The 144,179-nt window shown below is 47.2% G+C and overlaps 1 protein-coding gene across 1 annotated transcript; it reads right to left on the minus strand.

Annotated features, from left to right (window-relative positions):
• Positions 1-1,246: 1,246 nt before the first annotated feature.
• LOC138567789 (uncharacterized abhydrolase domain-containing protein DDB_G0269086-like) lies at positions 1,247-112,245 on the minus strand. The gene is made up of 6 exons (XM_069646281.1): positions 111,833-112,245; positions 77,557-77,756; positions 39,453-39,698; positions 32,782-32,909; positions 4,707-4,776; positions 1,247-2,241 (listed from the first exon to the last, which is right to left on the minus strand). The coding sequence occupies exons 1-6, from the start codon at positions 112,077-112,079 to the stop codon at positions 2,098-2,100; spliced, it is 1,035 nt and encodes a 344-aa protein (XP_069502382.1). The 5' UTR covers positions 112,080-112,245; the 3' UTR covers positions 1,247-2,097.
• Positions 112,246-144,179: the final 31,934 nt, after the last annotated feature.

The following is a 144,179-nucleotide window of genomic DNA, read 5'->3' on the forward strand; positions in this document are numbered from 1 at the left end:
TTGTGGCACTTGTGCAATGGGGTTGGCCTCATATGCCCTATTTCCTCTCTCCCACTGTAGTGCCCCTCATTCACCTTTCTACACTACCAGTCCATGACTCCGAACTTTCTGCGGTTGGCGGAAAAGGGCCTTCTTTATAACTTGGCCGCAATCTGTTACACGGGGAAGGTTACATTATCTGCTCACCTCATTTTAGTGGATCTCCAAAGCCGAACATAGGTTGCACAATGCAGGCCTCTTAGGTAGCCAATGACATGTCATTCCCAAGGGGTAGGCTGTCTCCTATTTCTACACAGTCAACTCTTGACCAGGCCCCTCTCGCCCCCCCCCATGCTCGGTAGGGCCGGAATTAACATTCAGCGCTGGTCCGTGTTAGAATGTCCATGTTATGCATTGGGCAATCACATCCCCAGACTTCTAATATTGCCCGAGCACCTTCTCAAACCTCTCACGGATCTGACATTATGTTCTGTAGTAACTTTGCATTCTCCGAATCTGCCTTGAAAACAAATCCAATTATCACTGCACACAACATACCCCTCTTTCTGCACTATATAGCAACCACGTGATCATTAACATGCTGCAACCACCCATCCCTTTTCCACTGATTCAAATCTCCCCATTGTTTTATCTTCCGCTTGATCTCCCTAGTGAGGGCACTATACGCTATTAGCACATGGAGTCTGTTATTGACCTCCTCTTAGCCAATCAGAATGTTAAAAGTGCAGTCAATAACTAATGATATTGACTGCATTCTGAACACTCTGTCTTCAAATGCAAACAGTGAACCAACAATGCAATGTCCAGGCAAGATTTTTTTTTAACAAGACACTTCCTCTCTGGGAGGAGCTCTTTATGCGGCAATAAAACAAAAGCAACACTAAAACATTGGGAACATGTTTTCACTATCGGCTACAGAAATCGCTTACTCTTACATTAATCCTAATGCATGCCCATGTTAAACTCATTCCATTATAACCAGGTTTACAATTGAAAGGCTTAATTTATAAAGACAGCCGTATTGAAATACTACACAATAAACAACACTTGTAATTTACTTCACTGACCATTAAGTAAGGGTTTTAGTTCACCACAAAAACTCCACTATGTGCTAATAGCTTTATAGACCGTGGAAGGGGTAAGTATTGCTTGTGATAATGGCCCCTCTTTTTTTTTTCCTCACCATCCTACACTCTATGGCCTTAAGAACAACCTCGTCTTACAATGAAACACAATAACTCCTCTGCACTCTTTCAAAGTCTTTTATTTCATGCATCTTTCTTTTCTACTTGCATTGTTGTATACGTGTTTTTGGCTTTTGTCTTAACAATTACAAAGTGGCCTGACTAAACTCAGGCTGCTGAGGAAGATCTGCTAGTGCCTAGAAGCCCGGGTTTAGCACTGAGCTCCAAGCTGCTGGGGTAAGTGGTCAGTATACATCATATGAAAACCACTGGCTTGGGACGAGGAAGGGGGTGGAGGGGAGGAAGGAGCGTGTGCACTCCAGGTATCCCAGTAGCGGAGTAAATAAGTGGTTTGAGTGAGCGGTTGGGTAGCGCGCCAAGGGCCAGCCCATATCACCTAGGGGGCAAATGACTCACAGACCACATACTGCCACACCAATAGCTCCTTCGTTCTTACGCCCTTGAGAAGCACGTCTGGCTTTTTTTGTGGAACTTCGGTGAACGATAGCTTGACATTCTCACAGAGTTGTTCAGAATTCTGAATGTCCTACTAAGTTGTCCCACAATTGCAGTACAAAAGCAAACCAGTGTGCAGTCAGAATGTGAGGGTACAGCTGAAATTGCAGATGAGCCAATTAGAATTGAGAATGATCATCTGAGTTTCAAATACAGGAATTGCTCTGGATTTTATTCTGTATCCAGCATAGTGTTGGCGTAGTTGTGCAGAGCTGTTAACCCAGACGGTGGTTAACCTGCAGGGAATCATGGCAGAAAGGTCCCCACCCTTGGTAAAGGACATCTGTATGTGGATACTGCGCCGCTCCCTCCCAACCTTTCGAGATGTTCTTCCACTCGGACGCTCCTTAGCTGCAACCTCCCAAGAAAGCTTTGCACCAGGTTCTTAATTGCGATCTTATTTGCCGCTGACATGGTCGGTCTGAACGCCAGTGTCCGTGTGTCCCGGGGGCAGTCCGAGGCGTCGGAGCCGAAGCAGGTAGTCTGAGTGCAGGCCCGATTCGGTCAGGTCAATGAAGCGCCTGTAGTTCAGCTGAACCTCCTGTCCAGACAGGAAACAAGAAAACAAAGTGAGAAATAAAAGATACTCATAGTTACCATATCACCCCTGATTACTTGGCCACTGCTGGTCCTACTCCCCATAAAGTGTCTCTTCACCCCCGCTTTCATTTGCTATGCAGTGGCCACTCTAGGGTTCACTCACCTATGCATTGGGCACCTCAGGTCTCTCTCTGCCATGCTGTGTGACCCTACCCTCACTCCCTCATGCAGTAGTGTAAGTGCCACTTTTTTGGGTGTAAGCACTGTGGTCTTTTCACACTCTGCCCAGTTGCCTCCGACTATAAGACCCCAAGGGCTCTCTCTGAAGCTCATCCAAGTTATGACCACATGGACTGGTAGAACGACCTCAAGGAGACCTCCAGCACTTCCCAAAGGAATTCACTTAAGAATTGAGTAACACAGTAAGGAGGAAGGAAACTAGAACACTCACTTGGAAAAGAAGATCCCATTAAGGGGTTACTGGAAGGTGGAGGACCGCATATGACCCCAAATAAAAATTACCCTGCAGGGAAATATAAAGGGAGTGAAGAACAACAGTCACCTGGGATAGGGTAGACCCTTTAGAAAACTATACAGGGAGTGAAAGATGACATTCACCTGGGATCGGATAGAGCCTTTAGAACAATACACGGGGAGTGCAGGACAACAATCACCTGGGATAGGGTAGACCCTTTAGAAAAAAATATACAGGGAGTGAAGGATGACACTCACCTGGGATCGGATAGAGCCTTTAGAACAATACACGGGGAGGTAAGGACAACAATCACCTGGGATAGGGTAGACCCTTTAGAAAAAAATATACAGGGAGTGAAGGATGACACTCACCTGGGATCGGATAGAGCCTTTAGAACAATACACGGGGAGGTAAGGACAACAATCACCTGGGATAGGGTAGACCCTTTAGAAAAACAAACACTGAGTGAAGGACAACCCTCACTTGGGATAGTGTAGACCCTTTAGAAAAAAATATACAGGGAGTGAAGGATGACACTCACCTGGGATCGGATAGAGCCTTTAGAACAATACACAGGAGTGAACGACAACACTCACCTGGGAATGAGAAGACCCTTTAGAAAAATATACAGGCAGTGACGGACAACACTCACCTGGGATAGGATAGACACTTTAGAAAAATATACAGGGATTGAAGGACAACACTCACCTGGGATAGGGTAGAGTCTTTAGAAAAACATGCAGGGAGTGCAGGACGACACACACCTGGGATAGTATAGACCCTTTAGAAAAAATATACAGGGAGTGAAGAACAACACTCACCTGGGAATGAGAAGAACCTTTAGACAAATATACAGGGAGTGAAGGACAACACTCACCTGGGAATGAGAAGACCCTTTAGAAAAATATACAGGGAGTGAAGAACAACACTCACCTGGGAATGAGAAGAACCTTTAGAAAAATATACAGGGAGTGAAAGACAATACTCACCTGGGAATGAGAAGACCCTTTAGAAAAATATACAGGGAGTGAAGGACAACACTCACATGGAATAGGGTAGAGTCTTTAGAAAAATATGCAGGGAGTGTGGGACGACACTCACCTGGGATAGTATAGACCCTGTAGAAAAATATACAGGGAGTGAAGGACAACACTCACCTGGGAATGAGAAGACCCTTTAGAAAAACGACAGCGAGTGAAGTACAACACTCACTGGGCTAGGATAGAGCCTTCAGAAAAATATACAGGGAGCGAAGGACTGCACTCTCCTCGAGTAGAATGAGCACATATGTGGATATAGAGGGAGTTAAGGATAACACTTGCCTGGAGTAGAAAGCCCTTATTGAGGTGCAAAGCACGATAGAATGAAGGGCAGCGCACACTTGGACATCACTCACTTGGAATAATAGGTCACCTTTAGGGGACGAAAGTGGGAGTAAACTACAACTCAACAAGCAACAACACAAAAAACAGGGTACTGTACAGCCTCTGGACCTCGTTTTCTGGGCCGCCTCTAAAAGAGACTGCTCAAGAAACGCTGCCTAAAGAGGGCCTCAGCGTGACAGGAGGCAGGATGAGGAAGGAGGGCGCATCAGACACCGGTACTGGAACAAGGAAGTCTAGGAGCAGATAAGTGGATTCGGAGCCAGAGTTTGGGTGAATGTCGGATCGTCGTGGAGGGAAGGCAGAGGTTGGTTGGAAACGTAGGGCATGGAGGGTTTGAGAGGTGAACTCTAAGGAGGTCTTAAAAAGGCTGTCTTTTTTTGGAGTGGCCTCCAACAAGCGGTCTAAAGACACGGAACCACAGGGGGAGTGAAGTACAGCTTGAAACAGAAGACCCCTTTCAGTGGTCATATGTAGGGAGAGAAGGGCCACACTCACCTTGGGCAGGATGTTCCCCTCTAGGGGGGTGCACAAGGAAGGAAAGATGGCATTTACTAGAATGTGGGTCCACTTTAGAGAGGCAGTGAGGGAGGAAAAAACACCCTTTACCTGATATTGCCATTCATAAGCCTTCTTCTCCCGATGGAGCAGGGCTATCTCATGCCGGAGGCCCGCCATCCTGAAATAAGAGGGTAAACCGGATGTGAGATGGTGGAGGACAGCTGGGAGTCCAAAGTGGCAAGTGCATCCATGTCAGAGAGTTATGCGAGAGTCAGAAATATACATTCTCTGCTTTTTCTAATGATCTCACTGAACCCAACCCTTAATCCACCTTACTGCAGCCACAAGCAGCCAGTATAATAGCTGCGCCTCTTGTTGACATATTATCCCAAAATTTGTTTCACGTTGGTATTTCGTCTTTATTTTGCGTGTTTCATCTACATTTAAATATTCACCCGATTATCACTTTAGGATAAAATGATCAGAGATAAAGGGTGTAGGAACCCAGACCGACCTGGAGTGAACCTGCAGGGTTTCCACTAAGTTAGAGCCACTCTGACTCGTAGTGTAACTAAGCAGTTAGGCTTCCCTCATAGGAGTGGGTAGGCACCAGTGTAGAGTACAAACCACTCACAAGGGGCACCAATTGAAAGAATGTTCACACAACACCTGCCTTGTCTCGGGAGGATAGCTTGGGGGCAACATGCTTGCCTTGCAAGCAAGACGACACAGAGCAACACAGGTTCGATCCCCGGGTCTGCGCTTAGAAAAATAACCTATCATATCATATAGGCATTTATTTATCAAGAATAACGTGTATCAAGTCAAGAACAGCTACAAGGTAATAGCCATAAACATATACACAGACAAAATAGTAAGATATTCACCCCCAATGTAAATGAAAAACATAGATGTAATTGACTGGAAAGGAGTGGTACAAAGTGGTTAGAAATATTTTTAATATTTGTATTTGGTTTATTTTAAACCTTTACAAAAGTATAAAAACAATTTAGAGACATACAGAACAGATACTTCAACCAAAATCAATAAGAAATATTTCAGAATTAAACACAAGACACAGCAACACTACCAAGACACCTTCCAAATATATACATGAATTCCCGATATAACAGACAAAAACAAAAAATTAAAATAAATAATACAATCACTATCACATATCAAACATTTCGAAAAATACGCTGCAGACGCCATCTACAGCGTATACAGTACCCCTTATGCCTCAATATTCACATACGTCTTCAAGCTATAAACTCTTATATTTCACATTAAAATGGATACAAATGTCAGAAGCATTTTTCTAACTTAGCATTACTTTCTTTTTATAGATAGATCCCTTAGCACAAAACATTATCTGTTAAACAAATATTAAGATATTTATTAGCCTTATCATTCATTATGAAATAAAAGAAATATTCATCCGGATTACGTCAGGCCACAGATGTTTTTCAAGAAAGCAATTAATCTAATTTTTAAAACAATTATGTTCCCATGCAGCATATGATTCCAAAGTAATTCTCGATTAACCAAACAAATGGAGTTTACAAACTGTGCAAAATATAGAATCCTCTGAGGGAGAAGTACAGGACAGACAAGTAATATGTTGAAGAGTTTCATCTACACCTTCAACTTAACAGAATCGGCACCAGTTTACTATGTCACTATTCCTATTTCTAATATTAAGTATGTCAGTGGTCTGCATAAAGTTCATCCTAAAGCACATGAATTCGTTTCGAACCATCCTACTAGGGTACTTTCTCAGGTAGCCTATTAGTTCTGGGTAAAATTACAGTCCTTAGAAAAACAAAATTAACAATGTGGACTTAAAAATCAGCTCTCAGCGCAACTGTCCAATACGTTTCATCTATTTAAAATAAAGAGTTTTTGTCAATACGGAAAGTTCTCCCCTAGGCTAACATGGAAAAGCAATAGCTAAGTGTGGTATATGGTACAAGAACCCCTAGATCAACTAACTCCTTCTGCATCTTCTCGCCACGTTTCAACTTAAAAAGAGCCGGAGGTACCAGCTTCCCGGTACAAGCAGCTCTGGCATGGAAAGCCCTCCCATTTAACCTAAGTACTTATCCAAACCTCCATAGCTTCAGGTCCAACCAAAAAAATGTCTCCTCGCCAATGACACCACTGCCTCCATTGCCTGAGTCTATAAACTAGATTCCACCGGCCTCCTGCCGGCACCTACGACAACGTCTGCAGACAACCTCTTTGTATGTATCGCCATTCTCACTGACAAATGTATACGTGCACTATGAGTTGTTTTGTGACTACTGTACTTAACTGCTATGCTTCTATGTTCTTACTAGGAGTGTACCGAATAGTAAAATTACTATTCGGCCGAATACCAAATAGTTGGTCCAGCTATTCGGCCGGAACCAAATAGTAAGCCAAATAGTTGTTTTTTTAAGCAAATATGTTCTAGAACATAATAAACAACATTTTATTAAATAAAATCAGGCGACATTCTATTGCATGAGTATTCATGTTTATTAAATGGACATATAGATCTCACTAAGTTTATTAAAAGCTTGTTAAATGATAAAAAGAAATTTTAAAAAAAGCAGATTTGCCCCATCGGTTGGATGGGAACTAACCCTTCAAATGTTGGGAGAGGCACTTACTTCAGAGACTGTGGGGGAAGGGCAAACCTACTTGTGTGGGAGCATCTAACTTCTTTACGCATGCTATTAAGACTATTCTGGTGAAGCTTCAATGTTACAAACAGTTAACTCTTCATGTTTCAAACCACACACTTGAGGACTGCTGTGAGAATTTGCTGTCTCCTGTCCTCCCTACCTTTCAAATCACTGTGAAGCATACATTGGTAGTCAAATAGCATTATGTGCATCAATTGTTCTTTATTTATTTAAACATCCCCCCAAAAGCTAGTTATGTGTGTATGACTACAAGTCCCAGAATGCAAAGCTCTGCACCAAAACCTGACCAATCTAATGAACTGGATAATGGAAATGTTTGTTACACTTACACAAGCGCCTAATACAACCAAAAACCACAAACTGGTATGTAGCAATTTGGGCAGTTGCTAAACAGTATGTGAGGCTTTGGCTGTTTCTGCATTCAGTGTCCGCAGCAAGTCTTCTGAAGCGCAACCTGCAAGTTTCCTGGGCTAACCCTTGAGCCTCTGTGTGCAGTATGGGTAAGGCAAACTTTGCCAGAGCGGTGCAATCTCTGTTCGTTAGATGCAAAGGTAACAATAATGTGGAAATGCTCATGCAAGGCATGAACATTTCTATTTTGGCTGGCGTTTCAGCTCGTAGCGGGTCTTGGGCTCCTCATGAAATTAATGACTGACCTCGAAATCTGCCACTATGCTGGATTCAGAATGCATTGCGGTCACTGTCACAAAACAGCGAAGGAGTGGGCATAGGCAGCAGGCAGGGCTGTCAGTGCCAGCTGGCTGTGCGTGCAGTGCCAGCCACAGTCCACTCCCCTGGCCCTGCCTGCACACTTTGAGCTGTTCCGCACGGCTGACGGGTGTTGTAGTTCTTCCTTTTAGAGGATAGGAGTTATTGAATGGGAAACGGGAGGTATATCTAACTATGTGGCCGAGGATGCATATCGACACTGAGAAAAATAACACATAATGACAATGGATCACGCGAAATGAACTGTTTTTACTTCGATTGTCAATGGCCAGATGCTGCTTCACTGTTAACTCTAACATCTACGGCTGTCAGATTACGATGCTTGGTCAGGGGGTACTGCTATAATCTTTTTTGTGCTCGACAAGTACCACGCTTTTTTTTCTTTTACTTTTTTCATGAGTGGAGGGTTTGAAAGAGACATGTGTAGATGCCCCTTGCTTAAGAACAGGGGGCGGCACAGTGTGTGTGTATAAAGGGGGTGCAGGGAAGCAGAAATGTTTGTAGCAGAAATGGTGGCTTTGCCGTTTATGTTCATTGTCCTGGAAGGTGGGGCGGGGAAGTAAATCAGTGGAAACCTGGCTCGGGGCATTGCTCAGCTTTTGACTCCGAAGAGGGGCTATTGAGATGCAGAGGTGTTTGTGTGGGGTTTAGCCTTTTAGCCTTCCACCCATAGCAAAAGGCTCTATGCCGCAGAGGAAGTCCGCTCGGGAGGGGGTGCTGACAGTGATTGGCTGTGGGGTGGGGCAAGATGACAGGAAATGTTTTCTAATGTTGGAGGCGAACTGTGGGGGTTCATGCTTTCTTTGTTTGCAAAGTATCCCTTACTGCTGGATAATGTATGTATGATGATGAGGGGGCTTGGTGCCAGCTGCTGAGAAATGACTAATGCATGGAGGCTGCACGGGATGAGAACTTCGGCTTTGAGTCCGATTCAAGTAACCATTCGGGCGAATGCCGAATAGCTGGTTAAGCCGGAATTCGGCCGAATGGTTACTCGAAGCCGAATTTCGGTACAGCCCTAGTTCTTACTACCTTTTGACGTTCTACTCTGTATCAATTTCCACTTGTATGTACTTATGTATCTTAAGATGTCTTGTAAAGCGCCCAGATACCTTAGGGTGTAGCGCGCTGTATAAATAATAAACAAACAAACAAACAAGTATGGACTCTAAGTGATCAGTAGTAAGACTCCGACACAGTGGTGGCGAGGGTTTTATGCATATACTTTTTATCTAACAAAAAGAGGGTTGGAGAAATGCCTTACTAGAACTAGGAGCAGTTTCCCTGCCTCAAAGAAAATTAGTGAAACTGTCGGAAAGTCCAAAATCAGCAAGGTCCATCACCGGCGTGTCAAAAAAGCCTACTACTAATGATATAAAAATAAGGGTGTAAGGGTGGTATTTCTCAGAATAACAAATGATCCTTGGGGTGTCAATCAACACAAACGTTCCCCGCCTTGTTGGGAATGAAGTGATGAAGAATAGTATCCGACAACTCCCGGGGGTCAGAGGAGCTGTTTTTTTCCCCACAAACCCCACTTATCAGTTTTTGAGAATCTAGCCCCCAGAAGCTAATTCCCTTTTTGATTTTCTCCTCTTTTCTCAAGCCAACAATGTCTCTTGCTAGGGTACTATTTTCTTCCCCCTCTTGTCGTCCTGCTGCTCCTGATAAACTTGGGTTACTCTCCTGCCAACTGTCACCTGTTAGGTTTTCCCATGCACTGTGACGAGGAAGAGCAGTGTTCTTCTCGTGCGTTTCTTTATTCGGTATACACGCATTTCGACGAATGATTTTACAACGTGGGACTTTTCATCGCCAAAAACTTTTTTTTAAAAACTTTTTTATGGGGGGTGTTTGGTGCGGTTTGGGGTATGTTTATTTAAGTAAGGGGGGTTTGGGAGGGCAAAGCGCCCCCATAAATAAAAAGATAAAAAAAGGAGTTTTTGGCGATGAAAGGGTGGCGATGAAAAGTCCCACGATGTAAACTCATTCGGCGAAATAACGTAGAACCCTTTATTCATCTGTTAGACTGGGTTCACTCTCCTGCCCAGTGATATTGGGGACTCCCAGGCGACATGGGGTTTATCGTTGTGTTTCTGCTGAGCTGGTCTTTACCACTTTCTCATCCTTGGGTAGGGCTGCCTCTAGTCTGCAATGTTCGCTCCCCGCCGGCCCAGTACCTTTTTGTCCTGGCTCATCAGCTTTTTCAGCTTTCTGTCAGCTGGGCTTGCGAGGACGAGGCGGGCCCCTCCGAAAGACTCTCCTTCCCACGGCTTCTGCCTTCTGTTGGTACCGTTAACCGGTTTACTTTCTGTCGGTTAGTTCTACTGGATATAGTTCTCTCCAGCGTCTCATTTTTCTTTGTTTTCTCTGCCTACTTCTACTGCTTCTGCTGCTCCCTCGGCTACCTCTGCCTTGGGGGATTGCTCCCCATTTTCAGAGAATGCCTAGAGTGTTCCTTTTGGGTCTCGTGGCTTCGTATTGCATCCTCCTTGAGTTGTCCCGTCTCAGTGTAAACCATACTGGAGTATGGTTTGGTTATGCGAAAACACATATCCTTTATGTGAAGCTTGATTGCTAGTGAATGGGTAAAGTGCGGGAATGTCACAGTGATGTGTAATGTTTTCCAAATCCTTCTGCCTAGTGTTATTGGATTCAACTTTCCCTGGGTAAAGGGCTCTCATGTTTTTACTGTTAGGGGGGTGGTTTGGTAGTGGTTGTACTTCCCCAACCTGACTACGAGTGGTTCCTCCTCTTAGAGAATTGTCGATGTCTCGTGCTTCGTCACAGTACTTGCAGGTTTCCATAGGAAAAGGAGAGAGCCAACGAGCTGGGGAGTCAGAGGGACCCCACATGAGATTCCTACATCCAGGTTCCACCATCAAAGAGGAGACCTGAGGTGGCTGCAGGTAAGGACTTTGCACACGGGGGAGATTTGCATGGTCATTGAGGAGGTATACTAAAAGGATATGCACCCATATCTAAGAGAACTTCAGGAAGATGACCAGCAACTCCATGTAAGCCAGACTACTTGGGGGGGAGAATACTCGCGCTGAAGGGTGCAGTGAAGCAGGCAGGGGGTTGTGGGTACAGAGGTTAGTTTTGGGGTCAGGTAGGGCCTGGCTTGCAACGCTTCTGGTCTCTGTTTCGGAACTCGCAGCCATGGAAATTGTCTGTAGAAAGACTTCAGGATCCTGATGATGGAAGTCATACATTGCTGGAAACTGGTAGATGGTGCAACTGCAAGCGAACAGTATCGAGGCGACCCAGCAAGGGCCTGCTGGCAATGAGCAGGAGACAAAGGGCGTCAGACTCAATGGGCCTCAAAGCCACGAGCAGCAGCAGAGCCACGAAAATGTCCCTCAATGGTGTCGCACAGCAGGGTGAGTTTGTACAGCCGCTCACTCTACCTGTCCAACAGTGGTGCCCTATAAGGCTGTGTACACCTTGGAGCTGGAGAAGATCTGCAGGCCCTGCAAGACACAGAAGCACAGCGCAAGAAGAGCAGGCCAGAGAACCATTGTGCCCACCAGTTCAAGAGACGGAGACGCCTCGGACAGGATTCCACTGGTCGAGCGAGGCCGAGCTTTGCCTTATTGTAGTTAGATTGGCCAATGGCAGCTGCAGCAGCATTCCCGGCATTCTTCAAAGTCCTATTGGTGCTGTGAATATTAGTACCAATGATCGACTAGATAATGTCTCCCAAACCTCATAAGATATACTGGACTGGGCTGTCCCTACCCGACCTATCAGGGAGCATACACCAGTCAAACTCTGAGAAGTTATCGAGACCTGGCGTGATGTCAGACAAGGTGAGAATGTGGATTAGAGACCCTAAATCAGATGAAACCAGTTTAAAGCACATGCCTGCCCTTGCTGGATTCTGGACAGAGGCGGCAAAGAGGCACAACCACCTATGACCATTCCAACCTCAGCAAAGCAGCCAAACAAAGACAAGTCTTAAAGAACCCGGTAGCCATTTTGGCCATTGTAGTAGCCAAAAGTCACCCTTGTGGTAAAAGTAAAGGTGCACAGTAGTGCACCAGGAACATGTATAAAAATAATGATACACTGCCACAAACCCGTCAGGAGCACACTGTAAAAGAGGAAAATACACTTCAAATACAATTAAATGGGGTACAGGTTCGCCCTGCACTACTACTAGCCATAAGGACTAGGGGAGGAGGACCCCCTACACTGGCAGCTTTATGGGTTGACCAGTACCAAGAAGCAATGTCAGATTTAAGGCAAAGGTCCCTGTGGGAAAGATTGACAGAGGATCCTGGGTCGGTGTAATGTGGGGGCGGATTTAGGGTGGAAAGAGTTCATGACTGTCGTGAGTGCGACCATGTATATGAATATTTTGTTTCCTTTTTGTTTTGTCCCTGGTATATGTCTCACTTTTTTATACCCTCATAAACTGGCTCACCACTTGTTCTCATCTTTATGTTAGTGTCCAAGCACCCTTCGTGGGAAGGCCTCCGCCAACGGTAAAAGTGTTATTGTAAGAAATTGACATCCCTTATCATCAAATAAATGCAAATACATGGAGCAGCACTAGTCTGTTAAAACATGAAAAGGGCTATTTTGGAATAATCATTTCTAGGGGGCCCTAATTTTGGCAGGTAAGGCACAGTGAGATTAAATGATTTGCCCTGGATCACACACTTTGGTGAAGTGGTGAAGTCGGAATTTGAGCTTAGCATGAAATGTAGATACTTTACCATATTTCTTCCCAGCTCACGAAGTTTATGTGCTATTAATTGAAACCCTTACATAATACTCCATTTTATACAGATGACTTTAAACATACACAAGTCACATGATAAACCAACCTGACAATCCATCATCATTGTAGAAACATGTTGATCAAAAGAGTATGAGGGTCATTATGTTTTGAATCCTAAATTGCACAGAGGGGACATTCTGTTGGAACTTTTCTGCAAAAATGTTGTGTCATTTTAATTCTTTCCACCACGTAGTGTAAAAGTAAACAGTAAAACACAGGTGCAATCACCTTTACTCTAAAGTTGTGAATGCCTCCCACAATGAATGACTGTGGGAGCCATCTGCAATGGATTCCTTTAGAATCTGCTTGCATTTAGCAGTTGCAAAACCTCAGGGTTATTCCTTCAGAATCCATTGGTTTTCTGCCACCATAAAAGTGCATGCTGGTGGAAAATCAAGCAGATTTGCCAGGCAGGGCCTGGAAGAGCAGGCGAACGTGCGAAGTCCACTGTGCCCTCCAACTTTGGCTGCCAAACCCTACAAAATCACGTAGGGCACACAAAGAGGCAGCAAATGGTTTTACCACCACTTCTCCGCTCCACACAACTTGGAAAATAACCCTCCATGATTGGAGCTTTGTTTTCCCCATGCTGAATGGATGCCTAAACGTTTCAGTATGTAAATGAATAAGAGCCTGCAAAAAATCCCCTACAGACACAAAGTGAAATGAAATGCATGGCAAGGTCAATGTTTCACACAGCTTTCCGCTTGTTCCGTACTCCCGCCATGTCTAATCGCTCAGCAATCACACTTAGCTTATTGAAACCGTATATAATTCAGAGAAAAGAAAGTGTCACAGTAATTGGTCACTGCCAGTTACCTGTTCCCATCACTAATCACTTCCCGGTGTAAATGGTCTGCTGACCTCACTGGGGACCATGTGCAGGCCTGGCAGTGCTGAAGTCACTGGCGGCCATGTGCAGGCCTACCTGTGCTGAAGGCACTGGGTGCCATGTGCAGTCCGAGCTGTGCTCAAGTCACTGGTGGCCATGTGCAGTCCGAACTGTGCTCAAGTCACTGGGAGGCATGTGCAGTCCTGGCTGTGCTGAAATCACTGGCGGCCATGTGCAGGCCTGGCTGTGCTGAAGTCACTGGGGGCCATGTGCAGGCCTGGCTGTGCTCAAGTCACTGGTGGCCATGTGCAGTCCGAACTGTGCTGAAGTCACTGGGAGGCATGTGCAGTCCTGGCTGTGCTGAAATCACTGGCGGCCATGTGCAGGCCTGGCTGTGCTGAAGTCACTGGGGGCCATGTGCAGTCCGAGCTGTGCTCAAGTCACTGGGGGGCATGTGCAGTCCTAGCTGTGCTGAAGTCAAAGGGGGCAGTGTGCAGTCCTGGCTGTGCTGAAGCCACTGGTGGACATGTGGATTCCTGGCTGTGCTGAAGTCACTGGGGGCCGTGGCAGGCCTGGCTGTGATGAAGTCACTGGGGGGCATGTGCAGTACTGACTGTGCTGAGGTCACAGGGGCAGTGTGCAGTCCTGGCTGTGCTGAAGTCACTGGGGGCCATGTGCAGTCCGAGCTGGGCTGAAGTCACTGGCGGCCATGTGCTGTCCTGGCTGTGCTGAAGTCACTGGGGGCCATGTGCAGTCCGAGCTGTGCTGAAGTCACTGGCGGCCATGCACAGTCCGAGCTGTGCTGAAGTCACTGGGGGCCATGTGCAGTCCTGGCTGTGCTGAAGTCACTGGGGGCCATGTGCAGTCCGAACTGTGCTGAAGTCACTGGGAGGCATGTGCAGTCCTGGCTGTGCTGACGTCACTGGGGGCCATGTGCAGTCCGAGCTGTACTCAAGTCACTGGGGGCATGTGCAGTCCTGGCTGTGCTGAAGTCACAGGGGGCAGTGTGCAGTCCTGGCTGTGCTGAAGCAACTGGCGGACATGTGGAGTCCTGGCTTTGCTGAAGTCACTGGGGGCTGTGGCAGGCCTGGCTGTGATGAAGTCACTGGGGGGCATGTGCAGTCCTGGCTGTGCTGAAGTCACTGGGGGGCATGTGCAGTCCTGGCTGTGCTGAAGTCACTGGGGGGCATGTGCAGTCCTGGCTGTGCTGAAGTCACTGGGGGGCATGTGCAGTCCTGGCTGTGCTGAAGTCACAGGGGGCAGTGTGCAGTCCTGGCTGTGCTGAAATCACAGGGGGCAGTGTGCAGTCCTGGCTGTGCTGAAGTCTCAGGGGGCAGTGTGCAGTCCTGGCTGTGCTGAAGTCACTGGCGACCGTGTGCAATCCTGGCTGTGATGAAGTCACTGGCGGACATGTGGAGTTCTGGCTGTGCTGAAGTCACTGGGGCCGTGGCAGGCCTGGCTGTGCTGAAGTCACTGGGGGCCATGTGCAGTCCGAACTGTGCTGAAGTCACTGGGAGGCATGTGCAGTCCTGGCTGTGCTGAAGTCACTGGGGGCCATGTGCAGTCCGAGCTGTGCTCAAGTCACTGGGGGCATGTGCAGTCCTGGCTGTGCTGAAGTCACAGGGGGCAGTGTGCAGTCCTGGCTGTGCTGAAGCAACTGGCGGACATGTGGAGTCCTGGCTTTGCTGAAGTCACTGGGGGCTGTGGCAGGCCTGGCTGTGATGAAGTCACTGGGGGGCATGTGCAGTCCTGGCTGTGCTGAAGTCACTGGGGGGCATGTGCAGTCCTGGCTGTGCTGAAGTCACTGGCGACCATGTAGAGTCCTGGCTGTGCTGAAGTCACTGGCGGCCATGTGCAGTCCTGGCTGTGCTGAAGTCACTGGCGGCCATGTGCAGTCCTGGCTGTGCCGAAGTCACTGATGGCCATGTGCAGTCCTGGCTGTGCTGAAGTCACTGGCGGCCATGTGCAGTCCTGGCTGTGCTGAACTCACTGGAGGCCATGTGCAGGCCTGGCTGTGATGAAGTCACTGGAGGCCATGTGCAGGTCTGGCTGTGATGAAGTCAGTGGGGGCCATGTGCAGGCTGGCTGTGATGAAGTCAGTGGAGTCACTGGGGGCCATGTGCAGTCCTGGCTGTGCTGAAATCACGGGCGGCCATGTGCAGGCCTGGCTGTGCTCAAGTCACTGGTGGCCATGTGCAGTCCGAACTGTGCTGAAGTCACAGGGGGCAGTGTGCAGTCCTGGCTGTGCTGAAGCCACTGGTGGACATGTGGAGTCCTGGCTGTGCTGAAGTCACTGGGGGCCGTGGCAGGCCTGGCTGTGATGAAGTCACTGGGGGGCTTGTGCAGTCCTGACTGTGCTGAAGTGACAGGGGGATGTGTGCAGTCCTGGCTGTGCTGAAGTCACTGGGGGCCATGTGCAGTCCGAGCTGGGCTGAAGTCACTGGCGGCCATGTGCAGTCCTGGCTGTGCTGAAGTCACTGGCGGCCATGTGCAGTCCTGGCTGTGCTGAAGTCACTGAAGGCCATGTGCAGGCCTGGCTGTGATAAAGTCAGTGGGGGCCATGTGCAGTCCTGGCTGTGCTGAAATCACTGGCGGCCATGTGCAGTCCTGGCTGTGCTGAAGTCACTGGAGGCCATGTGCAGGCCTGGCTGTGATGAAGTCAGTGGGGGCCATGTGCAGGCCTGGCTGTGCTGAAGTCACTGGAGTCACTGGGGGCCATGTGAAGTCCTGGCTGTGCTGAAATCACTGGCGGCCAAGTGCAGGCCTGGCTGTGCTGAAGTCACTGTGGGCCATGTGCAGTCTGAGCTGTGCTCAAGTCACTGGTGGCCATGTGCAGTCCGAACTGTGCTGAAGTCACAGGGGGCAGTGTGCAGTCCTGGCTGTGATGAAGTCACTGGGGGGACATGTGCAGTCCTGGCTGTGCTGAAATCACTGGGGGCCATGTGCAGTCCGAGCCGGGCTGAAGTCACTGGCGGCCATGTGCAGTCCTGGCTGTGCTGAAGTCACTGGGGGCCATGTGCAGTCCGAGCTGTGCTGAAGTCACTGGCGGCCATGTGCAGTCCTGGCTGTGCTGGAGTCACTGGGGGCAATGTGCAGTCCGAACTGTGCTGAAGTCACTGGGAGGCATGTGCAGTCCTGGCTGTGCTGAAGTCACTGGGGGCCATGTGCAGTCCGAGCTGTGCTCAAGTCACTGGGGGCAGTGTGCAGTCCTGGCTGTGCTGAAGCAACTGGTGGACATGTGGAGTCCTGGCTTTGCTGAAGTCACTGGGGGCTGTGGCAGGCCTGGCTGTGATGAAGTCACTGGGGGGCATGTGCAGTCCTGGCTGTGCTGAAGTCACAGGGGGCAGTGTGCAGTCCTGGCTGTGCTGAAATCACAGGGGGCAGTGTGCAGTCCTGGCTGTGCTGAAGTCACAGGGGGCAGTGTGCAGTCCTGGCTGTGCTGAAGTCACTGGCGACCATGTGCAGTCCTGGCTGTGCTGAAGCCACTGGCGGACATGTGCAGTCCTGGCTGTGCTGAAGTCACTGGCGGCCATGTGCAGTCCTGGCTGTGCTGAAGCCACTGGCGGACATGTGCAGTCCTGGCTGTGCTGAAGTCACTGGGGGCCGTGGCAGGCCTGGCTGTGATGAAGTCACTGGGGGGGCATGTGCAGTCCTGGCTGTGAAGAAGTCACAGGGGGCAGTGTGCAGTCCTGGCTGTGCTGAAGTCACTGGCGACCATGTAGAGTCCTGGCTGTGCTGAAGTCACTGGCGGCCATGTGCAGTCCTGGCTGTGCTGAAGTCACTGGAAGCCATGTGCAGTCCTGGCTGTGCCGATGTCACTGGTGGCCATGTGCAGTCCTGGCTGTGCTGAAGTCACTGGCGGCCATGTGCAGTCCTGGCTGTGCTGAAGTCACTGGAGGCCATGTGCAGGCCTGGCTGTGATGAAGTCACTGGGGGCCATGTGCAGGCCTGGCTGTGCTGAAGTCACTGGAGTCACTGGGGGCCATGTGCAGTCCTGGCTGTGCTGAAGTCACTGGGGGCCATGTACAGTCCGAGCTCTGCTGAAGTCACTGGGGGCCATGTGCAGGCCTGGCTGTGCTGAAGCCACTGGCGGCCATGTGCAGTCCTGGCTGTGCTGAAGTCACTGGGGGCCATGTGCAGGCCTGGCTGTGCTGAAGTCACTGGGGGCCATGTGCAGGCCTGGCTGTGCTGAAGTCACTGGCGGCCATGTGCAGTACTGGCTGTGCTGAAGTCGCTGGCGGACACGTGGAGTCCTGGCTTTGCTGAAGTCACTGGGGGCTGTGGCAGGCCTGGCTGTGATGAAGTCACTGGCGGGCATGTGCAGTCCTGGCTGTGCTGAAGTCACAGGGGGCAGTGTGCAGTCCTGGCTGTGCTGAAGTCACAGGGGTCAGTGTGCAGTCCTGGCTGTGCTGAAGCCACTGGCGGACATGTGGAGTTCTGGCTGTGCTGAAGTCACTGGGGGCCGTGGCAGGCCTGGCTGTGATGAAGTCACTGGGGGGCATGTGCAGTCCTGGCTGTGAAGAAGTCACAGGGGGCAGTGTGCAGTCCTGGCTGTGCTGAAGTCACAGGCGACCATGTGCAGTCCTGGCTGTGCTGAAGCCACTGGCGGACATGTAGAGTACTGGCTGTGCTGAAGTCACTGGCGGCCATGTGCAGTCCTGGCTGTGCTGATGTCACTGGCGGCCATGTGCAGTCCTGGCTGTGCTGAAGTCACTGGCGGCCATGTGCAGTCCTGGCTGTGCTGAAGTCACTGGCGGCCATGTGCAGTCCTGGCTGTGCTGAAGTCACTGGAGGCCATGTGCAGGCCTGGCTGTGATGAAGTCAGTGGGGGCCATGTGCAGGCCTGGCTGTGCTGAAGTCACTGGGGGCCATGTACAGTCCGAGATGTGCAGAAGTCACTGGGGGCCATGTGCAGGCCTGGCTGCGCTGAAGCCACTGGCGGCCATGTGCAGTCCTGGCTGTGGTGAAGTCACGGGGGGCCATGTGCAGGCCTGGCTGTGCTGAAGTCACTGGCGGCCATTTGCAATACTGGCTGTGCTGAAGTCGCTGGTGGCCATGTGCAGGCCTGGCTGTGCTGAAGTCACTGGCGGCCATGTGCAGGCCTAGCTGTGCTGAAGTCACTGGCGGCCATGTGCAGTCCTGGCTGTGCTGAAGTCACTGGCGGCCATGTGCAGTCCTGGCTGTGCTGAAGTCACTGGGGGCCATGTGCAGTCTGGCTGTGCTGAAGTCACTGGGGGCCATGTACAGTCCGGGCTGTGCTGAAGTCACTGGGGGCCATGTGCAGGCCTGGCTGTGCTGAAGCCACTGGCGGCCATGTGCAGTCCTGGCTGTGGTGAAATCACTGGGGGCCATGTGCAGGCCTGGCTGTGCTGAAGTCACTGGCGGCCATGTGCAGTCCTGGCTGTGCTGAAGTCACTGGCGGCCATGTGCAGTCCTGGCTGTGCTGAAGTCACTGGGGGCCATGTGCAGTCCCAGCTGTGCTGAAGTCACTGGCGGCCATGTGCAGTCCTGGCTGTGCTGAAGTCACTGGTGGCCATGTGCAGTCAGAACTGTGCTCAAGTCACTGGGAGGCATGTGCAGGCCTGGCTGTGCTGAAATCACTGGCGGCCATGTGCAGGCCTGGCTGTGCTGAAGTCACTGGGGGACACGTGCAGTCCGAGCTGTGTTCAAGTCACTGGGGGGCATGTGCAGTCCTGGCTGTGCTGAAGTCACTGGGGGGCATGTGCAGTCCTGACTGTGCTGAAGTCACAGGAGGCAGTGTGCAGTCCTGGCTGGGCTGAAGTCACTGGCGGCCATGTGCAGTCCGAGCTGGGCTGAAGTCACTGGCGGCCATGTGCAGTCCTGGCTGTGCTGAAGTCACTGGGGGCCATGTGCAGTCCGAGCTGTGCTGAAGTCAATGGGGGCCATGTGCAGTCCGAACTGTGCTGAAGTCAATGGGGGCCATGTGCAGTCCGAACTGTGCTGAAGTCACTGGGAGGCATGTGCAGTCCTGGCTGTGCTGAAGTCACTGGTGGCCATGTGCAGGCCTGGCTGTGCTGAAGTCACTGGGTCCATGTGCAGTCCGAGCTGTGCTCAAGTCACTGGGGGCATGTGCAGTCCTGGCTGTGTTGAAGTCACAGGGGGCAGTGTGCAGTCCTGGCTGTGCTGAAGCCACTGGGGGGCATGTGCAGTCCTGGCTGTGCTGAAGTCACAGGGGGCAGTGTGCAGTCCTGGCTGTGCTGAAGTCACAGGGGGCAGTGTGCAGTCCTGGCTGTGCTGAAGTCCCTGGCGACCATGTGCAGTCCTGGCTGTGCTGAAGCCACTGGCGGACATGTGGAGTTCTGGCTGCGCTGAAGTCACTGGGGGCCGTGGCAGGCCTGGCTGTGTTGAAGACACTGGGAGGCATGTGCAGTCCTGGCTGTGCTGAAGTCACAGGGGGCAGTGTGCAGTCCTGGCTGTGCTGAAGTCACTGGCGACCATGTGCAGTCCTGGCTGTGCTGAAGCCACTGGCGGACATGTGGAGTTCTGGCTGCGCTGAAGTCACTGGGGGCCGTGGCAGGCCTGGCGGTGATGAAGACACTGGGGGCCATGTGCAGTCCTGGCTGTGCTGAAGTCACTGGCGGCCATGTGCAGTCCTGGCTGTGATAAAGTCAGTGGGGGCCATGTGCAGGCCTGGCTGTGATGAAGTCAGTGGGGGCCATGTGCAGGCCTGGCTGTGCTGAAGTCACTGGAGTCACCGGGGGTCATGTGCAGTCCTGGCTGTGCTGAAATCACTGGCGGCCATGTGCAGGCCTGGCTGTGCTGAAGTCACTGGGGGCCATGTGCAGTCCGAGCTGTGCTCAAGTCACTGGTGGCCATGTGCAGTCCGAACGGTGCTGAAGTCACAGGGGGCAGTGTGCAGTCCGAACTGTGCTGAAGTCACAGGGGGCAGTGTGCAGTCCTGGCTGTGCTGAAGTCACTGGCAGCCATGTGCAGTCCTGGCTGTGCTGATGTCACTGGCGGCCATGTGCAGTCCTGGCTGTGCTGAAGTCACTGGCGGCCATGTGCAGTCCTGGCTGTGCTGAAGTCACTGGCTGTGATGAAGTCAGTGGTGACCATGTGCAGGCCCGGCTGTGCTGAAGTCACTGGAGTCACTGGGGGCCATGTGCAGTCCTGGCTGTGCTGAAATCACTGGCGGCCATGTGCAGGCCTGGCTGTGCTGAAGTCACTGGGGGCCATGTGCAGTCCGAGCTGTGCTCAAGTCACTGGTGGCCATGTGCAGTCCGAACTGTGCTGAAGTCACAGGGGGCAGTGTGCAGTCCTGGCTGTGCTGAAGCCACTGGTGGACATGTGGAGTCCTGGCTGTGCTGAAGTCACTGGGGGCCGTGGCAGGCCTGGCTGTGATGAAGTCACTGGGGGGCATGTGCAGTCCTGACTGTGCTGAAGTCACAGGGGGCTGTGTGCAGTCCTGGCTGTGCTGAAGTCACTGGGGGCCATGTGCAGTCCGAGCTGGGCTGAAGTCACTGGCGGCCATTTGCAGTCCTGGCTGTGCTGAAGTCACTGGGGGCCATGTGCAGTCCGAGCTGTGCTGAAGTCACTGGCGGCCATGTGCAGTCCGAGCTGTGCTGAAGTCACTGGCGGCCATGTGCAGTCCGAGCTGTGCTGACGTCACTGGCGGCCATGTGCAGTCCGAGCTGTGCTGACGTCACTGGCGGCCATGTGCAGTCCGAGCTGTGCTGACGTCACTGGCGGCCATGTGCAGTCCGAGCTGTGCTGAAGTCACTGGTGGCCATGTGCAGTCCGAGCTGTGCTGACGTCACTGGCGGCCATGTGCAGTCCGAGCTGTGCTGACGTCACTGGCGGCCATGTGCAGTCCGAGCTGTGCTGACGTCACTGGCGGCCATGTGCAGTCCGAGCTGTGCTGAAATCACTGGCGGCCATGTGCAGTCCGAGCTGTGCTGAAGTCACTGGCGGCCATGTGCAGTCCTGGCTGTGCTGGAGTCACTGGGGGCCATATGCAGTCCGAACTGTGCTGAAGTCACTGGGAGGCATGTGCAGTCCTGGCTGTGCTGAAGTCACTGGGGGCCATGTGCAGTTGAGCTGTGCTCAAGTCACTGGGGGCATGTGCAGTCCTGGCTGTGCTGGAGTCACTGGGGGCCATATGCAGTCCGAACTGTGCTGAAGCAACTGGCGGACATGTGGAGTCCTGGCTTTGCCGAAGTCACAGGGGGCAGTGTGCAGTCCTGACTGTGCTGAAATCACAGGGGGCAGTGTGCAGTCCTGGCTGTGCTGAAGTCACCGGCGACCATGTGCAGTCCTGGCTGTGCTGAAGTCACCGGCGACCATGTGCAGTCCTGGCTGTGCTGAAGCCACTGGCGGACATGTGGAGTTCTGGCTGTGCTGTAGTCACTGGGGGCCGTGGCAGGCCTGGCTGTGATGAAGTCACTGGGGGGCATGTGCAGTCCTGGCTGTGAAGAAGTCACAGGGGGCAGTGTGCAGTCCTGGCTTTGCTGAAGTCACTGGTGACCATGTAGAGTCCTGGCTGTGCTGAAGTCACTGGCGGCCATGTGCAGTCCTGGCTGTGCTGAAGTCACTGGAGGCCATGTGCAGTCCTGGCTGTGCTGAAGTCACTGGAGGCCATGTGCAGGCCTGGCTGTGCTGAAGTCACTGGTGTCACTGGGGGCCATGTGCAGTCCTGGCTGTGCTGAAGTCACTGGGGGCCATGTACAGTCCGAGCTGTGCTGAAGTCACTGGGGGCCATGTGCAGGCCTGGCTGTGCTGAAGCCACTGGCGGCCATGTGCAGTCCTGGCTGTGCTGAAGTCACTGGGGGCCATGTGCAGGCCTGGCTGTGCTGAAGTCACTGGCGGCCATGTGCTGTGCTGAAGTCGCTGGCGGACATGTGGAGTCCTGGCTGTGCTGAAGTCACTGGGGGCTGTGGCAGGCCTGGCTGTGATGAAGTCACTGGCGGGCATGTGCAGTCCTGGCTGTGATGAAGTCACTGGGGGGCAGTGTGCAGTCCTGGCTGTGAAGAAGTCACAGGGGGTAGTGTGAAGTCCTGGCTGTGCTGAAGTCACAGGCGACCATGTGCAGTCCTGACTGTGCTGAAGCCACTGGCGGACATGTAGAATACTGGCTGTGCTGAAGTCACTGGCGCCCATGTGCAGTCCTGGCTGTGCTGATGTCACTGGCCGCCATGTGCAGTCCTGGCTGTGCTGAAGTCACTGGCGGCCATGTGCAGTCCTGGCTGTGCTGAAGTCACTGGAGGCCATGTGCAGGCCTGGCTGTGATGAAGTCAGTGGGGCCATGTGCAGGCCTGGCTGTGCTGAAGTCACTGGAGTCACTGGGGGCCATGTGCAGTCCTGGCTGTGCTGAAGTCACTGGGGGCCATGTACAGTCCGAGCTGTGCTGAAGTCACTGGGGGCCATGTGCAGGCCTGGCTGTGCTGAAGCCACTGGCGGCCATGTGCAGTCCTGGCTGTGGTGAAGTCACTGGGGGCCATGTGCAGGCCTGGCTGTGCTGAAGTCACTGGCGGCCTGCTGAAGTCGCTGGTGGCCATGCGCAGGCCTGGCTGTGCTGAAGTCACTGGCGGCCATGTGCAGTACTGGCTGTGCTGAAGTCGCTGGCGGACACGTGGAGTCCTGGCTTTGCTGAAGTCACTGGGGGCTGTGGCAGGCCTGGCTGTGATGAAGTCACTGGCGGGCATGTGCAGTCCTGGCTGTGCTGAAGTCACAGGGGGCAGTGTGCAGTCCTGGCTGTGCTGAAGTCACAGGGGTCAGTGTGCAGTCCTGGCTGTGCTGAAGCCACTGGCGGACATGTGGAGTTCTGGCTGTGCTGAAGTCACTGGGGGCCGTGGCAGGCCTGGCTGTGATGAAGTCACTGGGGGGCATGTGCAGTCCTGGCTGTGAAGAAGTCACAGGGGGCAGTGTGCAGTCCTGGCTGTGCTGAAGTCACAGGCGACCATGTGCAGTCCTGGCTGTGCTGAAGCCACTGGCGGACATGTAGAGTACTGGCTGTGCTGAAGTCACTGGCGGCCATGTGCAGTCCTGGCTGGGCTGATGTCACTGGCGGCCATGTGCAGTCCTGGCTGGGCTGAAGTCACTGGCGGCCATGTGCAGTCCTGGCTGTGCTGAAGTCACTGGAGGCCATGTGCAGGCCTGGCTGTGATGAAGTCAGTGGGGGCCATGTGCAGGCCTGGCTGTGCTGAAGTCACTGGAGTCACTGGGGGCCATGTGCAGTCCTGGCTGTGCTGAAGTCACTGGGGGCCATGTACACTCCGAGCTGTGCTGAAGTCACTGGGGGCCATGTGCAGGCCTGGCTGCGCTGAAGCCACTGGCGGCCATGTGCAGTCCTGGCTGTGGTGAAGTCACGGGGGGCCATGTGCAGGCCTGGCTGTGCTGAAGTCACTGGCGGCCATGTGCAGTACTGGCTGTGCTGAAGTCGCTGGTGGCCATGCGCAGGCCTGGCTGTGCTGAAGTCACTGGCGGCCATGTGCAGGCCTAGCTGTGCTGAAGTCACTGGAGGCCATGTGCAGTCCTGGCTGTGCTGAAGTCACTGGGGGCCATGTGCAGTCTGGCTGTGCTGAAGTCACTGGGGGCCATGTACAGTCCGGGCTGTGCTGAAGTCACTGGGGGCCATGTGCAGGCCTGGCTGTGCTGAAGCCACTGGCGGCCATGTGCAGTCCTGGCTGTGGTGAAATCACTGGGGGCCATGTGCAGGCCTGGCTGTGCTGAAGTCACTGGCGGCCATGTGCAGTCCTGGCTGTGCTGAAGTCACTGGCGGCCATGTGCAGTCCTGGCTGTGCTGAAGTCACTGGGGGCCATGTGCAGTCCCAGCTGTGCTGAAGTCACTGGCGGCCATGTGCAGTCCTGGCTGTGCTGAAGTCACTGGTGGCCATGTGCAGTCAGAACTGTGCTCAAGTCACTGGGAGGCATGTGCAGGCCTGGCTGTGCTGAAATCACTGGCGGCCATGTGCAGGCCTGGCTGTGCTGAAGTCACTGGGGGCCACGTGCAGTCCGAGCTGTGTTCAAGTCACTGGGGGGCATGTGCAGTCCTGGCTGTGCTGAAGTCGCAGGGTGCAGTGTGCAGTCCTGGCTGTGCTGAAGCCACTGGCGGACATGTGGAGTCCTGGCTGTGCTGAAGTCACTGGGGGCCGTGGCAGGCCTGGCTGTGATGAAGTCACTGGGGGGCATGTGCAGTCCTGACTGTGCTGAAGTCACAGGAGGCAGTGTGCAGTCCTGGCTGGGCTGAAGTCACTGGCGGCCATGTGCAGTCCGAGCTGGGATGAAGTCACTGGCGGCCATGTGCAGTCCTGGCTGTGCTGAAGTCACTGGGGGCCATGTGCAGTCCGAGCTGTGCTGAAGTCAATGGGGGCCATGTGCAGTCCGAACTGTGCTGAAGTCAATGGGGGCCATGTGCAGTCCGAACTGTGCTGAAGTCACTGGGAGGCATGTGCAGTCCTGGCTGTGCTGAAGTCACTGGTGGCCATGTGCAGGCCTGGCTGTGCTGAAGTCACTGGGTCCATGTGCAGTCCGAGCTGTGCTCAAGTCACTGGGGGCATGTGCAGTCCTGGCTGTGTTGAAGTCACAGGGGGCAGTGTGCAGTCCTGGCTGTGCTGAAGCCACTGGGGGGCATGTGCAGTCCTGGCTGTGCTGAAGTCACAGGGGGCAGTGTGCAGTCCTGGCTGTGCTGAAGTCACAGGGGGCAGTGTGCAGTCCTGGCTGTGCTGAAGTCACTGGCGACCATGTGCAGTCCTGGCTGTGCTGAAGCCACTGGCGGACATGTGGAGTTCTGGCTGCGCTGAAGTCACTGGGGGCCGTGGCAGGCCTGGCTGTGATGAAGACACTGGGAGGCATGTGCAGTCCTGGCTGTGCTGAAGTCACAGGGGGCAGTGTGCAGTCCTGGCTGTGCTGAAGTCACTGGCGACCATGTGCAGTCCTGGCTGTGCTGAAGCCACTGGCGGACATGTGGAGTTCTGGCTGCGCTGAAGTCACTGGGGGCCGTGGCAGGCCTGGCTGTGATGAAGACACTGGGGGCCATGTGCAGTCCTGGCTGTGCTGAAGTCACTGGCGGCCATGTGCAGTCCTGGCTGTGATGAAGTCAGTGGGGGCCATGTGCAGGCCTGGCTGTGATGAAGTCAGTGGGGGCCATGTGCAGGCCTGGCTGTGCTGAAGTCACTGGAGTCACCGGGGGTCATGTGCAGTCCTGGCTGTGCTGAAATCACTGGCGGCCATGTGCAGGCCTGGCTGTGCTGAAGTCACTGGGGGCCATGTGCAGTCCGAGCTGTGCTCAAGTCACTGGTGGCCATGTGCAGTCCGAACTGTGCTGAAGTCACAGGGGGCAGTGTGCAGTCCGAACTGTGCTGAAGTCACAGGGGGCAGTGTGCAGTCCTGGCTGTGCTGAAGTCACTGGCAGCCATGTGCAGTCCTGGCTGTGCTGATGTCACTGGCGGCCATGTGCAGTCCTGGCTGTGCTGAAGTCACTGGCGGCCATGTGCAGTCCTGGCTGTGCTGAAGTCACTGGCTGTGATGAAGTCAGTGGGGGCCATGTGCAGGCCCGGCTGTGCTGAAGTCACTGGAGTCACTGGGGGCCATGTGCAGTCCTGGCTGTGCTGAAATCACTGGCGGCCATGTGCAGGCCTGGCTGTGCTGAAGTCACTGGGGGCCATGTGCAGTCCGAGCTGTGCTCAAGTCACGGGTGGCCATGTGCAGTCCGAACTGTGCTGAAGTCACAGGGGGCAGTGTGCAGTCCTGGCTGCGCTGAAGCCACTGGTGGACATGTGGAGTCCTGGCTGTGCTGAAGTCACTGGGGGCCGTGGCAGGCCTGGCTGTGATGAAGTCACTGGGGGGCATGTGCAGTCCTGACTGTGCTGAAGTCACAGGGGGCTGTGTGCAGTCCTGGCTGTGCTGAAGTCACTGGGGGCCATGTGCAGTCCGAGCTGGGCTGAAGTCACTGGCGGCCATGTGCAGTCCTGGCTGTGCTGAAGTCACTGGGGGCCATGTGCAGTCCGAGCTGTGCTGAAGTCACTAGCGGCCATGTGCAGTCCGAGCTGTGCTGACGTCACTGGCGGCCATGTGCAGTCCGAGCTGTGCTGACGTCACTGGCGGCCATGTGCAGTCCGAGCTGTGCTGAAATCACTGGCGGCCATGTGCAGTCCGAGCTGTGCTGAAGTCACTGGCGGCCATGTGCAGTCCTGGCTGTGCTGGAGTCACTGGGGGCCATATGCAGTCCGAACTGTGCTGAAGTCACTGGGAGGCATGTGCAGTCCTGGCTGTGCTGAAGTCACTGGGGGCCATGTGCAGTCCGAGCTGTGCTCAAGTCACTGGGGGCATGTGCAGTCCTGGCTGTGCTGGAGTCACTGGGGGCCATATGCAGTCCGAACTGTGCTGAAGCAACTGGCGGACATGTGGAGTCCTGGCTTTGCCGAAGTCACAGGGGGCAGTGTGCAGTCCTGGCTGTGCTGAAATCACAGGGGGCAGTGTGCAGTCCTGGCTGTGCTGAAGTCACCGGCGACCATGTGCAGTCCTGGCTGTGCTGAAGTCACCGGCGACCATGTGCAGTCCTGGCTGTGCTGAAGCCACTGGCGGACATGTGGAGTTCTGGCTGTGCTGAAGTCACTGGGGGCCGTGGCAGGCCTGGCTGTGATGAAGTCACTGGGGGGCATGTGCAGTCCTGGCTGTGAAGAAGTCACAGGGGGCAGTGTGCAGTCCTGGCTGTGCTGAAGTCACTGGTGACCATGTAGAGTCCTGGCTGTGCTGAAGTCACTGGCGGCCATGTGCAGTCCTGGCTGTGCTGAAGTCACTGGCGGCCATGTGCAGTCCTGGCTGTGCCGATGTCACTGGAGGCCATGTGCAGGCCTGGCTGTGCTGAAGTCACTGGAGTCACTGGGGGCCATGTGCAGTCCCGGCTGTGCTGAAGTCACTGGGGGCCATGTACAGTCCGAGCTGTGCTGAAGCCACTGGGGGCCATGCGCAGTCCCGGCTGTGCTGAAGCCACTGGGGGCCATGCGCAGTCCTGGCTGTGCTGAAGTCACTGGGGGCCATGCGCAGTCCTGGCTGTGCTGAAGTCACTGGGGGCCATGCGCAGTCCTGGCTGTGCTTAAGTCACTGGGGGCCATGCCCAGTCCTGGCTGTGCTGAAGTCACTGGGGGCCATGCGCAGTCCTGGCTGTGCTGAAGTCACTGGCGGCCATGCGCAGTCCTGGCTGTGCTGAAGTCACAGGGGGCCATGCGCAGTCCTGGCTGTGCTGAAGTCACTGGCGGCCATGCGCAGTCCTGGCTGTGCTGAAGTCACTGGGGGCCATGCGCAGTCCTGGCTGTGCTGAAGTCACTGGCGGCCATGCGCAGTCCTGGCTGTGCTGAAGTCACTGGCGGCCATGCGCAGTCCTGGCTGTGCTGAAGCCACTGGGGGCCATGCGCAGTCCTGGCTGTGCTGAAGCCACTGGGGGCCATGCGCAGTCCTGGCTGTGCTGAAGTCACTGGGGGCCATGCGCAGTCCTGGCTGTGCTGAAGTCACTGGCGGCCATGCGCAGTCCTGGCTGTGCTGAAGTCACTGGGGGCGATGCGCAGTCCTGGCTGTGCTGAAGTCACTGGCGGCCATGCGCAGTCCTGGCTGTGCTGAAGTCACTGGCGGCCATGCGCAGTCCTGGCTGTGCTGAAGTCACTGGCGGCCATGCGCAGTCCTGGCTGTGCTGAAGCCACTGGGGGCCATGCGCAGTCCTGGCTGTGCTGAAGTCACTGGGGGCCATGCGCAGTCCTGGCTGTGCTGAAGTCACTGGGGGCGATGCGCAGTCCTGGCTGTGCTGATGTCACTGGCGGCCATGTGCAGTCCTGGCGTCCTGGCTGTTTGTCTTTGAGGTGAGGGATGCAGAGCATGAAGGAGCGCCCTGGGCTTTTGTCTTTGCTCGACTGTTAAATCTGTGAGTTAAAGAGGCAAGCAGCTCGAAAATGAACCTCACTTGGCAAACAGGTCAGGAAAAGTCAAAAGCGCTTGCAAATATGCTGGGGGGCCTTAGATAATGAGAGTAAAAAGCAGCAAAAAGGAAACACAAGCTTTCAGGACGGCAATAAACACCAATGTCCAGCCAGAGGTACTTTCTTTCATTATAAAATAGTTCTTTTTATTCACACGACTAATGTAACCAGGAATAATAAGTAGAACATGAGAAAAGGTATCCCGAGAAAACTGCCTGCCTGAAAGTGCAGCAGAAAACGTAGCAGAGGAAGGCGCAATCCGGATTTGTGGACTTTCTTGGGACCTGTACCATTGAGGAAAGAGTCCGCAGTGTGCAGGGTCTCTGGCATGGGCCTAGCTCTCCACAGGCAGGATCCAGCGCCATGTATGTGAGTGATCGGGGACCCAGGCACCCCGGGGAAGGTTCTATGTTCATTTTTCGACAGTCATTTTATCTTTTTTTTTGTAAACATTATGTTTCTCTAAAAAAAAACATCTACATGTTTCTTTTTGGGGTTTCCACCTCCAATCCGCCCACTCCCCTATTAAATAATCTCTATTCCCGACCCCCAGCCCGTTATATGCCCTTCCCCACACCCCCATGTTTTTCGATGGGGTTTTCAGAGAGAGAGAACATAGCAAAAACCCATCGAAAAAAATGACTGTCTATAAATGAACGTTGTATCCCAGGTAAAAACAATCTCTAACACTGTTAATAACCTTTCAATGCCACTGCCCTAAAATATGGGCAGTGCCCCCCCCCGCCCCAGAGAAATTCATAAGTTGGAGGTGCCAGGTGATATGCGGCAGGCGGTTGAATGATCAGGGTTATGTGAACACCACAATCTAGGGCCTGACATTTAGTGGTGTGGGCAGCTCCTTATTTCTGTATCATACATAGGAGAATAGGCATTAGGCTGGGAGCTGTAGCTAGGCAAAGCTAGGCTCTGCGGCTTCCTTGAACCGCATACAGTACATCTGGTTGAACACTAAAGGGATAGCCGGTGACTCGCGTCAGGTCCAGAGAACCCAACATGTAGTGGACATATACTTCGGTCCAGTGGCGTCACCGGTTCCAAGCCCCAGAACCAGACGATGCTTTGCAATGGCGCGAGGCAAACCAGTGGACAGATCTGCTGGGAAACTCACTGTGCACCAGCTCTTGACTTTGTCGTTGGTTCCAAGGTTTGTGTTAAGGTCCAGCCAGAGGCGTTGCTAGGGGGCGGCCAAGGGGGATATAGCCCCTGATCTTTTGGTTGCAGCCCCTGATAGAAGCTCTGGGGCTACATCCAAAAGGCTAGCTAGCCACGAGTCCAGACAGCTGAGACATTAACGTAGCCCCAGATCTTTCGCAAACCTACCAACACCCCTGGGTCCAGCATTTGGGTTCTACGTGGTTTCAACAACTAGAATTACTTTGTCGTAAGTTACCTTGTGTTCATTTCTATGTTTTTTCTTTTTACTGGAGGTCCCAATACCACCCCTACCCACCCTACACCCCAATGCACTTCTTCATACCACCTACCGTCGTCCATATTTCTATTTACCCCGCGAGGAAAATGAACATGAAATAACATACCGCTCAGTAATCGAAAGTCAATGAAGCGATATATGCAACATGTCTCTTCCTGGTGTGGGAAGCAGCGTATACCACAGCCTAGATGCATACCCAATCTTCACCCTGATCTTGAGGAAGAGGCTGTTGGTCTCTGGTCCATTCCGCGTTGAGGATGTCAGTTCGGAGCTGTCCCAGTCTCCTTTCACATCCGGGTTTCTTCTTGGACTGGCAGCAGGCAGATCTGGTGTCCAACATCCTATACTGGGTGTCTCGGCCACCACTACCAAGGAGGAAATCAGCAACATACCTGTGGCCTTACCATATAAGTCCTTGTGGAGAAGGTCCCAAGGGTCTGTCAAAGGTTAGTCATCAGACCACTTTTGAGACTTACTCTGCAAAGTCTTCTGTAGATTGTATTGTATTGTACTGTATTTGGTTATTTATATAGCGCTCTTTCCTCATTTGTATGGCCTCAATGCGCGATGTGGTTGAAAGACCTCGGTGACCGTCGTCAATGTGCTGGAGAGGGCTAAGAGTTTTAGATTTGGAGATGCATGTATTTTTGCCAGTCTAGGACTTAGGTAGTTGGCTAGGCTCGACTAATCATCCCAAATAGGTCAGGCACATTGGTGGGTGCTGTTGGTGGTTTGCGATAGAGTGCTATTGTTGAAAAGAATGGATGTGCGGCCAGCTCTACTGAATTTCCTTTTGTTGATAGTCGCTGTATGTTAGTGGCAGAGGTGTTGAGGTACGTCTGGTTTTTCAGTGTGGACGGTTATATGAGATGCTAGACTGGATGAGCATAGCCTTAGCTGCATTCTATGGTGCATGGATGCTTGGCCGTGCCTGTGGGCTGTGTCTACGAGGATATGGTGCGAGGTATATGTACCATAGGCTTCAATGTTGTTTGGCTGCAGCGATCGGTGTGGACGGCATAGTCTCATCATTCGTGGTCTCTCTTGGCAGCCCCTCATGTCTGGGTGTTTTTCGCAGTGCTCCATTCTAACACTAATGGAAGGCCTCTGGTACCTAAAGGGGATCAGCCTGCAATGGGGGTCTCAAGCCACAGTTAGAGGGATGAATTGATTCAAGCACACAAATGCTGATCGACCAGGATCGGGCAACATCATTAAACTTTGAGGTCTTGCATGGCGTATTGGCAACACAGGCACGTGGATTCCACGAAAATGGCAATAGCAAACCTTCCCCATAGGCGATCAGAGGCAACAGGCAGACCTGGTCCATAAATACATACATCCACAGCTCTATATATATATGCTCTCCTTGATATAAGGAAAGGTCCAGCTGCCGGGGCATATGGAGTTTTAGGGGTTGTTGATGGGCATCATCCCCTGGGAAAGCCACGACTGTACCCCTCCAACAACTAGAACTACTAACACCATCTCTGTGATCTAGTGAGGCCAGCCCATGGAGGCTACTCGCCTGTGGTGATCAGGGTACTTTGATTAGCCACGATCCATGGAAAAGCATCGGGCATCTGAAGAATGGCCAGTGCCGCCGGGATCTGCCGATCAAAGGCCGAAAGGGACAAGGTTGGTAAAATGACTGATCCAGAATGATAAAAAGCAGGAAAATAGCAGGGTGCTGTCGGCTACTTTGCATCTTAGTACTTTAGTTCTCACAACACACTAGGCAAACAGGGGAGACACTTTGGTAAGCGTATCAGCTTTGCACAGACGTTTTTGATGCAGCTACAAGAGGGAATATTTGGCACCCATTTCACACTGGCCCATCTCAGGTATTTTTGGCCTTTCCTCCTAATTTACCCTAATGTTGAGGCTAGAGGTGGAAGGCTCTTTTCAGACGTTGCCGGCTCTTTATAAACGTGGAACTGAGATGTGCACACATCTGCCGATCCTTAAGGATCTGCAACGGCTCTGAAGAGGGCTAGCCAGGATTGTCTAACAAGTGGTGCTTGAAGCTAATGTAGTTGGGCCCCCTGCAGTGACATTAACATCTGTAAATGCCCCCACAGCGCATTTTGGGTGGGCCTTGCCCGCTCAGGCCCTACCATGTCTATGTCTCTGACTTCAGCAAGCAGAAGAAGAAGGCTGGCAAGAGACCTCTTTATTGTTGGACTCCAAAATGGGGGAACAAACTCCCAGAGGACCTTGGACACCAGAAAGGTACATTGGCAATTCAGTTAGGAATGCACAGTTTTCTTTAGTTTATCCAGGCTTGCAGCCTCACGCCTAGACATTGTGCGCTTTCTTACGAACTGACTGAAGCTGTGGCCCGACCGAATGTGACTGCGAAGATTGGACTTATCTTGATCATTAGTTAATAATGATGCAGAAGTTTCCAAAAAGTTCTTATGCAAATTGTCTATAATCTGAGCCTACTAGGTACAGAAATGCAACCTTGTGTAGCACGACTGCGCATCCTTTCCTCCCCTTCCTTCCTCCGCTCGCTTCCCCTCACCCCTTTTTCACACACCCTCTTTGCTCCTGCACTCTAAAGCAGTTCTGCGTTCAGCACATTATAAAACCTTGGACATAAATTGAATGAACAAAATCAGTATGCTGATCAAGTCAATTTAGGTGTTGTCTTAAGAGGATATCAAAATTATTACTTTTTTTTTTACAATTAGAAAGTAAAAAACAGTAAATATGGCATCATGAACTTTTTATCATTTAAGAGCTTAAGACCCATCTTACTCATCTTGTAACTTCTGGATCTCCCGTGCATGGCAACCGAGCACCCTGGAGCGCTCCTCATCGGCCTGTGTCCTGCACTCAGCTTGGGCAACTTGCACCGCGGCTTCCAGCTGCTTCTGGAACTTCACCTGATACAAAGGGCAGAAATGGTGCTTAAGTCAGTGTAGCAATATCTAGCTGCCTCTGGTGCAATATATGCGATCCATCACTTTGTCTGGGTGTGCTCTCCCATGCAGCCATCTATTGAACCATGCTGCCATCTAGTGTTGAAAGTGTGTACCTACAACCATTTCCTACAGACATCATATTTGTTTATGTATGGATGATATTGAACATCTATGTGTTTTATTGGAAACATGGAGGTGTCCAGTGTAAGGATGATCCCATTGTTGGTTTTCGGGTGGTCAGTTGAGAGAAGGGATTCTAATTCAATTTAATTCCACTTCTGTTAGGCATTCTGTGAGGGATTGGTTTCAGATTCTTTTCTCATAGTGAAGTGCATTTCTCTTATCCATATATTTCTGGAAGATTGTTTTTTGGGAAGAGGAGGGTTTGGCAGGTATATTATGAAGACTTACGAACAGTCAACAAATCCTTGAGGGACCTGGTACCATTCCCTTTTGTATTGGTATTGTGAAAACCTGCTTCATTGTGTTCCCCGCGAAAAACCAAAATGTCAAAAAATAGAACAGTGAATACCATCAATGGGAAACAATTGAATCGCAAATGGGAAAATGATTATCTATTGCATTATAAATTTAATACAAATGAAAATGTATAATCAGATCGAAAAATACTAACATGTATATGTTTTTTACACACCTAACCCCTCTCTGTCCACATTCAAATATTCTGAAAATGTTTAATTCAATGTTATTTTGAGACCTTAACACAAAATAAAACCAAGCTGTGCCAACACTAGAAGGCCTAGCGTTGCTGCCTGTCTTCTCAGTAATTTTGGGCTTTAAGGCATGCATATAATCACCGAAAGACTGTGGCTGGGAACGCTAAATCTAAATTGTATGCCTCCAAAATTAATGCTGCCACAATGTAATCTAAAATTCAATTGGATGTGGCACAGCATTGTGTTAATCTTATTTCTTCACCTCCCTTTGCTTCATAAATTGAAAGTGCTGTCAAATTAACCACATTTGTCATTGAAAAATTAACCTTATTCGACAATAGATTTTTCATCCGGGCTCTAGTGAAGATGTTTCTTGGAGTCTGTCCTCTCTGGAACCCAATTCTTATGCTGACAATCTTCTCTCGCTGTTTTTAAAAACTCTTTCTTCTGAGGCTTTCGATCTATCTCTTCAATGTTGAATTGAAGTATTTATTATGAAGTGGACTAAGCAGAGTTAAATGCATCTGGGCGCAGTTGAAACAAAAGCACCCCAGTATGTCAACGAGACTCATTGATGCAGTCTCAACCAATCATAGATAGATTATTTAAAGAGGCAAGTTTTGAGAGAATTACAAAATGTAATGAGTGTTTCCTTCTTCCCAAGCTCCCTGGGAAGACTATTCCACAGTTTGGGGCCATTTACGATTAAATTGATCACTAGGCCAGAGTATGTTCCCTAAGATTTTGACGTTATGCTGGATTAATCCACTCCTAAAGAGACCCTCTTTGGCCTCTTCTATCCTAGGTAATTTTCTTCCCATCCCAGTTTACATCAAACCTTACAGATTTTGGGTGACATCTTCTGGACAGCTGATGATGGGGATACATCTGTTGGTGCTTCTCAACCTCCCACTGGCTTTCGACACGGTGGACCATGAGACACGCCCTTTGATTCTATCACAGAGCATGGTCCTTCGAGGTTCTATTCTCAATTGGTGTTGCTGTTTTTAATCTGGCAGATTGCAATCTGCCCAGATGTGTCTTTATTGGTCTCCTCCATTGCCTATGTGTTGCAGAGTGCCCTAGGGGTTCATCCCGTCCCCATTCTATTCAATCTTGATATTGAGCTTCTGGGGAATCTCATAGCTGAGTGAGGGGTTTACCTACATTCGTTTGCTGATGAAACACAACTTTTCCTTGGTGTGTCTTCAGAAGAAGATGCTGCCCCTCTGAGCAATTGCTTAAAACGGATAGAATATTGGAGGGGATCCGGCAATTTCTCCAAAATGGACTTTCTTCTCTGCTGCCCAGGCAGATGTGCTGACCGGTGTCAGTCCCCGCTAAACACCTTAAGCAAAGATGGGTATTCGCTCTTTATTTACCTCATCTATGCGGTCACTATTTTTTTGGGTTAGAAAGTAAATTCTCCTTGATCACTCCTCATAAAAAGAAATACTTAAGTGAAAAATGTATCAAAACTCCCTTCTACATCAGATGAAACCTTTTATTCCCTTTAATGTATTTTAGTCGGTAGTGCAAGGCTTAGGTTTGATCTAATACTAATGGGGGAAATGCCCTTCTGATGGTGGTTTCCTAAATTTACACTTAGATCCCTGTGCTCTACATTCAATACAGCTGCCCACCTGTTCACGGTGTGGGAGATGTCAACCCATGCCAATGCGCCACACTACATCTCTTTGCCAATGGGGGAAAGAATCTGCCAAAAATGGAGGCGCTAACCCCTGTGCACGCCAAATCTGCAAAACTGAGCATGGTTCATAAACCACAAAAGAGCTGCACACCCTGCCACTCACAGGCAAAGTTGATGTCAAAGCAAGAAGTCCCTGTGAGAGAATGCCAGTGGGTATTGTTACCAGTTATATGAACCAAGGCCACAGAAGTGGGTCAAAATCCGAAAATGCCTTAAAATCCAGTTTTCTTAATTAATGGCAACCTTCAAAGTGCTGTTTTGGCGCTAAATTCAGTCATTTTCCCAGTGAATTATTGAAATGAAAAGTTGCTGAAATCACAGATTCTACAGAGGGCTCAGAAAAATCCAGGCCTCACTGACTGACGGCTGCATCAGAAAATTAGCTGTCAACCCAGTTTAAAAGTGTTCCTGTTTCCTGATTAAAATGGCAAAATCTGCCTATTTAAAGCATGTTTGTGAAGGGCTATTTTTTTTAAAATGTCCAAATCCCTTATAAACTGTGCTTATATTTTATATGTGTGAAATGAAGACTTTAATTTAAAGTACCCCAGTCTGGAGCTAATCAACTATTTAATTCTCATCTGACAGCCCAACCTGGGAAAGAGTCACACTTCAGGTTGACAACCCCTTGCTACAGGAAGGCTAATGGCTGCTTAATGGTTCCTGCATAATGAAAACAAAGAGAGCATCAGACATTTGTCTCTAGCTAAGCCAAGAACAATGGCAAGCTACCCAACTGATCTCTGCAGGGGAGCTTCCCTCTTCAGGAAGGGGACACACCTCCCTGATCAAAGGACTGTGGCAGCTGCTGCCTGGGAAGAGGAGGTTACAAAGGAGAACTTTGATGTTAAATCCTTATTTGTGATTAAAGTTTAAAACTCTAACTGTGCAACTGAAAGAAGGATAAATCTGAAAAGTGGTAGACATTAACCTAATTTCGAGTTTTTGATTTGAAGACATTGATGAAACCTGTACCATTTAAGGAACCAAAGTTATGAAACAATTCTCATTGTAGCAGAACTATTAATGTTGCAAACCTAAGATTTTATGTACATGATCCACTGATGAGCGCCCAGAGATGTACCAAATTAGAAATCATTAATCAAAACTGTTATGGTTAAAATTGATAAAAATCCGTAGAAAGAGAAAGACAGCTCGCAGAAAGATGGGGGTTGAATGCACATATAGACATTCAAATATGAAATGTATGTGTCCAATATTATTAGGGTAAATAATTGTAGAAATGTACATGTGTGCAAAAGTTATGTTTGGTAAAAATCAATGTGGGAGTTCCTAAATCCCATCGCAAAGATGACAGCTCTGTTCTGACTGCCAACCAAAACAAAGCACATGCCTGCAGCCACTCACAGACGTGGGGGCATGTTTTGAAATTCCTCCCACACCATAAACTTGGGGATGGCATTTGATAGTATAAATATAGGAACTTCAGAACACATAGGACACAGTGCTTCCAGAACCCATCCAAATTTCCACGCAGCTCCTTGTTCCAGAACTCTTCATCTTGTAGCTGACTCCAGACTTCTTTGAAGATTCAGATTTCCTTGCAGAATCTAGACTTTAGCATTGCTAAACTCTTTCTAGCTATACCCAATTTCAAACATCCAAAACTTGAAAGAACAAATCTGATTCAGCTTGGCTTGCTACCATTAAGGCTTGCCCACTGAAACTTGCATCCTGTAATCTGCCGTGTCCAGTGGCCAGAAGGGCCCATCCAAATTCAGTCTGAGGCGCAGTCCAAAATTGACCAGAACCGCGCCGCTGTTCCAATCCCTCCAGAGGTGCCCTGCTGCCGGTAGACCTGATCCAATCCAATGACCAGAGCTGATGGTCCAATTTAATTACAAAGGACTAAGTATTAATAGGAAGAACAGTGACCCATAGTATATCTGCATTGTATTATCCCATCTCAAACCCATCCCATCTTTAATTGTTAGAACCTTCTTGCGCTCATTTTTCTCATCTGTGTTACAAAGCCATAACTCCTTAGTGATTTTGAGTAACTAAAGTAAATCCCAGAATGGAATCGAGTATCCACCACGTGAATGGTTGTGCTGGCCACATAGCTGTGAAGATTCATGTGTGGCCTCCTCTTTTTCATAGTCATTAATATAGTGTAATAAAACGTATCTGTCATTTTTAAAACCGAAGTCCTGTTCCATTTTTGTGCCTATTTTGCAAAAATACCTCTCATTAAAACCTCTATAACTTCTTCGTTTTTTGCCAATATCGCATAGTTAATGTTTGCTGCAAATTTGAAGTTCTCAAAAGTTTACACGTGTTTTTTCCCCATTTCAAAGTGCTTCTTCCATCCCACCCTGATCTAAAGTGTGTACTGTTGTTTATATTATAGCTCATGTGTGTTAGGACTTGTTTAGTGTTGCTTTCCTTAGAATTTTTCTCAAATTTTCGCAACCTTTTGCATTATTTTACAAAGTGATTATCACCCGTCAGTTTAGTGTAACTTTACAAAAATGGTTTTCTCTCTTGTTTGGGGTGGGAAGATTGCATTTAAGCTCTAGATATTGTTTTTCATTCCTGAATAACTACAGATTGCTTACATCTGTGTAGGATCGCTCATCTGTATTTAAAAAAAGAACTTTGCAGGGGGAATATTAACCTAAACGCAGTCTGTGAACAAAACAAAACTGTTGTTTTTCCTATGTTTTCTACTCTGCATCATTATAAGTGAATTCTATTGCTTTGCTCATTTTAAGGCATCTGGCTGTTTATTTTCGAATTAGACTTTCGCCTGTAATCTGCATTTCCGAAGTCAAGGTGTAGTCAATCTGAACAGAATTTCAAAGCTCTTGCCTTCATCTTGGCTTCAGAGGGCTTTGACCTAGTTGAATGACGTAGTCATCAGTGTTGGAACAGCACTGAGGTTTAGGAGGACAATCGCCACCTTACCATACAGCCAGCAAGAGGCCACCCTGAACCAAGTCCAGCGTGGTGCCAATGCCCCTGGACCGGTCTTCGGTGAGTCCCTCCTCGAGTTAAATAGGTCTGCCACTGCGCCCAGATACAGGTCTCTTTTGTTGTCCTTGGTTAGAGGCATGAGCGATATAAATAACTAATACATATCCAAGACCAAATTCTGATCCCACACTGCCGGTAGATCTATAGAAGGAGGGTTCCTAATTTTCAAGGATTATTTTCTAGAAATGTATTGACTTTATTTGAATTAGTGTTGTCAAACAATGAAATCTCTTTATAGCGCAGGGAGGCTGGAAGGGAATGGCCGATAGGCTTATGGACACTTTCTAGGTCAAGAGGAGAGAGTGGAGGCACGGAGACAAAAGACAGGAAGGTAAATATCACAAACAGTAAGTTGAATGGGAGTTTGAAGGACCTCTGAGGGTGAGTGAGGGCGTGCTTTGAGGAATTGGTGACCGGTTTATTACGCCAACCTGGCTGTAACTTTCCATTGGGTGCCACGCCAGTCTCCCAGATCACCATGTGTTTGCAGAGAACCCTCCCACCAAGCACTGGAGTGCAGCTTGTGAACAATGAGATTGAAGACCCAACTCCCTGAAGGTTGCATGCAGACACAACCCCTTCCATCTCACTCATGGGCAACCCATTGAAAGGCCAGAAACAACAACAACCCTTCAACCATGCAATGAGCTGGAAGCCGGTCACCGACAGACCCTCAACCAAAGTGTTGGTTTGTTCTAGTGAAGGCGTCTTTTGCTTGTATTCTGGCCACCATTTTACAACTAGGTTTTAGTGTGTTGTAAATGCCTATATAAAGTTTAAAATGTACTGTCTGCATGTCTAAATTTCATATTGGATTGGGTTAACCAAAGAATGTGCAAACTAAGTCAGACATGCTGGTGAATTTAGAGATAAGTGTGTATCGGTATATAATTGTACAAAATGCACACTGCAGTGACGGGCCAAGGAGAGGAAGGACAGGCCGCCAACCAACTAGGTCTATTCAGCCTCTTCATTTCCCTGCTTACTCAAAGATTGCAGACTAGGGTAGTCCCTAAATGTACTCCTGCTTTTCAGTGCCCTTCTACAGCCTGACTGAAATTATATATTAATTTGCTCATCACATGCAACGTCACCTGAAAAAATCAAATAGGACCTTACCTTTGCTGCAGCAAGAGCGCTCTCAATTTTCCAGCTACATTCCTGTTCTACCTCACGGCGCACTTGGTTCCGGAGCTCTGTGCAGGCCGCCTTGACTGCTTCCTGCTTCTGTGCTTCAAACCCCATCCTCTGGGTCTTCAGGGCCTCCGCCTGCTCCCGCTCTAGCTTTCTCCGGAACTGCCCCAGCCGCTCCACCTCGAGGTGATCCCGGTTCCTCGCCACCTCCTCCAGCATCTTGGTGAAGGACTAGAAGGGAAGGATGGAGAACAGCGAACAACGTCACCAGACAGCACCGCTACCAAGACAAACAGTGAATGTTAATTAAAAGGCTGGGACATTCAAGTATTAACAGGTCCTGATAGGGCGGTCGCCCATCAGCATGGAAGAGAATAAGACACATGGTAGCTCCATGTGGGGTAGATGTTCTGCCTGACCAAGCACAGCCTCCTCCACACCTCACACCTCACTCATCCCAGTAGAGTGGTGTAGCCATGCCCGGGTCCATGAAAGGCAGCTTATCTTGAATTGTGTCACAAGCTAGAGTACACAATAGAGCTATAAAGTCCTTCTCGCTACCTGATCGCTCTCACAGGATGAAACTGGTAGAATCTGGTCTCTGGTCCTTTAGGTTTCGGCCGGGTGATGTGGGCAGATGATATGACAGACTGTGGAACAACAAAATTCACCTCCTTCTTTCTAGGTGAACAAACACTAGAGCATGGACATATGTCAAGAACATAAGAAAGTTCAGGTCTTCTGCCCTCCTCTCCTGAGAACCCATTCCTGCTGATCACATTGGGCTCAATTTCATGGAGATCTCCCACAGGACCTGCCTTCCCTTTTCTGATTGGTCCAGTGCTCGTCTTTCCAAACATCTGCCCTTGAAATAAGAAATAGGGTGTGGTTGGAGGGAATTTGGCACCACTCTTTTGCAGGTAATCTTTACCCCTTCTTCGTCGTGGGACGCAGCATGCTTTATGTAGATGGCACCTTGTGAGACTCAGACCCGGTTTCAGGACTCCGGATCCCCTGCCAGTGAACCCAACATAATAGTACAGGCTTGAGCATCAGGACACCAGAGTGTCGAGAAGCGTGTGATTCCTGTGAGGTTACGGGCCAGGGATCGGGAAAGCCAGTTCACTGCCATAGGGATCCCTTTTACAAACTGCAGATTCTGAAAAGCCGTCTAAAATAAAATAATGGGTTGGGCCTCTGAAGAAGGTGTGGAAACCCAATGGGTAGGAGCGGTTGCAAGACAGGAGAAATCCCTTTAGTGGGTGTCAGTGCGGGTGGCCAGATGGCATGGAAGGCTGCCCTTGTGCCATGATGGGGAACCCTATGAGCAAAAGCGAGCCTATAGACTCGTTTGGCAGGTGCCTCTAGAGGTGGCCATGATGCAAGATGAGGATCCCTTCAAGAGCGGGGAATATGAAGAAATGGATGTGCAGGTGGTTATGGGGCAAGGCAGGGAGGCCCGTTGGATGGGAGATGTGGGCTACAGGCAGTTTTTCTGCCTCACCCCTGACCTGCAAACAGTATGGGAATAGGTGAATACTCGAAATAAACACAGCCCTCTCCAGAGCAGGGTGTAGCCCAGGCCTTTATTGGGCATTTCACCATTCTTATGGAACATATTGTAAGTCCTTATGGGGCACAGGAACCCTCGCACTGACCACATTGAGTCTATCCAAGGGGGTGGCTAATCCGCCACTTAGTGAACACATACCATGTCTCCATGAGGGGAATGACTCCTCTCTCCGACCACATTCAAAGTCCCTATGGGGCATGGGATCCCTCTCACTGACCACATTGAGTCTCTCCAAGGGGGTGCCTGAACCCCCCCTTACTGAACACATACCATGTCCCCATAGGGGGGAATGGTTCCTCTATCTGACCACATTCCAAGTCCCTATGGGTACAGGACTCCTCTACTCTGACCACATTAAGTCTCTCCAAGGGGATGCCCGATCCCCCTTACTGGACACATAACATGTCTCCATGGGAGGGGCAATGACTCCTCTCTCTGACCATACTTCAAGACGCTATGGGTACAGGACTTCTGTTCTCTGGCCACATTGAGTCTGTCTCTCCAAGGGGGTGGCTGACCCCCCCTTACTGGACACATAAAATGTCTCCATGGGAGGGGGGGTGGCTCCTCTCTCTGGCCACATTCCAGGTCCCTATGGGTACAGAACCTCTCTCTCTCTCAAAACATTGTAATCCCCTTTTATGGAGGTCTCCCCATGATCTGATCTCTCCAGACCTGATCTTCATATAGAGCTTTTTGGGGTTAAGGGGTAGGGAGATGGCATGTGCGCCTTTCACCCAAACCAACCAGACTCACATGATACTGTCCTGGGCAAGCAAGACCCTATGGGCAGCTGATCACCCTCGCTGAAATAGTGCACCCCCCAATGAGCAGATCATCCTTCTCACTGATCACTTTACACTCCTACATCACACACACCAGGTGATCCCAAGTCCCTTCGGTGCAAGTGACCCCTCTCCATGAACATCTTACTAGTCCCAATGGGGCAGATGATGCCTCTCACTAACCACATTATAAGGCCCTGTGGGGGAGGCCTTCCATGTAACCTGAACAAAGCTTTCTGCAGACCTGAACTCAACATAGAGCCTTTGGGGGTGGGTGTAGAAGGATGGGCAGGTGAACCTTTCACTCCAGCCAACCCACCTCACACCATACTGTCCCAGCGAAAACCAAAATCAGTAGGAACTCTACGGCATGGATAATTAGCTCCTAAAAGTAGTAGGAGAAATAGAAGATTGCACATAAACATGAATGAGATTAATGAAGTTATACATCCAATGCTGTGTCCTGAAATGCCAGCTTTGCTCCAACCAATCAAGCCCCCGCGCTCTCTAAATTTCACACACTGACGCAATGTGCAACCTCGGACGTGTTGCTCAAGTCAATGGGATGGAGTGCGTTGCTTCTGGAACCAAGTGGTGCTATGCACGTGCATGTAGGGCCAGAGTTCCAAAGACCTCCCAGGCTAGGTTTGTACTATAACAATACCCTAAATGAAATCAAATAAACATCTCCATTACTTCTACGGTCCATCGGAGGTCTGCCACCTTTGGCTCCATGAATCCTTTGCAGGACAGTCAATGGAGAGCGATCATGGGAATCGTAGTTTCTAAACATCTGGAGAGTCACAGGTTGCAGACCCCAGGTTTCTACTCCCCGTTTGCTGTATTTTGTGCAGTTTTAGCTGGCGTTTGAGATCAGTAAACCCTTTTTATGGACATGACCTTGCACCACTTTTCTTCTTTTAACCTTACACATACATTTACTAGAGTCTGTACATTACACGTACGTAGTTTGCACCAGATGTTTTTGAACAAGAACAAGAAGAACAAGAAGTCAACAAAAGAAAAATCATGGCACCACCACTACCCACTAGAGCAAAAAAAAACATAACCCCTGACAACCTCCTACCACTACTACTGCCAACCCTCAATGCTCTCCCCGATAATCTAAAACCAGAACGCCTAGTAGAAAACTATAACAATACCATAAAAAAAGGACTAGACATCATTGCCCCTCTAAAACTGCAAAAAAGCAAACAGCAAGCCCACCTGAACACCTGGTTCACCCCACATCTGAAAGAACTTAGACTGCACAAAAGAAAACTTGAAAGCCAATGGCGCAACTCCCCTACAGAAGAGAACAAATCACAACTCAAACTTTATGCAAACAACTACAAAAAAGAAATTCTACTCACCAAAAAGAAACTATTCAATGAAAGAATCGAAAAATCGAGCTCCAACACCAGAGAACTATTTGCTATACTAAGGGAACTAGAATCCCCTATACCCCCACCAGACAATATAATTAAAGATAAAGTATGGTGCACCAGCGTCCAAAACGCCCTAACTAATAAAATCAAAACTCTCCAAACCAAAATCGCTCTGAAAAAAGACTCTCTCACCACCAATGAAGCATCTCCCAGCAACCACGACAAAACAGCCAACCGTCCAGGCCAGAATCTCTTCAGATTTACCAAAATATCTATCCCAGAAACAGAAAAAGTTATAGCCTCACTTAAACCATCTAACTGCAAAGGCGACAACTGCCCTCCCCAGATAATCAAGGATGCTGCTAGGGATCTAGCCCCCTTTATAACCAAGCTGATCAACGCATCCTTCTCCTCCAACACCATACCAAGTAACCTCAAAGAATCTTGGGTCCTGCCTCTCCTCAAGAAGCAAACCCTAGACCCCGCTATTCCCACCAATTACAGGCCCATCACCACGGTGCCATTCCTGTTAAAGATAATAGATAGAGTAGCATACCTGCAGATTCAGCAATATCTTGAAACTCACAAACTACTAGGCACCCACCAATCAGGCTTCAGACCGAAGCACGGCACCGAAACAGCCTTAATCGATCTTAAAACCCAGATCAATGAGATTAACGACAAAGGGAACACTGCCATGTTACTACTCCTCGATCTGTCGGCAGCATTTGACCTGGTAGATCACGCAGTCCTGTGCGAACACCTGGCCTCAGCAGCCCACTTCTCGAAAGAGGCCATAGCCTGGATCCAATCATTCTTGGACAACCGAACTATGAGGGTCTTCTCCACCCTAGCCTCAGCAGACTCCATTAAAATAACCTGTGGGGTGCCCCAAGGCTCCTGCGTCTCTCCCACCCTCTACAACATCTTTACCAAGCCCCTATTTGACAAGTTGGACAGACTGGGTGTCTCATATACCAATTATGCAGATGACACCCAGATCCTCATACCCCTTTCAGGCAACTACGCTTCAGATACGGCCTTGGTAAACAAAATATATCTCATCATTCAGGCATGGATGGCCACACACGGTCTATGTCTAAATGATGAGAAAACCGAAATCCTGCTCCTCGGATCCAATACCAATCTCAAAAAACTCAGTTCCAACTATAAGGCCTTCAACATTGATGGCAACACCATCACAGTGGCCAAAACAGTGAAAACACTAGGCTTTCACCTTGATGCAACCATGTCACTAAAAAAACAAGTTAACTCACTAGCATCCTCCACCGCCTACACATGCAAGCTAATTAGGGCAAGTAGAGCCTTCCTCACCCAAGCTAGCTGCATCATCATAGCCAACGCCCTAATACTATCCAGACTGGACTATTGCAACGCCATGTACCTAGGAGCCAACAAATGCATAACCAACAAACTACAGACACTACAAAACAACGCTCTCAGAACAGCCCTCAACCTACCCTCCAAGGAACACATCTCCAACAAAAGGAGAGAACACAAATGGCTTAAAATCCACGACCGCATCTCCCTCAAAACGGCATCACTCACCTACAAATGTTTAAACAACGCAGCCCCCCCCTATCTCGCATCCAGAATAAAGAAAAAAACGTCCACCCGCCCCACCAGATCGATTAATTCCTACTGCCTGCAGGTACCCAATTTCAGACAAAAGAAAACCGGCGGCAGCAGCTTCCCTGTCTTGGCAGCCCAACACTGGAACGCCCTCCCACTCTACATTAGGACAGACCAATCCTACTATAGCTTCAGGCGAAACACCCTCACTTGGCTGCGGGCCAATGATCCTCACGACTAACCCTGCCATCTAATCTGATCATGCCAGTGCTATAACCTGACTACCATGCACAGCCTTAAATATGTAAATATGTAAATGCAACCGAACTGCCCCCATGCACAGCACTAATTATGTAAATTTGTAAGCTTTCGCTCAATTATATGTATATATGCACATCCCACACAATGTAACTGTAAATGTAATGCTCTTTTTCTCATGCCTATCTTATTCTGTAACCAAGTTTTTATGTAATCCTATCTTCCTGACCTCTGTTGCGCCCTGTTACCTCTGGGTTTTGCGCGCTATACTAAATAAATAAACAAACAAACAAACAAACAAACAAACAAACAAACAAAATGACAGCTGCCAGAAGATGAGCTTTTAAGAGACAAACCGTTCTGTGAATCTGATGTCTCTTTATGTACTTTAAGTTGTTAATGCGTACATTACATTAATACAGTACTTCTATATTAGAATGATTATGGGCCACATTCTAAGTTTGCCGGTCTGGAAACAACAGTGCCGGTAAACAACAGTTCCCGGACCGGCCAACTATGGGTTTGCCTGCCGGAGCCGCTGTGCCCGACAGGTTTGAACATCTCGGGCGCAGCGTTCACGGCAGGCAAAGCCGTCACGGTGCTCGTGCTTCCGTGTCCCCACTCCCATAGAGTCTTATGGGACTCTATGGGAATGGGGACTTACAATTTGCCGACGTCTGACTTTCCGGGCCACCGGGGTTGTAATCCCCTGGTGGCACCGGGAAGTCAGGTACCGGTAAATATTTACGGGGGCTGCTGAAACCCACCGGTATCACCGGCACAGTTACCACCGGATCCCGTAACGAGGCCCTATATAGTCTTTAACGTAAAGTTTTCATTTCTCTGAGTTGATTCATTTTTTTCTATCTTTTGGAGAAAGCTTGATTGTAATTTTCTTTCAAGATCAAATCAATATTATTTAGATCCGTTGTCACAGGGCCCCTAAAAGGAGCGGGGCCCATAGGCCGGTGCCTACTTGGTCACCCGGGACCGCATAAATAGCAATTTAATAGATCATTCAAAAACAATGATTAATATTCCTTCTCTTAAATAAATGTCCTTCTCTTAAATACATTTCACATAATCTCCACATAAATACATACATACAATATAATCTTCATAATATCAAAATAAGACCTACAATTTTATTGATTGCTTGATTAAATAAATTCAAACAAAATTGTGTATCTAAATCCTTGGATAAAGGTTTTGCCCAGTAAGGGATATACTCCTCCTACCCCGAGGTAAAATGTACAAGTGCATTAATAATAGATTTGTACCTGCCCACCTCTCATAAACTCTACAACAAGTCAACTTGATTCAATAATATGCCAGAAGCAAATCACTTTAACCAGCTCCATATTCATTTTGCCAGAAACAAATCACTTTAACCAGCTCCATATTCATTTTGCCAAAAACAAATCACTTTAAGCAGCTCCATATTCATTTTGCCAGAAACAAATCACTTTAAGCAGCTCCATATTCATTTTGCCAAAAACAAATCACTTTAAGCAGCTCCATATTCATTTTGCCAGAAACAAATCACTTTAACCAACTCCATATACATTTTTTAGATCAGGAACCATCAGACTTTAATCTACCCACATAGGTTCACATTTCAAGAGGTACACGTGTTAGTTTAGAATACACAGAGACTGCCGGAACTGGCTAATGAAAAAATCATTATTCGTTTCGTACCACTATCACAAGTTAGGGGTAGAGTGAAAAGGCATGAATATTTTTCAAAATAATAACTAAATCAAGAACAGCTTTCTAAACAAGAGCCTTCCGAAGTGGGCCCCATGAGGCCGATGGTCTCCTATCCCTATACCTGATGGGCAGGTTAACTAAGAGGAGGCCACAAGAGTTCTGCGCCGCAGAGCGGGGATCCTTTCACGAAAATGGAAGCCTTTTATACCTAATGACCTTTGCACCTCCTAACCTACCTGTCCTTGTATCTCCCAAAAGTCTGCAGGGGAGTCACTCTATTGGACTGCCGGAGCAAAGATGTGAAGGAGTTTGTGGAGAGTTTTCCATGGAAGAGCGGGAAAAGAAGCTTGGCAAGTTGGGAGGCTCTGCCGATGGAAGCTCTGCTGATGGATATGTGTCACTCACTGGTTTGCCTGAATATCACGATCCAAGCTTCTAGGTGGAGAAGTGCCTTGCATGGTGGCCCACCAAGCTAAGGCAGTCTATTAGGGTTGAGTTGACGCTCTGCACTGCCGAGGGCATAGCCCTCTGCATTTCCTCCTTTCCCATTTGTTAGCAAGGAACCTCAATTTGCAACAGTAATGGCATCCATCTGCCTCAATTGATAACCTGCAGAGAAGCATCTGATCGCAGGCACTGCCCCGTAGAGTGGACGGACGAGCATAGGCGGTCTTCTAGTGTTGAGTGGTACACCAAGCCCACAGCTAATACTGCCCTAAGACATTACTCTAAGTGGCAGTGCCTCATCCTTCTCCAAAGCTTTCCAGTTGGGCAGTTCTTAAAGCTGTGCAGTTGACCATGAGATAAATGTCCAAACAATTCTCCAAAGAATTCTCGAAAAGAGTTGATCCCAAGTGATCAATTAACATAGCTATACAAAGGGCACATAATCCACTTTGAGACTGCCTCTTGGCACCACAGGTGTGTCTGTGCAGCAAGGTTTTTGCAATCTGATAAAATCCAGAATTAGATTAAAAAAAAACATTGATGTTTAGGCAATTCTGGCAGACTTGTGTGACACTAAAGAACTCTTGACTTTCAAGAGAGGAGCTAACTGGCATATGCCAAACATCAGAATGCATATACTCTATACTGAGCTATCAGATTGCACATGCCCTGTACTGAGCTATCTATCGCTATGTCCCCCGGGCCTGGCTCCATACAGAGGACTTCATTGTCATGGTAACTAAGTCGCATACCTCCATACCCAACATTGTTCCACAGAATGTACTATCTGAAAACAAATGATCAAACTGCGTACTAAGTGTAATACCACCAACGTTGCATGGGGTGGTACCCAAAAGAACCACCCAAGGTGCCCCTATTACCTGCCCGAGACTATTACTCCTTGTTCTTTGCTCTCTTTGTGCCAATGCCCCTCACCAGCAAGGAAGCAATAAAGGCGGGGACAACTTTGCCAGATGCTGGCGCTTGTAGCACCATCGCCAACAGCTTTACGGTGCAGGAGTGCCCTCCTACCAATCCCAGTGTTAGAAGAACCAGCAACAAGACCTCACATAAGATCTCACTGGCTGGCAAGGCCGGGCATCTAGCCCCCAGACGGAAAGGTGAACAGTGGGGCCGAGGGTAAAGCCTGCTTGCATCCTCTGACCTTTGTAGCTTTGCCCATGTCATGACTGACACTACCACATCCCTTCACACCTCTCTAAGGGCAGCCCAGCAGTGGTTCTCTCTCTTGCCGGCTTGCATATACCTTGCAAGGCCCCATTTAAATCTTTCAGACTGGACCATGTAGGGGTAACTTCTGAAAATGTGCAGGGCTCTTTGTGAATGACCCACAAATCACAAACAAAGAGTGGAACAGATAAGAAATTCCAGAGGTGAATTCTTACGCTGTTCTATTTTTCCACAAGCTTCATTCTTCTTATGCACTATGAAGTAATCTGAAGGTTATGCAAGCTTGCAAATAAATGACTTTCTTAGACTAACTAAGGTATCATCCTGTTGTCTTTTTTAGATCAAAGCTGGATATTATGTGCATATATCCAGGGTGCACATTTTGCACTCGCCACTAGCCATTGGTTAGTGATATTTGACTCTTGGCGAGTAAGAAATGGTGTGCTGTGGGTATGTATAGAATTGAAGTGGCAAGTGACTTTTTGATGGCTGGCTAGTAGCTTGCAACTGAATGTTTGCCCCAATACATATTTATTATCATTTGGCTATGACAGGGTGGAAAAGTGGAGAAAGTAGGGAGGAGCGTCAATCTCGGGAAATCGGTCATCGAATGCTTCGCTGCGTGCACACAGAGGGTGACCCACACAGAAACTAACTGGTCTCAGCTCAATTTAATTAAAACGGAGGCTTCCTGCCCCGACACATCACTTCCCCAACACAGCACCCTCCCTAACTCCTCTAACAAAATGAAGCCGAAAAGCGCTACATGACATCTTTCCCCTTCTTAAACACAGTTATGCATTAACCGATTTCTTCAATCAGTCTTACAGGTTTGAACTTGGCGAGGACCGGCTGCCCTTCGTGTGGCGGAGCCGGTCTGCGTCTTGAGGGGCTGGGCTCGAACTCCACCCACTCTTCATCAGACACCTCTGCGTCCCCCAGGTAGGAGCCTTCCAGCTCGTCCATGGACCAGTCATCTGTGGACCCATCACACTCTTCAGTCTCCCCCCGGGAATCTCGAAAGTGGGATACATTTTGTGTGATTTTTCATCCTTTAAGATCTTCTACAGTAACCATGATGCCCTTTACCTGCGTGACAGTAAGGGCCCCTGATGGGAACCTGGAGTCCTCATTCCGGCGCTGTGTCTGGTGCACCACCACACTGTCCCCTATGTCAAAAGTTCCTTCTTTTGCACCCCACCTGGCATATGCCGTCGTTTTCATCTTCTCCCTCAAGTCCTTCTCTCGGAGCCCTTTATCGGATGGTTGCGAGAGATCTGGATCTGGACCTTGCGGGAGATGAGTCCTCAGCCAGTAGTGCTGTGAGGTGTGTGGTGATAATCTCTCAGTAGCTGGTACAGAGTTTGCTCAATGGGTTTGTTCGACACATGGGCAACTTGCAAGGCCGTTTGATATTCCCCGTGAAGCATTCAAGCATGGCATTGGTCTGTGGCCAGAAGGACGTGATCTTCCTGTGCTTGAACCCCATGTATTGTGCAAAGATGGAAAAATCCATGCTGGTAAACGGGGGGCCGTTATCCGACTTGATGATTTTGGGGGTGCCATATGCTATGAGTATGTGGTCCAGGTCTGGTATGACGCAGCAGTGGATGGCACAATCTGCACCTCCGGGAACCCTCAAATATTCATCCATTACCACCAGGGCATGGGAGCAGGCCGAAGAAGTCAATCACCAGCTCTTCCCAGATGCCCTCTAGCAGCGGGGACCTTTGTAGCGGATTTGGCCACGTGGCTGGGGCCACTACAGAGCAGATAGCACAATTCTTCAGTGTTTCTTCGACTTGCTTATCCAAGCCTGGAATCCATCTTTATTGTCGCAGCAGTTTCTTGGTGGACACCACCCCTCGATGGCCCTCATGAGCCAAGTTTACACCCTGCTGATGCAACGACTTAGGCAGGATGATCTTGCACCCATTCATCACCACATGGTCCTCTGTGACTGTAAGTTCCTCCTGCACTAGTGTCCTTGCGCCTGACGTCTTCCTGAGATGCAAGGGCAAGATGTTTGCCCATGTCCCACGTCAAGATGTTTGCCCGTGTCCCTTGCATGTTTTAGCTTTCTCTGGGTGACACACAGCATGATGATGGCAAGCACTGCATCGGCTGCTGATTCCTGTTGGAGCCTTCTCCATGCCACTGGGAACGGTTTCCCCTGGTGGATGACATAATGTAGGTACTAATCTGCGATTGAATGTTCTGGTAGCAAAGACTCCGCAGAATGATAAGACAAGTAGACTGCAGGGTTCTTGTCCTTCCCTGGTTTGTGGCAGATCGTGAACTTGTAATCTTGAAGACCGAGACCCCATCTCGTAGTGTGTGGGGATATCCTTGCCTTCAGATTCCCATAGAGAGGGATGAGGGCCCGGTGGTCTGTGGTGATCATGAATGCCTTCCCAAAGAGGAACCGATGAAAGTGTTTGTAGGCCCAGCATACGGCCAGGCTCTCCTTCTTGACCTGAGTGGACTTCTGCTCCGTGACGGATAGACTGCGGTTGGCACAGGACACAACCCATTTGAGGTGTGGGGTCCTTTTGTCAAATTGGGCAAACCCAGTGCCAAGGCCCACTGGGTTGGCGTCAACAGTCATTCTGTCTCCTTGGATGAGCTGAAATATGCCTGTCAGTGGCAGAAGCAAAGTCCACCATTATTGTCTCAAAGCTCATTTCAGACTCTTTCTGGTGAACTCCCGGAGTGCGGCACTCACAGTTGTGTAGTTTTGCAAGTATCCAGAGCCATAACTTGCTGGACCAAGGAACAACCTCAGGTCTGACACATCCGTCGGACGCAGGGACCCATTTAGAGCCACAACTTTATCAGTTTAGGGCACATGCTCTGAAAACTATGTGCCTGAAGGATTTTAGTGTCCTTTTTCAGAATTTACACTTGTCTTTGTTGAGCGTCACCTAGTCAGCCTCTAATGCCAGGCACACACAATGCAGTGTGTTGGCGTGCTCCTATATGGTCTTGATGAAGACTAAAATATCATTGCTGTAATTGAGGCAGTTCCAGATGTGTTTGATGACTTGTATTTCTTCTTGGAAAGTCTCTGCTTCTCAGGATATTCCAAAGTTCAGCCTTTTATATAGCGATATAGCCCCATGTGCGTCACATACCTGGTCATATAGATTGAATCCGGGGCAAGCTCCAGCTTACCGTAGCCCTTGTTGAGGTCCAGCGTGGAGAATACAGTCACCCCGTTGAGGAGATTAATCATGTCTGTGATTCTGGGGGTCTGGTGATGTTCTCGTTCTATGGCTACTTTCGGTCGGCGCATGTTCACACAGAGGAGAATGGACCCTTCTGCTGATTTTTTCAGGGAAGAGACAATCGTTGAGACCCATGGGGTGGGTCTCACCGCCGGTTCAATGTCGTGTAGGTCCAATAGGTGTCGGATTTCTTCTTCCATCGGCTTCTGGATATTGATGGGTATTCCCTGATAGTGCTTGGCAACTGGTTTGACCGTCAAATCAATGTGTAGATGCACCTTACAGGTGCACAGCTTGCCTATACCTTTGAAGAGGTTGGGTAATGCCTTCACGACATCACCTTCCGGTACCAGGTTTTTATGGGCCATCATGTGATATAGGATGTGAACGAGGCCCATATCGATTGCAGACCAGAAACTTTAGAATACAACTGCTGTTGGCTTCAGTATAGAGCATGTGCAACTGGATACTGGCAGTATCCGTCGAGAACATCACTTTACTGGGTAGTGGTGTGCTGGAGCAATATGGATATATGTCCACGGTGGACGGTCTCAGTCTTGCAGGACTAGCGTGGGGCTGTGCTCCTTTGCGACTTCATTGCCCATCGCCGATACAGAGCCTCTTTTTCGTTGGTCATCTGGAGAGGGCGAGGATTCACTCCCCAAATGGGATCTCACGTCCACGTAATGCACGTTCCGCCTCTTGTAGGACCCTGTCCAGAGACCTACATGTTCTTCGAGATTGCGGTTTGTTGCCCTCTCCTTCTGGCTGGCGATATCTTCTGTAGTCACGGCCCAACTTCCGGTCGTCAGTGCGATACTTTGGGTGTCTTCTCCCACTTCTCGAGGATACCGCTTGAGGCGTGGGAGTGGGGGCATTCAGGCAAACCGCCCTGAAATGGTTGTCACCCCCACAGGCCACACATTTCTGTCCCAAAGCCAGGCTCATGCCGTCGTGGGGGAATTCATACCCAGTGGCGCCCCCAGAAATCTTTTATAGGGGTGGCCTGATGAGGCCTCAGGAAATCTTGGGGTGGCACCAAAACAAACACATAACTGAATTTCAGGAAATCTATTATGCCAATGTAGTATGTAGTCCAGTTGAAAACTATGTATATATGAGAGTTAAGGAATTTCATATTGATATAGTTGCGTTCATTAAATAACAGTTAACTAATTAATGTATCTGATGCGCATAGGCTAATATCAGTACGGTTTACATTTTGAGTTCCACAATCCTGTTTGTGCTATGTAAGTAATATGTGATGTGTATATGCATGTAAGGCAATTTATTGTTCTTCAAACAGAATAGTTGTTCGACTTTGACTTGAAAAGACAAATATACAGCTTTAATTTAAGGGAGCACATTGATTGTAAGGAACAAAACATTTACTGAGAACATGCCTACTCAAGTAAAAAACAACACAGTGGCCTAAACATTTTTCAATACAACTGTATTTGGTACATGTTGCTGTGTGTTCTTGTAAACTAAAATATATACCTACAAAAAGGAAACAAAAAGCATGATAATGAAGAATATATATTTTAGTATAGCCTGCTCAACCTATTTACATCCCTGCTTTTCTAGGCTACATTCTTTTGTGTGTATTCTTGCAAACTAAACATGAACAAAGCAAAAGTGCATGATCATGGACAACAATATACATTTTAATGTAGCCTACTCTGTACTCAGCCTATTCATTATTATTTTATTATTAATGAATATAGTTTTAATCACCTGTTACTGTGTCTTTTGTCAAACACATCCACAAATTCATCAAGATTTATCGCCCTAGCCCTTCTTGACTCTACACTTAACAACCCAAAATTGCTCAATCTCTCATCACTCATTGTATTTCTCAAGGCAGTCTTGATTAACTTTAGCACAGAAAAACTATGCTCACATGCTGCAGTGCTCACAGGTAATGTAAGTGCAATTTTGCAAAGTTTAAACATCTCATGGAACACTTCCTTATATGGCTCAAGGAAGACTGAGCTCTTTTAAACTGGTCGGATTTTCAAAACCACTAGTTTGCCTCCTATCAAGAATTTGCTTGACATGAGGGATCTCATATTCTAGATCCTCACTGCTGCAGTTGTATTGAGAGGCAAATGGAAACACTACATTTGTCTCACAAAATGTGGGACTGGAGGGATTCAAGGCTTGAATGTTCTCTTCACCTAAGAGAGAAGCACATCAACAATTGGAATAAATGTGCCTGCCCGAAATGACTCCTTAACTGTATTGGCATGTCTTTGAAATATAGGCGTGGAAATGTAATACCCTTCAAGCCTAGAACTTGGTGGGACCCGACACCCTAGAGGGACCCTTGCTGATCAATGTTGCATTGATCAGCAAGGGTCATAGTATTGTTCCAAATCTCATTAAAGACAGAACCCTCTCTATAACTGTTTAATGTATCAACACGTGAATTAACAAGGGTAACTTCCGTGGCTAAATTGAGTTGTGGGAACTGTAAAATGTCTGACAGATGTTTTATGTCACCAAAAACATTTGTGAATGGTAAAAGGAGGCCAGCAAACTCTAAATCTATTTGGGCTAATAGACCTCTTGCCTCTACCGCTCTGTCACCATTTTTCTCTTCAGATATTTCTTTTAGTAGACGTATGAGGGCTGGTGGTCTGTCCCTCATGGTCTTGCAAGCATTGTACCTACAGGCCCAGCTTGTCTCTATCAATCTTTGAAACTCTCTTGGGACCCCCTGAAACATGTCCCTCTGTACCTCTAGCCATCTTTGATGCACATATTACCCTGACACAAACACATACAGTTTCTGCAGAAGACAAAAGAAACAATAGGCTTCAGGGATGCATTTTACACTATCAACTAATACTAAATTCAAGCAATGTGCATTGCAGTGAACGTAAAAAGCTAATGGGGCCTCTGTTGTAATGCATGCCTGCACACCTGCGTTCTTTCCACTCATGACAGAGGCACCATCATATGATTGCCCTACAAGGTGATTTCTGTAGCCAAGGCCATACTTCTGTAGTATTTGTATCATTTTCTGTGAAAGCGCTGCAGCATCTAGTCGCTCTGCTGCTTCATATGTGAGGGAGCTTTCACATATTGAACAATTGTAATAATATCAAATTACCAAGGACATTTGTTCCTTCTTGGCAATGTCTTTGGTCTCGTCGACCATAATGCTGAAAGCCCCACTTTGTGAAACTTCATTAATTATTGAGGTGCGGACAATTTCAGCCAGGCAATCAATTATTTCATTTTGAGTACTGTGCCCAAGGTATGTTGCATTTTCTTGACTTGTCATTTTTTTTGACTGTGTGATCATGCTTCGCTAGCAGTTCCATAATAGAGATTACATTTCCTTTATTTTGGCCTTCTGTTTCTTTATGTGCTCTCTGTGCAATGTTTTGCGTTGCAGGGGAGGAGCAGGGTTTCTCCAAAAGTTTTAATGTACTCTCTATTTTCCCTCACTATTTTATTATATTCTGCATTTAAGGAGGCTGAGAGAGAACATTTGCTTGCAATTGACTTTTCATATTCTGCCCATGCTAACATAGAAATAGTATGCGATTCTGATTTGCTATGGCCTACAAACCCCCCCATCTTTGTAAGTTGCTTTTTTCCAATTTTTGAATCCTGCTTCGGATGTAAACACCGAATCACCCGAGGAGGGGAGACTGAAGTGCCGGCAGGCATAGCAGTAGGCAGAATCTTTACTTCGAGAGTATTCCAGCCATTTATGTGTGAAGTACCATTCTTTCATGAAGCCCCGTCTTCTACCCCCCAGACAGTCTGAGGGGGAAAACCTCAGATATGGCTGTTTGGGCCCCTCTCCTCTTGACTGGGATATATCTAGAAGAATGAAAGAAGAGTTTGGACCTCATCACGAGTTGGGCTGTATTGCCGGCTGTAATACTGCCGACTGTAATAGCCCTGACACCGACCGGTCTGGCTGTATTACCGCCGGATCACGAGTTGGGTGTTAACGGTAAATCCCCATTCCCAATTGGGTCCATTGGATTCAATGGGGTATTTTCAGCGCTAATTATGCGGGCTAATACAGCCGGCGGTAACACAGCTGAAAACAGGGGATTTTCACCTCCAGGGAAAGGCTGGAGGTAAAACAGCCCATTTAGCGCCCAACTCGTGATAGGACCAGCCCTTAAATGCGGCTGCAATACCGTTACCACAACATTTAAGGGCTACAGCCCAACTCGTGATGAGGTCCTTACTCTTTAGCCAGCCATCTATTTTATTATCATGGTCACACTGACACACCATCATTATTTCACCTGTTGGTCCGGGTACAGCTTGAATAGCTCTAGCCGAGTCCTGCCCCACCCTCTCTTTGACTGTCAATGCTGCTGCCTGTTCCTCACTCTCGTGCCATGCTGCTACTGTCCTGTTCTCTGTCCCTGATGCTGGCTCTGCCTGTTCGTCACTGTCATGTTCTGCTTCTGGCTCTGCCTGTTCATTTGCTTGCTCGATTATGTTATCTTGCTCTTCCACTGAATCCTCACTAACATTCATCGTCACTGCATCTCCACTACTACTTTTCTTAAAGAAGAAGGAAGAGATTTCCGTTACTAATCATAGGCGTAGCAATAATGTGGGTCATTTCCAAACTAAAAAATGCTGTTTAAACTTGTATTCACTAGTTTTATTTGAAATGTGTCTGACTACCACACAAATACCATTCTGACACAATTTCCATCACACCCTGCTATGGCAGAGCCTAACCTCCTAGCCAGAGGCAGATCAAAAGGCCTGCATTGGGCTCTGTCAGGTTTTGTGTCCGGAAGTAGTTCAAACCCTCTTCTCTCCCTCTACTCTTGAGCACCCAGCAGACTTAAAATTAGGGGTTGTGGTAGTAGGCCCAGCAACGTATTACTCGTGTGAATGACCAACAATAAAAGTAATCAAATGTCCAACAATACACTTTTCTTACTAAAACAACAACCATTTGCGCTTGCAGTGTTGTGCTTCTAGTGCTCATCAAACACAAGAACACAGAGGATTTCTTCTCAGGCAAAGATAATACATGAGCATTGAAAATAGAAGTCAAATAATAAGCAGTTCTCAGTAGAAGCCAAAATATACTCCAGTAAACCCATAGCAGTGGAGGAAGTGGGCAGGAGCTTTGGGGAGCAGTGCTCCTCTAGTTTACAAAAGAAATGTTTTACGGTTCCTATATTTTTAGTTTAAAAAGAAATCGTTCTGGAATTGTTTCATTTTAAAATAGAAGTGTAGGAAGATGTTGAATCTTGCACTTCAGTGCACCACACTGAACATTCGCTTAAACAGTAGGCACATTTGTTTGGAGGTTTGGTTTGCACATGGGAGGAGGCGTGGCAATGGGGTTTGTGGGTAGCGGGAGCAAGCCAGCAGGGGACATAGTTCTACTACTTCTTTTGGTACACTGCAACCACTGACCGCTAACATCTGTACTCTCGTACGCATCTTAGATTGTTGCAAAAAAGGGCCAAACGGTGGTTGACAAATGAGGGTCAGTATATTTTTTTTTTAAGGGTTTTCTTGCCTGTTTTTTGGTGAGTTTCAACATGCGTCAAATACTAAGAATTGCAAATCTATTAGAAAAGAGTAACAGGTTTGATGCTTTGTACTCCATCAGGTCTCTCAAGTAAGGGTCCTTGATATTTTAAAAAAATAACTCCAACCGCCGAGCTGCAAAAATTATGGAAAATGCCCTAGTCGTTTACATGTGAGACACATTTCACATGCACATTCAAGAGGCACCTCGCCTGACACCCATAAATTCAAAGATTCACATTCCTTAGGCATTTAGCAATGTACAGAAGCATTAAAATTACTTAGACACATTGTCATGCAAACAATAGTTAAAGGACTGCTCTAAGATACTTTTTCAAGGGAGTTAATGTTATTTCATTAATGTCCAGACCATTAGGCTGTGAAAGGCAAACCATTATAGCAGATTGATGTTCTTTAAATCCTGCGCCTGCCTCATTATGTCCAACATGCATTTTTCAGGAAATATAAACACCTTCAGTGAATTTTTTTTAATATCACTGATTAATTGCGTAAATTGTTGGTTGTGTTCAAATACTAGAAGAAACCATCACTCCTGGGTCATCCTTAAAGGCTGTTGACATTCAGGGACGTCATTTCACCAAAACGCCAGGGATAGCAGAAGTGACATCACACGACCCTTGACTGCTGATGGCATCACGGGAAGTGATGTCTTTTACCCCACCCCAAAGTGATATCACAGGAAGCGATGGAACACAACCTTTCACCCCTTGACAAAACAGGATGTGGCATCACATAGCATTGTTCCTAAGCACGCTACAAAACACATTGTTACGATATCACTATAATGCAATATTCATTTCATACAAGAATGGATCGCCATATGTATCGTTAATATCAGTGTGTATAGGCCCATATTACTAAATAACGTGAATGCAAGCAGAGGTCCATGGCCAAATGACAGTGATGTACCATTATATAGCACCTACGCTTAAGCGTTAAGCGCTTTATATAGAAGAAATATACACACAATATCAGCCAACCTGTGCTGGTACTCATTTATCGACCTCAGAAGGATGAAAAGCTGAGTTGAGGTTTTCAAGAAAATACTAAATCAGTGACTCCCCCCTTAAGTGTCCCTGAAATAACCCTTTAATGAGTCTAGCAGTTATTGAATAGAATTCTAGAAAGACAAATTAGTTGGTATTCCTATTCATTCTTATTTAGGGTCACTGCTGAAAGTGTTAGACTTGTGGAACCCAAGTTCATTAAAAAATAAATCCAAGCCCTGAACATGAAAGCCAGCCACTCCAGAAGCAAAGAGCCACATGGCGCTGGCCAAAGCCTAGGACTTTGCATTTAAACAAAAAACAACACTTTTTTAAAAATGTATTTTTCTGGGGTAGCAAGGGAGACTGCAGGGGTAGCAAGGGAGACCCCTAAATAACATCCCTGTTGACAATTCTTTCCAGCCAGGACACAGCCATACGTGAGTGATAAATCAGGGTGGGTGCCACACACAGACACTGCCTACCTCAGCTCCCCCTGAAGTGCTTGCCTGCTGGTGGAATCTCAGCTCAGGTCTCCTTTTCAGTGGCAGGCAGTGCCACTGCCTGAATCCAAAAATATTGGCAGCGTGCATCTGTCCAAAGGTTTGTGCAGCACATACGTGGGCACAAATTGCAGCCAAGCAAGGAACTGGATGGAATTGAAAGTGAAACCCAGAAATAAACACAGCCTGCCCTGGAAGCATGAGCTAAAGCAAAAATGCGCGCATCCAGGCGGGTCAGGCTGTGTTTATTTCCGGGTCCATCCTGACTCCAGCCCTTCATGGCTGGCAGCCGTGGGCCTCGAGCCTCGGCAAAAAAGCTAAAAAAAAATATTTTTTTTGCACCGAACTGGGCATTTTATTGTCCATGCACATTTCAGTGCAAAAAAGAAAAAAATCTGTGCTTTTTTGTAGGGAGGCCACAGGGGGGCCAGCATTCTTACAAGGGTGGCCGTGGCCCCCCTTGGCCACCCCTTGATGGCGCCTCTGTTCATACCCACACTGGAAGGAGGTTTTCTTGGTAATTTTGTGTTATTTTGGGAAGTCTGTGCCAGCTTCTTGACCGATTCTTGATCTCCCAGCACTGGGATCACTTTCACTCTGCCCATGTTTACAACTTGTTGCAAGATGGATGAGTCAATCCCTGCCATGGCTAGGATCACGTCTGGGGATTGCTGTTTTTGAAGCAGCTTTTTCCTCAAGTCAGGAGACTCACACCTCGCTATAACCTGAGAGCATAGCGCCTTTTCGTTTGAATATCGATGAAATGCACAATGTTTTATGCGGATGCAGAGGCGCATGACAAAGTTATCTAGTGTTTCGCCTCTCTCCTGCATGGTGGTGTGAAAAATGTTCCTTTCATAGTCCACGTTGGTGTGTTGGTTAAAGTATGTTACTAGTGCCTCCTGAATCTCCCTGAACGTAGCCTTCTCCTCATCAAGTAGTTCATATAAAATGTCTCGCACTGATGCCCCTACTGCCAGGGTCAGTCTGTTCTTTTATCATCCTTGGGGCCCATTGTCCCTATGTACACCTTCAAATCTTTGGCCCAGCAAATCCATCGCCAGCCCATATTACCAGTGTCAGTGAGGCCAAATGCGGTGGGCAGTTGCCAGGGTGAATCTTCCCCTTGAGCCATCTGAAAGACCTCTGATGGGCATGCAGGCACTGTTGCAGACACGTCATCCTCGGACATGGTGGAGCAATGGTCTAGGTGATTGCCTGGGAGGAGTGAAAATTCCTGCTGGGGCTGCCGGTAGGGTCCCTTCCCCGACCCTCTTCTACTACTGCCTCTGTATGGTGCTGTTCCTCTTCCACTGCTCTAGATACATTTGGCCACCCTCAGGCATTCAGCCGGGACCCAGCTCCGCAGGATGCATCCAATTCTGGCTGCTTGAAAGCTGTGACTACAGATGAATGCAGCAGCCAGACCACGGGTTGTAACAGCCACCAGGTATTTGTGCTTTAGAGCCCAAGTGCAGCCGTGTGGCTTTTTCTACCATGAGGAAAAGGCTGCAGCCTCAAGAAAAGAGGCGTAGACAGTGTAGGGCCTGAGCAGGCAAGGCCCACCCAAAATCTGTAAATGCCCACTCAGCAGCGCAGTGTGAGCATTTACAGATGTCAATGTCACTACGGTGGGCCCAACTACATTAGCTTCAGGCTCCACTCGTTAGACAATCCTGGCCATGCCTCACAAAGGAAAGAATCTCTCTTACACTAATCTCTTGATAGCTCTGCACATTTTTCTGGGCCAGGTGGTGTTGAACTGGTACCCTAAACTGACATTCGACTTTTTAATTTGCTCTACTGTAATCATGTGTTTTTCCTTGGCATTATTTGTCACCATTTAAAGGAATCTTCAAAAGGTACTAGTCGACTCTGTCAAATAAATAATTCATTCATTCATTCATACATCAATTGATTACGTGGTTGATAACAATGATTTTAGACCCTCCACTCCCCCCCCACATAATATTCCATCCTAGTGTTACAGTTCCCAGTTGCTGATATTTTTCTCCACATGTTATGGCCATTGGCAGGTTGGTCATTACGCTTATAGGAGTAATGGCTGGATTTTCTGTGGCAGCCAAACTAAAACAAGACTCTATTCAACCACTGCAGCAGCTAGGGTTTTCCCTTGAGCAGCCACATAAAAAGCAAGCATTGGCAAAGACAACAGTTTTGGCTTTTGTATCAGCATGGTGTATGCATTTGGCACACACTGCCATAATAATGCTACCTGGGCATAAGATGGCAAAATCTGGAAAATGGTGTGATTACCTGGACAGATGAAAGCAGTGCCTGGCCAATGCCTATCTAATACCTATGCATAAGCCAAAACTGTTGGCTTTATCAATGATTGTTTTTTACAGACCTTCAGTGGAAGGAACAGAGCTAAATCAAGTGGCTGAAGGCACATTCGGAAAAAAACATTTCAACTACACCACTTTCAATTACAGCTGCAATTAAGCCATTAAGTCTCAGCAGATTGCATTCATTTAACACTCAAAGGCCAAAGTTAGATTCTACTGCTTCATAAAGCTGTCTCAAAGAGATCCCAAGAGGATGTGTTTTGGGTGAGGAGAGGCAGGTAGTGGGTGGGAATGGCGATAGGCATAAGCATGGCCCTGGGCAGTCAACGGGTGGTCAAATAGCCAAACAACACACTTCGTGTCCTCCCTACTAGCTGTACTCAATAGTCAAAACTAAAAAGACAGCCCTAGCAACTGGTTTGGATAAATTGATTGTGTGCGATTGTGTCAGCTTTTAGAAAGTAATCTATTAGGCAATTGATGAGGAACCATGTGGAATGTTCCTATTGCCGCAATACCACATTGTTGGTTTCATTTCTAATATAAACGCTAATTGCTGCAGTAGGTCCAGATGTCCTCTGTTAATAGACTAGCAGATATTGCTGATAACAACACTCTAAGTAGACATTTTAATTGCAAGTACTAGCTTTCGTTCCCATTTCCTGACTTTGCTTAGTGATTTCAATAAATCCACATAACCTGGCTGGCACTGCCACTCTAGGTTCAATTGTTAGGTTTCATGGACCAACCGCCAGCAGTTTGTTCAGATGGACTCTTCTAGATCGCCAATGCTACCCATCACCTGGGGTTCCATCCTCTCCCCTGTGATCTTCAATCTATAAATAGACCAGCTGGGAGCCCTCGTAGCTACACAACATCCACCAATACGACGATGACACAGAGCTATACCTCAAGATCAACTCCATCAATAACATCCACATCCTCAAAACCTGCCTCTCGCTGCTCCAGTCTTGGATGTCCAGTGCATATTTGAAGCTCAACCCCTCCATGGCCAAATTCCTACTCCTCACCAACAACACCAAACACCCATACAGACCTGACTATCAAACATGAACCCTAAGGCCTTCACACCCGAGCTCGCCTCCTGCCCCAAGTCCCTCGGGTCCACATCAACAAACACCTCTCCTTCAAGACACACATAGCTAAAAAGCTCAAACAGCTTGGTATCAGTTCTCCCTGCCATGGAAGGTCAAACCCTTCGAACCTCCAGACAGCTTTAAATCCACGGTTCAAGCACTGGTCCTATCCCACCTGGATAGGGGCAATGCCTTCCCTCAAAGGCCTCCTGACGTCCACCCGTGTGCCCCTGAAATGTGTCCTACACGCAGCCTCACGCCTCATCAGGGGTCTACACTGAGTCAACAACATCACTCCGGTGCTCATCGAGCTTCCCTGGCTTCCACTGCAAGCACGTATTACCTTCACGTCTTGCTGCATCATCTATAAAGCAGTCACCATCAAGTCACCACAGCTACATCGCAGAGAAACTCATCATCTCCGGCAGACAGCACAACACCTGAAGCCAGGATACGTGCAGACTAGAAAGGACAAAAAAACAAGCCTTCTCTGCCTGCGCCCCAAGACTATGGAAGCCCCTCCCTGTCAGCATCAGGCTCGCCCCCACGCTCCTATAATTCATAAAAGAACTCAATACACACCTCTTTAAGGACTCTCACCTCTTCAACACCTAGGCCATCACGTTGCCCTGTGCCTCCTGATTCGCTGCACGCGGTCCACCCCTCTCCGCCACCCTGTACAGCTGTACCCCTTCTATGTGCCTCTCTGAATCCTACCCCCCACTGTATATCTCTTTTGTTGTTACCTCTGAAAAGTGCTCTGTTATGCATCTATTCTGTTGTATACCTCTTTAAAGTGCTCTGTTGTGTATCTGTATTGTTGCACAGCTATGTAAAGCACTCTGTTGCTTCTCGAAGCTAGCTCCATGCTTAATAAATACAATAATAATTATAACTATAACAGGGAGTCACACAAGGTGTTCCACTCTTTTGTGTGTGCCCATTGCTTGGAATTCATACAAGGCTCTACTAAGCACACACATGCCTCATGTGACCATCATCTCATGTGGCCACCAGCCTCTACTTGGATGAAGTTAAGAAACATTACCCACATCTACTATATATGCACCTGGACGACCTGCAACAGGAGGAACCAGAAACAGTTTTTTGTGGGGCATTAAGCAGTGCACAACCTGTAACTCATCCCTTGCCCATTATGGCACCACTGCCATACTTATAGAGTCAAAGCGCTATAAGAAAAGCAAGTATAGCAGGACCGCCTTCTCCATCCTCATAGCAGAAATACAGAACTTGGCTCCAGATGTAATCTGGGCGACAGAAGACCATCTGACATTCCGGAAACTCTTAAAAACCTGGGCATTCAGTACAGCAGGATACAGATCTACCCATTAGCCTAAGAGACAGGAAGCAAAGAACAGGTTGCCACCACTTCACATATAAACACCTTTTACACTGACAGCACAACGACCAATACACCTCTTAAGAAACAACACAACAAACCTCCAAAACAAATGAACACCCACAACCAGAGCTAAAGTTCTGAATCTAACACACTCTTCAAACTGAGCCACACACCCCTCTACCAGAGAATGCAAGTTTCATATCAGGATGGAAGCTACAAATAGAAACATAAACAGAAGACATCATTTAACACGCCCACGTCCAGCAGATCTACCCAAAGAATCCGACCGATTAACCACCTCACTCTGCAAACACCTTACCCAACACACGCTCCCCAACTAACCGATACAAAAATACGGCAAAACAAAAGCATTACAACTTAGTAAAAACCCAACACCTCCTCCTCGACACATAACTGCAAAAAATAATCACAAGTTGGGTAGTATCCCAGCAGTAAATCCGCTGGGATACCGCCCAACGCAAATAGTGTTACCATAACTCGGCTCGGCGCTATTAGCGCTGGATCCCGAGTTGCGGCAAGGGTGTAAATCCCCATTTTCTTTAGTGTCCATACAACCCTATAGGGCATTGTCGGCACATTTACTGCGGCGCAAATAGTGCCTGGGTAAATGCGCTGTAAATGGGGAGAAGTTTGGTAGATTTACTTCCAGCTCAAAGCTGTGGATGAATCTCCCAACTTTCTGGCCAAACTCGGGATTGAAGGGGGACTTGTAATGCGACTGTAATAGCATTACCACTGCCTTTTTACCGCTCCGCTCAACCTTTGATGAGGCCCATAGACGACCTGGCAAACTTGTAAAACCAACTAGACAACTCACCTACACTGACCCATTTGTTCCTGGCTCTCCAAGCACCAACAGTTGAGCACAATGCCTTGCCTTTTTCTGCAAACCCTCTAATCTCCCCTCACCCTATTCATCTACTGATCCATGAGAGCGCCTGGCGACCATGAAAATGGTAGTGGTGTGTTGTAAAAGTCACAATAACATACCCTCTGCAACTTTTGGCTCGTCATATGTTTTGGACTACAACTCCCATCAGCCACAGCAAGCATATTCAATTGAGAGGGATCATGGGGGTCGTAGCCCACAAAATCTAGCAAGCCATAGGTTGACTACCCCTGACGTAGGCCTTCTGGTTCTTTGCCTGTGGGATTGGCTGCTCAATACCTGGGAATATACTCCTAACAGTTCTTCTTGCACGGGCTACCAAATTAAACAACTTGTATCACTGATCCATATTGCTGATCACCTGTAGGAACCTGAGCAAGATACCATTTACAAATTAAATCCAAGTTACAATAAAGTGGGTATTTCAAGCTCTCTTTTCCCAGCAGGACAAATTCACCCGGAATCCATGTGCTCAGACCTCACTGAGCTTCCAACCTGTCAAGAGAGAGGACTATGCAAATCCTCTCAAGCAAATTGCTATGTAATTGCCCCTACATACAAAGGGTCTCATTCTGAATTTGGGCAAAATTTGGTTGGGATTCTGCTGAATTACTGCAAAAATCGTTTATCGTTACCATCACTTGGTGCTGTGGGATTACCAGTGGTGGTAGGACGCTCTTAATCCTCACTTTTTTTAGTCCATCGGACTGCATGGGGGTTTTGGCAGTCATTATTTCTTACCTTAAATTGTAGGATTTACCTCCAGCCTGATGCTGGAGGTATATCCTACACTTCAAAGTCAAAAATCGTAATTTGCTGGTGCGTTAAAGACAGCAGTAATTGCGTTACCACCAAAAAAGTGTCGGAAACTGAATTACTGCCACTTTCTTACCACACCGCCAAACTTGTAATGAGGCCCTTCATATTTTAAAGACAAATAAGACTCCTTTGAGCTATTAGCACTTTCTTAAGACTAGTTTATGAAATAGCAAGATAGACGGTGCGATTAAGAAACCATGCACAGCGTGTTACCATTTCCAAAGGCCTTGTAGCTCCGTGAAATATGCATTGTGATCCATGATGCCCTGATGAAAGGCTGGCATGAGAATAGCATAGCCGAACCATATGTCGAGTTGTATTTTTTGCAAAGCTTAAGCCCCACCCTTCTCCCAATTTAGCTTATTTACCATACATAGAATATTGATTTTGGTCGCATAGTCACTTAGCCCCCTTTTCTCAAAGTTTACATTAGAACTATGCCATTTTCTCTGTGCTTTTTAATAATCACACTTGCTTGCATTCCTTTTGTTTTCAAATAACATGTTCTCACTAGCAAAAAGGTTTGACTGTAGGACGGTTTCTTCCACTGAATTTCCCTTTCTGTAAGAGAGAGAAGATTTGGATTTTATCTGGATAGCAATGAGAGATTAGGAACATATGTGGATGACTGGCCATGCCCATTTCTGGGTGCCGTGCAACAGTGCAAGGGCAGCAGGGGAGATGCATTAAGCGGCTGTAGTACAGGGGCAATGGGGCGGCGAGAGGGGCCGGCAACAGGGGTGGAATGGCCTGTAGGGAACTCCCAGTAGGCCTCTGCACCCTCGGCCTCTTTTCTGTGGTTACCTATTTTATTTCCAAATGTTCTCATAGGAAAAGGGTTCGGTTTGCTTTAAATATGTAACATGAGGTTCTCTTAAAACATTATTTTCAGGTCCTCTTTTGGTTCCAGTCAACCCTGGAAAGCACTGACTAGACAAGTACAAAACGTACAGAGAACAATATTTATCCCGGCTTGAAATCCACCACTGCAAAAAGGAAAGGACCAGAAAACAAGCCTTCTCTGCGTACACCCCAAGACTATGGAACCTCCTTCCCGTCAGCATCAGACTTGCCCCCACGCTCCTACAACTCAGAAAATAACTCAAGACCCACCTCTTCAATGAGTCTCTCCTCCTCAACACCTAGGTCATCACATCGCCCCTCACGCCACCTGACTCGCTAGATGCCTCCCAACTCTCTCTTCCCGTCCACCCAGTACAGCTGTACCCCTCCTCTGTGTCCCTCTGTATCCTACCCCCCCATTGAATGCCTGTTCTGTTACCTCTGAAAAGTGTTCTGTTATGCATCTGTACTGTTTTATTCCTCTGTAAAGCGCACCATTATGTATCAGTATTGTTGTATACCTCTGTAAAGTGCTCGGTTGCTTCTCGAAGCTAGGTCCACGCTCAATAAATATAATAATAATGATATTTATGGAAATTAGTATTTTCTTATAATGCACTGTACATAGATTTAAGAACTAGAGGTGGGAGAGCATGGGAGGTGGTCAGGCTGGGGAGGGTTTACCAGCTGCTAGCGCAGGCTCTCCTTCACATGCCAGGACAGTCTTGAAGACAGACAAAGCAATGGTTGACTTATTGTCAGGGGGAAGTTTGCTCCAGTGGTGGGGGGGTGAATGGGATGACGCATGAAAGTGAGAAGTAGCATGAGGGATGGCCTGGAACAGAGAGGTTGAGGAGAGATAGAGGTCACAGAGTGAAGGGGTGTGGGTAGTGAGATACACATTGACCAACTTTGGGGAGGAATAAGCCATGGACAGATTTGTAAACTAGGGGAAGGTCTACACAGCAGGGGTGTGCATTGGTGGATGAAAATCACAAGATGTTGAAGTGGGTTCGGGTAGCAAAGGTAAGGACATTGTCATATGGTGAAAAGGAGCAAAAGGGGAGCCCTATGAAGAGGCTGCACCAGTAGCCGTGTCTGCTTAGAACTAGGGTGGAGAGGAAAGCCTTGACAGAGTGGAAGGTGAGAAAGCAGAAGATGTTTTGGATGTTCACCCTGGGCTCAACCTCTAACAAACTGGCCTGTCGCCTGCTCCAAAGGCAATACCGACTCTCCATCCGCTACCAAGAAAATTGCTCACGTCCAGGCTCACGTCTCTGGTGCATCCAACAACACGGCTGAACTCTTTAAAATCTGCAAGGAACTAGCCAACCCTTCCGCAGTCTCCTCCTCACCTCTTCCCTCCCAAGCCCTCTGCAACGCACTAGCCACACACTTCACTGCAAAAACTCTGGCCTTCCAGAGCACCCTTGCGTACTGCTCACCCTCCCCTGCCCCTATCCCTACCCCTGCCTCCCATGTCCTCCCATCCCCCCCTCTGCCTTTCTCTCCTCCTTCTCTCCTATCACACCTGATGAGGTCACCAGAGTTGTGCGCTCCAGGTCTCCTCCAAAGAGATATCCCCCTATTCCTTCAGAACCATTAAGGACAATATTAGCTCTCATTCCCCTGCACTTGCCAATTTCTGCAACCACTCTCTTGCTACTGGATCTTTCCCCTCCTCCCTCAAGAAGTCCCTTCTGCACCCCCTCCTGAAAAAACCTTCTGCAGACCTGTCTTGCCCAGCCAACTACCACCCCATATCTATCACCCCCTTCTTTGCAATACTCTTGGAGACAATGGTCTTCCCCAACTGACCCAGCACACTGAACATGTTGGCTGCCTACATGACCATCAATCTGGATTCTGAGCATCCAGGGGCACAGATCCTGATCTTCTGAACACCCGTTATGAACTGCTTGCATCTCTTGACTCCAACTCTCCAGCTGTTCTCATTCTACTTGATCTCTCCTTAGCATTTGATACAATACCCTAGGTATCTCGGAGCAGGCACTGGACTGGCTAACCTCCTTCCTCAATGGCCATCCATGTACGGTCATTCTGGGCTCTTTCTCCTCCCCCACCTCCATCTCCACCTGCGGCATCCCTCAGGGCTCCAACCTTTCTACCTGGATCTTTAACACCTATCTTGCTCCGCTTGAACATCTCATTTCCACCTTCCCCCCCCAACTTCCAGCGTTATGCAGATGACACACCACTCTTCTTCAAACTTCCCTCTGACCCTCTCCTTACTTCCTCCATTATTCTTGACTGCCTATCTGCCATCTAGTGCTGGTGTACTTCCAATGATCTCTGCCTCAATGCCAGCAAGACTGAGATCCTTCCTATTGGGACTCCTGATCACTCATTCTTCCCCTCACTCTGGCCACCTTCTATGGGCTCTCCCCCTTCTCCTTCATCTGAATCCAGAAACCTTGGAGTCATCTTCGACTCCTCTCTTTCCTTCCTCCCTCACATCCAAGACCTTGCCAAGAAAGCCCACTTTCAATTCCACCTTCTGAAAGGAATTCTTCCTTTCCTCACTTTCCCCCAGAAGCTCAATGTTTCGAGAGCTATGGTTCTCTCTAGGCTAGACTACTGCAATAGCCTTTTCCTTAATCTACCCTCTTCTTCTCTACGACCCCTCCAGCTAATTCAGAATAGGGCTACGAGACTTATCCTTGACCTCGACCCCAGGGACTGAACCTCTCTGGCCCTAAAATCTTTCCACTGACTCCCGGTTGCTGCAAGGATCAAATTCAAATCCCTCTGCATCACCCATTAGGTTGTCTGGGACCAGGGACCAAGCTATCTACAACTTGCTGTCACTAAATAATCTTCCTCCAGATCTTTACGTTCCTCCGGCGTTAACTCTCTGTGTGTCAAGCGCTTCGCTAAACAGCGAGCTGGTGGCCGATCTCTTTCCACAGCAGGCTCCCTCCGATGGAACAGCCTCCCCTTCCTGTTCGTCTTTGTCTTGAGACGGATCTCCTCAAATTCTGGAAGCTCCTCAATACCTTACTTTTCACCTCCCCCTTCCCTTCCTCCCTCACTCCTCTGCTAAACCCCACCGTTGCTGAGATTGCTGCCCAGGGCCTTTATGTTTCCTCCTTAAACCTGCCCTCCCACACAAAATCCATTCTCGCTCGCTTCACTTGCATGTTCTGAATGCTCACATGGCCTAGTAGGTCCGCCTCTATCTTTCATTGTTTTACTTGCTATCATTCCCATGTTCCCTCCCTGCTGCCTTGTTGGTGCTACAAAACACAATTTAACTGATGTAAAAGCGCCTAACAAATGCAATATAAATAAATAAATAAAATGTGGAGGCGGGTCAGCCCGGCAGCCATAGAGGTAATAATTGTTGTTTTAGATCCCTGTCAAGAGAATCCTGACTAGGGGATGGGTTGGGAGTATCAGGGGGAAGAGAAGAGGAGAGGGAATGGTGATGGGTGAGGCCCTAGAAACTGGGCCTTAAATTTCTTTGGTTTTAAAGAAGTTGAACATCATACTGGAGAGGGCCATCTTGTGGCAAATGGCGGTAAAGCATTGAGCAATGCAGGAGGAGAGCATTGAGGTAGGAGTACAATAGTTGTCTTTCATTGTCAAATAGAGGATATGAGAATCTAATGCACATGAGTTTGCCAGGGGGCAAAGTGTAGAGCGTTAATAAGAGGGGACCAAGGACAAGCCCTTAAGGGATGACAACCAGTAGAGTGATGGCAGAGGATGCCCCAGCATTCCTGCCGATAGAAATGGCCAATCAGATAAGTAGGGGGTAATCCAGCCAAGAGCAGTATCCTGTAAGCTGAGGTGTGAGAGAGTCGAGGGTGTGTGGGGGATGGAGGGGTGTGTAGTTAAGCGTCAAAGGCAGCAGAGACATCTAGAGGATGGAGGGAATGTAGAAATGATGAGCAGGAGCAAGGAAGTTAGAGTCGTTGGTGAGGGATGCTTCCATTGAGTTACAGCTGCGGGAACCAGGACTTGAGGGGGTCTCTGAGTCCGTGGCTCTCCAAGTAAGTGATGTGATGAAGACTCTGTGGCCTAACCAGAAAAGGGGATATAGGGAACTTTGTGGGACACCTGCTCTACGATGCGGCCGCCCTGGAGATTCCCCACATCTTTCCCAGTCCTCCCACTGCTGACTCAAGAGACTAAGAACAAGCTTTCCTGTTGCAGGGACTGCATAGATTGGTTAGAAATCCTGAACACACACCCACACCCACACGCACACATGCAGGAGACTGTCGAGAGACACAGACAAACACTTGCTGCAAAGTCTGTCCAGGTCCGTGGGTCCATAAGTCCCGGCTCCACACGCATCAGAGGGCCAGGCATGGATCGCACACTGTGTCTCAGAGAGAAATATATGACAGAGTGAGATCATATGTTCGTGCTAAGTATATGACTGCAAACCACAACCTTCCATGCACTGTGCAGGATACAAGAGGGGAGAACCAATTTACCACAAACCAGGCATGCAGGATGATGGAATGGGGTGCAGTGATAGCCTTACTAAAATATGGTGTATTTGTGCATTCGGCAGACTCCAACAAACCATAGCTGCCGTCACCTGGAGTGAAGGAGCAGGAGGCCGACCGATAAAGGAAAGATGTTGGTGCATGGGCCCACAGCCAATCAGGTATACTGAAACGTAAAAGGAAGCGGGCAAGCCAATGAAAACCCTTATTGCCTCAATCACCCAATTAGACCAACTATAAAGGGAGGCAGTATTCCTCTAGTCATGTGGGAGAGAGACCTGCCTTCCTGAGAGCTGGTGTTTGACAAAGGGAAAAGAGCTGGAGAGACTTTGGAGGAAGAGGAGCAGAGAGCAAGGATGAGCATGAGTAAGAGGTTGGGGGATGTGAAGGAAGATAAGAGGGGAGAGGTAGGAGGAGGAGAAGGGAGAACAAGAACAGGAGGCGATAATCAAGATCTGTGGGGATTGGATCAGGAGGTTGCCTGGATCGCAGCAATGAGCAGGAGGTAGCTACTAACAGGGAACGGCAGTAAGGAAGAGGCCAGGATATATTTCCAGGCAAGAGCAGGATGTTTGTGGAAAGCCTGGGCCAGGAAATTGGCAAGGGCCATGCAAAGACCGACAGAAAAGGTGGTGAAGTGAGTTGGGGTGTGTTATATCATGTAAGGATTGCTACAGCCAGTCAGGTGCACTATATCACCTAAAACTGGCAAAACCGAGTGGTGCGCTATATCCCCAAGTCCAAAAGAGTGACGACAGAGGGAAAAGGCTGGGCTTAGACCAGGGTGGTAGTGAAAAGGTCATCAGCATGATCCCAAGAACCCTACAATAGTACCCGGTGTAGGGGAATCCTATCGAGAAGTACCTGAGTAAATAAGTAGTGAGGGGATACCCAAGTTTTCAAAGTGGGTTAAACAAGCACACAAGACTTCTAGGGAGAACTATGCACTTACACACTGCAGAGACCATCAGACCCCTGGGAACATGAGGGATCCAACCAATCACCAGAGGCCATCTCACTATCTTAGGTGGTAATGCGGCAGAGGCACCAGCGATGAACAGGGTCCCATAGCACCAGACCTCATCAAAGAAAAAAGTGAGCGGGGACACTATAACTCCCTGAGCTACCAAGAGACTTTGCTGGACACCGTCCTGGGAGAAATTCTTGGTTGAGCATTGCTTTCTAGGCTATGGTCTGGGCTTTTTTGACTCAAGGCCCATCTACAGCAGGGTAGTCTCGTACTGTTGGATCCACCCTGACACTGTTTTTGATATTAGGCTATGCCTCTCTTGGTACTACCTACCCTGACAGGCAATGACCACCTCCTTGCACCTTGATACAAATGTGAACCTCGCTTCTGGTTTTGTGTGTGATGTGGACTCCTTCGTAAACAGCGGTAATGCAGTTAAATAGCAGACTTGACTTCAAAATAGTGAGAGAGAACGGAGACAGGTTGGAAGTTGGGGAAAGACAGTCTTCCTTTGGAAACATAAGGATGGAACCCACCTTATAAGAGAATAGGGAAGATCCCAGTGGAAATGGAGTGGTTAAAGAGATAGGAGAGGTAGGTGCATGTAAGGAGTGGCAGTTCCTTGATGGTCTGTGGTGCAAGAGTCAGAGTTTCCAGACCTGAGAAAGGTTGCCAGTCCAGCTGGCAACCTTTGGAGTGGGAGCAAGAAAAGTCAATGATAGAGGAGCAGGTGAGATTGGAAGGTAGAGGGCAGGGATGTCATTTCACCAAAATGCCAGGGGTAGCTGAAGTGACATCACACAACCTTTGACCTCTGATGACATCACAGGAAGTGATATCATTTGACCCCCTGCCCGGAGTGACGTCACAGGAAGTGGTGGCACATGAGCTTTCACCCCTTGACAAAACAAGAAGTGGCATTACATAGCATTGTTCCTGAGTACACTACGAAAAATATGGTTACGATATCACTGTAATGTGATATTCATTTCATACAAGAATGGCTCACCATATGTATCATTAATATCAGTGTGAATAGGCTCATATTATCAAATTGCTGTGAATACAAGTAGACGTCCAAGGCCAAATGATAATCATGTGTTATTATATAGCACTTACGCTTAAGCGCTTTACATAGAAAAAATATACATACAATATCACCCAATCTGTGTAAGGACTCATTTATCGACCTCAGAAGGATGAAAGGATGAGTTGAGGTGTTTAAGAACAGACTAAATCAGTGACTAACCTCCTAAAGTGTGCCTGAAATAAACCTTTAATGAGTCTAGCAATTATTGTATAGAATTCCATAAAGACACATTATTTGTTATTCCTATTATTTCTTATTTAGGGTCAGTGCTCAAAGTGTTGCACTTGTGGAACCCCCTGTTTTTTTACAAGGCCTGAACAAGAAAGCCAGCCACTCCAAAAATAAAGAGCCACATGGTGCTGACCACAGCCCATGAGCTTACATTAAAAAACTTTTTTTGGGGGGGGTAGCAAGGGAGACCACAGGGGTAGCAAGAGAGAACTCAGGGGTCGCAACTGCAACCCCTGGCAACCACCAAATGTCATCCCTGGTAAAGGGAGAGAAGAAGGGCGGGTTTTTAGAAATGATAGTAGAGAAATACCAGACAAGGGCATTAGCCATCAGCAGAATTAACTTGTGGGTTGGTTTGCGAGGGTGATAGCTTAGGAAAGAGATGAGACTTGTGTAGTAGCATGACTTACAAGTGTCAAGGGTGTAAGGAGAGCTCAGGTTTTCACTAGCAGCCTAGATGAAGCTGCATGTTAGTTCTCAATTGTTGGATGTCTGGGGGAAAGGGATGTTGAGGGCATGTATGGAAAGGAGAGAAGGAGCAGATGGGGAAAGGTGTTAGAAGGAAGTGCTTAGTGTTGTGACAAAAAATCTTTAGCATGCCTTCTCAATGGAGTAAACAAGCGGTGGAGAGTGCATCTGGAGTGAGGACATGATTGGAACAAGATAGGGAGCCATGGAATGATATGATACGATGATTATAACATGCCTGTACACAAGTGTTTCTAGGCGTGACAAGACAAGTAGGGGAAACGAGGGAGGACAAAATAAAAATCTTACTAGGCCTTGTGTCATTCATATCGCACAAGTGTGGGGAAGAGGGAAGGAGAAAAGTGTCAGGGGGAGGGGAAGAGGGGAGTGCAGTTAACTCACAAGTGCAGCCAACAGGTGGCTCATAAGTACAGAGAGAAGGTACTGTAGGGTTGCAGATACAGACCTTTAAGTGCTGGGGAGCCCGGAGGCAGTGCGAGGGCAACTGGACATGCAGGAGCCTGGGGCAGAGTTCAGAGGGTGACCAGGTGGCCAGTGATGCACCTGTCCAGAGCAGTCAGGTGCATCAGCAGGGGAGAGGAAGAGAGAAAGCGGAAGAGAAAAGGAAGGTCATGAGTTGCTCTCAGGAACCGGAGATGGTTCTGCTCAAGTTTGAGAGAGGCAGGAAGGCTGTTCCAGAGAGAGGCCCCAGCTGAGGAGATAGATTTGCCCCCAACTCTCTCCTTGGAGAAGCGTATGACCCTCAGAGAGTTGGAGGTAGATGAGCGGCAAGCTCGAGAAGGAAGATGTTTTGGAAGAAAAAGTTGGAATTAGAGCAGTCCCAGGCACCAGAAATTCTTGTGGACAATGCATAGGGTCTTGAAGTTCCTTGCAGCCACGGGGAGCCAGTGAAGAGGTTTCAGAGCTGGAAAGATACGATCCCTGGCTTGAGGCCAAGGACAAGTCTTGCAGTCCTGTTCTGGATAAATTGTAAAGGTTGAAGAATAGAAACAGGAAGATTTAGAAAGAGGCTGTTGCAATAGTACAGCCTAGAGAGGACCAGAGCTCTGGAGACAGTGAGCTTTGGGGCGAAAGTGAGAAAATGAAGAATACCTCTGAGGAGATGCAGCTGATAGTTTGACCTCTTAGAGACATCAGAGATGTGAGCAGAGAAGGAGAGGGTGGAGTCGAAGATGACACCACGGTTCTTAGACTCACAGGAAGGAGCAGGAAGAGGGCCCACAGTGGGCGGCGAGAGAGACAGAGGAGAGGAGGGAGCGGATGTCCCAATGAGGAGGATCTCAGTCTTACTGGCATTAAGGCAGAGATCATTGGTGGCACACCATCCCTTATTTGCGGCCACACAGTCTGGTATGAGAGAAGAAGCAGTGGTGGCTGAGGGGGGCTTGTAAGAGAGCAGAGTGTCATCCACATAATATTGGAAATTGGAGCAGATAGTAGCGATGCAGTGGGCAAGAGGTACCAGGTAGTGGATGTAGAGCCAGGGAGAGAGGTTAGACCCCTGGGGAATACCACAAGTAGAGAGAGAGATAGAAGAGAGGAAAGACCCCAGTTGGACCTGAAAGGGTTGGTGGTTGGGAAAGGAGGTCAACCAGGCCAGGGCCTAATCAGTAATCCCAAGGTTGTCAGGGAGACAATTGAGCAGGATGGCATTGTTGACTGTGTCAAAAGCAGAGAATAGATCAAGGTGAATGAGGACAGAAGGGTGATTAGAGTCAAGATTGGAGAGCAAGTCTTCATGGGTGTTCGGGAGAGCAGTTTCCATGCTTCTGGCAACTCTGAAGCCAGACTGGTGGTCATGGAGGCAACCAACAGATTCCGTAGGTAGAGTAAGCTGGAAGATGGCCAGCTTTTCCAAGAGTTTGCCCAGGAAAGGAGTGATGGAGATCGGGCGATAGTTTACCAGAGAGGAAAGATCAGCAGGGGCTTTTTTAGAAGGGGGTGCACAAGAGAGTGCTTAAGCGGGGAGGGGAAAGTTCCAGTGGCAAAGGATTGATTGCAGAAATCAGCCAAGGCTGGAGCAAGGGTGTCGATGGGGTCCTTGATTGTTCTGGATGCACAGGGGAGAACCTGCTTTGCTGAGTCTTTCATAGAACAGACTTGTCTAGAAACATAGTCAGGGGTGAACAAGGCAAAGGTGAAGAAAGGAGGGGGAGAGACAGCCTCATACGGGCCAGGAGTGGTAGGGAAGGAGGAACAGGAGGTAGAGGAAGAGAGGTGGACAGGATGTCCTGAGTTTTAGTAGTGACATGAGAGTCCAAGGCCGTGCAGAGGGCCTGGGAGGGAACAGGAGAGGTAGAGACTCCAGCAGGATTGGCCAACTCCTTGCACATTTTGAAAAGTTTAGCTGTATTGTTACATGCCGCAGAGATGCGGGCTTGGATGTAGGCTCTCTTCTTAGAGAGGACAGGGAGTCAGTACTGCCTTTGGAGCAGGCGGCAGGCCAGTTTGTCAGGGGGTGTGCCCAAGGCCATCCACTTCCACTCTGCTGCCCTACACTTGCCGTTAAGGGCAGTGCGGTCAGAATCGTACCAAGAGTTGCACTTGGATTTGGGCTTCAAGCCGATCCTCATGAAAGGGGCAAGGACATTCAGAGTGCTAGAGATAGAAAGATGAAGGTTAGAGATGGTTCTAATGTGTGCTTGCTGACTGTGTAAATGGAGTGGGTAGAGTGGAGTGGGGACAGTTACTGTGAAGTGATTGGAGGGTTCATTAGGGAGAGGCGCAGAGAATGACAAGATCCAGAGAGCTGCAATGAACGTGGGTAGGTGGATTGTTGAGGGTGACCAGAAAGTGGTCAGAGAGGGATTAGCCAAGTCGAATATCTTGGGCTATCAGCGTGTAATGAACGTTGAAGTCTCATATGAGTATGGTCTGGACTTCAGTGAGCAAAGAGTCCAGTGAGAGGTCTAGTCGAGGAGGTTGAGACAACTGCCGGCAATAGAGGAGTGTAATGATAAGAGCAGTGTGAGCAAGCATTTCAACAGGGGAAGGCAATTTAGGTATGGCGGTGGATGGAGAGTCTTTGCTGATTAGGTAATGACTGTTCTTTAAGTATAACCTTATATTGAGTTACAGCTTTTGAGAAACCCAGCTGTCAGGGTCCTTTTATAAGAAGTGATAATTGCATGGACAGGTTTTCCCAAAATGAAAACTTACGACCTCTCCTTGCAATTTTCTGATTGACAAAACAGAGACCCAAACAAAAGTCTAAAAAATTCAAAATCAAATTCACGGCTTGTTTTTGAACTTCGTGTTGCGAAAAGTGTAAATGCTGCCTGCCATTTACGCATGGAAGATGGCATTTACATTTGATTCCAATGGAATTGCCCTGTTTTTAGAAGGTGCTAAATCCATTTATGCAAGGACAACAATCTCACGCTTGTCTAAATCCATGAGAGGCTTGAAGGCAGGGGAGCAGGAGGGGAGTCTTCCAAACCTGAAAACTTTATTCCGTTCGGTGCCACTACTCCACCTCAAAATGGTTTCAAAATCCCTGAAGTGTAAAAGTAAGGGGTAAACCACGTACACCATGGAACTCATGGTCCATAGGGCTTAACATTCATGGAAATCGTAAAAGCCTTGAGTAAGGCTTGAACACCTTCCATTAACGTCACGCCCCATTTGGATGGTGGTTAGAAGGGGCGGAACGCAATTTGCATTTCCGCCACCTTCTTTTCTCTCCGCCATGTGCACGCATGTATGCCGCATTTTAATCTGCACATTTTCACTCTGCTGTGCAGCTGATGAAAATTTGGTAGCAGGGACCTGGCTACGCCAGAGTGCAAGCGCACCAGGTGCGCCTTCAAATAATGAATTGGAGCAACATGAGCTCCCTTGGCTTTACACCTTACTTTTACACTCCGGGGACCTAGAAAATGGCCTCTGCGACTCCTCCTTACATTTGTCTCACATCTATCCACTGGCCTGAGGTAGTGGAATATATTTTATTCTCTTCAGAATATTGCCAAAACATTTCCACAGCTAGAATATTAGTTTACCCCTGGAAAGCTGCAGTCCTGTAGGTAGTAGATTTGCCCCATCTTGATATTTCACGCCTCTGACCACCATTTCAGGTCACTCTGCTTGACTTCCGCGGCCACGGAACAATGTTTAAGAGGACAACATGGTTTACTGCCCTTGGAGAATGCTGAGACTGGAGCACCCAAACCTAAGGGTCTTCACTGAGTATCTACAGCAGTTCACCATGTACTATACTCACTTTTTGGGTCCAAGAATAGCTTAAAGTTCACTTGGCATTTCTCACCTCCTCCTGAGCCTTCAGAGCCCTCTGCTTCTCCTTCTCAGCCAGAGTTTGAGCCGCGGCCAGTTCCTTCTCCAGCCTGTCGGCGTCTTCTTCGTCGCTCTCCTCCTCTGCAATCTCCATGGGGACGGGGCCAGCCGGCGCGGCGACGTCCTGCTTCCGGCGCCGTCTCTTCTTGCTGGTGAGGAGCTCATCACCAATCGCTGATCAAGGGAGACACAACAAACAATCCAACATGGCATGCAAGTCCAGGGGCTGGTTAGTGGGCGGACATTCGGGGCATTTTTATAGGGCCAAAAAACTCATTAAGGCCCAAAACTAGAGAAACAACCCCCATGCTTTTAAGACCCTGACAAATTTAGTGCCAGGCTGTTTCTGTTTTCAAAACAGGCTGCATGGCAGCATCAGTGCACAGAATAAATCATCAGCCCTGAACCCCTTGCCCCCGGCCACAGGGGGGGTTCCAACCTTTCTTTGAAATATTGACAGGATCCATATGTCACAGATAACCCTTTTAACAGTGACAGTGACAGTGTGTTGCATTTTAACTTTATAGATCGTGTTACAATCTGGTTAGCAGTGTCATACAAGCCATGTTGATTTTCCTCGAAAACCCTTTTACAAAAGTAGCGCTAAAACGCTTCACCCTAACTTATCGGTAAAATACATCAGATTTTGGAAACATATGAAATATGTATTTTACGTCCTTCCCCGAAGAAATCTTTTTTTAAAAAAATAGCATGAAATAGAGAAATCTAATACACTTTGAACCTGATTTTATTTCAGAGGTTCTGCACTGGGAATTGTAGGGGAGTTTATACATTTCTGCAAAATAGGTTGTGAAAAATTTAGATTAAAGCACTTCTGGAGTAATTCAGTGGCTACATGGATGGGGTGCATGTTAAGGAGCTTGCAACATAAACGGCTCGCGGCTGCCACATTTTCGTCATTTGCATGGTGGAGTACAAATGGCGGCGCATACAAAAGGAGTCCATGTTCATGAGAGCCGTAAGAGGAAAGAAAGGCATAAAAGCCTTCAATAAGGTTTTAACTCCTCCCATTCACTCCACAGCTCATGTTCAATCATTTGAATGGCGGAGTAAATGTACAAGGGGGTGGTAAAGGCTGGGTGTGGGTAGGGAAGACGCGCCCCCCTTAAAAGGAGAAAAATCTAAGAAACCTACCATGGAGTAAATTACCACGTAGAATTTGTTTCGATGAAACCGCATAGAGACATTTTTACATTAAATGCATCTGTCAAGTCACGATACAAAAGTCCTATTTCTAAAAATCAGCTTTTCCTAAGGGTACATTCTAAATCCTGCCAGGAAGCGCTGAAAGCAGCTCTCAAGGTGCTCCTGCTTTAACAGGAGATCTCTCTGCCACCAGCACTCAAGTTCCTCTGGGAATATTACTAAAATAATAACATTAACATTTGTAAATGAAAACGGTAAAGTGAGCTATCTGTTGCCGCTTTTTCCTCTTTCTATGTAAATGTTTTCGCCATAGGCTTTCGTACACAGAATAACAATAGATTAAAAGCAGGGAGAGGGTAAGGATTGGGTGAGAATTGGGAGGAGAGGGTAAGGATTGGGTGAGTGTTGGGAGGAGAGGGTGAGTGTTGGGTGGAGAGGGTAAGGATTGGGTGAGAGTTGGGAGGAGACAGTAAGGATTGGGTGAGTGATGAGAGGAGAGGGTAAGGATTGGGTGAGTGATGAGAGGAGAGGGTGAATTTTGGGTGCAGAGGGTAAGGATTGGGTGAGTGTTGGGAGGAGACGGTAAGGATTGGGTGAGTGATGGGAGGAGAGGATAAGGATTGGGTGAGTGTTGGGAGGAGGGGGTGAGTTTTGGGTGCAGAGGATAGGGATTGGGTGAGTGTTGGGAGGAGCTGGTAAGGATTGGGTGAGTGATGGGAGGAGAGGGTAAGAATTGAGTGAATGTTGGGAGGAGAGGGTGAGTTTTGGTGCAGAGGGTACGGATTGGGTGAGTGTTGGGAGGAGACAGTAAGAATTGGGTGAGTGTTGGGAGGGTGGAAATATGTGACGAACATTGGGATGGAAAGGGAAAGGAAGGGTAGATTGGGATGATACCAGAGGTCAAGATTCAAGTCACAGGATTAGGAGTATGTTAGTAAAAAACAAGCACTGGCAAAGCCAACACTGTTGTCTTATGTGTAGGCAATGCCATAACGGTGTTACACATGGTCGTATGTTGAAAACAGCTGGCAAATGGACACATGCCTACAGTAGTGTCAAAACTATCGGATTAGGAACTGTTTTTTTTTCTAACTGAAATAAAGTCACGTGGCCAAGAGCGCTCTTGCTTTAGACATTTTTATTGCAGCAGGAGCTGGTTTCCAGCTGCCATTTAGCCATAACTTGTTCGAAGACTACTAAGAAATAACATTATTTATTTATTTTATTTTTACATTTGTAAAGTGCACACTATTCCGGAGTCATCTGGGTGCTGGTTACATGAAAGAACAGTGGCAAGAGAGAAATACCAGAATTAACAGGATTAGTTAAGGTAGACAACTGATGGTATATAATGTTCGTGGGAGAATAAGCAACTTCGTTAAATAGCCAAGGCTCAAGGTTATTTCTGGAGGACTTGTAGGAAGATTCAGATCTGAGTGCGAGGGGCTGGGCGTTCCAAGGATGGGCAGCTTTGACGGGGAAGCTGGAGCCACCTGCTCTCAATCGTTTGAATCTAGGTAGAGAGAGCTTGAGGCTGTGGCAGGAGTGAGTGGGTCTTGAGTGTGTGGGCAAGCAGAGTCTTTGCGAGGGGTAGGGCGGTGCTCAGATAAAAGAGATCCCAAGACAGTGTGTGGGATCTCAGGAGGGGTGAGTAGTGGGTGGGATTGACCATAGGGACCATTTTATTTATTTATTTATTGCATTTGTTATACGCCCAAACCCGGGGGTATCACGGCGTAGGTTACAGTAGGCTTCAATCTCTGGTTAGAGTGGGAAAAGTAGTTACTTTACATACATATGTGCACAATTGGGTAGTTCGAGTGCATCATGAATTACACACTTGGGCCTTTAGTTGCAATAATGAAGTTGCAAGTAGAAGCAATTACAGTGACAGTAAAACATGAGTAAAGTTGCAGGATAAAATAGGTTAGGGGAATAATACCTAAGTGGTCAGAGTGGCCAGGTCCGTCATGTTGGAGTGCCTAACCAAGATTAGTGTTTGTTGAAGAGCCAATTTTTTTAACAGCTTTTTAAATCTCTGGTGTGGGAGCTCGATTCTGGTGTGCACGGGGAGGGAGTTCCAAATTAGACTAGCATTGCCATGGGAGGTCAATGATTGGAATGAAATCCCAAACTACACCCACAGACAATATGTCCCTCCTCACATCCCAGCTCTCTCCTATCTTATCATTCATGGCAATAGCTTTGGATTATAGGCAATACTTTCAGCGCCACCTAATAGACAAAACTAAAAAGAGACGGGAACAGATGTTGGGGCACAGGCCCGAAACGAACTTTGTGTTCTGCCATAAGAAAGGCAGGTGTCCTCCAGGATTAATTCTTCCTTGCACTACAGGCAAGCTAGGACGGGGCGTGGGTCACACGACGTGGCTCTGCGCGTTTTCACCTTTACCCCCCCCCCCCCCCCCTCCAAGGAAGCTTCTGGAATGTATCTGTGGCTACTGTTATCACTGTATCTGGCAACGGGAGGGCTGCTTTTCAGCTGGTGTCACTTCATTTGTGGTGTAAACAACTTAGAATTTATTTTCACCCTCGGATGGATAACAGTTGCCAACTCTACATGCAATTTAAACACACAATGGGCCTCATTATGAGGCTAGTGGCCGTGGTATGAACGGTGCAGGTAAGGCACCGGCACCGTTCATACTGGTCCGCCACATTACGAGTTCTGCTCGCGGGTTCCCGACAGCCCGCCAGGTCTTACCTGGCAGGCTGTGTGGCACCCGCAAGCAGATCTCATAATGTCACCGACACCGTTATTAACGGTGCCGGCGCATCCATGCTCCCCACGCCCATTCTGCCCAAAGGGGCAGAATGGGGATCGGAGGCCGGCATTACCGCCTCCCGCAAATGGGCAATTATCGGCCCACTCATCTCGTAATGGGCTGGTAATTGCCTAATCGCGGGAGGCGGTGCCGGATGCGAGCATGGCGGTAGCCGTGCCTGCCATACAGGCATGGCTACCGCCATTCTCATAGTGAGGCCCAATATGAAGTACATGCACATATTTCTACAGCAGGTGCCAGCAATCAATATTGAATATACTCCCAACATAGAAAGTGCACACTAATCTCCACAATCAGAGAAGAAGCATTGCACTTATGAGTGCTTAAGTTAGCGATTGTAACGCTCAGTGGTTACATGCAGCTTTCCTTGATATCGCGCTTATTAGACTGCTTTGGTTAGCGTTTGTAGCACGTGGAAGATATGCTGTGAGACGATAAAGGTAACCAGTCTATTGCGCGCAGAGAAACCCATTACGTAGTTTCTATGGTAGCCTGTCTGTCCCAGCTAGAAGATGTTCTAGGACAGCCAGTCTATTGCACTTGGTAGACCTAAGGGTATTCGGTCCATTGTGCCTTGAAACGTCTATGAAGGTAGCTGGCTTTTTCTTCCTGACAGAAGACCGGATGACACAGTGGCATCAAAGATAAGCTCCAGCTGAGCTTAAGGTATGTTTAAAGGCACCACTTCGGTGGACATCCGCCGCAGGCACGGCTATCCATCCACGCACTCTAGAATGCAGCTATTACTATGAATTTCGGTCTAGCTGGTCACATAACTGCTTCACACTGAAACACCAGACTTGCCACAACACCTCTGCCATTAGACAGCGACAACCTATGACAAATTTGCTCATGCTGGGTACATATCGAGTCTCCAGCACTAGTGCTCTGTCATGACCTCCCTCAGCACCCGCCCACTTGCCTGACCTCTAGGGTTGCTTAATGGAGCCTAGCCAGCCCTCCTAAGTCCTAATCTTGGCAATATGCGTACACACATCTAAAGCCTCTACTTAGAACTTTCCCATACCTGGACTTCGGTCCCCGAGGTCGTTCCTACCACAAAGCGTGTGGAGGCCATACAAATGGGAAAAGGTGCTATATAGATGACTACTACAATACTATACAATACAATATCCTTGTATTACTCACTAGTGTTACAAACTAAGGTCCAAAATTGTACAGTGTTGTGGTATGACGGTCAGCATGCCTCAGTATTGCCAGTGGCTTCGTAGGATACCTGGATCAGGAGCAGAATGGCCATTAAACAAGACAGGCATTCACGATGTTGGCCAGCAACCTCAAAGAATTCAGGGTAGGCCTATTGATGGTTTAGGGCTGCCTCCTTGCATGTGACCCCGCCCACCCCACCCCCTCTCCAGCCAAGGGTTCCCTCAATAAAAACACTCATTAGCATAACTAATAGACCCAGGAGACCCTCTACAGGGCATTACTTCTACAGATATCAGTGGAAACAAAGGGCTGGTCACTAGTCAGCCACATCCCAACGGGCTCATGTATGCCTGCAGGACAGATAGCTCACTGTGTTAGGTACTGGCTGCTGAGGTCTGTGTTCACGATGTAGATGTCCTGGAAGAGCAAATCAGGGTTTCTCCCTGGGTAATGATGTGTATTATTACCAGTGCTGTGAAGCATTGCAATAAGCACTATAAAAAGCAAACTATTGAGAGATTGTTCGAATTTTTACCATGTTACCAGAGCCTGTGCACACTGCCTTTGTACACTGATTCAGAGCAAGTGAGAAAGAACAGCGCCTCACTACCTGGTGACACAGGCAAGTTTGCAATGGGTTTAGAAGTCGTCCTCTTTCTGGCAATGCCACAGTCATGCATGGAGGGGACTATTTTAAATGTTTTGTGACACAGGCATATTTGCAATGGGTTTAGAAGTCGTCCTCTTTCTGGCAATGCCACAGTCATGCATGGAGGGGACTATTTTAAATGTTTTGCAACTGGGCTGGTGCCTAGTACTGCCTGGGCTGGAGGCGGCTTCCCAGTCTGCCTGTGCCTGGCTCCATATGATCAATGGCTCAGTAGAACGAGTAGCTCAGAATCAATAGTGGGTCAGTATCATCAGTGGTTCGGTATACTTAGTGGTTTGGGATCCTCAGTGGATTGGTAGTATTAGTGGCTCAATAGTAACAATGGCTCAGTATTATCAACGGGTTAGTGTAACATCCTAACTGGCTCAGCATCATCGGCTCATTATCATCTGTGACTCAATCCTTTAGCGCAGTAATCAACATCGTCAGTGGTTCGGTATACTTAGTGGTTTGGGATCCTCCGAACCCCGGCAGCACCTCACTGCAAAAACACACCAAATACACCCAGCTAGCTCCTCACTGCAAAACCATCAGAACCCACCCGGCCATTCTGAACCCCGGCAGCACCTCACTGCAAAACACACCAAATACACCCAGCTAGCACCTCACTGCAAAACCATCAGAACCCACCCGGCCATTCTGAACCCCGGCAGCACCTCACTGCAAAACACACCAAATACACCCAGCTAGCACCTCACTGCAAAACCATCAGAACCCACCCGGCCATTCCGAACCCCGGCAGCACCTCACTGCAAAACACACCAAATACACCCAGCTAGCTCTTCACTGCAAAACCATCAGAACCCAACCCGGCCATTCCGAACCCCGGCAGCACCTCACTGCAAAACACACCAAATACACCCAGCTAGCACCTCACTGCAAAACCATCAGAACCCAACCCGGCCATTCCGAACCCCGGCAGCACCTCACTGCAAAACACACCAAATACACCCAGCTAGCACCTCACTGCAAAACCATCAGAACCCACCCGGCCATTCCGAACCCCGGCAGCACCTCACTGCAAAACACACCAAATACACCCAGCTAGCACCTCACTGCAAAACCATCAGAACCCACCCGGCCATTCCGAACCCCGGCAGCACCTCACTGCAAAACACACCAAATACACCCAGCTAGCACCTCACTGCAAAACCATCAGAACCCACCCGGCCATTCCGAACCCCGGCAGCACCTCACTGCAAAACACACCAAATACACCCAGCTAGCACCTCACTGCAAAACCATCAGAACCCACCCGGCCATTCCGAACCCCGGCAGCACCTCACTGCAAAACACACCAAATACACCCAGCTAGCTCTTCACTGCAAAACCATCAGAACCCAACCCGGCCATTCCGAACCCCGGCAGCACCTCACTGCAAAACACACCAAATACACCCAGCTAGCACCTCACTGCAAAACCATAAGAACCCACCCGGCCATTCAGAACCCCGGCAGCACCTCACTGCAAAACACACCAAATACACCCAGCTAGCTCTTCACTGCAAAACCATCAGAACCCAACCCGGCCATTCCGAACCCCGGCAGCACCTCACTGCAAAACACACCAAATACACCCAGCTAGCACCTCACTGCAAAACCATCAGAACCCACCCGGCCATTCCGAACCCCGGCAGCACCTCACTGCAAAACACACCAAATACACCCAGCTAGCACCTCACTGCAAAACCATCAGAACCCACCCGGCCATTCTGAACCCCGGCAGTACCTCACTGAAAAACACTGACACACTCTGAACTCATCCAGCCATTCCAAGAAATACCAAAGATCCACCAGGGGACAGTCCCCTACGGACAATACACAAAACACAAGAAAACATGCAACCACATGCAATATGATTTACCCAAAACATGAAACCTAAACCAAAACGACTTTAATTCCAGTGCTTGCCCCACGCCCTCATGTCCACAAAAATAGTAAAAACACAAAAACAGAAAGGTCCAATGCAGAACTCGTGCATACTCGCAGCCACATGTCCATATGAGTCCCCAAAACCAGTTCTGTGCACCCCACACCCACATGTCCACCAAAAACAAATCCCATGCATCCCAGAACCCACGTTTCCATGTAGCCCCTTGAAAGAAAACAGTGTCACAATATAGGAACCACAAGTTAAAATATCCTAAACCACCCTCCTATCCAAAGGAGCAAAAAGGAGTTCCAAAGTCCAAATGAAGAAACAAAATTCCCAGACCACACAAAGACTCACCCTATACCCAATGAGGCCACGAGATAAAGACAATAACATAAATACAGGCCTCGACAGTTGTATACAGTTATATAAACTGTATATTTCTCCGCCACGACCAAACCACAGGGCCACGACACAAGCACGGCACAAAAGTGGGAGGGGTATGCCCAGACGTGGGTCCCTTGCCTGCTGGGCCTAGAGACCCAAGCTACTCCTCACTGATGACGCCCAACAAGGCTGAAACATGTCTGGGGATGCTTGTGGTCTCGTGCAAAAGGGATGTGACCTAGCAGTTCGGGCTGGACTACCCCTTTGGGGGTGGGACCAAGCCTTATTTGCATATGGTTTTTCCCCTTTTGTAATGGCTTGGCAGGCGAAGAACGATGGTCTGGAGGGTTGCCCAGAGCAATGCCAGAGGTCAAGATTTATTCTAAACCTTCCAGCCATCAACTCTTTTGTTTTGCTATTGTCACCCCGAGTGGGAAGGGTATGCCCAGACGTGGGTCCCTTGCCTGCTGGGCCTAGAGACCCAAGCTACTCCTCACTGATGACGCCCAACAAGGCTGAAACATGTCTGGGGATGCTTGTGGTCTCGTGCAAAAGGGATGTGACCTAGCAGTTCGGGCTGGACTACCCCTTTGGGGGTGGGACCAAGCCTGATTTGCATATGGTTTTTCCCCTTTTGTAATGGCTTGGCAGGCGAAGAACGATGGTCTGGAGGGTTGCCCAGAGCAATGCCAGAGGTCAAGATTTATTCTAAACCTTCCAGCCATCAACTCTTTTGTTTTGCTATTGTCACCCCGAGTGGGAAGGGTATGCCCAGACGTGGGTCCCTTGCCTGCTGGGCCTAGAGACCCAAGCTACTCCTCACTGATGACGCCCAACAAGGCTGAAACATGTCTGGGGATGCTTGTGGTCTCGTGCAAAAGGAATGTGACCTAGCAGTTCGGGCTGGACTACCCCTTTGGGGGTGGGACCAAGCCTGATTTGCATATGGTTTTTCCCCTTTTGTAATGGCTTGGCAGGCGAAGAACGATGGTCTGGAGGGTTGCCCAGAGCAATGCCAGAGGTCAAGATTTATTCTAAACCTTCCAGCCATCAACTCTTTTGTTTTGCTATTGTCACCCCGAGTGGGAAGGGTATGCCCAGACGTGGGTCCCTTGCCTGCTGGGCCTAGAGACCCAAGCTACTCCTCACTGATGACGCCCAACAAGGCTGAAACATGTCTGGGGATGCTTGTGGTCTCGTGCAAAAGGGATGTGACCTAGCAGTTCGGGCTGGACTACCCCTTTGGGGGTGGGACCATGCCTGATTTGCATATGGTTTTTCCCCTTTTGTAATGGCTTGGCAGGCGAAGAACGATGGTCTGGAGGGTTGCCCAGAGCAATGCCAGAGGTCAAGATTTATTCTAAACCTTCCAGCCATCAACTCTTTTGTTTTGCCACAAGAAAAATGTGTGCAGCCCCCCACAAACAATAACCTAATAATACATCCTCCAAAACAGCACATCATCTCCAAAGTCCTCCTCACCAGCTATCTAGAAGTTTCCCTCTACTGATCTGTTCTGTTACAGCAGCCAAAAAGATATACCTTAACTGTTCCGTTGCTGCGGCCGAAGTGTCCTTACTTTTACTGTTATTTTCCCCTCCAACCTGATTTACCATTTTTTCCACAAGTCCGTGGCAGACACGACAGGCCATGGAAAGAGCCGATTTCACCTGAAAGTTCTGACAGGGTCCTGTGTTCACAAACCTTGCCTTGCCATGGCTGCACTGAGAGAGACATGCTGAAAATGAAGGTCTTCCCAAGTGCGCCTAGTGGCCGTAATTGCAAAGCCGTGCTGAAGCGCGAAGCCCGTAGCAAGAAGCAAGCCGAGTGACAGGCAAGTTGGCGTGTCCAGACCACAGACACCTGTGCTGCAGAGGGGTGTAGGTCTCAAGTGTGCCTAAAGCAGCAGAAGAAGAAGTAGTTGGGAAGTTGAAGTAGCCCGCAACCGCAGTATTCCTAGAGCCAGTGAGCGAGGTTTGACGTTCAGGTTCACTCTTAAACTCTTGCAGGTAACTGTTACCAGCTCTAAAGTGGCTCGTGTAGGAATGGAAGCGAGTATAAATTGTTCGTCATCATGAAAGTTGTTAATTAAAATGGAAATGTATCACGCTCTTTGAGTAAATGTTATAGTGCTAGTGTCTGAAGAAAAGGTTTCCATTTCCCAGTGTTGAACTTTTTTATATTACCGCAGTGGTCGCGTGTCTCCAATTAAAAGGGTGAATGTTTTTTAAAGACTCTGGAAGCATTTGTTACAAGACCTTAAGGCATCAGAGGAAGGTTGCATGTGACCAATTGCAATTCTTGACCGGAATAGAACGTATCTCTGTGTTATATGCAGCAATACAAACCTTTACAGGCAATTCAAGTTGAAGGTCTACCTGAAAGCGTGGTCGCGAATACCTAAAATAATTTTTCCTTTGAAGACTGAACCTTGTAACTCTAAGAACGAATATTCTTTAAAAGCAAAAGTTGTATTAATAAGGAGAACAAGCATTACCCAAGCCAAGAGGAGAACTCTTTCCATAGTGAAGAAAACCCTGTTTAAAGCAATCCATCTAATGGGGAAGTTGTTAAAGGTCCAGTGTCCTATGATACAAGTGAGCACAGGAACCTCAGCAAAAAACCTGGACAAATTACAAACCATTCAGAATAACGAGCTCTGCTCAGCAATGGCCATCTCCAAAAGGGAACACATTTCGGCAGCCAGACAAGCACACTCGCTGCCGGTCCGCCAACGTATCCTATTCAAGACACTGGCCATCACGCATAGATGCATCCACCACACCGCACCCCCCTACCTTTCCCATAGAGTCCTCCTGCCTCCGGAGGAAAGACCCATTAGATACCCATATGCCAACCTACTGCCAGTTCCTCAAATTAAACGTGCAAGAGGCGATGGCGCTAGCTTCCCATTCATTGCCTCTAGACACTGGAACTCACTGCCCCATTCCATCAGAAGTGAGCCTTCACATCTCGTCTTCTGAAAAGCCGTCAAAACCAGACTGTTTGTCTAAAGCTGATTCTGTTTGACCACAGCTCTAATATATCCCTGCTGCTTGAACGATGTAACCAAGCCCGCGCAGGGCAATTAGAGAACCAGTTAAGCTTATCTAACCTAAGAAGGGTGACAGTTGTCAACTTATCTAACCTATGTATTGCGACTTTGATCAAGCAACGTACCTAAATATTGTGAATAATACATGTATTATTGCAACTATGTACTATTGCGACTATGAATTGCGACTGTGATCAAGCAGCTTACCTAAATATTTTTAATAATACATTTACACGGGCCAATGTAACCGATCGCCCACCTATGTTCTGCAACTAAGACAACTGCCTGTAACAGCGCCTCATTACACCTGGGCTGTGTGAGCGCTCTATAAATGCAAATAAATGAATAAATAAATAGACATTGTTATCTGAAGTTGGTAGTGTGGCAATACAGCTTCAAGGTAGCTACAGGAACCAAGAAGGTGTATGCAAAGCTGGGGAAGGGAGCTGGGTGCTTGTAAAAAGATTAAACAAATAACCTGTAATGCTGAGACTGTTGAAGTGGGGAGAAAACCATTCTGGAACCAGAGGCAGTTTATCCTTGTGGCAGTAAGGCAGACTGAAGAGGCAAAGAGGCTGCCTTATCATGGAACATAGAAGAGTACCTTGCCTACCTGCAGAGGTCGAAGTGTATTGTCTTTAAAATGCCTACCCATGCTCATATATGAAGTTGAAGCAGAAGTACCAGAAATGTGGTTGTGTATAAGACTGTCACTAGATGTCACATTGAAGTTGGTTGAAGTAGTACTACACTGTGGAACCAAGGAGTCGGTTCCCATAGTAACAGTAGTAGGAGTGTAGTTGTTAAGAGGTGAACAATAACCCAAGAAGAAGCACCCTGACAATTATACCAGCTGTACTGCAGAGGTTATGAACATTTGTAGAATTGTAGAAAAAGTGGCTAATCTATTTCCTGGACTGTACCAAAGGAATTCTTGAAGGAAGACATCCAGGATTACCATTGGTACTATTTAAGACATCCAGGATTACCATTGGTGCCATTTCCTTGGCTAAAAGTGAAAAGGGGTATTTTCAAATGGAAGCTGAAGAACTGTTACCAGTGGATTTTTGCTTTGTGAACTTTTGTTTCATTTGGAATTTACAAGAACTGGTTCAAGGCTAGATTCTTCGGTTGAACATTTGGGGAAATTGACTTTGATCAATTCTGGGGAAGGGATTTACCTAGGAAAGGTGAAGGTGATCCAAATCACTGGTTGTTTATTATTAATTCATCTATGTTGTTGTTCATTTACTTTATATGTTTTGTTGTTTAGTGTGAGGGCCATTTTATTTCTGTTAGGTGCAAATCCCTTATTTCTTAGACTAGGTAGGGAACTCCCTTATAGAGTAGGTTTACAGAGGATGTATTTGCATCTTTTTATTTTAATAAAATGTTTAATTCTGAGAAATATACAAGCAATTGTCCGCCTCGCATTACTGACCCCTCACACTGTCCTCTGTGATACATCCTTGGAGTACGAGATAGATGTCATTTGTGATTCACGTTTTTGTTGTGGTTGCCTGCAATATCTGGTCAACTGGAAGCTCTACTCCTTGAGTGAAAGGACATGGGAATCTGCGGTAAACGTTCATGCCACTCAGCTCCTACGACGATTTAATCAATCATTTCCATGGAAACCTAGTGGACAACGGTCTGGACAGGGGCATGATGTCATGGTGCACCGCTGAATCCCAGAGCTTGCTGCCTGGTCTCTATGGAGATGCTGGTGGCGCTTTCCTTTCCGTCGCGGAGTTCCGCGTTGTGTCTTCACACTATGCGGAGTGATGACATCATCCTTCCCAGGAACCGGGAAGAGGCCACAGAACTATATCTGAACAGCAGTCCCGGTAGTTCACGCATTGCAATAGCTTCCCTATTACCTATATGCTGTCCTTTTCTTGTTCCCATCCTTGGTCCTCGTTCCTCCTTGTTCCTGCCTTCTGTTTTGCTTTTTCCTCACTCCTGCCACTCGTTCTTACTACTTTGTGGTGCATCTGTTTGGAGACTCATTTCCTTACTTACCGGTGCCTCCTGCCTGCTGCTCCAGTTAGTCCAGCCTTGTTCCTCGCCATCTGGATTGCAGGGCAACATCGACTGGCAGGTTTTTTCCCCTGTAAGGGGTGTTCCCCACATTCTGCTGTTTTCACCCTCTGTGGCTGCCAAGGGGACCCAACCCCATGTTCAACACAAGAAGGTAAGACGTGATCTTGACAAAAAAAGAGGCCTGTCTGTCCAATGAGCATTGTCCATACCAAAGGTATTTAACTAGAACTGGCATAACTTAGTTTCATGCTGCACAAGAAACATCATTCTGGCACCCTGATGGGGATTCTGGTAGTTTCTCCAGGATGGATTATCGTGGGGTTTCATGGTTGGAAATCTTGGAGCTCAATGGGCTGTGAATAAGTAAGGTTTTTCAGGATCCTTGAGAGAGCATAGCTGAAGGACACATACACGGAGGCCCTCTGCTAAAAAGCTTCTTCAAAGTGCGACCAATCCACACACGTGGGAGGGGAGGCCTGAGATCTCCCTTTACTACTAAATGATCTACTGAGACACCCTGCAACATGATATCATGCCCCTGTCCAAGCTGTGTTCCACCCGGCTTCCAATGAGAGTGGATTGTACATTCTGTGCTGGTTGTCATGATCTATCACTTGCGGGATAACCCTTTCAATTGATGTGATATTGAAGTCTTCCTTGATGAAAAAGAGAATCACAAATTCAATCTATTTCATACACAATAGAAGAGTCTTGAAGTACAGGTGGAGGATGTTCGAAAGTCAGGAGCATCAATTTAAGGTTTACATTAAGAATGCTTGGAATGCCGGATTTATCTACTCTCAGCTTGTGGGGAAGTATAATTTAAATGCCACTGGTTTAACAGTTTTGATGATCTTGAAGGGGCCATAATACCTAGGCGAGAATTTAGAAGACCTCAGTCGAGTTGGAAGATTACGAGTAGACAACCATACTCGATTGCTAAACTTGAAGTCACGAGCATCAGAACATTTACAATCAGCATATCGTTTAACCGATTTCTAAGCTTACTGTAAGTTGTCCAAGGCAGTCTTGAGAACTTGCTGTAAGGAGTGATTTGTTTGTTCGACCTACGGTACATTTGTGCTATGCTTATTAGGCAGAGGTATCCAGCAGGATGGAATCCATAGGTACAAAACAAATGGGCTCATACCCAATGATGTGTGGTAGGAGTTGTTATAAGAAAACTCTGCTACGGAAAGCAGAGGAGCGCAATTGTCGCAAGTAGAGGAAGCAACACCGGAGGAATTGATCAGTGGTTTGATTAGTCCTTTCTGCCAAACCGTTAGTCTCAGGATGATTTACCGAGGATAGGGAATGACTTATTCCCACAGCCTTGCAAAAGGTAGACCAAAACCTGGAGGTATATTGAGTACTTCGATTGTAAAAAATGTTTTTGTTATTTTATGTTGGCGAAAAATATCAGAGACAAAGCCACTGCTCATTTCATTGGCAGTGGGTAGTTTTTTGAGTGGTGTAAAATGAGATAGTTTTGAAAAAATTTCAATCGTGATCATAATCACGGTACATCCATTAGAGGGGGGCAGATCCACAATAAAATCAGTGGAGACAGTATGCCAAGGAGACAGAAGATCAGGTAGGGTAAGTTTGACTACTGGTTTCCCTTGATGGTACTTAGACTGGGCACATACGGGGCATGATAAAACATAACGCTCAACATCCTTCTCAAGTGCCGACCACCAGAAGTATGGTTTAACTAGCTTTTTTGTTAGTATGTAATACATACTCCTCAATGTCCTGCTATGCGAGAATCATGACAGACCTATAAGGCTTCCTGTTGAAGATACAATTGATGTCCATGAACAATTAGTCATGAGAACGATTTTAGCATGAGAGTTATGGCTTTAGAGCACTCAGGATCCTGTTGTAAAGTATTCTTTATTAATTGAAGGAAGGTGTCAATCATTGTGATAAAGACTTTCTGATGAAACAGCTTGGTCTGTTCTTTATCAGGGTCAGTACTGGGCCATAACAAGATAGAGTATCAGCAACAATGTTTTGGGCTCCATATATATGTGTAAACAATAAATCATAATGATGAAAGAAATGAGCCCGTCTAGCCTGTCGGCTATTTTGGCTATTTTGACATTCAAATTCCTGCAAGCATTGAAGATTCAGATCTATGCGGACCAGTTTAGGGAGACAAGCTTGCATCAAAAGGTGCAAGTGCGATGGCTAAAAGTTCCTTCTCCAAGACCAAATAATTCTATTCAGCTGAAGATAAGGTCTTTGAATGAAAAGCCACTGGGTGTGCATAGTCATCACTTTAAACCTGCTTCAGTACAGCTCCCATCGCATAGTCTGAGGCACTAGTCTCCAATATAAAGCCTTTATCTGCATTAGGTTGACAAAGGATATGAGCAGAGGTGAATCTTTTCTTGAGCTTTTGAAAGACCTCATCTGCCTCTTTAGATCAATGAAAAATGACATTTTTCTTGAGAAGAGATGTTATGGGTAAGACAATTTGAGAAAAAGAAGGTATGAATTTGCGATAGAAGTTTGCCAGTCCCAAAAATCATTGAATGTCTTTGACAGATCGGGGTGCCTCTCATTCCAACACTGCCTTAACCTTTCTGGGATCCATGGAGATGCCATTGTCAGAAAGGTCATTACCCAACTAGGTCACTTCAGAAACCCCAAAAATATATTTGTTCGGTTAGCTTTCAATTGGTTAACTTGCAACCTCAGAAGGATTTAATAGACATGGGCATGACGGTCCTCCTTTCTTTGTGGAAATATCAAAATGTCATCCAGATAGCCTACTACAGTATGAAGCAGCAAATCCGAGGAGAGATGGTTGACAAAATCGATGAAATATCGCTAGAGCGTTCATCAACCCAAAGAACATTACACAACATTAGAAATGACCAAAAGGGGTTACTACCTACTACTCGTCGCCTTCTTTTACTCATAAAAGATGATAAGCCCCTCTTAGGTCAAGTATGGTGAAAACCTTTTCTTACTGCCTCCTGGATGTCAGGACTCAGACGGAGTGGATATTTGTCTTTTCTGGTGATACAGTTCGATCCCCTGTAGTCTACACAAGGCCTACGCTCTGTAGTGTCCCTTTTAAATACAAAGAAGAAAGAAGCTCCAGTCAATGATTTCGATTCAATGATTAGACTATTGGCTAGATGTTCCTGCAGATAAGGCCAAAGCAGCTCTTTTTTAACAGGGGATAGAAAAACAGTTGATTGGAAGGCACCTCAGAATCTGGTAACAATTCTGTGGCAAAGTCCTCCGGCCTATGCAGTGGTAACATTTTCACCTTGTTTTTAAAAACTGTTTAGAATTCTTGATATTCACTTGGTAACAAACAATTCACTGAGGGAGAAGAAGGACATTCCTTAGGAGGTACAGAAAACTGGGTGGCAGACATGTTGGCTGAAAGACATGCAGAAACAATATTCCAAGCCCAAAAAAAGGCTGTGAGCCTTCCAGTTTATATAAGGGTTATGCTCTTCCATCCAAGGCATGTCCAAAATAACTGGATAACTATTCATTTGGATGAGACCAAAGGATTTCATTTCTTGATGATGATGAATCCTTAAGGACAAAGGAACTGTGTACGCCACAATATAACCTCCTTCCAATGGACGTCTGTCAACCCCCTAAACTGGCAAAGCCATTTCTTTCTGTTTAGTAGGTATGCTCTTGTTTCTAACCCATGAGATGTCCATGAATATACCAGCTGTCCCAGAGTCAACAAGGGCAGTTGTTCCAATGTATCCAATCATTGGGCTATTTATCACGACTTTCAGGACTAGCAAAGTGGTCTCTGACTTTGGAGTTATTCCAGTGGTGTACAAGGAATATTGCACCTTCTCCCGAACTGTCATCCCTCCTAAGGACGGTGCTGGCATTTCCTGGACGAGGTACACAAGCGATCTTGTCTTTTAGTTCTTCGTTTGCCCCTCAGCGAAAAAAAGGTGAAGCATGACTCTTCAGGCCATCCAGTAGTTTGAGTGATTTGTCTGAACTTAGTTGTGTAGGTCAATGTGTCCAAAGACCCTTGAACAAAATGTAGGAGCATATCTTGGCTGATTTAAGTAAGCTCTGGGCAATCAAACATACCTTTAAAGGATGTAATGAATCCTGCATAATTGTTCAGGATAGGGTCTTCCGCAACAACCAAAGTCATACCCCAAGCAAGAGCACTTGCGGTCAAATGTGTAATCACAAACCCAACCCCACCTTAGACCGGTCCTTGGGAAAGGCGCGTGCTGAAAGGAAAATGTGACTAAACATGCATCCAGAAACTCTTTTAGCTTCTTGGGATCGCCATGGAACTTCTCTATAGCAGGCTGAGTGGCTAGGGTAAGGCCTGGGATAGGATCTTGGATAATCAGGGCTTGCCGGAGATAAGCATTTTCAGCCTTCAATTGTTGCATTTATGCAGTCAACCCCTGTATAGTATTTACCAACTCATGGAGCTGGTCCATTTTATCTTGATTTTCAAAGCATTGCAATCTCTCAAAATCACGTCTTACCTCACCAGTTGGTGGTGGTGTCTTAGGTCGATTATGGTATCCAGCAGCCACCACAAACCAGGAGTAGGAACTGGTTTTTGGCCCTGCCCAGAGGACACAGAGCCAAAACTGCGGGAAAAACCCTCTTTAGGGTAAAAACCTGCCAGAAGAATGGACGGGTGTATCATCAGGCTAATCCAGCTATTCGGGGCATGGTACGAGCAACAGAAGGTAAGAGAGCACACTGGAAGCTGGAAACAAGCTGGCATAGATGGTCACTGGAGAAGGAGGAGGAGTCAGGATAGAAGGCAGGAATAATCAGGGAAGGTCGGCAACAGGAATAAAACAGCAAAGCAAGAAGAAAGAGAACACAGAATCCTGCAATGCAGGGAAGATTGCGACACGCAGCTCACCTGAACTCCTACATAGAAATAGGCTTCAGAGAGGTTCTGGTATTCAAAACAGATGACGTCGCTGCATATCAAAGCATTCCGATATGACGTCATCCTCCATGTTGGAATTGGAGGCGTTGCCAGCGTCGCCATAGAGATCAGGAGGAAAGGCCGGGTCTGCGACTGTGCAACATGACACACCCTTTCTGCAATCAAATCCATTAATATTAATCTACTAATTTTGCAAACTGTGTTCCTGGTGGCAGACGGAGTGAATAAGGTGCTGTGAGGGGTCAGAAAAGAAAAGTGGTCTCAAAGGTGCAATATTCTCATTATCAGACATTTTTATTAAACACAAATGGGCTGGATAAACGCCTTTATAGCCCTATCCTAAAAAGAGTTTCCCTGCTTAGGAAACTAAAACTTAAGTTCTGTCTGTGTCAAGTCGTTAGCAACTTAGAAACTGTCCTTGTGTCCAAAACATTGTAATCTGACCCTCACACTACAAACAAACAACTACGGGTGCAAGGAAATGTCTCCGATTTATGTTTAGCGAAAAGTGCTCATAGTCAAAATATAAAGATAAATCCAACAAAACGTGTTTTCCAAGGAGAAACTCTTGGATCCAGAGGGTGGTTCCCTTCCCCTGAATATTTAGGTAGGATGGCAGAAGAGTTTCCTTGAACAACATTTTCTTGGTATCACAAACCTGTTCTTTATATTGGATTCAGAATGTTCTTGCTCAGACAATATATTCCATGACGTCCAACACGTCATTGATTCTTTGTACTGAAGTCACAAAGTTACTGGTTTCACAAAGTTACTGGATTCACAAAGTTCTTATTTATATCATATATTCTACAATAAGCTTTCTTTAACTTCTCTTGAACTTTAGCGGATTGCCTGGTGTAATTCTTTGCCAGGAATCCTCTTGGGACTCGTCAGATCTCCTGGTATACTTCCCTGCCAGGTATATTGTCAAAGTATTACATGTCTTTGTACAACTCCAGGTGCCCGGTGTATCCACCTACAATGACTTCTTTCATGTGCTTCTCAGATTCCCTGGTATACTTCCCAGCCAGGTATTTTTAACACGATTAACATTTCCTCTACACCTTTGGTGGAACTCCTGGTATACTTCACTGCCAGGAATCCTTTTATGAGATCTTCAGATCCCCTGGTATACTCCCCTGCCACGTATCTTCCCACAGTGTTATCCTTTTCTGTACAGCTTTGGTGGATTACCTCGTATTGTGCCCTGCCCGGAATCCTCGTATGGGCTCTTCAGATCCCCATGTAAATTTCCCTGCCATGTATCTTCCCACAGTCTTGAAGGTCTCAAAGTTTCAAAATGCCTGCTATATTTGGTTGCCAGGACTTCTTTTATGGACTTCCTAGATCCCCTTGCTTGCCAAAATGTTAGATACTTTATACAACGTTGGTGAATTGTCTGGTATACTCCCCTGCCAGGAACCCTTCTCTGGGGTTTTGCTGATCCTTCTGGTATACTCCCCTGCCAAGTATATTTGCCCAAATGTAAACTGCCTGGTGTATTCCTTTTTCCAGGACATCTTACTGGTTTCACTGTCATTTTCACTATGCCACATTTGCACCAACTTTGTTGGTATTCCTTTTATCAGGACTTGTTTGTTTGTTTATTACATTTATAAGGCGCACCAGACCCGAGAGTAGCAGGGCGCCGAAGGATATGTGAAGCTTACAATTGTTACAAAATATACAGGCAATAAATGAAAAATCACAGTACACAGGAAATAATACAATATGTAGGCTAAATTACGCAAAAGAGCACGGTTAAATATATCTTAGTATCTATGGATGTACACAATTGACAAATATACAGTTTAGGAGCAAATCAGACTGGCCTTCTTATGGGATTCAATATGCCTGCTTAGGGTAACACTTGCTCCAGCTTTCCCCCACATTGTCATCTCAAGCATAGGTATTTGTTCAGGTTTTGTTGCGGCACTTTATCTCGTCGGTATTCAAATATTCTTTCTTTTGGGCAATACATTAACATTGGATTCTTTCTGCATTTAAACTGTCTTTGACCATTGTCCATAATAGCAGTCTCACATAATGAATTCACTTGATTGCATGCGTGTCGGTGCACCTGCGGTACCCAATGTCTCTGGGCAGATTTGCCGGTAATTTGCAGCGTCTCTTACTTATGGCGTGCTTCTGCTGTGAAGCTTCCAATCTGGGACAGCTTCTTAGATGATGCAGACATTTTTCCAGCATTTCCTGCAGCTGCGTGTTCACCCACCGGCTTCCCTCTGTGGCTTGGACGGAGAATACTGCTTCCTGACACAACTGTATGTCCAGGATCTCTGCTGTGGTCCCAGTGTTCAGACGGTCCTCCAGATGTGCCCACTGCGTCTCTCCTTGCTTGACGCCATACTGGTATGTGTGACTCACATTCGCAAGCCGCTGCATGGATGTGCCCATTTTCTCCATCTGCTTCCTCCAGCACTGTTCTGTCCCGTACTACTACAGAAGCGTTGAGTGTCTATGCCATTTTTAAATGTCCTGCGTCGTGTGATTCAACCAAACAACTAGTCTGCTCATTGGGATTTGGGTCTCTCTCAATCCGCATCAACTCTATTTCTTCGTCTCAGTACTTGAGGCTTTATGGGAGCTTAAGTACATAGATGTCACTGAATTTCTAAAATTATGTTGCTCACAAGTTTTATGTAGAGGAAACATCAGAAACAGGAGATGTTATATGTGTGTTGTGAATGTGTGAGGTATAAATTGAATTCTGTCTAGAGTGACAGACAGAAAGGGGTTTCTGATTTCTACAATAAGGTGAATTTGTGGGATGACAATAAGCCATCAAGAACTTATTTAAGGTCTTCTTCAGGAAGAAGGGAAGAATACTGCATCTCGTCTGATGGAGTCACCACCTCCCCCCAACAGCTCTCCCTCCATTATGATCCTCCCTCATGTATCTACCCCAGGGACAGGTTCAGATAGCGACTGCCGTCCCCTGGCCACATGGGAGGAGGTCACTGCCGGGAAATCAGTGATGACTCCATCGGATTCATCACAGTGCCCTGCTCTCAAGGCCTCCCTTCCTCAAAGCTCACCCTCAGTCTTAAGCCTCTATGTTGTGAGAGCTCTTTTCCAAATTCGACCAACCACTGGGCTTCATTCTACATGCTTTCGATCTTAATCCTACCTACCCTACGGGGGAAACGGCTATCACCTGGATCTGAGGAGAGGAGTTCCATCATATATGGATAGGACAGCTCTTTCCGCGGGTTCAAATAACCTCCTCGTCGCTTTAGCAGCTGCTATGGCTGGTAGAAAAGCATTGTGCTCCATCAGCCGATAGATTGATCCACCATATGTCTGGCGTACGGCGTGGTAGGATTTCTACAAGCTGCTAGGATTCAGAAGGGGCCCACAGGCAGAATGGTTACTACATGGGCGGATGCTCAGGGGGTTACCCGCAAGGACATTTTCAGGGCAACGACTTGGTTAGAACCCAAATATGTTAGTGATACATTATAGACTGAAAGTGGACAATCAACCTTCACGCACACACTCCTCCAACTGAAGCCTGTACCAAGGACAAATCATGGTGTACAAACATTCAAGATGCCCTATCCAATAAAATGACCTCCTTCAAAAGAAAATCAAAACTAAAAAGCTCAACCTCTCTCTGGACCCCCTCTTGCAGAGGCCCAGCCAAAACCGGGTAAATGCTTCCAATTTAGACAAGTCTCTGTTCACGAAGTTGTGACCATAATATCATCCCTCAAACCTTCTAGATGCCAGGGAGATCCATGCCCAGCACCGATACTCAAAGAAGCAGTTATGGAACTAGCGCCATTCATCATAACATTAATAAACTCTTCATTCGATACATGTACTGTCCCGACCAATTTAAAAGACACCTGGGTCCACCCACTCTTCAAAAAGCCTAACATTGACCTCAACATCCCGACTAACTACAGACCAATAACAACAGTTCCATTTCTCCTGAAAATACTAGATAGGGAAGCCTATCTACAAATACAAACTTACCTTGAATCTAACAATCTTTTGGGTTTGCGTCAACCTGGTTTCAGACCCAAACATAGAACAGAATCAACTCTAATCAATCTGAAAAACCAAATGGATGACATTACAGACAATGGCAAACTTGTCCTCCCCCCTTCTTTTGGATCTTTCAGCCGCATTTGACTCAGTGGATCACAAAGTCTTATGTAATCACTTAAAATTAGCAGCCCACTTTTCTGCCAAAGCCACGGCCTGGATTAACTCTTTCTTGATTAATATAACCACCAGGCTTTTCTCATCAACTGATTCAGCCGAGCCCACACCTATCACATGTGGAGTTCCGCAGGGATTGTGCGTATCTCCTACGATGTACAACATATTCAGTAAGCCTCTTTTTGACGATCTTGACAATCTGGGTGTCTCCTCCACTAACTATGCTGTCGACACCCAGATTCTCATTACTATCACTGGTAATCACAACACCGACTCTATCTTGCTTAACAAGATTTACCTTATTATCCAAGCTTGGATGACCACTCATGGCCTCTGTCTTAATGATGATAAGACAGAGCTCCTTCGTATTGGCTCTACAACAAGGCTAAATAAACTAAGGAGCCATTTTAAATTGTTTGATATTGATGGAAACAACATTACAGTTTCTAAGGAGGTAAAAACCTCTACATTAAATTAAAAAAGACAAGTCAATGTCACAGCCTCTGCTACTGTATACACGTGTAAACTTATCAATGTGTTTAAACCTTTCCGGTTGACCTCAAGTTGTACCACTCTGGCCAGGGCCTTAATCTTGTCTGAAATAGACTACTGTAACGCCCTATACTTAGGTTTGAGCAAACAGAATATACATAATCTACAAATATTGCAAAATGATGCATTAAGAACAGCGCAAAACTTTCCCAGAACACAACATATCTCAGCTCTCAGACGTAACACTAAATGGCTATCAGCGAAGGGCAGAATTAACTTCAAATCTTTATCCCTTACTTGCAAATGCCTCACAAACTCAGCGCCTAAATACTTAACTGACAAATTTTACAAAAACACATCAGAACGACCTACTAGATCCCTACACGCACATTGCCTCAAGGTTCCCATTATAAGCTTAAGAAAGCAGGGGGTGGCAGCTTTCCTGTACAAGCAGCCATACTCTGGAACTCTTTGCCGTCAACTTTAAGACTAGAACCATCCCGCCACAGTTTCAGGAAAAAAACTAAATCATGGCGCTTCTCTCAGGGTGTTTGATTGTCCATAACATTCCTTACATGTAATTATCTTGAATTTATCTTTGTAAATATAGAGCATTGTGTATTTGATTATCATCATTTTGTAATGTTCACTATCCATTGTACCTTTCTTCTCTGTACCTATGCTACTCCTTCTATAAGAATTGCGCCCGGATACCCCAGGTTAGGTGCGCAATGTAAATAAATAAACAAACAAACAAACATTTAGCACGGGTTTCCTGAGACTTTTCTACAAACTGGCACCCAAAGCAGGAAGTGGGTTGTCCAAGTCTGGAGACAATTAAACAGCGTCGTGGTGCAGAATTACCTGCGGCCTTTGTGGATTATTCATAGGCTATGTCCATCTGAAGCTTTGAGACATTGTTATTATTAGATTTTTTATATGTGCCAGCTCACCACCGTGGTATTCTCAGAGCATGTAATTCTTGTCTGAGTTAAGGTGCATTAAGTCCCGCCCACACCCAGCAGGACCTGAGATACCTCAAAGGACCAGAACACGGAAGAGGAGCATGAAAGTAATGCTCTGATTATATATGGGTAATCTTCCATACCTCTAGTCCTATTCTTCCTCTACATAGTACTTACACTTTGACTTACCTTCCTTTCTATGGAAGGAGGGACTTATGATCTTCTCAGTTATGTAAATAGGGAATTGTGGGATTGTGGTGATTTATGTCACCAGAGGAAATGTGGAGAGTGAGATGTAAAGAATCCCCGGAAGTTGTCACTGACTGTACCACGCCTAGAAGGGTCATTTGTCTTGTCTTCCTTATGTCTTCCCCTCCCATGCATTGTTGCGCTTTGAAAGACTTGTGTATAAGCGCATAATAAATAAACAATCAATCATTCCCCTAGGGGGAGCCCCTTCCCATGAGGCCAGGGAGGTGATGCCGCTACCCGATAGTCCCCCTGCGGGTGGTACTCAGCGGGTGGATCTCATGGGTAGGGAAATCCCCTATGGGATTATTGATCACCTGGGAAGAACATGGTATCCTATAGCCCACCTAACCATAGCATACCTTCCTACCCCCTACCTGTAACACCTACCCTAGTATACCCATATACCTTTGACGTATCAGTAATGTAGAAAGGACTGGGAAGAGTGCAGGCTCCACAAGGGAATTTTATCCCCTATGTACTGAGACAAGGGAGAGTCCAACTGACCTACTGGTAGTACGCAGGAACAGTAATGGGACGAGGAAGAATTGCAGAAGAATGAAGATCACCTTCAGAAACCATCATGAGCGGTCTAGTCTACACAGACTTTTTATTCGTCAGAATGCACCTGAGATAGAAGAGAGCGATTCAAACAGAGAGAGATCCTCTCTCGAGGAACCTGAAGCTTTGCGAGCCGCTGGAGGGACAGGGCCGCCAAAACTGCATCGGACGGTACACTTGCCTGCCGGCAGAGGCATCCCTGACAGAGCTAATACCATCAGTTAGAAGAAGGAAGCCAGAGCTCGGGAAATCAGCTGGAAGAAGGAGCTGGAACATGTCATCCACACAGAGCACATCGCCGGAAAGCAGGAAGCTGCTGCGGAACTGCCGCAGAGCCGAGGTAGAGAAGGAGGGACCGGAGCGGGGTTGAGAGACCCAGAAGCAACAAGCAATGACCGGTGAGCTACCAGAGAAGGGTTGGGAAACCAGGAGGCTTGCTGGGAACCCCAAAGGACCTTACCACAATGAGACATGGGTCTGAGACCCGCACCTGGTAAGAAGTGACATCCAAAGTCATCTTCTCCATGCCAGTCCCTAGCAGACTGAGAAGACAGGGCTACTTAAACTACGGGATAAAGAAGAAAGTCCATATGCAGTGGTCTGGGACCCAAGAGAAAGAAATACCTACAAATGGGTCTGGGCCCCAACAGAGACAGGCAGTCCCTGGCAGTCTGAGAAACCCGGGCTGCCTAGTCTACAAGAGAGAAAAAGAAACCAGCGGCAAGAGGGTCTGGGACCCTACAAATGAAATACTTGGCAGGATAGTGAACCGGGTATAAATCCTAAGAAGCGAGAAGAGCCAAGAAGGGTCTGGGACCCACACATGATAACGAACGGCCTCCAAGATCATCCTCACAGTCACAGTACCTAGCAGGATAGTGAGCCAGGTGGACTGTGAGCTTGGTGTATGCTGTGGAGGGAGTTGGAAGAAAAGCCAGGGGAAGAAAGACATACCCGCCACCCGCCCCCGGTGTTTGTGAACATTATGGAAAAAGCCAAGAGAAGGGAGTCACTCTCTTGCCATTGCAAAAGCTTAAGAAAGGTCAGGGGGAGGAGGCCACCCCCGAATATTGTGAAGAGACGTGAAGATGTGTTCTATGTGCTTTAGTGAAACCTCAGTCCAAGAAACCTTTTTGATTTACATACTTTTAGAAGAACAGTTCGTTTACATCACCCCGAGATGAACATTCAGCCATCGTCCAGAAAAAGGAAGACATTCTTCTAGACCAAGAAGATCACCCCTTTTTCTTAGTTTTGTAGTGTACAGGGTGGAAATAGGTTTTTGTAAACAGGACGGTGGACTCTTGGCTTTGGACCGACATTCTAGCACATTCCTTAGTATTTAGTTGAGGCAGGGAAACCCCTCTTAGAATTAGGCTCAGACAGGGTTTTCTCTTCCATTTTCTTATTAATAAAAGTCTGTAGTCAAACGCATGCCACCTGTGTGTCGGTCTCCTACTTGTACACCCTTACAGAGATCTATAATTACACATGGGTTCCTGTAATGGAGGGTGCTACCTCAAAAGTAAATACTGAGACAATGAAGTAGAGTAGGACTAGGATTAATGAGGATTACTGGTAAATCATCGGAGCGTTACCCAACAGCTTAGCCCCAACATGCAAGATGTGTTTAGGCAACCTGCAACCCTCCAGATGTTTTGATCTGGAGTTCCCATGATCTCTCATCATTGACTTAGCTGGGTAGGACTGATGGCAGTGTTAGGTCCAGTGGCGACCAGCCACTGTGGGCGGGATGGCACCCCACTAGGGGTGGGTGGATGCCACACCCTTGCCTGTGATGCGGGCAGCACAGTCCACCTGTGTGCTTTATTTGCACTGGGGCCTGGGCTGCCTGCTTCTGAACACGGGCATGTTCCCTGCTAAACATTTTTTGTTTGTTTGTTTGCATAAACCTTTTAGCTCTGCAATAAATGTAGTGCAAAATAATGAGAGGCCAGTGGGGCGTCAGAAACCTGGCTGACTCCCTGCTCATAATCGCTCTAACAGCATAGACATGCTGACTGACAGGAGAGGGCTGCTCTCCTGTCCGTTCGCGTGTTCACGTTTTGGAGAGTAAGGCCATCGTCCTCCATGGCAGCGCGGTTCATGTGGAGCATGAGAGCAGGGAAGGTGTGTTTTATGTGATGTGTATTTATGTACGCACATATGTACACTTGTATATTTGTTTGTTTTTATGAATGAATGCGGGCAAGCAGTTGTTTGAATGATGTGTGAATGCACGGGTGAAAGTGTTGTATGTATGGGTGTCAGCCCCAACCTTAAATTTAGTGGCCGAGCTCAGCGTGGCCCCCATATTTAGGGGCAGGGCTGCTCTGAGCATGGAATTCTTTTTTGCTTTACCCTTGATGCACAGCACAAGGGTCTGCAAATTCTTTCTTAATGTGACATGACCTTTTTTAATTGTCATAAAGGGTAAAGCAAACATGATACAAGATATTACGTGGCTAGCCTGGTCAATGGTTTAAATATCTTTTTTATTTTTTACATTTGTCAAGTGCCTAAACCGAAAGGGATCCGGGTGCTGCTGTTAATGAAAGCAGTTGCACACATAAACATACGAGCAAGGCAGTGTTTTGTTACTTTTTACTTGGTCTCAAGAGTAAAGCAAACATGATGAGTGCTACTATGTGGCTAAACTGACTCACATTGATGGCTCCAGTCTGGTTATATATTCTTTGTGTGTCATGACATTTTAATACTTTGCATCAATGGTAAAAGCAAATGTAACTGTTATTGCTTGTTACAATGGCCTACGCTGCTATAGCCAGACTGAATATACTTTCCTTCTGTGGCATGGCATATTTTACTGACTGCGCATCCTTATATGGTAATGCTGGTCTATATTGGTGCAGTCTGAATGTACATGTATGGGTACAGCCAGCTTGAAAATGTTTTATATACTGGTAAAGGCATGATGAAAATGGGTTGGAAAATGGTCCTGTGCACTGTTGGTGACTTGTACCTATTGGCTTTTTCAGTGTTCAGCATGCAAAACCGTTTGCAAACTGTGTGGCTTTTCACACATTTTTTTACACACAAAGGGCCCGATTCTCAACTGGTGTTAAGTACCGAAAAGGTTGTTGAAAGCGTTAATGACCTTTTTGGTACTTAAGACCTATTCTGAAGGTGGCAAAGTCTTCAGAATTCGGTAGGAATGCGCTACTTTCGGAATACATGTGGCGGTTGTTAAGATGGGTTGGAAACCAATCTAGCAACTGCCACATTCGGTACCTGCCATTTTAGACTGGTATTCTTGTGGCACTCCTCCAGTTTTATATGTGCACTAAAGTCGTGCACATATACAGTACCATTTTGGTGCCGTTATTCTGGGGGAGTGCCACAAGAAGCCTTGTTGCATTGCAGGGTGTATATGAACACGTGTATATGGGAGTGTTCATATACACCCGTTTTTGTAAAATAACAAATATGTCGTTATTTTACAAAAATGCTGCAGAGATTTCCAATTCTATGGCAAGACAGGAGGCTCATATTATGCATTACAATCTTTACTGAGATCCACAGCAGCAAAGAATAAAAACTTTGTAAAACGAAATGTTTTCCCAATAAACATAAAGTTATAACAATGCAATGGGAACATCCCAGTTCAACATGGAGGGCAGGTCATGCCCTGGAGGTAGCCAATAGTGAGCGAGCCAATCCCATATAGGTCCATTCCTTTAACAACTCCCCTTCTTTCTTTGCTGCTGACCCACAGCTAAGTCACACCTCTAGTTTGCTTAGCTTGTACTTGTTGCATTGTGGCATTTCTGTAGGAATTGCTTGATTTATTACTTTGATATCTTTGTTTGCTTTAATTACAGCGTTCGCTTGTAAGCGTGTGTTTCATTTACATTGATATTTCATTTCAATTCCTCACGCGAGCGTGGCGTTCCAATTTCGAGCCCGCTCCGCGTCTGGTGTGTTGCGCACTGCCTGAAGGCGCCGAGTTTCCTCGCACACGCTGGGTTTGGTCCTTCTGGACACATTGTTACTAACGCTTTCAGCGTTCTATCTCAGGCCCTGAACAGGGACGCGGCATCTGCTTTGTTTGTTCATCGCGCGGCAGCCGGTGTCAGGCAGTTTATCTTCTGACAGACTGCGCGCGTTTTTCACAAGGTCTCTGGCACATGCTGTAAGTGTGCCGCTTCTAGTTTGGAGGTTGGCGGTTCAAGCCTGTTATCCGCCTGGTGGTTTATGTGTGTGAAATTTATTGGTGTAATTGTTTATTCTGTAATTACAAATTTCTATAATTATATTTTGGGGGTTGTGTTTATATATTTTTCCCCTCACGCTGCTTGCGTGCTTTTGGCTGCTAGTCAGCAGGCTTTGCCTGTGTGATGCCTAGGTGGCCCTTCCCCTGAAAGTTACACCCTGTGAAATTGTGGGTTCAGCCTGCTAGGCTTGCATAGTTCGACAGCTAGCCCTGCTGTTTGTTGACATAATATATATTTATATATTTGTTCCGAGTGGAATACTGCCAAGTGCTGTCATGGATAAGGGGGTGCTCCCCTCCTCTGCTGATGCCAGCACTCAAGTACGTACTGCCAAGAAAAGTGACAGGTCTGGAGACAATGTGGGGGATCAATCCTGTCATGCCCAACCTTCAGTGGCTCAAGCTATTCAGTCCTCTTTGGACACAGCTTTAACAGGTTTAAATAACACCTTGGCATCAGCCTTTGACAGATTAATCACCCGCATTGCGGATTTCCACCCCTCCCAAGATGCTGCCCCATCTGTTGCAACCCAGGCCTCTAAAAAGTGTACGGCCAAAACTAAACATACCCAGGGACAATTCAGTCCCCCCTTGGCCATTTCACCCATATCTTCCCCTAAAAGAACTTTAAAGAGAGGGTGGGAAGAGTCTCATCAGCCTTTCACTGCCACACCCTGGCCAGCGCACGCGCGTTTCGCGCCGGCGGAGTCCCCTATTGCGGTGTCATCCTCAGAAAGTTCTGTTGATTCAGATTCGCCCCCTAAGAGGTGGAAAAAGAAAGTAACATCTGTGGGCCCTCAGGAAGCGCCCCTGCTTGATGGTAGCGGAGTACCTTTCTTTGACCCTGCCCTGATTCAGCACCCCAGGTCAGCCGAGTGGCAGCCCTCTGAGGAAGTTTCCTCTTTCCTCAAGTTCTTGATAAGGCGCCCTATTCCCAAAGAGGATCGTAATAAGATGCGGTCGGAGTGTCCCATACCTGTGCTTGCAGACAAGGTGGCTTTAGCGCCAGAAATAGACCAGTCTATGGCGGCTTTTCTATCCCAGAAAGGGAAGGACCCCAAGAAGGGGGTCGATAAAGCGTGGCGTAGTTGTCAAGACAGACTGTTGGCCATCCTGGGTCCAGTCACGCAGATTTTTGAAATGGCAGAAGAGGCGGCGGCCTCTATTACCCCGGTTGATGTTGACGCATTAAGGGGTTGGATCCAACGTACGGTATGCCTGCTCGGCAACGCTAATGCCTCTATATGTAGGGAGAGGAGAAAATCATTATTAATGAGGTTGGATTCCAAACTGGCAGACATGGCTGAGAGGGAAGGTGGCCCTTCAGCTCAGGGTAATTTATTTGGGGATTCTTTCCTGAAAGACTTGTCGGCTTATGTTCACACATTTACGGCGCTGGACAAGGCGCAGGTTAATATAAAGAAGGTCTTTGCCCCAAAGGTTTTTAACAAGGCTGGACGAGGTAGAGCCCGCTCCTCCAGCCGCTTTTCCCAGGGCTCCTCCCGTCCCCGCCAGTTTGCGCCCCGTGGCGCATAACACACCTCCTCTGCTCGAGGAGCACATAACCAGTTCTACCCACAACAAAACTCGAATGGGAGAGGACGTGCCGGCAGAGGAGCCGGAAGATCAAGAGGACAATCAGGTACTTTCTCAGGTGCTAAAAGTTTTTTCCCTCAAAAGTCTAGGTGGCAGACTAGCCAAGTTTCTTCCACAGTGGGAGGCCCTCACTTCGGATCCTTGGGTGTTACAAATGGTTCAGGGTTATCAGATAGAATTCTATGCCCCACCTTGTCAGTTGTCCTTTCCCCTTCCTTTGGTGTTCGACGAAGTCAAACAATCCCTCATAGATGTGGTGGTGAGGGATCTCATCTCCAAGGGGGCGGTAGTCCCGGCCTCTTACAAGGCCTCTCAGTTTCTGAGTACCATTTTTCTAGTTCCGAAACCAGACCAGGGGTTTCGCCCAGTAATAAACCTGAAAGCCCTCAACTCTTTTGTGGTGTATCGCCACTTCAAAATGGAGGGAATTAATTTGCTCAGAGACACCCTGCAGATTGGATGGTCAAATTGGACCTCAAAGACACTTAGCTAGTAGTTCCCTTCTTTCCCCCGCATCAGGAGTTTCTTCAAATTCAATGGGGGGGGCCGGGTGTGGCAGTTTGCATCCCTTCCGTTTGGCCTGTCCTCGGCCCCATGGTCTTTCACCAAGCTCATGCGGCCTGTGATGGCTCTTCTCAGATCCAGGGGGATTCGGATCATAATTTATTTGGATGACATGTTGCACCTAGCCCAGGATTATCAAACTCTGTGTTCTCATATGAAATTCACTGTGACCCTCTTACAGGATCTAGGTTTTGTGATAAATGTAAAAAAAATCCATATTGAAGCCTACGCAATGTATCCAATTTCTGGGCTTCAATATAGATTCAAAGCTTTGCATCCTTCTTCTCTCAGACAACAGACTCTCCAAGATAAAGAAGGAAATTCGCCTGCTCCTCAGAAGAGGGAGGATTTCCCTCAGGCAGTTGGCCAGAGTTGTGGGAATGCTGTCAGCATCCTTTCAGGCTATCTTCCCTGCACCCCTACATTACAGAGTTCTGCAACGCTTAAAAGCCAAGCATTTGAGCAAGTGTCTCTCTTACTCCCAAATGGTGGAATTGCCGCCAGAAGCCAGGTTGGAGCTCCTGTGGTGGCTCAGGCACAAGGAAGCATGGAATGGCAAGGCAATATTTGGCCCATCTCCGGATGTCGTACTGGATGCAGAAACGAGCAGATCGGGTTGGGGAGCCAGATTAGGTCATGTTTCCACAGGTGGGAAATGGTCAGAGTCGGAGAAACAACTACATATCAATTGCCTAGAGTTGTTAGCGGGGTCCTTTGCGGTTCGGGGTCTCCTCAAGGATCAGGGGAATTGCTGTGTTCTCCTCCGCATGGACAACATCTTTGCGGTGAGATACATCAATCGCCTGGGGGGTACCAGGTCCAAAGTCTTGGCGGATTTGGCAAGAGAGTTTTGGCATTTTTGCCTCGACAGGGATATTATATTGAAAGCGGAATACCTCCCGGGAGTGAGCAACGAAGTTGCAGATTGGAACTCCAGGCACCTGCAGGACAGGAGCGATTGGATGTTGAACAGATCTCTTTTCGCCCACTTAGCGTTCCTCTGGGGTCCCCTGACCATAGACTTGTTTGCCTCAAGACTGAATTGTCAAGTTCCCAGGTTTTACAGTTGGAGACCAGATCCGTTAGCTCTGGCCACCGACTCTTTCCTCCAGGATTGGTCGGGTCAGTTGGGGTATGCCTTTCCTCCCTTTGCCATGCCATGATAGCTCGGGTTCTGGTCCAAGTTCGCACACAAGCGGCGGCTCTGGTTCTAGTTACCCCCTTTTGGCCCTCTCAGGTTTTGTTCCCGGCCCTTCTGGAATTAGCAGTAGATATTCCCCGTCTTCTCCCTCCCGATCCCCTATTGCTGGTGGATCCGGAGGGTCTCCCTCACGAGTTGGTCCTGCAGGGACACCTTGCCCTTATGGCTTGGAAGATTTCAGCTCTTCCTGGTGCTTCAGAGGACTTTCGCAAGACTCTATGGCGGTCATCAGGGACTCCTGGGCTCCCTCTACTAAGGCGGGGTATTCCTCAGCATGGAACAAATGGGTTAGCTGGTGTGTGGTTAGGCACCTCAATCCCGTTTCTGCCCCTTCTGTAGAGGTGGTTATTTTTTTAGTGGAGTTGTATAAGGAAGGAAAAGCCTACAGGACTGTTAATGGTTTTCGTTCAGCTATTTCAGCCGGTCACCTTTTGGTTAATGGGGAACCGGTGCGTAGGCATTTTTTGGTGCGAAGGGCCCTCAAATCTATCCGTATTAAAATTCCACCACAACCGAAGTATTCGGTTCTTTGGGATGTTAATATGGTGCTGCAGCTCTTCAGGTCCTGGCCTCTTAATGAAGAACTGTCCCTGCAGCAGTTATTTGCCAAACTTGCTATGTTACTATGTCTAGTGTCTATTAAAAGGGTCTCTGATATCAGAGCTTTGGATGTGGATAATAAGATGTTCACCCCTCAGGGGGTTACTTTCTTTATCTCACGAAGGACTAAATGCATGACTTCCTCGATATCCTATCCAGCTTTTCCTGATGATTGTAAATTATGTGTGGTCAATTGTCTGAAATGTTTTGAGCTCAAAACTGAACGTTTTAGACCTCCTAATACCTCTCAGCTGCTGATTTCCTACTGAAAACCCCATAAACCGGTCTCCCCTTCTACTTTGGCCAGATGGATCAAATGGGTTATGCGAGAGGCGGGGGTTGACACTTCCTCTTTTGGTCCCCACTCAGTCCGTGGCGCTATGGCCTCTAAAGCAGCCTTTCTGGGGGGTAGTTTGGAACAGATTTTAAAAGCAGCTGACTGGTCAAGGGAGTCAACTTTTAAGACATTTTACCAGAAACGTATTGCTCATGTAGCGGTGAATGTAATGCAAGGGCTTTGAACTTGCATAATATGAGCCTCCTGTCTTGCCATAGAATACCTAATCCCCCACACTAGCGTGAGATGGGGGTTTAGATTCTATAAAAGACAAGGAGGCGAGTATTATCCCACCCACCCACCCTTACTGGTGTTGGTTGTTTCAGCTTTCGGTTGATGTCTTCGACGCAGGAAGAAGCAAGAGTTTCCGCTCCAAGTTGCTGAAGGTTTCAGCTCCGGCGTCTCCAGTGGAGTTTGGTCTTCGTTCTACGTGGAGAAATTGTTCGGTGGTCGTGTGAAAAGGATCAGCTTCAGAAAGAGGGGGAGTTGTTAAAGGAATGGACCTATATGGGATTGGCTCGCTCACTATTGGCTACCTCCAGGGCATGACCTGCCCACCATGTTGAACTGGGATGTTCCCATTGCATTGTTATAACTTTATGTTTATTGGGAAAAAATTTCGTTTTACAAAGTTTTTATTCTTTGCTGCTGTGGATCTCAGTAAAGATTGTAATGGATAATACTCGCCTCCTTGTCTTTTATAGAATCTAAACCCCAATCTCACGCTAGTGTGGGGGACCAGGTATTGCGCCCCTTAAGCCAAAAGCAGCCACAATGCGGAAGGTGCGCTGTTGTGCACTACGAGGACGCCAAGGCCCACTTGAGAATAGTGGTGGAGCCTGCGTCCTGATTTGGCGCAGTGAATCCTGCTCTTTGACACGTTCACTGCACCAAGTTAAGAATCGAGCCCATTGTGCTCCATTTAAACCCATTGTTTTAAATATTTTCTCTGGTGTGGGGGGTAGGCGACACGGAGCCCCACTTGTTTGGTCTGCTCTTCCTCGCAGCATTTGCATGATACGCACTTCCAGTTCAAAAATTCAGCAGCCACCACTGTCTTGGCAAAATAAACAAACGCAGGGCTGCAGGAGGCCCCCTACACTTCTAGCCAACTAAAGTATTGAAGAATTGAATTTGGACAGGAGGCAGACAGCACACTCACCCAATATGTTCAAGTGAGTCACTCTCTGCGTGGAAAGCGAGGCTGTGTTGACGAGCCGCTCCAGCACCTCCAAGGAATCACTCCTCTCGGCAAGACTCCGGCCGCCATGTTGTGCCGGGGAGCCATCGCGGCTGCGAACAGGTGGGTCCAGAGGGGGCACTACAGAAGCAGGATGGGACTGTTTGGTCAAGGATACCTCCGGCAGCTGATCCAGCATAGGTCCTCTGGGGTGAGGCTGCTCTTCCATGCTGTGCCGTCAGGAGCACAGGCTCTGCCTCTCACCAAGTTATGAGTTTGCAGGGTTGCTAGGCAGTAGGCGGCGTGTGTTGATCACTGCTGACTCCAGCTCAGGCGATAACGCCACGCGCAGCTTCCCTGCACGACTAACTAGCAGGCAAAAATGCAGGGACTGTAGCAACCAGAGGCGACCGAAATGGAATAATACCCACTGACTGTATGCGCGTGTCCTGTACAGCGCACGCTGCACATTGGTCAGCGTCTAAGCGCTAAGTGCATAGATGCCAACTTGCGACACACCTGGGAGGGAGATTTCCCCAAGGAAATCGGGAGACATGCATTTCCCCATAGGAATATGCATTAGGGCTATGGTTATTTTAGACGGGAGAGCGTGAAAAACAGCAATATTTTTCACTGAAAAATCATCGGGGCTCTCCTGACTAAATGGGGGCGAGGGGGGGGGCATGTATGTCAGTGTGCATGTTTGGGGAGGTGTCTGTACTCGTAGGTCCAATTTAGGGTGCGTGTTCGTGCAGGAGTCTGCGTGTGTGCTAGCGTTCCTTCCTGTGTACGTATGCCTGTGTGTTTTGGGGTCACTATTCTCGTGCCTCTGGGCCTCAGTGGGTGTCCATGCGCATTTGTGACTCCCTAGAAATCTGGGTGTGCTTTTGTTTCGCTCTTTAAAGCAGCATGTGTTAAGTGTATGAGTACGAAGCCACAGGATTACATTTTGGCGCATACGTATGTACGCAAGCATCCGTACTAACGCCCACATAGGTATGCTTGTAGTTGCACAACTAGATCTTCAGTCGGGAATGTTCAGACGAAATGACCACGCCCCTTTAAGAATATGTGTCATGACTGGTTGTGAATAAAACAAGGAGCCTCACCAGCACGTGCGCTGGAACGGCGGCAAACTCCATGAATGGCCCTTCTGTTGTACCTCATTGTTGGTCCTGCAGGCTTACGCCGTGTGACCACAGTACTGCGGCTGTGTAACCACAGTACTGTGGCCCTGCTGATCTGGGTGCCCGCAGATCAGCATGTGTAACCTGGGAGCCCCCAGGCCACTGTCCGGCTGTGTGACCACAGCACAGTTGCTAGCCCAGAAGTCCCCAGCAACTGCTGCCCAGCCGTGTGATCACGGCAATCAGGATGATCCCTGCAACTGTCAGTGCCGTGTGACCACGGCACTATTGGTATCTGCTGGGTGCCCCCAGCACTGATCGGGCTGGACCTGTGTAAGCACAGGTCCAGCCCACAACAGGGAGGAGTACTGTCTAAAACGTCTTCCCCCGCCTCACAGTTCTACAAAACCAACAATAAGCCCAATCATGAAAGTGAAAAAGGCAGAGGCCCACAGGTGTCCCTCTTTCCCTCTTTTGGTAGCTCAGACAGAGGGCAGGCTGTATTTTCAGGAGGGGTGTGAGCTGGCACAGTTACAATGCAGACAACAATACTATGGTTGTACCAAAATAAAGACTGCCCAATCAAGATGCTACAAATATGGAGACATTAATAATAAAAACAATCAATGGATACAACTAATTAATTCAAACCACTAAAGACACCACACTGTAAAGGAAACACTGAGAAGAACAGCTACTCTGGGTTGATATGCACTGGTGTTTAGGCAAAGCTTACATCATCAATGTCAATGTTCAACAATATGCCATTAAAATGTAAAGAAGGGAGCTTAAAAGTCACTATGGTTCTTTTAGGTGGACCAGTGGGTGTCTCTTTGTATTGGGTGCTTAACCACGTCAAGGCCGGCTTCTGGGCATTTTCCTGCTGTCAAGCAGTTAATGTTAATGTTAAAGGATATTTGTACCGTGCACTATCACCACCGGAGTGGTCCCCTGGCGCTCTGGCGGCTCTGAAAAAAAAGGAGTGGGGGTGAGCTATTGTGAATAAACTGGAAAAGTGCAAGGGAGCAGTGATGTGCTGTTGACAGCCTCAACCCGGTAACTCAATTGGCTGGGATTGGGGTGTTTTCACGTCGGTAGCCGTCGTGTGCTGTTGTGCGAGTCTATGTGTGGTTTGTTTTGTTGTTGCAGTGTAGTGAAATTTGTGTGGATTGTTGTGTTATAGACTTGTGGTTGTGTTTGGTTAGAGTTTGAGAGGTGTATGCAGAGGGGTGAAGTTGTTAGTGGGTTGGTTATTTAGGCAAATGCTAACAATCCCCGTTCCATCCAGGCGTGGCACATGCCGACCCCCACAATCCCATTCAGACGCGACGCCGGCCAACGTTCATGGCTACGTCCAGAAGTGATGCCGGCTAATGCCCACGACCATGTGCTGGTGTGGCACATGCCACACCCACCCCTCCATCCAAGCGCGGCACATGCTGACATTCACAATCCCATCCAGATGCGATGCCGGCTAAAGCATGCATGCGCAGCACCTGCCATCACTCACTAGTCCATGCCAACGTCCACAACTCAGTTCACATGTGGCAGCTGCCAACATCCACTCAACTTAGTTAAAGTATGGTATCTGGTATCTTTTAAGGAGCGGGTGAGCTTGTAGGGAGGGTTTACCAGGGGAGCTGATTCTGTCTTTATGAGGTGTTACTTGCGTCCTATGTGATCTAACGTTGTTTCTCTTGTAATTGCGGGGGTTTACGTGGTGAGATCTTTGTGTTTGTTAGTGTCATTCTAAAGTCTGTAATCCTGTTCTTTGTGTCTCTTGTTTGATTAGTTTTTCAGTTTAAAATTGCGGTGTTGAAGAGCCAGGTTTTTAGTAGTTTTCTGAGTTGAAGGTGGTTTTCAGTGTTTCTTATTTCTTTTGGGATGTTGTTCCAGGTTTTTGCAGCCAGGTTGGGAGAAGGATGAGCCTCAACATTTCTTCTTGAGATACGGTTTTTGTTCCAGGCGGATTTCGCTGCTCAATCTGAGAAGTCTCGTTGGTTTGTAGATTATTTTCTTTTGTAGAAATGCTGATCCTTGTCCTCTGATTGCCCTGTGTCATATGCACATTGTTTTGAAGGTGATGCGATGTTTGATTGGGAGACAGTGTAGTATTTTTAGCGCTGGGGTGATGTGGTCTCAGTGTCAAAATGTTTGAGTCGTGATGGTCCAGTGGAGAGTCTGCATCGAGTCAGTTTCAAGACGGGGCTCTGTGTGGATCAAGTATTTGCTTGAGATGGTTCGAGTCGATTAGGTCCCAAGAGCTTGAGTCAGCTCTCCAGATGCATCCGTTGAGTCGGATCGGCGTGCAAGACAGGTGAGTCAATGGATTCCAGTAGGTTGAGTAGGGCTGAGACTAGGCTTCTGTCGGGTCGAGCTGGTGTTCAGCATGCAGTGAGGCCGATACTTCCACATCATCGAGTCAGTGTCGAGACAACTCGAAAGAGCAGGTAAGGGGATTTGAAATCCGTAGAGTGCCAAAAGCAGCACTGCAGGTCCTGTAGTCGCTCAAAGTGATTTGAGCATATGTCGAGCTGGCTCCAAGGTGTCTTGAGGCAGTAGACAAGGTTCCAGCAGCTTTCGGACTTCTTGGTTACAGGGAGGCTCAATTAAGGGTATCCAGGGACTGAGTGAGTTCTCAGATCAGTACTTGCACTCCAGTAGTTTGTCTAGCACTTGCAGGAGGTTCTTCATCTCCAGTGAACAGGAACCTGGTTCAAGTGCATGAGCATCACAGAGGCCTTGGTCCACAGCATTGTTGGCCTCACTGTTCCCTGGGGATGGTCAGGGAGCAGAGCTTTTCTCTTCCTTGGATGCCTTCTGTCTTCACCTCTATGGCAGAGTACTTTAGAATAGACTGTATTCCCAACACATTTCCAGTCAATCCTCCTTCTTGTGAGAACGAAAAGATGAATGTACTAAGAGAAGGCTTTCCTTCCCTTATAAAGGCAAAATGTTACAGTGGATTAGTCTAAAGCAAGGTAGAGGTTTAATGCATGCTGGTGTAACAAGTGTCCTTTGCTTTCTAACATCATGCCCAAAGCCCTTTGCAATACATGGGGATGTAGGGAAGGGTTGTGCAGGAAGTTGTAGAGAGCCCAGGCAGAAACCAAGATGGTGGATACCTTCTCTCAGCTTACACCTCTCCTCTGGCCACTGTAACTCTACCCCTTCGCATGTTTTCTGACTTTACTGGGACTCCAATGAAAGCACCAGTTCCCAAGGGACCTTCCAGGGAGGGTTCTTCAGCAGTGGGATGAAGGTGTTGGCCTTCTTCCGGGGAGCAGGTTCTTGGGCAATATCCGTATTTATAACAAAACAAGGTCCTGGTGTATCAAGGGTTGGCCCATATGGAGTATAAATGAATTAGAATCATTCATCCGGTCCAAAACCTGTATAGCTAGTGTAATTTATAGATATTACATGCGGTAAAAAGTAAAGTCATTCCTTCAAAATGAGACATAGACATTATGGAAATTACAAAGTAAAAGCTTTATATCAAGGAAACAAAAATAACATACATGGTGAGGTCTAGCATGTAAAAACATATAAAATCAGTGATATAAATGGTACATACAATTATTGGGTGTAGAGTCATTAAGAAAATGAGAACATTTAGTGGAGAACGTTAACATAAATTTGTTCTTAGTCACTTTTGGTTTACAAATGAACTCTTAACAAGTGAAAGTATTGAATTGAAGAAACAATTGTATTAATGATAAACTGTGTTCTTGCTAGGAAATCATAGGGAAAACAAATGCCCCTTGTTGTTGTACAATTGTGATGAAACAAATAAATTAGTTGTATTTACATCCCAAAGTCAAAAATTATTATATATTGGGATTGGGTCTGCCTATGCATCAGGGGGACGAAGTAAGGGAAACAGAGTAACAAGAAAGGAGCTTTGTAGAAAAAGTATCCTTGTCCTTCGATTGGTGGTTGCAAAAAGGAAAAGATCCTGGATGTCACAGTGTTGTGTGATGGACCTTGCATCCCCTCTGGTTAACAATGCGTTTCGGCGGTACAGACTCAAAAGAATAATGATCTTCGTATCTGAAGAGAATACTCCGCCTTCATCAGGGCAATAAATAGCAGGACCCTGTGATTATGAAAAGGGGGAGAGCCAGTTAAATGAAGAGAGAAAGATAGGATATGAAAGTGTTATACAAAGTTGTAGGAATAGGTGAAGGGTAACAATTTATACATCAAAATCTGCATGCAGACTAGAGTGTCATGCTAGAATATGGGCAGAGCAGAGGACATTAGTCTTGTCTGCCTTGTGTCTCACATTACCAAGTCTACATGTTTATAGAAGTAAAGAGTCCTCAGATAGTGCCGATGGACCAGCCCCTCCTGAAAACATAAAAAGATAATAGTATTGGGTCCCCTTCGGAAGCGCAATGCAAGGGTCTCCGTGCAGACCTGTCGGTCCGGCGGCACACATGGGGGGGAGGAGAGAGAGGGAGAGGGGGGGGGGAGAAAGAGCCAAGATATGGCAAATTAAAAGGGCACTCACCACAAAGGCTTCGATCAAATGAGAGTAATTCTGGAAGGCTGTTATTGTGGTAAAGTGTGTCTTTGTAGAACGCGTGAGGATGGGTATTTATTTTGAATCACAATTTTTTTTTGAAGATGTTCGTGATGTTCATAGATTCTCATCATAGGTCCGGTGGACCGGCTGAGACCTAGAACGAAAACATGCCTAGATTTAAAAAAAAGGGAGAGAAAAGAAGAGAAAGAGGAAGGCATCAGAGGTAATAAGTGTTATCCTGCCCTTGGAGACATAAAAGGCACGTGAATAATTACCTATAGGGGTGTCTTGTCTGGCGTAGAGAAGACAGGAAATCTGGGGGAGCAGAACCCAGAAAAACAGATGTCCGCCTGCGAGCAGCCTCTGGCGGTGCGTCTCTGAGTGGGGATCCCTGGGCACGTAGCTGTGTGAGAGGGCGAGACAGTGCAACAAGGAGGGAAAGGAGTTATTAAGATTCTATGGAAAAATGGGGCCATAAAGGAACCGTGTAGTGAGACCCACATAGTTACCTGTGCAGGGTAAACAGGATGTGTCATGTCAGATGGCATTCACACGAAGTGAGGGAGAGCAGAGTCGTCCCTGCATGTCAACCCTCGCTGGCGCCGGCAGCACGAATGCAGGCTGGAGCTGTAAAGTAGAGGTAAGGTAGCGGTTGTCAGAGCAACCGGACTGTGCGTCAGGCCTCGACGTGGAGGGGAAAGTGCCTCCAGGAAATGAGATGTCCAATGGGAAGCCAAGACCAAAACGAGTGATGAGGGGTGTGTGTGCTGCGTCAGACCAATAGTGTGGTCGGAGGCCGGGGGGAGGGTCGTACAGCGGGGCCGAAGCTGGTTGCCAAAAATGCTCGTAACCCGGGAAACGGGTGATTGATTGTCTGTTCCAGTTGTCTACAGCCTCCGAGAGTAACAAGGGAGGATTCTTTACCCGTGTGCGAGGGCCTGGGCCGGGCTGGCGAGAAGTGTGAGTGGAAATGAGTAGACGACCGCTGTGGCTGGAAAACTGTTGAAACCAGTGTGGTCTTAGAGACCTGTCTGTCCCGTTTGGTGAGGTGCCGAACAGAAAATCGAAGGGAACAGCATAAGTGTTCCCTGTGTCCCTGTGAGCACACGGAAGACAGATGTCTGTGCCTAAGAATCCAAGTGCTGGGAAATGAAGGGAATGCGTGACGTGGACGCATGCATTAGTCATTCTCAAGTGAATATAGCGTCAGAAGGAAAGGTTTGATACGCGGGGTGCCTGCCCGGAAAGTGCACCTGGCGAAGCTCTAAGTGTGAGAGTGAAGGGAGGTGCAGAGGGGGGGGGGAGTAAGACCGTTCATCTTGGAAGGTGATATAAATTAATGCGAAGCTGTGGTGTGGCCCAAGGTGTGTAGTGATAGAGAATGGACAGGGAGGAGGAGTATTAAAAAGGAGATTGTTCATTGAGTCTGTGTTCCAGGGAGTCTAGTCTATAGATCCATCTCTTTTCAAGTTCCAGCAGTCTGGTCTGTATGTTCTGACCTGTATTTATCCGGTCCAAAACCCACCAAAAAATGTCATCAGGTGTGTGGTGGTTGGCCAGGAAGTGAGAGACTAGTGGAGAAGTAGTATTCTTGCACCGGATTCTAGAGCGATGCTCGGAGATGCGGGTGCCCACGCTACGTGTAGTTTGTCCCACATATCGAAGCCCACAGGGGCATTCGATGCAATATATGGCTTGATTAGTCTTGCAGTTGGTCAGATTATTAAGGACCCATTGTTTGGTGCCAATCATGAATGTTTGTAATTTTCTGGTGAATTTACATACTGTACATGACCCACAGGGGTAGTGTCCAGTCACCTTGTGTAAGTTCCAAAGACCTGTACGTGGTACGGTTTTGGTAAAAGATGAGTGAACCATATATTCCCTGATGTTTTTCGCTCTTTTAAAAGCGAATCTGGGTATGGGTTCATCGACTAGTTGTAGTCTCACAATAGGCCAATATTTTCTGATGACTTTCTTAAAATCAAAAGTATTAGGCCCGTGAGTAATTACACATGTGAGTCTTTCATTTTCGGGTGTGTCTTGTTCTGGTCTTGGTGTTAAAAGACAGGCAATATCCCACATGGCTGTTGTGGAAACATCCAGGCCGGACAACCAATATGCATCGCCCTGTCATAGCCCAAGCACTGCTCACCAAGCGGACACCATGCAATAACCAGGCATGGATTATATTTATAGTTTAGGTTTACACCAGACGGACTAGGACACACTATTATTATGTTTTAAATCAGAGCAGACAACAAAAAGCCAACTCTGTTGTTGGAACTTTGTGTTCCAGCAGCTGTCTTGAATGCATATGGCACCTTTAAACCTGCCCTACTGCCACGATTATTTCAGTAAAGCCACCTGAGTGTACTATATGTTTTTTGCATGGAGCATGCTGAAAGAGGGCACAGAGTAACAGATCTCCCTTGCAGAAACAGAATTAGCTGCTTCCCTTTAATAATAAAATGCTGACTATGGCCCCTTGTGCGACACAAGCGATTATCCACTAGTGCCAGTCGGGGTCTATTCCTTCTCAGCTGAAACATGCACTGGTGATCCTCTCTTGAAGAAGCCTTCCTTAGATCCCCTTGTCCTGCTAATTTCAATCCTATTTTATTACTCCTTTTCTTTATGAAGGTTTTAGAGTCTTTGATCTCTTCCCTCCTGAGCTCTTTAATGTAATCATCTATGTTTTTCAACACTTTCCGGTCTGGTTTCCGTCCCGGTCGGGGCACTGCGAGTGTGCTGGTTTTGGTGGTGGATGACCTGGCACATCTCTCGGATCAGGGTGGAGTGGGGGCCCTAGTTTTATTAGATCTTTCGGCGGCCTTCAATATTGTCGACCACCTCATCCTGCTTGCTCGTCTGGCTGGGGCGGGGATCACTGGACAGGTTCTAGCTTGGTTCTCTGCTTTTCTTGCTGATCGGTCACAAACTCTTTCTCTCCCACCTTTTTGTTCAGTGTCTGTTCCTCTGTGTTGTGGGGTCCCTCAGTGATCGGCCTTGTCCCCTGCGCTATTTAATGCTTACATCCAGCCCCTGAGTAGGTTCAGCCACTCCCACGGCCTCCACTGCTAATTTTACGCTGATGATACCCAGATTATTCTGCGGCTTGATCTTTCCCATCTTGATTCAGCGTCTCAGCTGCGGAGTTGCCTGGAGGATGTGGGGTGTTGGATGGGCCACAATTGGCTGAAGTTAAATGGGGACAAGACCAAGATCATGGTGGTTGGCCTCCCGTCTATCTCTTTTCTCTGGACCTCTGCCTTTTGGCCTTCCTCTCTTGGTCCTTGCCCTAGGGCGCTTTCCGTTGTGAAGAATTTGGGGGTAAGAATACCTTCTTCCCTCTTCTCGGAGGATCAGGTGGCATCTGTGTATCAGTCTGGGCATTTCAAGTTAAGAGTTTTGATGTGATATGATATGATATGATATGGCATTTATAACGCTCCTATACACAAGTGTTTCAAGGCGCGACGAGGCAGGGAGGGGGGACAAAGGGAAGACAGACAATGATCTTACTAGGCCAGGTGTCATTCAGATCTCGCAAGTGCATGGGAAGAGGGGAAGGGAAAGTGCAAGGGGCAAGGGAGAGGGGAAAGTGCAGTACATTAGGTAGTAGAATAATAAGATAAATAATAAAGGGCCAGCTGGTGGCAAGTGCAAGGTAAGTGCAGACAAGTGCTCGGAGGGGGGCTGTAGGGATACAGAGACAGTCCCGCAGTGCAGGGTTTGCGAGGGAGACAGTGCAGGGGGCAAGTGGCTGGGCCAGGGACCGAGATCAGTGAGAGTGACCCAGTGCAGTTTCTATCAGGAATTTAGCAGGGGAGAGGGGGAGAGAAAGCAGAAGCAAAGAGGAAGGTTTTGAGGTGCTTCCGGAACCGGAAATGGTTCTCCTCAAGTTTCAGGGAGGCAGGAAGGCTGTACCAGAGGGAGACCCCTGCCGAGGAGAGAGATCTACCCCCAACTTGTTGCTGGAGTTGGAGGCGGATGAGCGAAGAGCTCAAGAAGGAAGACATTTAGGAAGAGAGAGTTGAAAGTATTTCGGCCCCAGGCCCCAGAAGGTCTTGTGGACAATGCAGAGGGTTTTGAACTTAATCCTCGCAGCCACTGGGAGCCAGTGAAGAGATTTCAGTCCTGGAGAGATACGGTCCCTGGGCTTGAGGCCAAGGACAAGACTCGCAGTCCTGTTCTGGATGAGTTGCAGAGGGCGGAGAGTAGAGGCAGGCAGATTTAGATAGAGGCTGTTACAGTAGTCCAGCTTAGAGAGAACCAGGGCTCTGGAGACAGTGAGCTTCTGGGGGAAGGAGAGGAAAGGAAGAATACCTCTGAGGAGGTGCAGCTGGTAGTGTGACTTCTTTGAGACGTCAGAAATGTGAGGAGAGAAGGAGAGTATGGAGTTGAAGATGACCCCGAGGTTTTTTGCCTTGCATGTAGCAGCAGTAAGAGGGCCAACAAAGGCCAGCCAGAGAGCTGCAGGGAAGGGCGGAGTGGGTGTGAGTAGAATGAGTAGAATCTCAGTCTTACTGGCATTAAGGCAGAGGTCATTGGCGGCACACCACTCCTGGATAGCATTTTTGTATAGGGTTCTGGGGTTTCTCCCCCCACGATTTAATGCACCAGTGGTGGCGGCAATGGTGCTGAGCATACTAGACTATTGGAATTCTCTCTACCTTGCCCAGCCATTATATCTCATCCACCGCCTCCAAGTACAGCAAAATGCAGCAGCTAGGCTAGTGGTACGTACCCCTTATGGGTTGTCTATCTCTCCGGTGCTCCGGCAGCTGCACTGGCTCCCTGTGGCCCAGAGGGTTATGTTATGTTATGTTTATTATTTGTAATGCGCGAGCATACCCTCAGGTATCAGGGTGCAGCCTTTACATGAATTTGCGAAGCTTAGTTACAACAACCATAATATATACATATACACAATGAAGATACGCAAGATTATACACATATATACAAGTAGGCACAAGCGGTTACAGTGTGTGCAAGTGGCACGAGTGGGACAGCCTTGGCACCTGATTGTATTTGAGGGCCTATGTTTTCAACCATAGAACTACCTTGGATCGGAAGTTTTGATAGGGCAAGTCCGTTCTGAGAGTAGGGGGCAGGGAGTTCCACAATTTAGCTGCTTTCACAGGGAAGCTGTTACCACCTATAGTAGAGCGTTTGAAGTTACAGTTGAAGGGTACAGTTTAAATCTATGTACATTGTGCACCGGGCCTGCTAGCTGAGTACCTACAGTGCTAGTTTCGCACCTATGTTCCCAACCGCCCACTTCGCTCTCCTGAGTCATGCACCATTTCGAATCCGCGGGCGCGGCTCGCACGAGTGGGTGAGCGTGCGTTTTCTGTTGCTGCAGCTAGGTGCTTGAATTCTCTTCCAGTCTGTCCTCAGGCAACTGCTGACCATCTATCTTTCAGCCGGCTACTGAAGACATTTCTCATCATCTAAATTATTACAGAGTGTCTGAACTTTGTAAGTACCTTGTTTAGCGCCATGATTGCCCTAGGGTGAACGTGTGCTTTATAAATTCATGTAAGATATGAGATACGTCAATATACATGCCAGGAACACTTTCATATGCCCAGGTTCAGCTTTTCATTCCAATGTACATCCAGCAGATGCCAGGAACACCATTCAAATGATGCATCGCACTCCAATAACAACACAAACTCGTTTTTGCATGCAGCTCGCTACTGTGGTTTTGCTCCTCCACCACATTTGAAATAACAGATGTTACAAACAACCAACTCAGTCTTAATCATGTTATGAACTGCAGAAGATCAGAAGGCCAAGGCAGCTCTGCCATAATTTAAATGTATACTTGTTGGTTGAACACATATCTCTGCATATCTCCAGAGATGTCTGGTGATCTGCATGTATGTGAACCTGGTCCTGTGGCGGGTGTCTCCAACCTGCCCCTCTAAAGGTGTTTTGAACTACTACCCCATGATCTCTCGCCATAGATTATGCTTCCTAGAGATAATAGCAGTTGTAGTCCAAAACTTCTAAAGAGCTAAGGGCTGTTGACCCTTGACCTATAAGATGATCCTGTTCATCGTCAGTATGACATTTCCTAAATGTTTTACCGCACAACAGTAATTTAACTGTGTAATAGCATAACATAACTGTGGTGTATTACAATTCAAAAGCTAGTAAAGGTGACAAATGTTCTCACCTAACAATACTAGTGAGAAGCAGCTCAAAATAAAGCTTGTGTATTATTGCAAGGCACTTGTAGATTTTTTCCATTATACATTTAAAGCTGCAAGTACCAGGATGCAATACTAAGATAGCTTAAAAGCCAGACTGGATGATGCTTTCACACCACGTATGGAACAATTTGTGATTGATATAAACTGTCATGTCATGTGGCAGTTGGTGATCAGGTGCAAGTGGATCTAGGTCCCATGGCCTAAGTGCCACCCACCTGCTTAGCCCTGCCTCTTCCTTTCTGCTCTTAACTCTTAGATCAAGGGCATCTCTCGCCAGGATGTCCAAAGTGAAGGGTAGATGAAGAAAAGGGAAATTCCTGTTCGGACCGGGAGGACCCAGGGCCCAAACCCCTGCTCAAACAACAGGTAAGCACGGGCCGACATGTATTTTCTCCCTCTGTCGCCACAGGCCATCCCCACCATTACCAGGCAACGTCCAGTCATCGACCCTCTTCTAAGGCATGGACTCTGCAATGCAGCAACCTCACCCACATCAGCCTCAAGCCCATCAGCACCCCATCACTGTCCACAACAGAGGACAGTTGTCGCTTGCCAACGTCCGCTCAGTTATCACCCATGCAGCAGACATCGTCGACCTCATCACTACACGCAACCTTGATGGCATCTTCATCACCGAGACCTGGCTGACACCCACCTCCACTCACTTCGTAGACGTCCTGGGCCCCGACGATTTCAACATACAACACAGAGACCAGAATAAAAAGACAGGCAGAGGCCTCGCAGTCATCCACAAGACCTTGTGGCCCTGCACCAGACTTGACGTTGACAACATTAGCTCCTTCAAAGTCCTCTCCTGCCACTTCCCGCTCCCCCCGATGGACACAGTCACCACCCAAACCCAACACCGGCTTCGTCTGAGACTTCACCGACCGGGTCACCACCATATCCCTGATGTAGGCCAACAACATCTTCCTAGGCAACTTCAACCTTCCAGGCAACAAGGCCACCAAACCGATGAAGGAAGCTCTCCTCAGCCTACTCGACACCCTAAGTCTCAAACAGCACAGGAAAGACCCAATGCACGACAAAGGTAATATCTTTGACCACATCATCACTGCACTGCCATCCCTCCACTACAGCTCTCCTCTCCCGCTTGACTGGTCTGAACACCTGGCCGTGCCTTTCAAGATCCTGCACACCATCCCAGTCAAACACTCCCTGCAGAAACCCATCAGACAAACCTTCAAGTCCTTCAAGAACTTCCCAACTGAAGCCCTCACGGATGACCTCACCAACCTCCACCTCACAGGTACTGAACACCGCTAACAGAACTGCAACTTTCTCCTGGAAGCCCGCATCTGCACCCTCTCAGCCTCTATCGACCGGGGACGCGCGTCTGAAACAACGCACTTGCAAACTGAAACCGTCAGCACCCTTGTACATGCAAGAACTCAACCTCAGCAAAAGAGTAATCAAGAAACAAGTGAAAACCTGGTGCTGCTCCAGGACCACATCCAACCTGGCGCTCCTTAAGGAAGTGAGAGCAACCCGTCGACAACTGATCAACACAGCCGAGGCCTCCTACTAACAGAACACCATAGCAGAAGCCAACAACAAAAGTAGAGCTCTCTTTAAAGCATTCAAGCACTGCGTCAACCTGGTACCTGATCCTGCAATGCTACACTCCATAGAAAAATCCACCCGATCAACACCTTCTTCATCAGCAAGATTCACCAGCACATAGACACCAGCTCTGCATCCACAGACCCACCTCATTGCCCTCCTTGCGAAATCTCCACACCTTGCACAACATTCAAGACACTCTACAGAGGGCCTGGTAGAAACCCTGGCCACAATCAAGACCACATTGTATAAAGACGACATCCTCCCAGCATCCATCCTCAAGACCCTTCCTGCAACAGCTCCCTAACTCAAGGCACCTTCCCATCGATCCAAAAGGCAGAACAAATCCTCCCTCTACTAAGGAAACCCACTCGGGATCTAGGTAACTATCGCCCCCTCGCCCATCTTCCCTTCATAGGTAAGATCTTCGAGAAATCGTTAGCCACGCAACTGTACATCGACACCAAAAATCTCCTCCAAACCTACCAATCCCAGGGACATCCACAGACTCAAAGCCTGTGTCTCGCTAATCCAGGCTTGGATGTCCAGTGCATACCTGTAGCTCAACCCCTACAAGACCGAATTCCTACTTTTCACCAACAACACAAAACACCCAGACATACAGACCTAGCTATCAACCATGAACCCTGAGGGCTTCATACCCAAGCTCACCTCCTGCGCCAAGTGCCTCGGGTTCCACATTGACAAAGACCTTTCCTGCAAGACACATTGCTAAGAAAACTCAGACAGCTTGGTGTCAGCTCTCCCTCCTGGGAAAAGTCAAGCCATTCCTCCCACCAGACAGCTTTAGATCCACCATTCAAGCACTGGTCCTATCCCACCTGGATGGAGGCAATGCTGTCCTTGAAGACCACCCGCTCAAAACATTACTATTGTATCAAAAAACCTAAGGAGCCAGATTCATTCTGCAACACCAAACATGACCAATGTATTTTTTGTTAAAATGTTAATGTTTTATGTCAAGCTAATTCAAATGTCTTTACCAGCGCCTTGATGCCAGGGGGTTTAGCGAGCTATACAAATTAAAAAATAAATAAATAAATAAATGTTTCCCTTGTGCCTCTGAGAAGTGTCCTACACGCGGCTGCATGCATCATCAAGGGTCTAATCTGATACAAACACACCACCCCAGCCCTCATCGACCTTGACCGGCTCCTGCAGCACGCACAAATCACCCTCAAGTGTTGCTGCATCATCTATAAGGCAGTCACCCACAAGTAACCCAGCTACCTCGCAGAGAAACTCAGCATCTCTGGTGGACAGCGCACCACCAGAATCCAGGACACGTGCAGATTTGAAATCCGCTGCTGCAAAAAGAAAAGGACCAGAAGACAAGCCTTCTCTGCCTATGCTCCAAGACTATGGAACTCCCTCCCTGTGAGCATCAGACTCGCCCCCCCACGCTCCTACAATTCAGAAAGCAACTCAAGACTTACCTCTTCAAGGAGTCTCTCCTCCTCAACACCTAGGCCATTGCATCAACCCATGTGACACCTGACTCGCCAAACGCCATCCACCCATCTCCCCCAAACCACCTTGCACAGCTGTACCCCTCTGTATCGTACCCCTGCTCTATAGCTGTTCCTTTGTTACTTCTGTAAAGCGCTCCATTATGCATCTGTACTGTTGTATCCCTCTGTAAAGCGCTCTGTTGCTTCTCGAAGCTAGGTCCACGCTCAATAAATACCATAATAATAATAATAATGCAGGCTTTTCCGCTTTTAAGATATAAAGACATTGCCCAGCACAGCATGTGTGATAAAGTCACCTACGCTTCTGCATTGTTTGACAAAGGCTTGCAGCTTGCTTTGAAGGATAAAGAGATTGAAAAGCCAAAGGAGGCTTTGATATGCATATGTCCCATCGCCATGCTAATTACCGAATTACCGAACATTAACACATAGCTGAGGAGTCAACTGATTAAAGAATAGGGTCTCTGCCATACTTGATTCATCACTGATTGCGGCAACTGCTGCAGCCCAGCGTTACAAAGGCGCCATTTTAAAATAAAGAGCCTACATGAAAACACACAGTAAGCGTGGCCAGCATGAGGGACGCTGCAGGAAGAGTGAACTTGGATGTCTTGTGAAGGTTCTGCCCTGAGCTAGCCCACCATACTTTTGTCAACATTTTGAAGGCTTCATCCCCTCGCCCCCAAGCGTGTGTGTGTGTGTGTTATGTTAATAGCTAAACAGTGGTCATCCCTTTCGCCAAACAAAAAGGAGTGAATCAACATACCAAGCTAGCATAGTCAGTGGTGGAGGATGATGCGAGTTATAAAATATTAGGAATGTACTAGTTGTGGGGATTGGAACCCTGGTGCACGTTGGCTTATTGCTACACAGCAGATCACAGCGAGACCACGGAGCAGCAACTACCCAACTGGATGCTAACGAGCTGACCACCCTGAAACAAATTGGCAAGAAACCCACAAGGGACACTACATATACTCTAACTAGCCTTGAGAAAAACCATAGGTTGAAACACGTGTCGGCACTCATAACAAATCACTTCGCTTATGATTGCATTTGGAACAACGAATACAACAAGATGTATGTCACACAAGTGACAACCAATGCTAACCGATAAGCCTCAATGATCAAGTGACACAATAAAAACAATACTGTTCTCAAAGCAAAAAAAGTGTTGAAGATTTTTTTTAAAAATGACCTAAAAATTCCACACAGAACAACAGCATAAATCCTGATCCAGCGCCAACGTGCACCAGGGTTCCAATCCCCACAACTAGTACATTCCCAGAACTTGGACTGCAGGAGCTCTGTCCATTTGGTAACCCACGCACAGGCAGCAGGAAGAAAACCACTCCACCACATTTAAAGTTAACCAACAAATACGCACTCAGTAGCTCAGAGATCCACAGTTCCCACAAGCTCCAAAACGCCAAAAATAAAATATTAGGAGTGCCATATAATGAGTAACCACATGTGTGTCTAGCACCTTCCTCTCAATCGGCCCTCATCTAGGAGTTCTGTTTTACAGACAAAGGCACAACTGAGTCTTTGCTGATCATTAGTTTGGGCCATTAGGTGGCGTTTGCGACACCTATAAGCTGATACCATTGCATTAAAGTAAGGGAGAAATGGCATATGAGGAGGGACACACATCTTATAGGTGTTGTTTGGTTATTTGCCCACCCATTGACTGCACTTGGCCATGATAATCCCTATGGCCGTTCCCATACAGTTCCTGCCCCTCCCCGCCCAAAACACCTCCTCGTGGGAACTCTTAGAGCTCACTTTACTCAAGACTTACTATCAAACGTTCCACTCAAAGTGCCTGCCAGTGTTTTTTCAAAGCAGTCTTCTGAGAATTTATGATGTAATTGGAGTTGTAAACCCACTACTGGTGTAATAAAAATTTCAACCAGGTCTGCCTTCAGCCACTCGATTTATAAGCACTCTGCATGTCTTTCACTGAAGCCCTGGTAAAAAAAAAAACAAGCACTGCTGCCATCAATGATCAGTTAATACCATTATGGCAGTGCCTGGTAAGTGCCTTTGCCATGCCTACACAAAAGCCCAAACTGTTGGTATTGCCAATGCTTGTTTTATTATAGCGCTTTACAAATAACTGCTGGATCTAACACAGTGACGTCTTTATGGGTGGGCAAACCGGGCACGTGCCCCCGGCCCCCATCCTGGAGGTGGCCCCCACCTACTGCCCAACTTGGAGGTTTGGGGGGTGACTGGAGCTTGAGGGGGGGAGGGGTGTCTGGTTCCCAGCCAGGAGGGGGAAACAAGCTGTCTAAGACAGATACAGTGTTGCATATTAAAAAAAGAAATAACCAATCATTAGTGAATAAAATAAATAAAAACAACAGAGTGATGTAATGAATTAGCACATACCATAATTCCACGTGTTGTAATGATTGAGGCAGATTCGAAAATAGGGAGACAAAAATAACCAACATATACATAGTCAATAAGATCATTCTGTACATTACTAATCTTTTTCTTAGGTATAATATGAGGATTTATATTCATGTTACCTTCATGTAGTCTTCAAATACATTCCTTGACCATATATTACTGAAAAAGTTCCAAATAGTAATGCTTAGAAACCTTTTACTCTTATTCACCCTTCAGTACACTGTTGTGTAGCTATCTTTCTTTCTTACCTTAAAACATGTATTATATTGCATTGGGTTCCCTTCCCCAATAAAATGGGAAAGCATATTTAATCACTCATGCCCACACTTTTGCAAGATTATGTCAAAACTATGTGCAAAAAGATTACAATTTAGCAACAAGAGCAAGTTCGTTCTTGTCCGTTGTCTTGGTAACCTAACGCTGAACCTGTACTGCTCGCGCCGTGCTTGCCATTCCTTACCTAATCATTGAGTTCTCCTGATCACTCAATCGTCATAGCATTTCATTAAACATTTTTCTAAAAGAGATGAAGCATAAAAATATCACTCTATTACGCTGGTAATACTTCTTACGGAACATGCAGGTTTGCGGGAGCAGAATTCACACAATATATGTCTATATTTCAACATACCTAAAAAAAGTCAAATAAACTAAATCATGGCATCGGGTAAAAAACTCTTTCCCTTACTCCTAGCCAGTAGTGCATGACTAATATAATAATGAATGAAGAAATAATGATAACAAAAATAAAAATAGAAATGGTCTGTTAAACAAAAAAGATGTAACAACATGACATTACAACAGTCATATTCTCAGGCTAAGTCAGTATGAATCGTGCTGGTGTGGAGATGGCGTCGCTGGAGGGTAAGCTCCAATCGACGCCTTATGTCCCGACGACCCTCATAATGAGGGTGTTGTCGGGACGACCTGTCAGCATCACTCTGTTCCAAATATCAAGTTCAAATAAAACAGTGAAAATGTATCTCTTCATTGAGGACATTCAGTGACAAAGTGCCCAATCTATCGATCCAAAATGTCTTCCTTCTATCGAGCTTAGAGGTCATGTCCTCATGGTATACCGTCCTTTGATCGCGGGACTTTTCATCACAGGGTTTTTTACCGCGAATTTATTTTCGAAAAAAAACTTTTTTTTTCGGGGTGGGGGGTTGAAACATTAAAAAAATGTGTGTATGGGAATAAAAAAATAAATAAAGAGTACAGGGAGTTTGGGGGGTAAAACCCCGCAATGAAAAGTCCCGCAATTAAATAATGTAAAACCGTCCTCATGAGGGTTAGTCTTAGGTACCACCTCAGGGTTCTGAAACCTGATTTGGTTCAGATTTTGCCCCTTATCTTTCCAGTGATGGGCAACTGCTGAATTAGGATTTGAGTTTCGAATGCAGGAGCGATGTTCATTCCACCTTGTTTTTGCAGGACGAGTGAATTTCCCTACATAGTAAAGTCCACATGGGCATTTAATAGCATATATTATATTGTTACTGTCACATGTGTCAAAGCTTCTCAGTGTTATAAGTTTAGCCTTATGTGGATGGTTAATGGTGTTCCCTTTTGTAACAAAGCTGCATTTCACACAATGTAAGCACGGATACGTTCCCGTTCTTTGGGTAATTGGTTCCTTGATGGAAGGCCTCATCTCTCAAATTTCGGCTTCTTTGAAAAGCAAATATAGGAGGTTCCTTAAATAGGTGCTGTACCCTTGTGTCATTGTTAAATATTTCCCAATGTTTCTTCACAACATTCTTGTTCTTTCCACTTTGTATTGAGAATTTTGATACATAGACCAGAGCATTTGATTTCTTTTCTTCTTTTCGTTACATATTCAGCAATGTCTCCCGGTCTGTTTCATGGATCCTCTGGGTTGCTGCTTCTATGTCTGCAGTTTTGTAACCACGTGCTAGGAATTTCTCTCCCATCGCTGATTGTTCTTTCACATAATCCGTAGGACCACTAACTATCCTTTCAACTCGGTGTAGTTGACTGTATGGGAGATTTTGGATCAAACTAGGTTGATGAAAACTTTTCCTGTGTAAAAGGTTATTTCTGTCTGTTGGTTTTCTGAATAGACTCGTGGTGTAGCCATCATCAGTTACTCTGATCTTTACATCCAAGAAATGAATTTCTGTTTTCATGATTTCTCTTGTAAATTGGATTCTGCTTTCCACATTATATAAGTATGTGAAGAAGGTGTCAAATTAAGCTTCTGTGCCTGACCATGTCCCAAAAATGTTATCTATGTAGCGAATCCATTGATGGATGTTGTTTTTCCATTCTGTTTTTGACAATACATGGTCTGTTTCGTACTTGTGCATGAAGCAATTCATCTATGTAGGGGCCATCATTGCCCCCATTGCTGTTCCAGTGATCTGCAGAAAGGAATTCTCTTTGAATTGAAAGTATGAGTTTTCTGCCACTCATTACAACACGTGGAATTATGGTATGTGCTAATTCATTACATCACTTTGTTGTTTTTATTTATTTTATTCACTAATGATTGGTTGTTTTGACATATATGTTCTTTGAATTGACTATGTGGAATGTGAATACTCAGGTTCGCCCTGAAGAAGGAGAGTTTGTCTCCGAAATGCATTGGCATAAGAACCGTTAAATTTGATGATGACAAGCTGACCTCTGTTCCAATTTAAACTCATTAAGGAACAGAAACTAGAAATACATGAAGTTTGACCATTTGGAGGCTTTGGAGTGTTTTTGTGAATAATTTGGAATACGATATTGAAAAGTCTAATACAAGTGGATGAATTATGAATTATTGAACTTGTGCTTACCCTAAGGGGAACGGTCAGAGAGCAACTGATTAGCTTGGTTTCATTAACCCAGCTTTTTGTTTGCTCAAAAAAAAGAATGTGACACATCACTTATTTTCACTGGGAAGCACTAAACCACATCATAAAATAAGCTAAAAGAATTCATGTGATGGGGCTTTAACCTTACATAACAGCACATAGCATGGTCCTTGCGGCGCTATACTTGCAGACATCTCAAGAATGCACAAAGCCCCTTTTGTTGTAATGTGGATTTATGCTGTGTAATACCACGGCATCTCCTTGCTGCACAACTGGGAAAATAAGTTCAGGTCTTCCTTTCTGCACATCCCAGCGGTCACAGTTTATAACACGGCACACTCCAGCCAGGGACTCCTTCCCCGATAATGACGATAAATCGCGTTTTATTTTTAATATACTACGGATTCTTTTTGAGTAGGCCTCCAACCCGTCTCACACCCAACCTCCACAAACACCCCGTGTCACAATGGACTAGGAACCAGGCCGATGTGTATCCATAAGATATTTAATAATTTATTATTTAATGAAAACGGAAATCAAACAATTTCACAGCCACCAATATTGTGGCAACCCTAATGCAATGATCTGTACAGAACAATTAGTTTAAGATATCCTATTACAATTCACACAGTTCTTTAATGGCAAAATAGAAAAAGTGCACATTTTACCAAATGATAGCACCAACGGTTTAGCTCTCCCACCCTGCAACACTCCCCCCTAACATCAGCTAAACTTGATTCCTTTGAATGGAAGGCAGTGACAAGGAGTACGAATAGAGAGAGAAAATCGGATTTGGGGTAAAGCCCACCAACACAAGATGGGAAGCTAGCAAAGAAAGTGAAAACCGTTTTTGGAGCAAAATGGCAGAATGGGATTTTGATTATTTCTCACGACTGCTAAGGGGCAGATGAAAGCAAATTTGTATTGCTTACACTTTAGGAGATTGGGAAAGTTTATAGAATACTAATCAGCACAACCGGGCAAAAATAGAAATGAAGTGGTAAAATCGGTTTTGGGATAAAGCAAATGCAAAAGGGAATACAGTGGCAAATGGAAATTCGTTTACACTGGGTGTACAATGACAGGCAACTCAGCAAAGGTGTTTAGCTTACAATAGGAAAATCGGTTTTCAATTACAAGGACAGAGGCACATAACAGGTAGACGTCTAGGCAAAAGGGATTGCTCACAATGGAACAACGGTTTGGGGTTTAATAGGACAGATACAGATGGGAATTCATTTGGTAATGCACACAATACACTGACAAATTCGGTTTTCAGTTACAAGGCGATTAATTCTTTTCAGGCAACACCTTAATGACTATAGTATTTAAATACAATACCAGGGGCCAGATGGTTGATTTCACACTTCAACACTCTTCAACCATGAATTTCAATGGGGGAATTAATTGATTTACTTATTAAAAAACTAAGGATTTACACGGACAACTGAGAGGTTTTCCAAAGGAGGTCTGCTAACATACACAGGCTAGTAATAGATTGCTCTATGGGAAGATAACTGAATTACACTGGCAATTTTTGGGGTTTTCAATGGGAGGAATATTGGATGCAGTGCTCCAAAAATGAAGGGTTTATGCAATTTAGGGTTGGGTTATATGCTACTTACAAAGCAAGCCTTGGTTTGGGATTCAGGAAAGCCAGCTGGATCTCAGGACACTCTGGACAGCTAGGGCAAGGGGTCTGATCACTGCACTCTCAAAGATGGTAAGGTTCAGCTGCCTTCTCTCCGTCCTCCTTCTCCTGTCTCCCCGGATTTTGGTGTCTGTCCCTCTAACCTAATACAGTCCCCCTTATATAGCATGAATGACATCACTAACTTTACAATCTAGGGGGTACCCTGTAATTATCCCTGCCCCTCGGATAGGACAGTTTACCATTCCTCTCTCTGCCCCTGGCATGATTGGTTCAAGGGAAGCGTGCACCATCTGTCTGTTTGCATTTGTTACGTCTTTGTTCACATTACCACCTTTTGGCAAAAACTAGCTTTGTCTCCTAACTTCATAATTATACTAGCCCCTGCCATATGAACTAGATATGCCGTTTTAGTTGGTCATAGGAAATTAGGTAAGCCGATCGTCAAACTCCGTACGAGGTAGCATGACCCTCTGGCAAATTGTTTCATAAAATGTACAATAGTTATGACTCTGCAAATGATCAAGCATTTCATTTTCCATCTTTTCACCAACTGTCACATTTGTCCCATTTTTAGATCAGCCAGAAAACTAGTCTAACTGGCCCTTTTAGTCCCCAAAGTCCTAGGAAAATGCAATTAATACCTTTAAAACCACCTGGAAATTACATGAAAAATAGCATAAAACAAAATTAATTCTCATTCTGAGTGCTGCGAAAAATGCCTAAAATAAAATCAGTCTTTTAGTGTCATTTGGAAGTGTCGGTCCCCCCTGTGGGAGGGCTGCTTCATCCCCCAAAGCCATTTGTCTTCCCCTGGGCTCAGCCTGGGCTCAGCCTGTGACCAGAGATTTTTGTTAGTCCCTTTGAACTTTGCAGTTTGCTCTTTGAGGTGGGTGCAGGAAGGGCTCACACCTCCTGGTCAAGCTTTAGCCACAATTTACTTTCTTTGAACTCTCTGAGCTCCTGACTTCAAGTCTGGCAGAGCAGGGAATTATGATGCCCTCAGCCGCATCACATTTTATTGTGGGATGGTTCACTGGTAGGTGCGACTTCCAGCTGAAAGCAGGGCTTTTAATTGTGAAGTTTCCTGCCTCAGCCCGAACTGGTTTTTCCTGTCGTAAGTGTCTATTCAAGGGTGACTGAATTTTTTTGCATGAGCAGTGCTATCTTCCCACTGTGGCTTTTTAAGCTGTTTTTTTCTTTTCACACGTGTGCAGGCTTTTTGCTTCTAATGTTTAAAATCCTGTCTTTCAGGTCACAGGATTCTTTGATTTCTCCTTTTTGAGCAAGTTTGCATTTGCTGTTGGTCCATTGATAATGAGGTGTAGGCCCCCTTCCACATGGTTATTTAATTTGACGTGGACAAAAGAAAAGCCAAGCCATTTTTCGTTTGCAGTGTTTAAAGGGCTGCTGTTCATGTGAAAGGGAAAGCAGAAGCTGTTTCTGAATGCAGTGTTGAAATTGTTGCCCCTCATGTGAATTAAAAGTAAATCAAGGTCGTTTTTGGTGTCAGTGTTTATATGCGGCTTTTTAGGGCAAAGAGATTTCAGCTTGGGGCCTTTAAATGCCCCCCCACAGGGCTCAGCGGCAACATGGTTCACTGGCTCTGCAGTGCTCCTGGGTGCTTATTGACATCAGCCTCTTCCTGCGCTACTGGAGTCACCACCATCTGTGGGCCATGGCTCACTGGCTCCATGCTACATCAAGTTTGGAATTTGGTCTATTCTAGTTTTTCTTAAAAATCAAATACTTGATGGAGTTTCAAAAGGATCCAGATGGCTGGTGCGTGGGCCCGCTGCATGGCTCGGTTACAAAAAAGGTTAACACAGAGTAGCTATTATTTTCTTTTAGCCAAGACAACACGACACAAAGGGCCTGAATCCCAGAACCTTTTTATAATGGCACAATCTCATTGGAAAACGCTCTGTGAATCAGGCAAAGTGTGTCTGTCCCCATAATAGACTAGGATTAATTCTCCAAACTTTTTTTGAAGCATAAAAGTACTCTGCTTATGTGACGGCTCATGCTCACATTCAAATTAAGAATGACCCTTCTAAAAATTGTACCACTTCAGGAAATAATGGCTTATATGTATTGCTGTATGATGTTGGTCTCACTTAAAATGATCTCAGTGGCTATAGAAGGGGTGACGATGCCATGCCGATACCTTTACATGACTGTGTACAGGTTTCATGGGTGCTAGCAGGTCTGTGTAAAAGGAAAGGGTCAGTATTCAATTGCGGCCCTCCAAAGCACCAGTCATAGACATGCCGCCGACTGGCAAATGAAGGTTTGTCTTACATTTTACAGTAAAACGAGCACCCTTGCAACTTAAAAAGCTGGCACCCCCAGCATATATTAAATAAAAAACGCTTGCGTAGAAGTGCTTTTGGGCAGGCACTCTAACAAACGCATGTGTGCTCGCCATTGCAGGCCCGGATATATTTAAAACATGTTTAAAGTATAGGTTAGCAAACATGTCAATAGTCCGAAAACTGTTTTTACGCATCTATCTTAATTTGTATCTGGCTGTTCTTGCTTACCAGTCCCATGGATAGACAGTGGCTAGATAAGCTCTGTGCAATGCTAACTTGATAGCGGGCCCCAAGACGTTTACTCCCCATTGCACCCCTTTTCCGGGTGCACTGAGCGAACACGGGCAGTGCTGAGAGTCGTAGATAAAAGACCTGGGCTGTCGCTTGTGCTTTGTACACCAAAGAAATAACATATTTATTTATTTGTATTTTTAAAGCGCACAACAGCCCTCGGGCATCGCGGCGGCTGGGTGGCAACTTTGCATTGACATCTACAAATTTCAATCAACTTGTCTTTGCCTATTGAAGAAAGTGCACAGGGCAAAGAAGAAGGTGCTTTTATAAGCCAGATGGTCCTATAACATTGCCGGCTAATTTTAAAAGTTGTGTACCGTTAGACATATACATCGGTATAGAAACAAGGACTGTACCGCAATTACAAATCTGAGACATTTCGTCATTTCATGATCAGCGCCATCCGCGGGGTCTCGTGGGTACATGTTGGGCTTAAAGCTTTGCTACCTTGATTTGAATCCTGCGCCGAACACTGTTTAGCTCAAGTGAGTGCTGCAAATAATTTGTTTCAATGACTCTAAAACATACAGGTGAGGGGGCCATTGGATCTGCCCTCTGAAAAAAGTGGGTGGACGCTTTCCTCTTTCATTTTTCCTCAACTTGTACTGTACAATCATGCAACTTTACGCCACAACTTGTACCGTACAATCATGCAACTTTACGCCACCTCACTGGTGGCCTAGTGGGGGAGAGTCAAAAGGACCGTTGATAATTGCATTGCATACAGCCCTGACTCAGTCCTGTATGCAACGATAACTCAAAAGTGTAGTTGCAAGAATTCAAAAATATATGAACTGAAAGCCAACACTTCCAGAACCTCACGTGGAGGCTTTCGTAGATTAAAAACAAGCATTGGCAATGCCAAACATTTGGGATTTTGTGTAGGTAGCAGGTTCAAAATGGTGTTGAGGTCCTGGATACCACTGTGGCTGGCAGAGAGGCAGGTCTTGCTCCAGCAGGAGGGCACTCCTAATTTCCCCTGGGAATGGTTAAGGGACAACACTCACCTCTGCCTTGGTTACTCAGTCTCCACCTCACTGGCAGAACACTTAGGAGAGATCAACTCCCCCAACAGAAGTCCAATGGATTCTATCTTCTTAAAGGAAAGGAGTCCAAAATATGAATCAGAGATGATTCCCAGCAGAAGTGGGAGACCCCTTAGACATCACACCCAAAGTGTTTTGCTATAGAGGAAGTGGATGGACAGGAAGGAGAGAGAGAGACAGAGAGAAACAGGATGGTGGAAGTCTTCCCCAAATATATGAAGCTCGACTGTCTACACTAACCCTGCCCGCTTCCCTTCTCACTAGAATCAAAGGCATTTAGAACTGCAGCACCCTGGTGTGAGGCTTCTCCCTTTGAATGGGTGTCCTCATTTGATGGCAAAACAAAAGAGGTGATGGCTGGAAGGTTTAGAAAACATCTCAACTTCTGGCATTGCTCTGGGCAACACTCCAGACCATCGGTCTTTTCCTCCCGAGCCATTACAAAAGGGGAAAGACCATATGCAAATCAGGATTGGTCCCACACCCAAAGGGGCAGTCCAGCCCAAACTGCTTGGCCACATCCCTTCTGGGTGTGACTGCAAGCATTCCCAGACATGTTTCGGCCTCATTGGTCCTCATCAGTGAGGAGTAGCTTGGGTCTCTAGGCTCAGCAGAAACAGGACACATGTCTGGCATACCTGTCATACTCAGGGTGACAATAGCAAAACTCATTTGATGCCTGGGCCCAGGACAGCTGCCTGTTGTGCAGCTTTCTCTGGAGGAGGGTGTAACCTACTCTCACAAAGAGGGGGCATGACCATTCAGGTTCCTGTCCTGTCACTTTGGCAGGATCAAACTATCTGGCCAGAATACATATCACCTTCCACAGCTGAGCTGGCTCACAGAAGCAGTCACATTTATTTATTTATTTATTTATTTATTTATTTACATTTATAAAGCGCTCACACAGCCCGCAGGCATCGAGGCGCTGTTACAGGAATTGTTTGTTTTTCTTAGTTGCGTAATTGTGTTTTTTTTGTCTTAGTTACGTATTTATAACGCGCTTAAACACCCGGAGGTTTCTAAGCGCGGACCCGGGGATCGAACCTGTTGCTGCTTCGTGTCGTCTTGCTTCCAAGACGCGCACGCTGCCGCTGAGCTATCCTCCCGGGACATGTGTGATATCAAATTGGATGTGGTTGCAATGATCATAAGTAGTGCCATGCACTATGCCTTAAATCAGGCATGGCTTATTTTAGAGTTTACCCTGCCACCAGCATGGAATACTTATTGTCAAAAGAGAAATTATATTGTGCCTCCTATTGCAATAAATATATGTATATTGGCCTACGCCAAGCTGCTCGAAGGTCGCTTGCAAAAGAATCTGTGTTGCAAGGTCCTGACCTTAAGATCAATGTAAGCCGCCATTTTAGGCCAATCTGCCATTTTAGGATTCACTTTGTAAAAGTCACCCTGTGAGTTAAAATGGTGGACGATGTCATTCCAAAATACAACATGGCCGTCTTGACCTCTGTACATAGCTAATATGTAACTTGCCTGCAGGCCACTTGTTGAGGTTGTGAACTGAGACCTTGTCCTTCGTTGACCTGTGTGTAAGGGATTACTCATGTAAAGAAACTAATCCACAAGTATACTATAAAGACAATGTATTCAAATACTGAACATAGAACACTTGTTTAGTTACATTGTATTAATGTTTAAGAAGATGTATATGTAAAATCCCAGAATACACAGTTGCTGTATAGGCTTGTTGATACATGTATTAAAAGCGAACCAGTTATATGCGGTTGTTCGAGACTTGGCATGAACCCTAGATCGATGATATATTAAGTGGAATATTAACCCGAAGTGGGGCTGGATATCGTGCTCACAAAATGTATAAAAAGCCAATGCATTCTAATGTACAGCGTCTCTCACTGAACACACTGAACCATGCTGGAGTTCGTTGTGTTGCACTGAGGGCCGATGACTATCTGATTTTGCTCTATTTTTGTAACTGGATTCAGTATAAAATAAAGTACTTTGTATGTTCCTTTGTAACCCGTGTTCGATGTATTTCCGTCTGGGGTACTTGGCCTCGATATTTTGATTTTATTTTCACATTATGAGCATCATAGTTTTGTGGTGGGGCATATCGTAAATGCCGCCCCTGAGCTCCAGAGACTTGACTATTGCTTCAGCTGTGAAATGGGCACCTGTGACTTCTGAACCTGCTCTGTGCCACTGGTAAAGCAGGCACTTCAGAGGAGGATACTGATGCAGCAGGGCACTAGTGCATACTGTGCTTATGGCATGGAGTTTATGAAAGGGAAATCTGGTCAGTAGATTACCCTTTCAGAGGTGGAATTACCTGCATCATTGTTATTCATGAATACAACTTTTTTAAAGATTCAGAGCTTTCACACACTTGACAGATGGCAGTTCATCACAGGTAGATACCAGGTTCCATTTTACAAAACAGAAAGGAAGCATATTCCATTATGCAAATGGGGAAAGTCGCAAGATCAACTCTACATATGGAGAAAGTGGCAAGTCTACATTCCATAAAGGGGGTTGTGACCAGCTTCAATTCTACAACTGGAGAAGATTGACAAATTCCACTCTAACAAAAGGTGTGTGTGCCCAGATTCTACTCTACAAATGGAGGACCTGGCCCGATTCCTGTCTGTAAAGGGGGCACATTCCACTCTACCTACAAAGGGCAAGTGTTCAGATTCAAGTCTACACGTGGAGAAAGTGACCAGATTCCACTCTACAAACAGGCAAAGTGGCCAGCTTTGCAGGGGGAAAAGCCCAGATTCAACTCTACAAATGGAGAAGTGGCCATATTTCACTCTATAAAGGGAGAAGGGGCCAAAATTAACTCTATTTGTGGGGAATGACTGGGTTTCATTCTATACACTGGATAAGTGACCACTTTCTACTCTTCAAATAGGATCAATGACCAGACTCCATTCTACAAAGGGGGAAGTTTCTAGGCTTCTATCATATATGTGGACAGGCTCATCTCTTGGGCAGATTCATCTCTATGAAGGGGCTGGGGTGGACCAGGTACGTGTCTGCAAAGCGATAGCACCCCCATTTATATTTTATCAGAAGTGAACATGTTTATATCTGCTACTTCTATAGTTAGTTTAAGGGTTTCAAGTTAACTTGTGAATTGAGGGGAAGATGTGTGTATGCAAAGAGCAGATCTATATCCTCTCCAATGCACTGCTATGAAAGAAAGGATTATTAAATCCAGATCAAGCCGCAGTTCATGTCACTGGAAACTATCTGCTCCTATTTCCAAACCGATTTTGTATATTGGCATGTGTGGACGTGTATGCACAATATGCACACAATTGTCTAAACAATGTCTCAGTGTAGCCTGTATGGTATGTACATCTTTATGAATATTCCATAAGCAATGAGAAAAAGGTATTCTATTTTTTTTTGTTTATACTTTTTTATTATTGTATGTTTATAGCATGTAACACAAACAAGCATGGCAATGCATCTAGACATGAAATAGCAGCATATCAATCAAGTAAAGAACCAAAGCAAATCCACGATACATGAGAATAAGTGTTCCATGCAGTCAAGATGTAAACACCCCACTCAACCTTAATCCCCCACCTCCCACTTGTCCCAAATTTTAAAGAACCTTTCCAGGCTCCCCTAGCCCTTTACACTCGCTCCTCCATAAACATACAGTGGTCCATGTCTTGTAAGGATTTAGAAAGTTTTGGCGGGTCCTTAGCCCCCCAGTGCCATGGCAATATTTTGTTTAGTGACAATCAATGCAGTTGACACAAGCAATGTTTTGAGTCTAGTAAAGGGTGATTCTCCCCATGTACCTAGTAGGGCCAGTTTTGGATCCTCGCGCATAGGTTGCACAAGTATCCTTTAAATGGCCACTCTGTACCGCCAGCCAGAATCTTCTGATCACCGGAAATTGCCAGAGTATGTGGAAACGACATCGCAGACAATCCGGGTTCACATTTGAACAAGAGGTCCCGAGTATAATACATCTGTGTAAGGGATCCAGAGTTAGACTCAGACACAGTGGCATTTTTGGTGTTGGTCAAAAACGTTTATTAATGAAAGAAAAAAGGGGTTTGGGGAAATCCTACCTATCCCCAACTCTGAGAGGTTTCCCTGCCTCCACAAAACAAAGGAACATCTGTGTCAGGATGTCTAAATCAAAAAGAGTTTTCTGTGCTGTGTCCAAAATCCTAATCTGACCCTCACACACTAAACTCAGTAAAACGTGAAATAGTGATGTCTTTCAGCTGAACACCTGCAGCTTCCTTCCAAAGTTCCAAACATAATGTTCTAAAGCAAAGAAAAGAAAGTGAAGATATTCCACCATGAGAAGAGGCCTTCCCTTCCCCTAGAGTTTTTCTGTTTTTTTAAATGTCACTTTAACATGTTCAACAATCTCAAGGGGGACGGCTCCTCCCTTGAGTTTCCTCTGGTTACACAGTACTTTCAGATATACAGTTTTTCCTCTGGACCTCCAGTGCCTTTTGCAAAGGGGTATGGTTCTTCCCCTTTAGTCCACAATTCAAGGAGGGTGTCTCTGCCCCTAAGCCTTGTCAGCTTTCCCATAGTTTCACCTTACTTCCACAATTCACATCCAGGGTCTCTCTCCCTTTCTCCAATTCCTGATTTACTCTACTGCCAGGGTTTTAAGACATTCCTACCTTTGTTGCGGGTCCCAGACTAGCTGTGTGTCTGGGTTTCTTTTCTGCCAGGGCTTTTTGTCTCATCACTTGGGTGCAAGTCCCAGACTCGCTGAGTGCTAGGTTTACTCTCCTGCCAGGACCTTTTCAGTATGCTCAATATTTGGGTGTAATCGCAGGTGTACACTTCTTATCAGAACTCACTCTGATTTGTGTCTAGGTAATTACATTCTTCATATATTGGGTCACCAACCCTTTTCCAACAGTCTGAAATCGCTCCAGTGTGCAGCCTGCTTTATTTTTTTTATTTGTTTGTTGTTTGCTTGTTAGGCGCTTATACAGAAAATACATTCCGTTTCAAAGCACTCACAGGGCAGCAGGGAGGTAACATGGGATAGCAGTACAATTAAATACAAAAAATACACAGGGGGAAGGGACAGCCGAACCTACTATTCCTTGTGAGTATTTAGAACGTGCAAGTGCAAGAAGGAAGAGGGCAGTGGGGAAGGTGATGTGGTGTCCGTGCTCAAGGATGAGCCACAAATGAAGTGCAAGGTATGGTAAGTGCTATGCAGCCAGGAGCCGCGTTGGGAGGAAAGTTACGACTCTCCAGTGCGGAGGGTGTGCCGAGACAAGTGACCGAGAGAAGGTAAGAAGGAGGGAGCAGGGGTCTCAATAGGAAGGATCTCAGTTTTGCTGGCATTGAGGCAGAGATCATTGGAAGAGCACCCAGCCTGGAGTGCAGACAGGCAGTCACGGATGAAGGAAGGTGAGAGTGATTCAGCAGGAAGTCTGAAAAAGGGTTGCGTGTCATCTGCATAACAGTGGAAGTTGGGGGAGAAGGAGGAGATGAGGTGTGCCAGGTGAGCAAGGTAGATGTTAAAGAGCCAGGGGGCGAGGATAGATCCCTGGGGGACACCACAGGTGGAGAAGGAAGTAGGAGAGGAAAAGGTGCCAAGGATGACATGAGAAGAGCGGTCAGTTAGGAAAGAAGTCAGCCATTCCAGTGCCTGCTCCGAGACACCAAGGGTATTGTGGAGCCTTTGTATGAGGATGGAATGGTTCACCGTGTCAAAGGCAGAAGAAAGATCAAGTAAAATGAGGACAGCTGGGGAGTTGGAGCCCAGGGATGCAAGCAGTTCTTCACGGGTGTTCAGCAGAGCAAGTTCCGTGTCTCTGGATGCTCGGAATCCAGATTGATGATCATGGAGACTACCAAGGGTAAGGCCAGCTACTCCAGCAGTTTCCCCAGGAAGGGGATGATTGAAATAGATTGGTAGGTGGATGGATAGTTAGGGTATGCTGAAAGCTTTTTCAATAGTGGGCACATAAGGGAGTGCTTGAGGGAGGAGGGGAAAGAGCCAGTGGCTGCAGAAATCGGAGAGTGTGGGGGCAAGAGAGCCAATGTTGTCCTTGAAAGTTCTGGACGAGCAGGGGGGAACCTGTTTGGAAGAAGTCTTCATAGAGTGAACAACTCTGGTAACTTCTTCAGATGTGACAGGGGTGAAAGAGGAGAAGGCAGAAGGAGAGGGGTGGCCAAGGGAGGCAAGGGGGTGTGGGATGGATTAGGTGTTTGAGTTACAAGGGTGTTCAGGGTGCCCTGAGTTTTGGTGGCAAAGTGTGTGGCTAGTGCATTGCATATGGCCTGGGAAAGAGGAAGGGAGGAAGAGACTGCAGAAGGGTTAGCTAGCTCGCTGCAGATTGTGAAAAGTTCTGCCATGTTATTGGATGCACCTGATACCCGTGCCTGAATGTGGGTCCTTTTCTTGGCATGTATTGCGAGTCTGTATTGCCTTTGGAGCTGGCAGCAGGCCAGTTTGTCAGAGGGTGAAACTGAGGTTTGCCACTTCTGTTCAGCTGTTCTGCACTTTCGTTTCAGGGCTGCAAATTCAGAGTCATACCAGGTGTTACGCTAAGAGGCAGGTTTCAGGTGCATCCTCATGACTGGGGCAAGGGTGTCAAAGGTACTAGCGATTGCTGAATGAAGATGGCTGAGAGCAGAGTCTGTGATGGAGTCTGATGTAGGGGGATAAGGAGGACTGAAGGTCACGGCAAAGGCACTGGCTGGCATTCATTTCATCAGGCGAATGTTCGAGAATGAGGTTGGCAGGGTTTTTGTATGAGGGCCAACGCGACCCAGGTGGGATGAGAAGAGAGCATGGTCTGACCAGGAGAGAGGGGTGAACAGAGGGGAGA

Source organism: Ambystoma mexicanum, chromosome 1p (assembly GCF_040938575.1).
Source record: "Ambystoma mexicanum isolate Mex_15411 chromosome 1p, UKY_AmexF1_1, whole genome shotgun sequence".
Classification (NCBI taxonomy): Eukaryota; Metazoa; Chordata; class Amphibia; order Caudata; family Ambystomatidae; genus Ambystoma; species Ambystoma mexicanum.

What these genes read in the sequence shown, in the direction of transcription:
- LOC138567789 (XM_069646281.1), bottom strand. Translation starts at nt 112,079, where the DNA reads ATGGAAGAGCAGCCTCACCCCAGAGGACCTATGCTGGATCAGCTGCCG. An exon ending in ATCCAGAAGTTACAAGATGA is followed by an intron (nt 4,777 to 32,781) that starts GTAAGATGGGTC and finishes CTCTTATTTCAG; the next exon opens with GATGGCGGGCCTCCGGCATG. An exon ending in CTTATGAATGGCAATATCAG is followed by an intron (nt 2,242 to 4,706) that starts GTAAAGGGTGTT and finishes CTGTCTGGACAG; the next exon opens with GAGGTTCAGCTGAACTACAG.